The sequence below is a fragment of the Perognathus longimembris genome, chromosome 28 (genome assembly GCF_023159225.1).
Source record: "Perognathus longimembris pacificus isolate PPM17 chromosome 28, ASM2315922v1, whole genome shotgun sequence".
NCBI lineage: Eukaryota > Metazoa > Chordata > Mammalia > Rodentia > Heteromyidae > Perognathus > Perognathus longimembris.
This window is the reverse complement of record NC_063188.1, coordinates 71,888,442-72,032,620: the sequence shown is the minus strand read 5'-3', so window position 1 is coordinate 72,032,620 and position 144,179 is coordinate 71,888,442. Positions and strand designations below refer to the sequence as shown.

Sequence of the window (144,179 nt, the reverse complement as noted above, 5' to 3'; positions counted from 1 at the left end):
CTGTTATAATCAAGTGAGAATGAGTCTGATAAGGAGGTAATTTGTTTTCCTATGTCTGAAATAAAGTACATTTACCTGAAATGTAATTTAGAATTATAGAAAGAGTGCAATGCTAAATATACATGAATGCCTGTCTTGTACTAAGTAGCTGTACTGATTTGAGAGGCTGTATCAAGGCAATTGCTTATGTATAATTACTGCCTTTCTTCCAAAATGTCTAACCTAGCTCAATGCAAAGTTACTTAATGTGTGTGCTCTAAGCTAAATATGTTCAGTAATTTTTGTTTTGTTTTGTTTTGTTTTTGGCCAGTCCTGGGCCTTGGACTCAGGGCCTGAGCATGTCCCTGGCTTCTTCCCGCTCAAGGCTAGCACTCTGCCACCTGAGCCACAGCGCCCCTTCTGGCTGTTTTCCATATATGTGGTGCTGGGGAATTGAACCAAGAGCTTCATGTGTAGGAGGCAAGCACTCTTGCCACTAGGCCATATTCCCAGCCCCAGTAATTTTTTTTTAAAGAAGAAAAGATTCAAATCCCATGTCAAGAAACTAAAAATAAGATTTTTTTTCCAGATCTTCAAACGTATTTTATTCCCATAAATCCCAACATTTCCTTTCAGTGTACACAGAGGACATAACTAACAATGCAAACAATAACTTAGGGCTACTGGGCCACGTGGGCTGCCACGAGTTTGGGCCTGCTCTGGCTGGGCAGTCCTCTGCCCACGGCGGGGCCATGTGGCCAGGGCACACAGCCGCCCTGGGCCACCATGCATAAAAACAAGATTGAGGGGCTGGGGATATGGCCTAGTGGCAAGAGTGCTTGTCTCGTATACATGAGGCCCTGGGTTCAATTCCCAAGCACCACATATACAGAAAATGGCCAGAAGGGGCGCTGTGGCTCAAGTGGCAGAGTGCTAGCCTTGAGCGGGAAGAAGCCAGGGACAGTGCTCAGGCCCTGAGTCCAAGCCCCAGGACTGGCCAAAAAAAAGAAAGAAAAACAAGATTGAAACAAACTAAAACCTAATTGAAGATAGAAATAATGAATAGATTCAAATACCATCCCAATAGACTAAAATAAACAAAGGCAAAGATAGAAATAATAAAGGGTAGAAATCACTGAACTTAAAACAAAGAAAATCAGTGAAATGAAAAGGAAGTTCCTGGATAAAAGTAAGCAAAATCGACAAACCTCTAGTAAGGCTATTTTAAAAAAAGTTATTAATATCAGAATTGAAATGGGATATTATAGTCCCTACAGATATCAACAAGAAAATAAGAGACACTACAATTTACATTCATTAAATCAACTGTTTAAAACAATAGACCAAGTCTTCAAAAAATGCAAAATACAAACCATATAAAATAGATAAATGAACAACCCTAAAAACTATGAAGGAAATGATGTTTAATTTAAACTCCATCCAAAAGATGTCTTCAGGCTCAGATGGTTTGACTAGATAGTTCTAATGAAGTTTTTGAAAATTAACAATTCAACACAATCTTTTCCAGAAAATAGAAGAGGAAAAATACTTTCCAATGGATTCTGTTTAACTAAAATCAGACATTACAAAGAAACCAATATTCCTCATGGGTACAGATGCAAATATTCTTAGCAAAATATAAGAAAATAGAATTCATCCATATATAAAAAGGAATAACATATCATGACTAAGACAGTATATTTCAAGGGTGCCAGGCTGGTTCTTTGAAAATCAACATAATCCACCATATTGTTTTCAGTTATTTAGCGAAAAATAGGAAAATCATATTACCATTTGAATTGATGTAGCAAAAAGCATTTGATGAAATTCAACACACGATTAAAAACTATTCTCAAAAGACTAGGAATAAAGAAGAATGTCTGTCTTAGCCTGCTCAGGCATGTAAAACAAACTGCTATAGACAGAATGGCTTAAACAATGGGCATTTTTCACAGTTCTAAAGGCTAGGAAGACAGATTTGCATGGCAGGATGATTGGATTCTGATGACGGCACTTTTCCTGGCTTGTAGACAACATTCTTGCTGAATCCTCATGTGGTTGATGGGTTTGGGAAGAGAAAGATCTGTTTGGTTTTCTTTTCTTTTCTTTTATTTATTTTTTGCATGTCCTGGGGCTGAACTCGGGGTCTGGGCAGTCCCTGAGCTTTTTGGCTTAAGACTAGTTGCCACTTTGGACTCTTTTTGAGCTGGCTTCAAGCCACGATCCTCAAATCTCAGCCTACTGAGTAGATGGGATTACAGGTATGAGCCACTGCTGCCTGGCTACTTTCTTCTTATAAGGACAATCATTCCATAAGGAAGGCCTAACTATCATAACTTCATCTAATTATCTACTAAAGTTCTCAAATTTCAACATATGAATTTGAGGGTGGGGAGAGGGGACAAAAACATCCAGTCCATAACAACTTTCTAAGCTTGATGTGGAACATCTATCAACTAGATGCTGGTGATTCCTGCCTGTAATCCTAGCTACTCAGGAGACTGACATCTGAGGATCACAGTTGAAGCCAGTTGAGGCAGAAAAGTCCATGGATGCTTCTCTCCAAGTAACCAGTAAAAAGCCGGAAGTGAAGATGTGACTCAAATGGTAGAGTGCTAGCCTTGACTGAAATTAAAAAAAACAAACTAAAACAAGCAAGAGCATGGGGCCCTGAATTAAAAATCCAGTACCAATACACACACCCCTCCCATCTCTTGTCTCTTGTCTCTCCTCTCTCTCTCTCCTCTCTCTCTCTCTCTCTCTCTCTCACACACACACACACACACAGAAACACCTATAAAATGTATAATAGACTTAATCATTTTAAAATGAAAAACAAGCATGGATGTCTGATATCATTACCCTTGTTCATCTTAGTAGAGAATCTCTAGCCAGAGCTCCGCCCTCCCCCAAGTCAGACCAATTAGTGAAGAAAATGCAAGTTAAAGATCTACCTATTGAGGAGTTGGGTGTGTGGCTCATCTGGTAAAGTGCTAGCTAATAAGTGAAAGTGTCAGGTACCAAGTTTGGATCCATGTCTTAGACCAAAAAAAAAAAAAAAATGGAGGGGATACCTATTGAAAAAGAAGAAATGAGACTTTTTTTGGCCAGTACCATGGGTTTGAACACAAGGTCTGAAGCTCATTCAACTTACTTGCTTAGCTGGCAATCTATCACTTGAGCCACACCTCCATTCTTTTTTGTTGGTTACTTTGGAGGCATTTCATAGACTTTTCTGCCCAGGCTGGATTCTCCAGGCAAAAAAATCAGCGAAGAAATGTCCAAGTTAAATCAACTGGACCTAGCAGACATCTACAGAGAATCCCACCTGGCAGGTGCATAATATTCATTCTCGATACATTCTCCAAAGTAGACTATATCCTGGGTCATAAAGCAAGTCTCACCAAATTAAAAAAAAATTGAAATTACCTCCATATCCTGTCAGAACACAATGAAATAAAATTAGACCTCAACAGCTAAAGCCAGGACAGGAAATACTCAATCTCATGGAAACTGAACAACACATTACTGAATAATCAGTGGGTCATCAAAGAGATAAGAAGGAAAATCCAAAACTTGAAAATCCACCTTCCACTTTTTTAGCCTCCTAAGTGTAATAGGGAGGTCAGATCTGGCCAGTGCCATCATTAGCTGTGGAGGAACTTCAGGTTGACTCCAGCTCAGAGTAGAGTAGAAGCCAACTCCATCTTCACTAAGATCTCCCCCACCCTACCCAGGGAAGTTCTCCTTTACTGTGATAAGATTGTGTAAACTGCTTGACCACCTGAAGCATGGAAAGTTCAAGGAACGTTCAAGGTTAAACCCGTGCCCTCCTATGAGTAGGCATATCCACCTGCATCATGTGAGCCCCACCAAATCCATGTGCCAATTCCAGCTAGAATGATAGGTTGGTTCAAATAGATACTATGAGAACAGACTGTAACTCTATTGGCCACCTGCATGCGGCCTAGCATGCTCTGTAAGTGTTGTATCCTCATTGGCTGCCTGCGTGTGGCAAGTTTGACTGTGATGTTTGCCTTATAACCAGACTGGAAGGCCACACACGGACACGCAGTTCCAGCTCCCGAGTCTGGGCTGCACACGTGCGGGCGGCTCCAGCTCTCGAGTCTGGGCCCTGATCCTGCACACGTGGTCGGCAGTTTCGGCTCCCGAGTCTGGGCTGGGACCAAGGCCGGTCAGTTCACTTTTTGTTCACTTTTTACTTCCCCAATAAATCTGTCTTTTTGTCATCTTGTAGCTAGATACTGTGTGGTGGACTCTTGGGGGAACCAGGAATCCCCTCCCTTGGGGGGGACCCCGTTTCATTGTAGCGAACCCCCACTGTACTTCACTAAGTAGCTAGAATTACAGGGGTGAGCCACTAGTGCTTAATAAAATGAAAACTTTGTATTTGTAGATACAGAACTTCCTGAAATGGATATGTGACTTCAGCAAGGTTCTAGGATACAAAAACAACATGCAAAACAATTATGTTTCTATTTACTAGCAATCAACAAATGGAAGCAGAAGTTTTAATGGGGTCAATTAAAATAGATAAGTATGCAAATTTAAAGTGCAAAATTATTTCAAAATGAAATGCTTAACAGTACAACAAAATTTTCAGGACTTGCAGGCTGAAAATTAGAAAATGCTAATGAAAGAACTCAAAGACCTAAATAAACACAGAAACAGTTTGTGTTCATTAGTTACAAGAATCAAATCAATATAATAATAATGAAGTTCTTTTGAAAATTTCCAACATGATATATTGGTTGATAGTCACAAGATTATTATAGTGTTTTATTATTCTTTTTTTCTTTTTTTGGCCAGTCCTGGGCCTTGGACTCAGGGCCTGAGCACTGTCCCTGGCTTCCTTTTGCTCAAGGCTAGCACTCTGCCACTTGAGCCACAGCACCACTTCTGGCTGTTTTCTGTATATGTGGTGCTGGGGAATCGAACCCAGGGCCTCATGTATACGAGGCAAGCTCTCTTGCCACTAGGCCATATCCCCAGCCCTGTTTTATTATTCTTTTCATAGAAAGTCAAAGGAGCTGGAATAACTAGTGCATTACATGTTGGTCATCCAAAATATGACCATATTCAGACCTCTAAAGCCTATGAGAGTGACTTTATTCTCCAAAATAATCTTTGCAAATTTGATTATATAAAGTATTTTGAGAAAAGATCATCCTGGGTTACCTGGGTGATCCCTGAATCCAATGAAAATTGTCTTTATAAGAGACAGAAGTAAGCTGAATAGTAGTGGCTTGCTCTTGTATTCCTAACTTATCAAGAGGCTGAGATCTGAGGATTAATGTTAAAAGCTGGACTAGGCAGACAAATTCAAGAGACACTTATCTCCATTTAACAACAAAAAAGCTGGAAAACAGGTATGGCTCAAGTGGTAGAGCACCAGCTTTGAACAAAAAAGCTAAACAAGAGCACGAGGCCCTGAGTTCAAGTCCCAGTATTGGCATGCATGTTTTCCCACACTCACACAGAGATTCTTGTCTACAATTAACCACCAACAAGCTGGAAGTGGAACTGTGGCTCAATTGGTAGAGCACCAGCCTCGAGCACAAAGGCTCAGGAACAGCACGTAGGCCCTGAGTTCAAGCCCTAGAAGAAAAAGAGAGGAGAGAGAGGTGTTGGGAGCCAAGCAGCAGCTAAATTCTTCCTGACCTCTGGCTGTGTTTTCAAGGATGTTCAAGGACATGGCTTAATGGAAAATCGGAAATGCTTTACTATGTCTGCCAGAGTCCATTCTTATATTAACCAACCTCATCCTGTCTTAGCTATCCTCAGGTATTGCTAACTCCAAGCCTTTTTGTGTTCTGGAATTTTAACCCTATGCTATTTCCTGGTTTGCAAACTGCATATAAGCTGGAAGTTAAGAATAAACATGGCTGTAGTCTTGAGGTACAATCTTGAGCTGCAGGCCTTCCGGACCCCATCTTTGTCTCTTGTCTTTTTTCTCTAGTCTTGTATTTTTCCTTTTCTTTAATCCTCGCCCCCCCCCCCATTCAGGATTCCCTTTCGTTGCCGGCTGGCACTGGCAGAGTGGCGCCCGAACAAGGGACCTGAACACCTGGGACGAAGGCATAGGACCCCGCTCAGGTAAGGATGTCCAAACACTTGGGAAGGAGAGTGGGAGAGAAAGAGTATTGTCGGGAGTAAGAAATTATGGGACAAGGTAACAGCTGCACGCTATACGTGCAGGCCCTCAAAGGAATGCTGCATACCCGGGGAGTGAAAGTTGGCCAAACTCAGTTAGAACGTTTCTTTCACTTTATTGAGGAAGCATGCCCCTGGTTCCCGGAGGAAGGAACCATTAACTTAGAAACTTGGCAGAAAATTGGAAAAAAAATTCAGGAACATTATGAAGCAAATGGCCCTGAGAAAACCCCAGTGGATGCTATTGCTCTCTGGAATCTGTTTGGAGATTGTTTGGATTCTAGACATGAATGGATTAGATTCAATCAGTCGATCAGAGAAACTGAACAGGGACCTGATGAGCGTCGCCCAGCCCCCAAAGCTTATGCAGCTGCCCGGGAAGAGCTGAGAAAATTAATAAAATCTGAACCCACTGGGCTAGATATTAAGAAAGACTCAGATGGCTCAGACACTGAGGAAAAAATATACAATGAGCCTACTAAAGATAGATTGACTCATGTTGAGAGTTTGTTAAAATAACTTATAGCCCTATAAATTGTCTGGTTTCTCAAAATGTGGCTTCTCGGATAATCTGTGAAAATTTTGGTTTGCTGGAAATGTTTTTTTTTTTTTTTTACTAACTAACTACATGGTTCTAGAATATGGGCAAAATAATATCATTTGCCACTGGAATTCCAGAAAACTTACATGACCAATTAAAGAACAATTCTAAGTGCACCCCAAAGCTTGTGCACAACTGTCTGTATGTCTGTCTGTCTATGTCTATCTGTTGGTAAAAAAACAAAAACAAAAAAACAGGTTTTAAACCCAAACTGATCATGTTTGGGTGCAAGCAAATGTGTCTAAGAAAAACTCCAAAAGGTTCTAATATATAGCACGTGATATAAGTACAATGATGTAAAACCAGTGTGTTATTCTTTATGTCTATGCTAAAAGTCAAGTGTACATCTAATCCTGACAATTCTTTCGTATAGACTAAGATTTTGCTTCTCTATTTTCTTTTCCTTTTTTCCCTGCGCTCTCATAAACTCTTTAAGATCAAGGGACCAGAGTCATTTTGGAACAACTCTACACAGCTGCTAACCTAGATTTGTCTGACCCAGGATTAATATTTTGCTTTACAGGATACAGATCGACTTGTATGCTAGCTGCGTGAACTGTGGCAGTCTGTGGCTACAGGAAGCTGCCTCCACAGTCTGCTCCCAAACTGCCTGGCTTCACTACTAATGGTTCCTTATTCTCTCTCTCTCTTGCATCAAAAACTGCTCAGGAAATCTAGGAGTCCTGTGAGGATTTTGACAGGCCCAGAGTGCTACTACCCTGGCTCTGCCTGCCCCAAGATTAGTGTTGGGTTTATAGCAGGCCTATCATGACAGAGTTACAACCGAGATTTATTCCAAGGTTAAAAGCATCAGAGTTGTGTTTGGTGGCCACAGGGTTGCATTGGGGTAGCATTGGTGTCTTCTCCCTTCATGACTCAGAAACTGTCCTGGCTGCTACAGAGAGCAGACTTAGTTGGCCTTTAATCTGTGGTGGATTTTGTGACTAGGAAGATGGTTAAAGGCCCAAGCCTTCTAAAATCTGTTTGAAGTTGTCACCCTGCTAAAACCAGTAGGGCGCCAGCCTACAAAAGCCAGAGTACTCAGAGTAAGCCACCAAGGAATACTGGGAGATTTCAAATGTCTCTAACCAGTCTGTGTAGAAATTTGCAGGCAACCCAGCAGTAGGTGTGACAATCTATCCAGGGGACTCTGAGAGATGCCACTACAGCCTTACCCAGATGCAACCTATCTCTCCTGCTGGCCTGCTGATTTGGGATGGAAGACACAGCCACTTCAGATCCACTGAAGCTGAGACTTTTACATTGTCCTGACCCTTTTCCCTCTTGTTATTCATTTGTGTTCTCTTTCACCTGCCGGTAAGGTAACGTTAAATAATGTGATTTGATTTAATGGCACATAGATCTCATTCAGTCTGCCATTCTCAGTGTTACAGCAGAACACTGAGTATTTGTTGGTCAATTCTTAACAAGTTACAGGTTAACTCTACTCCTATTGTTCTCCAGTTGCTTTAATTGGAAATAAAAAGGGCTTTTATGGCTAAGACTCCTTGGATTGCAGTTCGAAGCCAGCCCAGGCAGAGAAAAATAAAAATCCCTCTTGGTTGTATTTGAGGTCCTTATTATTTTACTAGTCAAAAATTACAGATTAAAACTTCTCATTTGCATACTTTGCATGATTTTCAAAAATTTCTGGGAGATATTAATTGGCTTCATCCTTATCTTAAATTATCCACAGCTGAATTAAAACCCTTATTTGATTTACTAAAGGGGGACACTGACCCGACATCTCCCAGACAAATGACAACTGAAGCAGCTAAAGCCTTACGCATAGTAAATTCTGCCATTTCTTCCCAACATGTAAATTATACTGATTACTCAGCCCCTTGGGAAGCATATATTTTAACTACACCTCATTCTCCAACAGCAGTCCTCTGGCAGAAGGGACCCCTTCTGAGAGGGGAGAGAGAAGAGAGGAGAGAGAGGAGAGAGAGGAGGAGATAGAGGAGAGGAGAGAGAATAGAGGTGAGAGAGAGGAGAGGAAAGATAGAAAAGAAGCAGAGAGAGACAAGAGAAAGAGGACATATGTACAAAAGACAAATATCTATGAAGATGGAACCAGTGACTGGAGTTAGGCAACCACAAGCTAAGTAACACAAATTACCACAGTGATCAAGACTGGGTGCTATTAATTGCCACATAAATACAAAGATTGATGGGAAACATAGGGAACCCAGAAGTAGCCAATCTATTTTTGACAAATATACCAATACAATTTAATAGAGAAAGAATAGCCTGTTCAATAAGAAAAGGTGTTGGAATATATAGGACTGGTACTATGATCCAGGCGCCAGTGGCTCATGCCTTTAATCCTAGCTACTCAGGAGACTGAGATCTGAGGATAGTAGTTTGAAGCCAGCAGAGGCAGAAAAGTCCCCAAGATTCTTATCTCCAATTAGCCGGCAAAAAGCTAGAAGTGGAGCTGTGGCCCAAATGGTAGAGCACTCTCCTGAGCAAAGGAGCTCAGGAACAATTTCCAGGCCTGGAGTTTGAGTGCCAGGACTACTACCACTAACATACACACACACACACACACACACACACACACACACACACACACACACACACACACAGTGGCACAATGGTACATGTTTTTAAGAAAGTAGAGTGAGATAAAGGATAGTGATGGGGGAGGGATGAGGTTTAGCAGAATACATAGTACACAGGTTTGGAAATGTCACAATGAAATTTCTCTTGTACAACTAAAGTATGCTCATAAAAATGCTACTGCAGAAATTAGATATCTATCTATAAACAATATAGATCTTATATCTCATACCATATTTAACCAAAACTGGAATATAAAATTAAATGCAAAACACAAGTTTATGAAACAAAAGAAAATCTTATGGGGGCATCTTTCATAGATGTCTTTTGATATCATCAAAAGAAAATAAGCTGGGTGCTGGTGGCTCATGCCTGTAATCCTAGCTATGCAGGAGGCTGAGATCTGAGGATCACAGTTCAAAGCTAGCCTGGCCAGGAAAGTCTGTGAGACTCCTATCTCCAATTAGCCACCAGAAAATGTGGCTCAAGTGGTAGTGTGCTAACCTTGAGCTGAAGAGCTCAGGGACAGTGCCCAGGCCCAGAGTTCAAACCCCATGACCAACAAAAAATACATATAATATAAAAATGTAAAAGAAAATAATTGATATATTTCATTAAAAATTTGGTGCTGGTTCTAGGGTTTGAACTCAGGGTCTGCACACTGTCCCTGAGCTTTTGTGCTCAAGGCTAGTGCTCTATAACTTGATCCACAGCTCTACTTCCAGCTTTTTGGTGGTTAATTGGAGATAAGAGTCTCATGTACGTTCCTGCCTGAGCTGGCTTTGAACTCGAATCCTCGGATCTTAGCCTCCTGAGTAATTAGGATTATTTATGTGAGCCACAGATGCCCAGAAAATTTCATCAAAATTTTGAACAGTAAAATATAAGATAAAAAGGGAAGCTACAGACTAGGATGAAATATTTACAAACTATATATCTGATAAAGGACTCAAATATAGAATACACAAAAATTCTGCAAACTCTACGTTGAAAAGGAAAACAGACAAAAAGAAACATTTCACTGAAGAGAAACAGAAGGCACACAATCACACAAAAGTGTGAATTCAATGGTCTATATTCACACACCTATTAAACTCACTAAAATAAAAGGTAGGCATGGGCTGGGAATATGGCCTAGTGGCAAGAGTGCTTGCCTCGTATGCATGAAGCCCTGGGTTCGATTCCCCAGCACCACATATACAGAAAACAGCCAGAAGTGGCGCTGTGGCTCAAGTGGAGAGTGCTAGCCTTGAGTTAAAAAAAATAAATAAAGAAGCTAGGGACAGTGCTCAGGCCCTGAGTCCAAGGCCCAGGACTGGCAAAAAAAACAAAAAAAAACAAAAACAAACAAACAAACAAAAAAAACGGTAGGCATACCAAAGTCATGTTAACTCACACCTGTAATCCTGGCTAATCAGGAGGCTAAGATCTGAGAATCTTGGTTTGATGTGAGCTCAAACGGACAAATATGAGACACTTTTATCTCCAACTAGCTAAAAACGAAGGAAAGGGAGGTGAGGTGCAAGGCCCTGAGTTGAAGCCCCAGTGCCATCAGAAAATAAAGATAGGAATAACAAATGTTATCAAGCCTGAAGAGACATTTGAACTGTCATAGATTGCTGGTGGAAAGGGAAAATTACACAAGCCAGTATGGACAAGAGTCTCACCGGGCTTCCTGCTAGGGCTGGCTTTGAACCATGATCCTCAGATCTCAGTCTCCTGAGTAGCTAGTATTACAAGTGTAAGCCACCAGTGCTGGGCTTGAACATCAATTTTAGTTTAAATTTCTTTATTATTATTTTGGTTTATGTGGTGCTGAGGAATCAAACCCAGGACCTCATGCATGCTAGGCACGCACTCTACCACTAAGCCACATTCCTTGCCCCACTAATGAAAATCTTGCTCCGACAAAAGATTTTTCTCTCTACAACTTGCCATAGCACTGTATTTACTCCTACCATTCCTACATATCATCAGCCTTGTTAAGTAAGCTGACTCGTCTTTCTCTTTTTTAAAAGAATTTTTCTTGCCAGTCCTGGGGCGTGAGCTCAGGACCTGAGCACTGTCCCTGTCTTGTTCAAGGCTAGTACTCTAACTATTGAGCTGCAACACCACTTCTGGTTTTTTCAGCTTATGTGGTGCTGAGGAATTGAACCCAGAGCTTCATGCATGCTAGGCAAGCACTCTGCCACGTGAGCCACAGCACCACTTCTGGATTTTTCTACATATGTGGTGCTAAGGAATTGAACTCAGGGCTTCATGTATATGAGGAGAACACTTTACCACTAGGACATATTCCCAACCCTCTTTTCTTTTCTTTTCCTTTTCTCTCCTTCCTTCCTTCCTTCTTCCTTCTTCCTCCTTCCTTCTTCCTCCCTTCCTCCCTTCCTCCCTTCCTCCCTTCCTCCCTTCCTTTCCTTCTTTCTTTTTGTTGGTCATGCCGCTTGAACTCGGGGCCCGAATGCTGTCCCTGAGCTCAAAGCTAGCACTCTACCACTTGAGCCACAGTACCACTTCCGGTTTTCTGGTGGTTAATTGGAGATAAGAGTCTCATGGAGTTTCCTGCCTGGGCTGATTTGAACCGTGATCCTCATATCTCACCCTCCTGACTAGCTAGGATTACAGGCGTGAGCCACTGGTGCCCGGTTGTATAGTTCAATTTGGACAGTGTCTAGAATCAGTAGCATTTTAGAAGTATTTTGCAGCCAGAAACCAGTGGTTCATGCTTGTAATTCTAGCTATTCAGGAGGTTGAGCTCTTAGGATCAAGGTTTGAAGCCAGCTCAAGAAGACAATTCCATGACTCTTACCTAGAAGCAGAGCTGTAACTCAAGTGGTAGAGCACCAGCCTCGAGTGAAAAAGCCCACACTCATATTTCAAGCCCCAGTACTGGTACTAAGTAAATAATAAATATTGTACATCATGGATTTATTTGTGAAAAGTAAGGATGGGTGAACATATGAAAAATGATTAATACTCTACATTAAAAGAATGAAGGGAATGACATGAACTTATCACTTGTATACCAGAGACATTTGGCAGAGGCTGGGAATGTGGTTTAGTGGTAGAGTGCTTGCCTCAGCACCACATACACAGAAAAAGCCAGAAGTGGCGCTGTGGCTCAAGTGGTAGAGTGCTAGCCTTGAGCAAAAGCAAGTTCAGGGACAGTGCCTAGGCCCTGAGTTCAAGCCCCAGGACTGGCAAAAAAAAAAGACAAAATTTTAAGACTATCTTAGGAGAAAAACAAAACAAAACCGCAAACAATTAATAACTTACAAAGTAAAAATAGAAGAAAATTCCCCTAAATTAATAAAAACTGTCTATGAAAAACTCACATTTAACATTCTCAGTGCTGAAAGACTGATAGCTTTCCCTAAAAGATCAATAATAAGATATGGAATCTGGGGCTGGGGATATGGCCTAGTGGTTGAGTGCTTATCTCGCATACATGAAGCCCTGGGCTCGATTCCTCAGCACCACATATATAGAAAAAGCCAGAAGTGGTGCTATGACTCAAGAGGTAGAGAGCTACCCTTGAGCAAAAAGAAGCCAGGGACAGTGCTCAGGCCCTAAGTCCAAGCCCCAGGACTGGCAAAAACAATCACAGAATTTCTTCTTAGGATGATGAAAACAGTTTTTTAAAAAGATAGTGATGGGTTGGGAAGATGGCCTAGTGGCAAAAGTGCTTGCCTCATATACATGAAGCCCTGGGTTCGATTCCCCAGCACCACATATACAGAAAATGGCCAGAAGTGGTGCTGTGGCTCAAGTGGCAGAGTGCTAGCCTTGAGCAAAAAGAAGCCAGGGACAGTGCTCAGGCCCTGAGTCCAAGGCCCAGGACTGGCAAAAAAACCCAAACAAAAGCAAAAACGAAAGCTGAGATCTGAGGATTGTGGTGCAAAGCCAGCTCAGACAAGAAAGTTCATGAGACTCTTTATCTCCTGTTAACAAGCAAAAAGCCAGAAGTGGAACTGTGGAACAGTGGTAGAAAAACAACCTTGCTCATAAAAAGTAAGGAACAGATTCCAGATCCTAAATTCAAGCCCCAGTACTAGCACCCCGTTCCTGAAGGAAAAAAAAAAGATAGTGATGATGGCTGCACAACATTGTGAATACAATTCATTGAATTATGCACTAAAACTGGTTATGATTAAATATTTAATTTTATAATAATAATAGTTAAAAATCAAGTACTAGTAGTTCATGTCTGTAATCCTGTCTACTCAAGAGGCTAAGATCTAAGGATTGAGGCTTGAATCCAGCCCAGGAGACAATGCTGAGAGACTTCTATATAAGTAACAAGAACAAAACTGGCAGTGGAGGTATTGTTCAAGTGGTAGAGTACCAGCTATAAGTGAAAAAGCAGAGTGAGAGTGCACGTCCTCCAGTGCTGGAACAGACAAAAGAAAAATTAAAAAGTTAGAAGCCTCGAGGAACCTAAAATATTTAAATTGAGAAATAAAAATAAATTACTACCACGTATAGGTAGTGATAAGTTGTATATATGTGGTAACAGACAACCACACACAAAGAAGCTTCAAAATGACTAAAGGAAATCTGCAATGTCCACATTTAACATCTGATGAAGTCAACTTCTGAGCAAACAAAATTTCAAAAGGTATTCACATAATGACAAAGTGTTAACATATCTAGAAGATAGAGCAATCTTAAATGTAGATGCACCAAACATTAGCACTCCAAAATACATGATGTAAAAAGTGATAGCGATGAAAAAAATGTATGTGTAAATCCACAATTTTGGCAGAGATTTCAACATTCTACCCTTAATAACATGTTTAAAAAAAACACCATCAGAAGAAAAATTTACTGCATATATACTTTGAGGTCAAGTTAAATAAGCCTGTCACAGAAAGGAAAATATTATATGATTCAATTTATATTAGGTATCTCAACTCAACTGAGTCATAACAAAAGGCAAAATAGTAATTATCAGAGACTGTGGAGAGGAGGAAAGGGAAGTTGTTTATTGGGTATAAAATTTCAGATCTGCAAGATGAAAATGGTGATCTGTTTTCACAATGACCTAAATATAATAATTTAGATGTGGTGGCACATGCTCATAATCCTAGTAATTATGAAACAGAGGCAGGAGGGTAGTGAGTTTAAGGCCTTTCCAAACATTACCAAATGTTTAGAAGTTGAACAAAACATATCCAAATAGATCCATGTGGCTCAAACAGAAAGCATTAAAGAACAAAAGTTAAAGCACAATGTATGAAAATATCATGAACCACCTAAAATAGAACTAAGCATGAAATCCATAGTCCCAAATGCTAACATCAGAAAAAGAGCTCAAATACAAATCTACATTTTTAGAGTAGTCAAATTCATAGAGATAAGATCTTCGTGGAAGGGGAAAGTGGGTTGTTGTGAAGAGGGTATAAAATTTCAATTTTGCAACATAAAAAAATTCTGGTTTGATTATACAGTGCTGTGAATGTACTTTAACACTACTGAACTGTACACTTTAAAATAGTTGAGTCAGGAGTTGGTGCTCAATGCCTAGAATCCTAGCTACTCAAGAAGCTGAAACGTTGGGGCAAAGGGGAGTTCAAGGAGACGTGGGGGGCGACGCGGCTGAGGGCACTAGGTCAGGGCTGGGGCTACTGCCGTCATGCCGGGGATAGTGGAGATGCCCACTTTGGAAGAGCTGAAAGTGGATGAGGTGAAACTCAGCTCTGGTGTGCTTAAAGCTGCGGCCCATCACTATGGGGCTCAATGTGATAAACCCAACAAGGAGTTCATGCTTTGCCATTGGGAAGAGAAGGATCCCAGGAGGTGTCTCAATGAAGGCAAGCTGGTCAACAAATGCGCTCTGGACTTCTTTAGGCAGATAAAGCGTCATTGTGCAGAGCCTTTTACAGAATATTGGACTTGTGTCGATTATACCCGCCTGCAGTCATTACGTTACTGTCGCAAACAGCAGGCAAAGTTTGATGAGTGTGTTCTGGAGAAACTGGGCTGGGTACGGCCTGACCTGGGGGATCTTTCCAAGGTCACCAAAGTTTAAACAGATCGACCTTTACCGGAGAATCCCTATCACTCAAGGCCAAGACCGGAGCCCAACCCTGAGATAGAAGGGGATCTGAAGCCTGCCAAACACAGCAGCCGCTTTTATTTCTGGAGCCTGTAAGGCTGCATCCAGGGCCCACCCTCGGTCATGCAGCCTCACTGGGGCAGACGCCCATGGAGTTTGCATCCCCCGATATTGTGTTCTTTCCTGGATCACAAACATTAACAAAAATGTTAATTTATGTGACTTGGCAGTTATTCTATACAATTTCCTGTCCATTAAAATTTCTAAAGGAAAAATAAAAAGAAGCTGAAACGTGAGGACTGAGCTTAGAATCCAGATTGAGTGGAAAAGTCCTTAAGACTCTTATTTTCAATTAACCAGCAAAAAGCTCAAGGTGGAGCTGTAACTCCACCTTGATGGTAGAATGCCATTTTTTTTTTGTCTCTCTCAGGGCTTGAACACAGAGCCTGGACGCTGTCCCTCAGCTCTTTTGTTCAAGGCTAGTGATCTACCATTTCGAGCCACAGCTTCATTTCTAGTTTTTGAGTGGTTAACTGGAAATAAGAGTCTCACCAGGACTTTTCTGCCTGGGCTGGATTTGAACTGAGATCCTCAGATCTCAGCCTGCTGAGTAGGATTTCAGGTGTAAATCATGGGCGGCCATCTTAGAGTGCCATTCTTGGATGGAAAAACAAGCAAGATTGTGAGGTCCTTCGTCCAAGCCCCAATGTCAGCATAAAAATGATTCAATCAATAAACAAATATAAAATTGTTAATGAAGGGACAAAGGTAAACAAATGCAGGAGTGGTACTCAGTAGACACTATGTTGAAAATGAGCTATACAACCTGGTGAGTGGGAATGGAAAGGAAAAACTGGGAGTGAAGGAAGGGGTGACATTGTCCGAAAAGAAATGTCTTCTTTATCTCACTTATGTAATGTAACTCCTCTATACATCACCTTTGTAATAATAATAAAATATTTTAATGATAAAAAATAAAATATATTGTTGGGATAACACATTTGTGTGTGTGTGTGTGTGTATGTGTGTGTGTGTGCCTGTTCTGGGTCTTGAACCCAGGGCCTGGGTGCTGTTCCTTTGCTCAAGGCTAGCTCTACCATTTGAGCCACAGTGCTACTTATGGCTTTTTTTTAGTCGTTTATTGGAATTAAGAGTCTCATGGAGGGCTGGGAATGTGGCTTAGTGACAGAAGGCTCGCCTAACATGCAAGAAGCCCTGTTTTTTTGTTTTTTTTTTGGCCAGTCCTGGGCCTTGGACTCAGGGCCTGAGCACTGTCCCTGGCTTCTTTTTGCTCAAGGCTAGCACTCTGCCACTTGAGCCACAGCGCCACTTCTAGCCGTTTTCTATATATGTGGTGCTGGGGAATCGAACCTAGGGCTTCATGTATACAAGGCAAGCACTCTTGCCACTAGGCCATATTTCCAGCCCCGAAGCCTTGGCTTTGATTCCTCAATACCACATAAACAAAAAAGGCCTGAAGTAGCACTGTGGCTCAAGTGGTAAAGTGCCAGCCTTGAGCAAAAGAAGCCAGGGACAGTGCTCGGGTCCTGAGTTCAAGCCCCATGACGGTCAAAAAAAAGTCTCATGGACTTTCCTCCCTAGCTGGCTTCGAACTGCAATCCTCAGATCTCAACCTCCTGAGTACCTAGGATTACAGGTTTGAACCATCGGTGCTCACCAGGATGATAATTGTGTGTGTTTATTAATTTAAAAATAGTAAATAAATTATTAATTTGACAGGTGAACAAAATTGGATCAATCCTCAAAACTTACAAACTTCAAAAATCAGTCAAGAAGAAATAGACAATCTGACTCTCGCTCTCTCTATATATATCTTTAAAAAAATCATTACAATTTCTTCCCAGAAAGAAAACTCTGGTGCCAGGCAAGTTTTCATTACATCATATTTGTGAACATTAAATTTTAGACAAATATGGAAGAAGAAGAAGTATTTCCCAACTCCTCTTTTAAAATGTTTTTATTGTTATTATACTGGTGATGTACAGAGGAGTTATAATTACATAAGTCACCAAAGAATCCATTTCTTTTCGGACAATGTCACCTCTTCGCTCATTCTTTCCCAGCTTCCAATTCTTATGAATGTAGAGTTACCCCACTATCAAAGAAAAGAAAGAAACTGCAGATCAATATTCCTTTTGAATATAGATTCAGGAATCCTAAAAAAAGTTAGCAAAGGAAATCTAGCAAAGTATAAAAACAGTACCATCCCAAAAAAATTAAGATTTACTCAATTCTGGCATCCTAGCTACTTAGGAGGCAGCGTTGGGTGGTTCAGGGCCAGCCAGGGCAAACCAGAAGTTCTTGAGACTCCATCTCAAACAATGGCTGGACACAGTGGCCAGTGCCTGTCATCTCTAGTAATATGGGGAAGCACAGGTAGGAGGATTGTAGTCCAGGGCAGCTTGAGCAGAAAGCAAGACCGATCTTGAAAATAACCAAGGCAAAAAATGGGATGGAGGGCTGGGAATATGGCCTAGTGGCAAGAGTGCTTGCCTCGTATACATGAAGCACTGGGTTCAATTCCCCAGTACCACATATATAGAATATGGCCAAAAGTGGTGCTGTGGCTCAAGTGGTAGAGTGCCAGCCTCGAGCAAAAAGAAGCCGGGGCAGTGCTCAGGCCCTGAGTTCAAGGCCCAGGACTGGCAAAAAAGGAGGGGGGGATGGAGGCATGACTCATGTGGTAGAATGTTTGGTAAGCATGAGGCCCTGAGTTCATGCCCCAGTACTGCTAAAAAGAAAAAAAAATACTGCAGGTATGCAAGTAGGTTTAATGTTCAAAAATTGGTTAATGCAACCCATCAAACCAATAGGATAATGACATAAAATCATATCAGGCACTGGTGGCTCATGCCTGTAATCCTAGCTACTCAGGAGGATGGAATTTGAGAATCTTGCTTTGAAGTAAGCCAGGGTAGACAAATTGGAGAGACTTTCATCTGCAATTAATCAGCAAAAGCTGAGTAAAGGTACAGATCAAGTGGTAGAGCACTAGCCTTGAGCCAAAAAGCCAAGTGAGAGTGAGTTCAAGCCCTGGTATCAGCACCAAAAAAAAGGCCTTAATGTCTGCAGTAATTATATTGAGGTTTGTTTTTGTTTTTGTTTTTGTTTTTTTGCCAGTCTTGGGGCTTGAATTCAGGCCTTGGCACTGGTCCCTGAGCATCTTTTTCTAAAGGCTAGCCTCTACCATTTGAGACACAGCATCACTTCCAGCTTTTTTCTGTTTATGTGGTGCTGAGGAATCAAACCCAGGGCTTCATGCATGCTAGGCAAGCACTCTACCACTAAGCCACATTCCCAGCCTTATATTGGTGTTATTTATTGTTAGTGTAAATATAAATGGTAAGGAGGTCTCTATAGATTTCTGGAATATGTGTGTGTGTGTGTGTGTGTGTGTGTGTGTCTAGGGACTTTTGTGTCTAGGGACTCACATGGGCATGATGAAATAAAATTAATTCTTATAAAAAAAATCACAGTAGGCTGAAAATATGGCCTAGTGGCAAGAGTGCTTGCCTCGTATACATGAAGCCCTGGGTTCGATTCCCCAGCACCACATATATAGAAAACGGCCAGAAGTGGTGGCGCTGTGGCTCAAGTTGCAAAGGGCTAGCCTTGAGCAAAAAGAAGCCAGAGACAGTGCTCAGGCACTGAGTCGAAGGCCCAGGACTGGAAAAAAACAAAACTAAAAATCACAGTAGTAGTTACTTATTAGAGACAGCAGTGTATGTGATTGGAATATAGCCCATAGAAGGGGTTTCTAGAATTCCTGGCAAAGTCTTGTTTCATACCTAGGTGTTTTTCATATTTTCCCTCCAGTACTAGGGCTTGAATTCAGAGGCTCTCCTGTAGCTTTCTTGTTCACAGCTGATAACACTTGATCTACCTCCAGCTGGCTTATAGCTGTTGTTTTGGAGATGGATTCCTGTCTGTCCAGCCTGGCTTTGAACTCCCACCCCCTGGATCTCTGCCTCCCAAGTAGCTACAATTACAGGCTTGAGACACTCGTACCCATTTTGTTTTTCACGTCTTTTTGTGTGTGTGGATGTGGGGCGTGAGTCTTGAGCTCAGAGCCTGGGCACTGTCTTAGAGCTCTAGTGCTTAGCTTGTGCTCTACTACTTGAGCCACAGCTCCACTTCTGGCTCATTGGTGGTTAATTGGAGAGAAGAGTCACATGGACTTTTCTGCCTAGGCTAGCTTTGAATTATGATCCTCAGATCTCAGCCTCCTGAGCAACTAGGATTATGGGCTTGAGATACTGGTATCTGGCTGTTTTTCCACATCTTTTAATGACTAAGACATAAATTTGATCCATGTGGTTTCCTGTGTCTGTTTTATTTTGCAATAAAGCATATTACAAGAAAGTCTTCGACACAGTACTTTCCCCCTTTCTCTTGTGGCTATAGCTAATTATCATTGTTCATCTCAAACTATTCAAAATAACCCAATTCAATAAAGTGTTAGGTTGAAAGTATTCATGAAAGTTTAATTTCCCCTCTGTGCACAATAAAGACTTGTGTGCAGTGAGTAGTTCTGATCATTTGCTACATGCTCTCTTATAAATCTGGCCTTAGAAATGTCATTTGAAGGGCTGGGAATGTGGCTTAGAGGAAGAGTGGTTGCCTAGCATACATGAAACCCTGGGTTCAATTCCTCAGCACCACATAAATAGAAAAAGCCGGAAGTGGCACTGTGGCTCAAGAGGTAGAGTGCTAGCCTTGAGCCAAAAGAAGCCAGGGGGCTGGGAATATGGCCTAGTGGCAAGAGCGCTTGCCTCATATACATGAAGCCCTGGGTTCGATTCCCCAGCACCACATATATAGAAAATGGCCAGAAGTGGCGCTGTGGCTCGTGGCAGAGTGCTAGCCTTGAGCAAAAAGAAGCCAGGGACAGTGCTCAGGCCCTGAGTCCAAGCCCCAGGACTGGCCAAAAAACAAACAAACAAACAAACAAACAAAAAGAAGCCAGGGACAGTGCTCAGACCCTGAGCTCAAGCCCCAGGACTGGCAAAAAAAATGTCATTTGTATAAGACCTTACAAAAATGTCAAAAATGTGAGAAATTACTGTCAGATCCTGTGAAAATAATCTCCAAAATAAATGGGCTGTCTAAGGCAGGTGCCAGTGGCACGCCTGTAATTCTAGCTATTCAGGAGACTGTGATTTGAGGATTGTAGTTCAAAGCCAGGTTGGGCAGGAAAATCCATGAGACTCTTATCTCCAATTAATCAATAAAAAGCTGGAAGCTGAGATGTGTCTCAAATGGTAGAGGTCCAGCTTTGAGAGAAAAATACAAGAGTATAAGAGGCCCTGAGTTCAACACACGCTCGCACATGTGTGCACATACAAACAGAATTACAACATGTCTTATTTCACATTAATTACCAATGAATATCCTTTTTCTTTCTTTCTTCCTTTCTTTTCTTCTGTTTTTGGTGCTGGTACTGGGTCTCGAACGCTGGGCCTGGGTGCTGTCCCTGAGCTTCTTTTGCTCAAGGGACTTGAGCCACAGTGCCATTTCTCCATTTATTTTTTTTTTTTGCCAGTCCTGGTCCTTGGACTCAGGGCCTGAGCACTGTCCCTGGCTTCTTTTTGCTCAAGGCTAGCACTCTGCCGCTTGAGCCATTTCAGGCCGTTTTCTATATATGTGGTGCTGGGGAATCGAACCCTGGGCTTCATGTATACGAGGCAAGCACTCTTGCCACTAGGCCATATTCCCAGCCCATTTCTCCCTTTTTTGAGTAGTTTAATGGTGATGAGTCTCATGGGGTTTCCTGCCAGGGCTGGCTTTGAACCATGATCCTCAGATCTCAGTCTCCTGAGTAGCTAGTATTACAAGTGTAAGCCACCAGTGCTGGGCTTGAACATCAATTTTAGTTTAAATTTCTTTATTATTATTTTGGTTTATGTGGTGCTGAGGAATCAAACCCAGGACCTCATGCATGCTAGGCAAGCACTCTGCCACGTGAGCCACAGCACCACTTCTGGATTTTTCTACATATGTGGTGCTAAGGAATTGAACTCAGGGCTTCATGTATACGAGGAGAACACTTTACCACTAGGACATATTCCCAGCCCTCTTTTCTTTTCTTTTCTTTTCCTTTTCTCTCTCCTTCCTTCCTTCCTTCCTTCCTTCCCTTCCTTCCTTCCTTCCTTCCTTCCTTCCTTCCTTCCTTCCTTCCTTCCTTCCTTCCTTCTTTCCTTCCTTCCTCCTTTCCTTTCCTTTCCTTTCCTTTCCTTTCCTTTCCTTTCCTTTCCTTTCCTTTCCTTTCCTTTCCTTTCCTTTCCTTTCCTTTCCTTTCCTTTCCTTTCCTTTCCTTTTGTTGGTCATGCAGCTTGAACTCGGGGCCCGAATGCTGTCCCTGAGCTCTTCAGCTCAAAGCTAGCACTCTACCACTTGAGCCACAGTACCACTTCCAGTTTTCTGGTGGTTAATTGGAGATAAGAGTCTCATGGAGTTTCCTGCCTGGGCTGATTTGAACCGTGATCCTCATATCTCACCCTCCTGACTAGCTAGGATTACAGGCGTGAGCCACTGGTGCCCGGTTGTATAGTTAAATTTGGACAGTGTCTAGTGAGTAGCGCTGCTGCATTTGTTCACTCTTTGTTCCTCCATTTATGTGTCCACCCTTACCCTCCACCAAACAGATAAATGAAAGAAAAAAGGCAAAAAGAAAAGAAAAACAACAACAACAAAAAAGCCTCTTGGTTCCATTTCCTGGAGTTCATTTCAATAAATATGATTTTATATGATCAGAGGCACATAGACATTGCACCTTTGTGTTTCTCTTTCCTTTTTTGCTTTGTTTCCCTTAGGTCTGAGACTGGGACTCAAACTTGGATCCTTACACTTTCACTCATTGGCTGACACTCTACTAACAGAGCCACACCTCTGACCTCTCCTTTTTGCTTTAGCCCTCTGCTGGACCATTGTTTTCCCTCTGCAACATTTTCCTTGTTTTCAATGATGGTCCTCATAAATCCATTCTCGATTGTTTTTGCTTAATGGCTTCTCTTTGCAACCATCAGAACAAATCCCCACCAAGGATGACAATATCTCCTCTCTGCTTATCTTTGCTCACCAAATCTGTATTATGTTACATTTGTTATTATGTACACTTATGTTACATGCTATATTTGGATATAATCTGTATTATATACAAATGATGACACATATCATAAAGACAAATGCCCAGACATGTGAATCTGTACATAATTCCTTCATTGATTATCATCCAACTATTGACTCCAGTTTTACCCCACCTTGCCTCTGACTTCACACGCCATTCGGGAGACTCAGAATCTTAACGTACTGGTTGCCCCCTATGGTTGATGTATTTTGAACCTCAGGCCCTGAGTTCCATTTCCTAAGTACTGAAATATACTTAAGTATACTTAAGCCCATGGGGCACGGTACCCATTTCTAACTCTTCCCACACTCCTCAACCCGCCTCATGGTGGCCTGGACACCCAGCACTGCTAAGCCTGCTCCTGCTGAGCTCCCTCATGATCAGCAAGCTGCCAAGCAAAATGGCCGCCAACCTCATTGACCCCTTACCAGCAGCTGCCACACACAGGCTGCCTCCCTCGCTCCTGTTCTGAACACCTGTCCTGCGCTTCCCTGCCAACCGCTTCCAAGATTCCTGACAGATGCCTGGCCCCTAGCCACGCGTCAACTGGGAAAGTTCTGCACACGGGCCTCGTGAGCCTCTTGTTTCTTCCGTGGAATCTTTGTATCTAAGCAATCTCGCAGGCATCGTGAAAGCAAGAACCATTTGTGGGCTAGGACAAGAAACCTGAGTAACAGAAGACTCCAAGAAGCAAGTCAGAAATTTACCTTAAAATGCCACACTCCTCGAGTGGCATCATTACCACGAGCTAGCTGGCTGAGGCGTCTCCCAGCGCATAAGAAAAGCTTGTTAGGAAGGTCGTCCACGGGAGCATGCACTAGTGGGCAATTTCCTTCTGTCCCCTGGGCTGTGTTTCCCTTCGAATTCGGTGTTCAGCCTGCCTGCATATTATGTTCTTGCTTGCCTTTTCCCTTGTCTCTGTTTGCATAATAGCCTATTTCTTTGCCACCTGTGCCTGCTTAAGTGGCAAGCTCTGCTCAGTCTTCCATCTTCTGTGCTTAAAGGTGGGGGAGTTCCCCCAGACTCACCTCAGCTGAAGCCATTCTGCCACGCTTCTCGGGACTCAGGGGAAGGTGTGTCTAGCTGTCCATCCACCTTGCTGGACCTGACTGCTTCCTATTGTGGCAGTGCTGCTGCTTCTGCTGCTGCTGCAGGACATTCCTTGGAGGGCCTGGCCCTGCCAGTCTTCCCATCTGTGGCCCCAGCTTTGCCACCTTGTGTAGCTGAGACTTGCTGTACCTTTTGCTGGTCTCGACCATGTGTCTTCGTGTGGACAGGAGGGAATTTCTGAAGGCAGACTTTATGCCATTGTGTCTCTCCCTGGCAATGAAGAGCAATTTATATCAGCATGCTAGACTTCCCTTTTGTTCTCCAGAGCCATAAGACCAACAGGGTCACTAACACAAACTGTTTTCTTTTTTTTTTTTTTTTGCCAGTCCTGGGGCTTGAACTCAGGGCCTGAGCACTGTCCCTGGCTTCTTTTTGCTCAGGGCTAGCACTCTGCCACTTGAGCCACAGCGCCACTTCCGGCTTTTTTTTAATGTATGTGGTGCTGAGGAATCGAGCCCAGGCAAGCACTTTACTACTAGGCCATATTCCCAGCCCCCAACACCAACTGTTTGCTTGTGGGTTTTGTGTTGGTAACAGGGCTTGAACTCAGGGCATTTTTTGCTCTTTCTCGGCTTCTTTGTTCCAGAGTGGCACTGTACCATTTGGGCCACACCTCCAACCCAGCTTCTCTGCTGACTGGAGATAGTCTCATGGGCTTCTCTGCCCAGGCTGGCTTAAACAATTGATTGTCAGATCTCAGTCTCTGAGTAGCTAGGATGACAGGCATGAGCTCTGGTGCCTGGCTCCTCTTTACTTTTTTTAAGATAGGGTCTTGTTACATTGCCCAGGCTGGCCTTTAGCTTGACTTCCTCTTGCCTCAGCCTCCCAGTCAGTTGAGATTACAGGAATCACCACCACACATGGATTCTGTTGCTTGTAAGGCAGTACATTTTGAGGTGGCTAGGTTTCAGAAGTAGGCCCCTTCCTGTCATTGGATAGTTGGTTTTTTTTGTTTTGTTTTGTTTTGTTTTGTTTTTAGTTTTGTCAGTGGTGGATCTTGAACTCAGGGCCTGGGCGCTGTCACTGAGCTTTTTCACCCAAGGCTAGTGCTCTGCCACTTTGAGCCACAGCGCCACTTCCAGTTTTCTGGTGTTTAATTAAAGACAAAAGTCTCATGCACTTTCCTGCCTGGGCTGGCTTTGAACTGCAATCCTCAGATCTTAGCTTCCTGAGTAGCTAGGATTACAAGTCTCAGCCACCAGCTAGCTCCTGGCTGTTTTGTCATTTTCAATGTCTGTGACTATCCTGGGGCTTGACCTTAGGACACTGAGCTCTCTGTTCCTTTACTCAAGGCTGGCGCCCTACCACTTGAGCCCTGCCTCCCGTTTCAGCTTCTTGCCAATTAGATGGAGTTAAGTGTCTCAATGATGTGTCTGTCTGAACTGGTTTTGAATCCTCATTCTCTGATCTCAGCCTCATGACTACCTAAGATGATAGGCATGAGGCATTGGCACCTGGCACACTGCTTATTTTTTATATAGGATCTAGTTTTTCTACCTGTGCCTGCACCTGGTAAGCCATCCTCCTAGTTGGGGGCTTCCCAAAGTAGCTGGGATGACAAGCCAATGCACCCAGCTTCTTCCATTGAGGTGAAGTATTAAGTAAGGACTTTTCTGCTTGAGATGACCTGGACCCATGATCATCTAAATCTTAGCCAATCCAACTAGGGTGAGAGACATAGGCCCCTGTACCCAGCTGTGAATTGAGAAGGCATTTCTAGGCACCAGCACCTGGCCCTGTTTCAGTTTTGACAAATGTTTATTCCTAGAATTTTTAATGCATTTAGGTAATTTTATTTAGTACTGTACAATTGGTCATAGTACTCTTTTATAATTCCTTTTATTTCTGTAAAACTTAGAACACCACTCTTTCTTTGGATTTTAGTAATTCAATTCCTCATTCTTTGTTTCAAATAAATTTAGCTACAGAATTTTGGATTTTATTGAGCTTTCCAAAGCACTAACTTTTTAGTTGTTTTTCTCTTCTTTCTTATTCCCCTCCATTTTAGTCTTTATTATTCCTTCTGAAGAGTGAAGGTAAATCCTACTTTGAGGCAGCAGTGACTCCATTTTGAAACCGTAGCCATCTTGTTTATGTTGAACTGTAAGAACTGACTTGTTTGTGCTGAGACTGCTAAACTGTAAATTTCTTGAACAAAGCTATCTTAAAGCCAGCCAGGCCCCACTCTGTGCCTGTAACCTTGGGCCTGCACAAGCTCTGAGAAATAGCCATGCTAGCCACAGATAAACAGGCACTGTGAGCCTGCCTAGGCCTCCAAATACTCCATGTAGCAGGACAGGTTGTCAGAACCCAGACGGCTGAGGGACTGTTTTGGTAACTTCTGTCCACCCTGGAATGTTTTTACCCCAGAGCCAATCAGATCTGTAAACACCTGGTTACTGTAACTTTGTGGGTTTTGCCTTTATAAACCCTGTGAGATTTCAGCTCAGGGTCCTCCTCCCTATCTACACTGCGTCAGTGAATGGGACCAGACCCAAGCTGCAGCTTGCCTGAATGAAGCTTTGCTTTTGCATTTTGGAATGCCTGGCTCTCAGTGGTCTTCTTGGAGGTCATCTCGCGACTTGGGGAGTAACACTTCCTTCTGTTAACTCTGGGTTTATTTTGCCCTTATTTAATTCTTTTATTTTATTTTATCTTTTTGCCAGTCCTGGGCCTTGGACTCAGGGCCTGAGCACTGTCCCTGGCTTCTTTTTGCTCAAGGCCAGTACTCTGCCACTTGAGCCACAGCGCCACTTCTAGCTGTTTTCTATATATGTGTTGCTGGAGAATTGAACCCAGGGCTTCATGTATATGAGTCAAGCACTCTTGCCACTAGGCCATGTCCCCAGCCCCTCTTATTTAATTCTTACACATGCAAGCTTAGTTTTTTTAATGCCTTTCTTGTTTGCTTCTTGCTGTATTTTTTTTTGCTGGTCCTGGGGCTTGGGACTCAAGGCCTGAGCACTGTCCCTGGCTTCTTTTTGCTTAAGGCTAGCACTCTACCTCTTGAGCCACAGTTTTATCTCTTCCATTGGTCTACTTTCCAGTTTGTATATTGCTGTCATTTATTTCTTTTTATAAAGCTTTTGTTGACCATTCAGGAGGCTGAGATCTGAGGATCAAGATTTGAAGCCAGCCTGGGCAAACAAATCTGAGACTTAGATCTCTAGTTAACCACTGAAATCCAGGAAGTGGGGGGTATGGCTCAAGTGGTAAAGTTCCAGCCTTGAGCATAAAAGCCAAGTAAGAGCACAAGGCTGAGTTCAAGCTAAAAAAAAACAGCACAAAGAAAGAAATGACAACTTTTAGAAATGAAGGTAGCCTGGGAGAAGATGATGGGAGAGGAAAGTGAGTCTAGTTCTAAAGGAGTAACATGTAGGATCCTTGGGGCAATGGGCTTTCTCATTAACTTCATGATGGTGAACATAAGAGCCTAGACACAAGGTAAAATTACATATAACTAGATATACACACAAATGAGTATATATGAAAATGGGTGAAATCTGAAATGAGGTTGAAGAATGGAATCAATATCAGTTTTCTGAGTGTGAGGAATCTGGGTGTGAAAGATAGACAGGTCATTTCCTATACAATTACATGTCAATCAACAAAATTTTCTCAAAATGGAAATAGATATGTTATGCACAAGTCGCGAGAAGACCACCAAGAAGACCACTGAGAGCCAGACGTTCCGAAATGCAAAAGCAAGGCTTTGTTCAGGCAAGCTGCAGATCGGACATCGTCCTACCCACCACACAGCGGAGGTTAGGAGGAAGGCCCCGAGCTGAGATTTCACAGGGCTTATAAAGGCAAAAAACAAAGTTACAGCAATCAGGTGTTCAAGCAAGATTAGGATACGGGTACAAATCTGATTGGCTCAGGGCACGAGGCATTCTGGGGCGGTTAGAGTTAAGCAGGGAGTTTCCTTACCAGCTGGGCCCTAATAAGCTTGTCCTGCTAGCCGGGATAATTGGTGGTCTGGGTTACTCATAGTTTAAACAGACAACAAAACGGGGGCTGCCTGAAAATGGGGTTTACTTTAACTCTTCAGATAAACTAATTCTGAATGAGTTATCTGGAAGATTTAACAATTATAAACATGCATTCTCAGCAATGGAGTCGAAAAGTTGTGAAAACTGGTAGAATTTAAGAAAAAAAGACAATAATAATTATTGAGACCAAAATCTTACCACCCGTTGGGAACCAGTGGCTAATACATGTAATCCTCCTAGCTACTCAGGAGACTGAGAAATTCTTGGATTGAAGCCATCCAGAGAAGATAACTCCAAGAGACTATTTTTTTTTGGTGGGGTGGGGGGGCTTGAACTCAGGGCCTAGGGGCTATCTTGAGCTTTTTCATTCAAGACTACTGCTCTACCACTTTGAGCCACAGCAGCACTTCTGGTTTGCTGGTGGTTAATTGGAGAGAAGAGTCTCATGGACTTTCCTACCTGGGCTAGCTTTGAACCAAAATCCTCAGATATCAGCCTCCTGAGATCCAAGAGATTCTTATCTCCAATTAACCAGGAAGAAGCTGGAAATAGAACCTTGAGCCAAAAAAGCTAAGCAAGTTGGTGAGGCCCTGAATTCAAGCCCCAATACTGGCACACACAAACACAGAGATACATACAGATACACACAGACACACACATACACACACACACAGAGCTTACCACCAATAATAGATTCAGCCAGAAAATGAACAAGAATATACAGAAAACTTGAATATTATCAACCAACTCAATCTATCTGACAGCTCTTACATAATTTATCCAACAATAGGATATGCATTTTTACAAATCCATTGAATATTCTCCAGTGTAGACCATCTACTAAGCCAAGTATGAGTCACAGTAAACTTAAACATACTTAAATGAAACAAAGCCATGCTCTCTACCCAGAATTAAGTCCAAAATTAATAAAATTAGTCTTGGATTAGCTCAATGAAATGAGCACTTGCCTAGCACATGTGAGATCTTGAATTCAGTTCTCACCAACCTCAAACCTAAACATAAAAAGCAATAAAATAGGAAATGTACAATGTAAAAATGTGGAAGTTAACACATTATAAATAATCTATGTCCCCCCAAAGGGAAATATGGCATCCTTGTCCCATATCTAAACAAGAAAAGCTCTCACTTCTTCACTGTTTGGTATGATGTGACATTTATTTTGTTGAAGTTCAGTCCTTTTTTGTGTGCCAATAGTGGGGATTGAAGTCAGAACCTCCACTCTTCCTTAGCTTTTTCAACCAGGACTAGTGCTCTGTCACTTGAACCACAGATCCATTTCTGGCTTTTTGGTGGTTAATTGGTGGTAAGTGTCTCAGATTTTTCTGCTGAAGCTTGTTTCAAATTGTGATCCTTAGATCTCACCTTCCTGCGTAGTTAGGATTACAGATGTGAGCCACTAGCACAAGGCTATATTCACTATTTTTATTCAACATACAACTACCATATGGCATACATCTGGCTAGAAGTACTAGCCAGAGAAATCAAACAATAAAAAGAAATAAAGGACATCCAAATTGGAAAAAAAGAAGTTGGATTGCCTTTGTTTGTACATATCATATATATGTATACATATTGTTTGCATGTATCATACACACACAAATATATATATATAAATTAAACACTCCACTAAAATTACTAGGATTGATCAAATTCAGAAAAGTTGCAGGATACAAAATCAGCCACAAAACCAAAATATTGTATGTTTTACTCATATGTCCATACTCATAGACATGTACATATGTATAATTATTCACATACATAATTACTTAAGTAGTTAAACATAGAATATGAATCAAGCTAAGAGACTTCTCAGGAGAAGGAGAGGGGAAAGAGAAAAAGAAAAAGGATGAAGCCAGGCACTGGTGATTCATGCCTATAGTCCTAGCTACTCAGGAGGTTGAGATCTGAGGATTACAGTTCAAAGGCAGCCCTGGATAACTCTCATCTCTATTTAAAGAAGAAAAGAACAGTAGTGTCGATGTGGACCAAGTGATAGAGTGATGGTCTTAAGCTAAAAAGCCAAGTGAGAGTCCCAGGTCCCAGGAGGAAGGGAGGGAGGGAGGGAGGGAGGGAGGGGGAGAGGGAGGAAGGGAGGGAAAAGGAAGGAAGGAAAGAATGAACAAATGAAGGAAGGAATGAAGGAAGGAAGGAAGGAGATGAATAACTGGAATACTCTGTGGACAGGTGGATACTAGCTAGCAAGAGGAGATTGTCCCTGGGTGCGGATAATATAGAGAAGACTGAATATTATTGAAATAGTCTATTTGCAACTATGAAAATGAAACAATGACCTGGGATCAGCCCTGGAAGGAAAGTCCATGAAACTCTTATCTCCAATTAACCATCAAAAACTGAAAGTAGAGATGTGGTTCAAGTGGTAAGAGCACAAAAGCTGAAGACAGGCCCTGAGTTCAAGCCCCAGGACAGGCACCAAAAGAAAAGAAAAGAATGAAAGAAAAAATGGGACAAGAAAACCTGTTGGGGGCACTATTTCATAGAGAGAAAGGTGCAGGGAGTGTGTTGCAGTGGGTATAATTAATTAGAACCCAGTGTACACATGCATGGAGATAAAACAATGTAATACCCCCTATAACTAATATAAACCATTTTAAAAGGGGGAGAGAAAGGGAAAAAAACCAATAGCATGTCTACACACCAATAATGACTAGCTGAAAAGAGAAATCAAGAAAGCAGTCTGTTTCTGGGCTGTGAATGCTTGGCCTATCCTGGTTCAACTACTCTGTCAGCTGATCAGGTGATGGTGGAGCTGCTACCCTGAATCAAAGTCTGTGTCTATTATACACCACTGGGTAGATGGTAGCCAACATCACAGACCAGTCCAAATCTGGCTATGCCAATGTAGTAACCAGATCTTTGCCAGGAAGAATCACAGCAATATGAAGTATAGTGGGTTTTTGGTGTTGTTTGGTTGGTGTATGTGCCAGTCCTGGGCCTTGAACTCAGAGTCTGGGCACTGTCCCTGAAATTTTATGCTCAAAGCTAGTGCTCTACCACTTTGAGCCACAGCTCCATTTTCAGCTTTTCTTTGGGGGTGTGGTAGTTAATTGGAGATAAGAGTCTTACAGACTTTCTTGCCTGGGATGGCTTCAAACTGTGACTCTCAGATTGCAGCCTCCTGAGCAGCTAGGATTGCAGGCTCGAGCCACGGGCACAGTATAGTATAGTGTGAATGACTGTGGCATTTTCTCACCATTTCTAATTCCCAGCACAGCCACCAAGTGACGTCTCTTTTCTATCCCCACTTCTTTTACTCTCATCTCCACCTGGTCTAGAATATTCTGAAAAAGCACTATGGAAAGCTCCCACAGCCACGTCCATGGAATGTTCCTAAAGAATGCAAGCAAGAAGGATGTCATCAAGCAGCTGCTGGTCATGCAGCAATCCCGGACATCCTGTGGAACTTTAAACTAGCATTCCTAGACGATTAGGTGATCCATCTCCAAGAAGACAGCTACAGCTGCTTGACTACCTGCAAAGAAACAACAGCACAACCTGGGTGCCAGGTCCACATCATGCACATGACCTGGATGTTCAGCCTGTTAAGAGCTTGAACTACCAGCTCTATGCCAGCTCTGGATCCTGTAGAGGCTCTAACTACTGCCTAGTACAGTCAGATTTACCCAGCCCTACTTCTGCAGAAGGAGGCTACCCTGAAAGTCTTGCGGGAGAGCATCAGATGCCTCAAGGACATGCCCTCATCAGCTTTTACACCTTTTGTAACACGGAGAAGCTGCTGAATCTAGCAGAAATCTCTCCTAAAAGCCAAGAGCTAAAAGTTAGAACCTAGCCAGGCACCAGTGGCATGGGGCTGTCATCCTAGCTACTCAGGAGGCTGAGATCTAAGGATTCCAGTTTGAAGCCAGCCCTGGCAGGAATATCCCTGAGACTCTTATTGCCAATAAACTACTAAGAAAAACAAGAACTGGATCTGTGCTTAAGTAGTAGAGCACTAGGCTTGAGCAAAAGAAGCTTGGGGATGGTTTCCAGGCCTTGAGTTCAAGCCCCAGGACCACACACACACATACACACACAAAAGTTTGAACTTGTAGCATGAAGCAGAGTATGTGGAGGAAGAAGAGGACAGGGAAGGCACAGAGAGTGAGCACAGAGATGAAGATATTATGAGCACATTCCAGACCAGTGTACAGGACATGTTCCTTGCAGAAAGCTCTAGATTGCTGTCTGTTTTGTTTTTCTTTTTTCTTTTTGTTGGTCGTGGGGCTTGAACTCAGGGCCTGGGCATTGTTCCTGAGCTCTTTCACTCAAGGCTAGCGCTCTACCCCTTTGAGCCATAGTGCCACTTCCAGTTTTTTAATGGTTAATTGGGAGGTAAGAGTCTCATGGAAGCTTTCCTGCCCAGGCTGGCTTTGAACCGTGATCCTCACTCATATCTCAGCCTCATGAGTAGCTAGGATTACCGATGTGGGCTACCAGAGCCTAACTTGGTTGCTCTCTTGTTCTGACAATGTGTCTCTCAGATCCTGGAACTTGGAGAGTTTTATCAACACTGTGCTATATACCTAGCCCATGTGGGACATGACATCAATCCAGTCTGTACTTTGACCTTGGCTCTCACCACCACACTACCAGACTGGGTTTACCTCCATCAGATGTACTCACTGAAGATAATTGCAGAATACATGGCAGGCATGTTAAAGCCACACAAATGTAAAGCACTTAACCACAGGCTCTACAGCCCATACATCTGGCTGAGGAGTGAGAAACCAGGGAACTTGGTGTGGCCTCTGCTCTCTCTTGTCCTTTTTCTTTCTTCCTTTTTTTTTTGTCAGTCATGGGCCTTGAACTCAGGGTTTGAACGCTGTCCATTATCTCTTCTGCTCAAGGCTAGTGCTCTACCACTTAGAGCCACAGCTCCACTTCTTGTTTCCTGGTGATTAATTGGGGGATAAGAGTCTCATGGACTTTCCTGCTTGGGCTGGCTTCGAGCTGAGATCTTCAGTCTCAGCCTCCTGAGTAGCTAAAATTACAGGCATGAGCCACCAGTGCCCAGCTGTCTCTTGTCCAAAGTACCTGAGACAAAGTACTTGGAATTTTCCTGTGAGGACCAATATTTGAAATGGTGGGACTTGGCCTGCAGGACCAACAATGTGTTAAGGAACCAGGAGAGGAAAGTATCATCAGTCTGGCCTTCAGGGGCCTGCTTGCCTCTCTTCCTTCCACAAGCTTGTGTCCAATGAGTAACATCCTGAGCATGAAGTTTATGGCCTCCTGTTTATGGTAACTAAAAATCACACAAGAAAAATCAGGAATATTAACTTCTTTCTCTCTGTGTGTGTGTGTGCCCATATTAGGACTTGAACTCAGTGCCCCATGCTTTTTATTCCTCTCAAGGCTGTTGCTCTACCACTTAAACCACATCTTCACTTCTGGCATTTGAGTCATTTTTGTAATCCTAACTACTCAGGGTGCTGAGATCTGAGGATCGAGGTTTGAAGCCAGCCTGGGCAGGAAAGCTCATGAGACACTTATCTCCAGATAACCACCAAAAAGCCAGAAGTGGCATTGTGGCTTAGGTAGAGCACTAGCCTTGAGCAAAAGAGCTCCGTGACAGTTCTCAGGTCCTGACTTTAAGCCCCAGTACCAGCACAGACATAATAGTAAAAATAAAGTGAACATAGGTTCACAGAAGTGCAAACTCTCAATAGCCACAAACAAACTAGACATGGAGGCTTGCACATGTAAACTTAGCCCACTCAGATGCTGAGGTAAGGAAGATTATAGTTTGAGTCCAGCCTGGGAAAAAAAGTTTATGAGATTCTCATCTCAACCAATAAAAATCTAAGTGCATTGGCCTATACCTGCAATCCCAGCTATATGTGAAGGGTAAGTTATGAGGATTATGATCCAGTCTAGCCTGGGCAAAATGTGAGACCCAATTTGAAAAATTAAAAAAGGAAGAAGGATTGAAACTGTAGCTCAAGTGGTAGAGCACCTGACTAGCAAGCATAGACTTTGTGTTCAAACCCCAGTAGTACAAAGGAAAACAAAACAACAAAAAAGAATCCACAAAATACATAGGAATTAAGTTAATTAACCTAAATACACAGACATTAACAACTTATGAAGAGTCATGATTCTGGTAGTTCCAGTCCATAGACACGAAAAATCTCTACAATAGCATCAGTAAAATATTGATAAGCTGGATGCCAGTAGTTCACATATATAATCTTAGGTACTCATGAAGCTGAGATCTGAAGATCACGATTCAAAGCCAATCCAGGCAGGAAAGTCTATAGGACTTTTATTTCCAATTAACCAACAAAAAGCCAGAAGTGAAGCTATGGCTTAAGAGGTAGAGCACTAGCCTGGAGTAGAAAAGCTAATGAGAGCATATGGGTCTTGAGTTCAAGTCCAGTGCATGCACGCACGCGCGCCCGCGAGCGCACACACACACGTGAATCAATACACAAACAATGTTTCCAGGCTGAGCACTAGTGGCTCACATCTGCAATTCTAGCTATTCAGGAGAATGAGGTCTGAGGATCCTGGTTTGAAGCCAGCCCAAGCAGACAAGTCTAAATTCTTTGTCTTCTACTAAGCAGCCATAAGCTAGAATTGGAGGTGTGACTCAAGTGGTAGAGTGCCAGCCCTGAGCAAAAAAGCTAAGCATGAGGACCTGAGTTCAAGCCTCAGAACTGGCACACACACACACACACACACACACACACACACACATATGCATGTGTATGTGTGAATTTCCCATGGTCCTGGGCTAAAAGAATTAACACTGTTAAAATGTTCACAGTGATCTACAGGTTCAATACAATACCTGTCAAGATACCAATGACTTTTACATAGAAATAGAAAACACAAGTCTAAACTTTTTATCAAACCACAATGGACCCTAAATAGTCAAAAGCAAGCCTGAGCAAAAAGAACAAAATTAGAAGCATCACAATACTTGCCATCAAGATATACTGCAAAGTTACAGTAAAGTAAACGATGTGGTGCTGGCATATAAACCAGCCCAAAGATCCGTGGAACACAGGTCCAAGCCAGGCACTGATGGCTCATGCCTATAATCTTAGCTACTTAGGAGGCTGACATCTGAGGATCATGGTTCAAAGCCAGCCTGGTCAGGAAAGACCATGAGACTCTTATCTCCAATTAAGCACAAAAAACTGGAAATGAAGTTGTGACTCAAGTGGTATAGTACAAGCCTTGAGCAAAAAAGCTCTCAGGGACAGTGCCCAGGCCTCGAGTTCAAGCCCCAGGACCAGCATAAAACAAGACAAAATAAAGTCCCAGATATGAATGCCCATATTTATGCCTTAGTTATTGTTGGTAGTTATTAGCCGGTTGAATGTGACTCTAATGAACTGGCTAAGTCAGTTAACATATGAAAAGAAAAGGCCTTATTTTGGCCTTGTGGTTGTGGAAGTCCAACATCAGGCAGCCCTCCGCTGCTTGAACTGCCCCGTAGGAGTGCATGATGGAGCACATGGCTGACCTTTCAAGCCAGGGAGCAGAGAAAACAAGTTACTCACTGGTGGCTCACACCTATGATCTTAGCTTCTCAGGAGGCTGAGGTCCAAGGATCCTGGTTTGAAGCCAGCCCATGATGAAAGTCCATGAGACTCTTATCCACAATTAACTACCCAAAAAGCCAGAAGTACTCAAGTGGTAGAGCACTAGCCTTGAGCAAAAGAACTCAGGGACAGTAATGAGACCGTGAGTTCAACTCTAGGACCAGTACAAAAACAAATGCAAAAGCAAAAAAATATGAGACTAGGATCCCATAATCCACTTTGAGTTTCCTAGTTCCCTAGGGATATCCCCAAAAGACTCACCTCCTAAAAACTGGCACCGTACCATTGTCGGGGGTTTTAGCCCCCCGCGCTCCCCTGACCTGCAGGAGAGACAGGGAAGGCACGCCCCGACCTGAGGAGCCAGGAAAGGAAAGGGTTGACAGACCGCCTGCACCCAGCCCTCCCTCACTGGAGGACAATCACGCGTCTGGGAGTCAAGGCAGCACAAGATCTCCTTTATTGAGGGGAACACATGTAACTAATATAAGGCACAGGAGCCAATCAGATCAAAGATTGGCAGGAAGGGGAGAGGTGTACATGCACCTATCTAGGGACTGTAAGGGGAGGCACGAGCTGTCCATAAGGGTGGAAGAATCGGGGACCAATCCTAGAGGTGGCCAGATTAGCCACACGTGGCCCCAGGACTGAGAAACAGGCGGGGCCAGCTAGTTGACTTCCTCTTTCTGATCCAGGTGTGTCCCACATACCATTTGAGACACAGTTCTACTTCTGGCTTTTTAAAAAAATGGTTAATGGGCTATAAAAGTCTCACAGACTCTTCTTCCTGGACTGGCTTTGAGCCTCAATCCTCAGATCTCACCCTCCCGAGTTACAGGTTGTGAGCTACCATTGCCTGTCCTCAACTATATCTTTTTATTTCATTTATTGAGCTCTTCATTTTCAAATTTTCTTTTTGTTCATTTTAAAAGTCTGTATTTTTTAATTCTAATTTCATTTAGTTTTTTTTTATCTGCAGTCTCTTGATTTTATTCTCATAATGATACCTTAAAATTCTTTTTAAAAAATTTTATTTTTGAGAGGAGGAAGATGGCACCATCACAATAGGGAGGCACCCCAACTCACACGAAGCTGGAAAATCTTCGGGGTACCCCCCCTCCCGCCGACCCTGGCCCGAACAGGGCCAGGCTGGGAAAGGGGACCTGGCGCAGATAAACAGGACCGCAGACCGTCAGCGACCAGAGAAGCAACAGCCCAAAAGTCATGCCAGGAGTACAGAGTCCAGACAGCAGGAGCTCCACAGGCCCCAGATAGAGCACAGACTGACCAAGACAGATGGCGGTGCAGAACCAGAGGCGCGGGACCAAATGGCCAGGAACAGACAACAACAGCAGGGGAACCGGGCAGTGCAGACTGGGAGAGCTGGGACCGCCACCACCAAATGACCAATCGCCACACCCCAGCACCCCAGCCCCGAAAAGCCCACAGCAGCGGGGGACACACACAGAATCCAGGACCAGTAAGTTCCCCATTACACCCCCCACGGGAGACCAGCTCTAGCAGAGACCCAAACCCTACAAAGAAGCTAGAGCTCCCTCCCTCCCCCTCCCTACCCCGAGGGAACAAAGGAGCCACATATCTTGAGGCTCTAGGACCCTACAGTCTCTGGGAGGACACGGAGCTAGCAGAGGCAGAGCAGCGCCCAACAAAGTGACCGGGAAATACCTTAAACAGGCTTACCCCAAAGCCCCAGCTGGGGAGCCTGAACCTGTCTGCACCAGCGCCCCCCCCCCCCCCAGCATGGGCCCGGGGACTGGTAGGCCTTGGGACGCCAACTGAGGCGCCCTGGTCCGCACGGACTTTATGAACAACAGTCACAGGCTTGCTGGTGTACAATACCAGCCCAGCAGGGACACCTGGGCCCGAACACACGCCCCCCTCACAGAGGAGGCGCAGAGAGTCTGTGGGCACCAACCCGAGCCCAGACACTTGAACCTGCTGGTGTCCACGTATACCGCCCCCCCACAGCAGACTCGTGAGAGGGCACACGCACCCTCCAACAACTCAGGGCAGCACGCCCCCAAAGGAAACACTAGAGCGCACACGCACGTGCCCCGCGGAGGGCCAGCGTGGGTCAGCGTGCTAGCCATCCAACAGGAGGATCTCCTGCCCAATCCCCCCGTGGGAGCACACAAGCAGGCAAGCTGCCCCCTCAGCAGCAACACCCGCTCTGGTAGGCACACTCCACACAGGTGGGCAGAGCCCCCCAGCGGGAGCACCTGCTCTGATAGGCGCACTCCGCACAGGTGGGTGGGTCACCCTTCAATAGCAACACCTGCTCTGACAGGAGCACTCCGCACAGGTGGGCGAGCCACCTCTCAGCGGCAATTCTCAATCTGAGAGGTGAGCTCCTTTGACCATGGTACCTAGTGGGAAAAGAATCAAAGAAGAGAAAAGTCTCCACACCATGCTGAATCAGTGACCCACAAACCCCCATCAGGGGCACACTAGGGTCAGCACAACACAGTGGCAGGGCACAGTCCTGCAGAGAAAGCCACAGAACCTACCCACCCCCAAGTGCAGTGAGGGTGACCGCTTCTGCAACAACCGAGACAGTCACGATCACCCATTGGGCAGTAAGGTTCAACAGCCAAACTCACACCCAGAGCCAGGACACAAACAAGTCTCCATTGACAGACGAGCGAGAACCAGTACAAAGCCAAGCCAAGGGTGGCACCTACATATCTCCAGATGCACGAATCACAAAGAAATATTACAAATTTCATGAAAGGTCAAGCCAACTTGCCAGCTCCAAAAAGTAGTACTACTGAAGAGGAGATGGAGAATAAAAAAACAAATGAGAATAAGATAGAAGAAATGATCAAAAGCCTCAGGACGGAATTCAGAAAACAGATACAGGAACTTAGAATGGAAGTCTCGAAAAATCTACCGGAAATAAAGAAAGAAATGGAAGCAAAAATGGATACAATGCACTTCTCCGTTAAAGAAGACCTTAACATCCTGAGAAACGAAATGCATGAAAAAATAGATTTAAAATACAACTCTTTAAAAGAAAAAATCTCCATGATCAGAGCTGATCTGGCAAACATAAACAGCTCGCTGTCATCTATAAACACCACACTCGAAGCCACATCACAAAGAATTGATCATATTGAATCCCCATTCTCTCTTTTGGATGATGATGCAGCTGATAAGGACCAGAAAATTACCACACTCCAAGAAACGGTTAAACTTCAGGGCAGACTAATCCAGGAGCTAGTGGACAAAGACAAGAGATATAATCTGCGTATAATTGGAATAGATGAAGGAGCCGAGTACCAGAGCAAAGGGCTACAACATATTTTCAATAGAATTATTGCAGAATACTTCCCCAATCTCACAAGGGACCTCACCCAAGTAACGGAAGCCTATAGGACGCCTGGCAGACCAGACTCTAGAAAATCCTTGCCCAGGCACATAATAATCAAGACTCCAGATCTCCAGAATAAAGAGCAAATTTTGAATGCAGCCAAAATGAAGAAAGAGCTATATTCCAATGGAAAAAGGATCAGAATCACAGCAGAACTCTCCACACAAACCTACAATGCACAAAGAGCGTGGAAGAACACAATCTAAGTCCTCCAGGCCAACAATTGCCAATCTGGAATTAGATATCCAGCAAAACTAGAATTCAACTTCGAGGGAAAAACCAGATCTTTCCATAGCAAAGAGGATCTAAAGGAGTATGTGAAAAAAACCCAGCCATACAGCGAATTCTAAGAGGGGAACCCCACCCAACAGAAAACGTACAGAACCTCCAGACAGAAACAGAAAGAAACTACAATATCCAGAGCCCAACAGGAAGAGCAACTCAATAAAGACAAGAAAAAAGGGAGATAAAAAACAGCCTAACAGGAAAATGGAAGGGAAAAAACACTCTTATCCATGGTCTCTTTGAATATAAACGGTATAAACTCTCCAATAAAGAGGAGCAGACTGACAGAGTGGATCTGTAAACAAAAAGTTGCTATCTGTTGTCTTCAAGAGACCCATCTTACAGCAAGGGACAAAAACAAGCTCCGAATGAAAGGATGGAGCAAGATCTTCCAAGCAAATGCACCTACCAAAACAGCAAGAGTAGCCATCCTGATTTCAGACAAGCTGGACTTCTCATTAAAATCAACTCAAAAAGACAAAGAAGGACACTACATTTTAATACAAGGAAAAATCCAGAATCAAGACATCATGGTGATAAATTCATACTCACCAAACAAAAAAGGCCCCACATATGTCAAGCAAATGCTAACAGAGCTACAGAACAAGATAGACCCAAACCCAATCATAGTGGGAGACTTTAATACTCCTCTCTCTCCAAGACACAGATCCAACAACCAGAGGATTAGCAAGGGAGCTGAAGACCTAAGTAACACCATATCCCAAATGGATCTGATAGATCTGTACAGAGTCTTTCACCCTACAGAGACCCAATACACATTCTTCTCAGCAGCCCATGGAACAAACTCCAATATAGATCATATCATAGCCCACATAAAGAACCTCAGCAAATACAAAAGTATCGACGTCATCCCATGTATTATATCTGACCACAGTGGAATCAAGGTAACCCTCAATAACAAAGGATACCACAGAGGCTATACAAATACTTGGAGACTAAACCCCTCACTGTTATCTAACACTTGGGTCACAGACCAAATGAAGGATGAAATTAATGAATTCATAAGCCAAAACGACAATGAAAATATATCACAAAGAAACCTATGGGATACAGCTAAGGCAGTGCTGAGGGGCAAGATCATTGCCCTCAGCACTCACATTAAAAGAATGGAAGCAGAGCAGATGAATAACCTCATGATGAAACTAAAACATCTGGAGAAACAAGAAATAATCGAATCTAAAATGACTAGGAGGAGACAGATCACAAAGATTAAAGAAGAGATAAATCTGATTGAAAATAGAAAGACCATTCAACAAATAAATAAGACTAAAAGCTGGTTCTTTGAGAAAATAAATAAAATTGACAGACCCCTCGCAAGACTTACAAAAAAAAAAAAAAAAGACGAGACTCATATACATCAAATCAGGCACTCCACTGGAAAAATTACAAAAAATACACACAATATTCAAACAATCATAAGGAACAATTTCCAGAACCTCTACTCACTAAAAAACAATAATTTTACAGAAATGGATCAATTCTTAGAGAAGTATAAATTGCAGAAACTGAACAAAGAAGAAATAAATCAACTAAATAAACCAATAACTTACAGCGAAATACAGGGGGTAATCAAGAGCCTCCCAAGAATGAAAAGCCCAGGCCCAGATGGATTCACCAACGAATTCTATAAAACCTTTAGTGAGGAGTTAATACCAATACTCCTCAAACTCTTCCGCGAAATAGAAACAGAAGGAGAAATCCCAAAATCATTCTAGGAAACTAATATTATACTCATCCCCAAACCAGGCAAAGACCCAACAAAAAAAGAGAACTACAGACCAATATCACTAATGAACACATATGCAAAGCTCCTTAATAAAATATTAGCTAACAGGATCCAGAAACTGATCAAGAAAATCATACATCATGACCAAGTAGGCTTCATCCCACAGTCACAAGGATGGTTCAGCATCCGTAAATCAATCAATGTAATTCACCACATCAACAGAAATAAATCAAGAATCACATTGTTATCTCAGTCGATGCCCAAAAAGCCTTTGACAAAATACAACATCCATACTTATTAAAAGCTTTGGAGAGAACAGGAATAGATGGAACATTCCTGAAAACAATAAAAGCCATATACAACAGACCAACTACTAATATCGTATTAAATGGGGAGAAAGGTAAATCATTCCCCCTGAACTCAGGAACAAGACAAGGATGCCCACTCTCCCCACTTCTGTTCAACATAGTGCTGGAATCCCTAGCCATAGCAATAAGACAAGAGGAGGACATCAAAGGGATCCACATCGGCAAGGAAGAAATCAAGCTATCCCTATTCGCAGATGACATGATCTTATATCTGAAGGACCCAAAAAACTCAGTCCCCAAACTCCTACACCTAATAAACCATTTTGGCAAAGTAGCAGGATACAAAATCAATCCACAAAAGTCAGCAGCTTCTCTGTACACCAGCAATGTACAGGCAGAAAAGGAAATTATGGAAACAATTCCATTTACAGTAGCCAAAAAAAGAATAAAGTTCCTAGGGATCAACCTAACCAAAGACGTGACGGACCTATTTAATGAGAACTATAAAAATCTAATAAGGGAAATCAAAGAAGACACAAAGAGATGGAAAGACCTCCCATGCTCATGGGTAGGCAGAATCAATATAGTGAAAATAGCCATATTGCCCAAATTGTTATACAAATTTAATGCAATCCCCATCAAAATCCCAGCTACATTCTTCACTGAAATAGAGAAAGAAACACATAAATTCATATGGAACAGCAAAAGACCTAGAATAGCCAAAGCAATTCTAGGCAAAAAAAAAAAAAGCAGTGCAGGAGGTATCACAATACCAGACTTCAAGCTCTATTATAGAGCCATCATAACAAAAACAGCCTGGTATTGGTATGAAAACAGACCTGAAGACCAGTGGAATAGAATTGAAGATCTAGAAATAAAACCGCACTCTTACAGTCAGCTGATATTCGACAAAGGAGCTAAAGACATACAATGGAATAAACAGAGCCTCTTCAACTACTGGTGCTGGGAGAACTGGGGAGCCATATGCAGAAACTCAAAGTAGACCCAAGCCTATCACCATGTACCAAGATCAACTCAAAATGGATCAAGGACCTCAATATAAGGCCTGAATCCTTGAAACTACTGAAGCATAGAGTAGGAAAGACACTAGAACTTATAGGCACAGGAAGGAACTTCCTGAATAGAGTCCCAGGGGCACAACAAATAGGGGAGAGACTCGACAAATGGGACTACTACAAATTAAAAAGTTTCTGCACAGCTAAGGACATAGCCACCAAACTAGAAAGACAGCTAACCATATGGGAAAGGATCTTTAATAGCACAGCAACAGACAAAGGCCTAATATCTGTCATCTACAGAGAACTCAAAAAACTAAGCCCCTCCAAGCCCAGTAACCCAATTAGGAAATGGGCAAAAGAGCTAAAGAGAGACTTCACAAGAGCAGAGATAAAACTGGCAAAGAAGCATATGAGGAAATGTTCTACATCCCTGGCAGTAAAGGAAATGCAAATAAAAACAACCCTGACATACCACCTCACTCCAGTTAGAATGGCCTATACTCTGAACTTAGGCAACAACAAATGCTGGAGGGGGTGCGGGGAAAGAGGAACCCTTCTCCATTGTTGGTGGGAGTGCAAATTAGCACAACCACTTTGGAGAACAGTATGGAGGTTTCTCAAAAAGCTCAACATAGACCTACCCTATGACCCAGCCATACCAGTCCTAGGCATCTATCCTGAACACCAGGTCCCAAGATATCAAAAAGACATCTGCACTTCCATGTTTATCGCTGCACAATTCACAATAGCCAAAATATGGAAACAACTCAGACACCCCTCCACAGATGAATGGGTCCAAAAAATATGGTACCTATACACAATGGAGTACTACATAGCGATTAGAAATGGTGAAATATTGTTATCCGCAGGGAAATGGTTAGAACTTGAACAAATAATGTTGAGCGAGACAAGCCTAGAACACAGAAAACAAAGTGGCATGATCTCCTTGATATATGACTGTTAAGGTGGGGGTAGGGGGAGACAGTAGAGAACAGTTCTGTGAAACCAAAAACTGGTATTTCCCACACGTTTTGGTCAGCGACCCTACATTACGTAACTAAAACCAAACAACTACTCAACATATAAAGGTCAAAAATTGACCTCTCAGTGGATCATAATAGCTCAAGTCTTTGTATGCATGTTTATATAAGACAAGGATAAGCAAACTCTATTGTTGACGTTACATTTAAAGTCCTAGGTGAATTTCCTTTGGCCTAGGCCACGTGGCTACTGTATATGTTTTTGGTACACTGTGTAATGTATATATGTCTACCTGGTCTAGGGAAGGGAAAGAAAAACAGGGTGTAAGATATCACAAGAAATGTAAACACTGCCCTAATATGTAACTGTACCCCTTTTGCACAACACCTTGTCAAAAAGTTTTTTAATTAATAAATAAATTTAAAAAAGAGTATATAAGAGAGGAGGATGTTAAAATCTCTTTCAAACTGAAAGTTCCAGAAATAAAAATGAAACTAAACAGAAAGAAAATGAAATTAGGAATTTTTCAAAAATATGTTTACTAAGGAAAGGTGTCATAAGACAATTTATGTTCCTAAATTTCTTGTAAATACAGTGATACGTTTCTATGTTGTGGAGGGTTGAAGAGATAAATTTGAAACTTGGTTGTTCTTAAAAAAATAAAAACAACTTCTTAAATGAGAAGCAAGGAAAAAAAAATATTTTTATTGAAAAGGTGATATCCAAACTAATTTCTTTGGTATATGTTGCAAGAGTTATTATTTTGGAGTTCTGTAAGAAAAATCATATCTTTTTTTTCTTTTCTCCTCTTCCTTCTTCCTCTTTTTATTTTTTTGTAAGTTGTAGCAAGGAATTACTCTGATGGGATAAAGCAGGAAGAAATGAATGAATGAAACATTTCCTGTTCCCCTCACAGGAAATGGTAAAGACTCAAAATGGTGGTTTCTATATATAGCCTTTTTAATCTGGAAAAATACATGTGATCATGCTTCTAATTTTTTAGCAAAGGATTTCTGGGTTTTGTTTTGTTGATGCTGGTACTGAGTCTTGAACTCAAGGCCTGGGCGCTGAGCTTTTTCACTCAAGGCTAAGGCTCTAACACTTGAGTCACAGCTCCACGTTCAGCATTTTTGTTGGTTAATTTTCCTGTCCAGCATGACTTCACACTGTAATCCTTAAATCTTGGCTTCCTGAGTAGTTTGGAATACAAGTGTCAGCTACCAGTGGCCCAGCTTAGTACTCTACCACTTGAGCCACAGCTCTGCTTTCTGTTTCTGGTGTGTGTGCACGTGTGCGTGCGTGCGTGTGCGTGCGTGTGTGTGTGTGTGTGTGTGTGTGTGTGTGTGTGTGTGTGTGTGTGTGTGTAATTGGAGGTAAGAGTCTCACAGACTTTCCTGCCAAGGCGGTTTCAGACTGGAATCCTCAGATCTCGGACTCTGGAGTAACTAGAATTATAGGCCTGGTCCACTGGCGCCCAGCAATTACCTTGTCATTGTTGTTTATTTGTTTGTTGCGAGTCCTGGGGCTTGAACTCTGGGCTTGGGCACTGTCCCTGAGCTTCTTTTACTCAAGGCCAGCGCTCTACCACCAGAGCCATAGCACCACTTCTGTCTTTTTCTCAGTAATTTCTTGGAGATAAGAGTTTCAGACTTTCCTGCCCTAGTGGGCTTCGAACCATGATCTTCAGATCTCAGGGTCCTGAGTACCTAGGATTACAGGCATGAGCCACTGCACCCAGCATATCCTCCTCCTCCTCCTCCTCCTCCTCCTCCTCCTCCTCCTCCTCCTCCTCCTCCTCCTTTCTTCTTTCCTACCCCTACATTGAAGTTTATGTATCTGGAAGTTCAAGTATCCCTATAATTTTGAGATGGCCTCCTTAGTAAGTATACTTCTCCTGAAGATGAGTTTGGTGTTAACTGATACTGACTTTGTTTGTACCCTGGTGTCATCTCCATGTAGCTTCTTGGGCTGTAATTAATGAGAGGCAGTGACAGAAGCTGCAGCATCCCCTCTATAGCATGCCCACTCAGTCCTGACAGTAGTTTGAGGTTATGGGGTTGGGCTGGAAACAACTTTACTACTCTCTGCTATGTCCATGAGTGCCAGAGGGCAGGGCACTGGCTGGGGGAGCAACTGGAGCTTCGGGTCTACCACCAACTCCTTCAGCTATAGTATGAGCTCAGGAGAGGGGCTACAGCTGGAATTGGGTTTGGTGTATCAGCTGGAGCTATGGGTTGGTTCCAAGTTCCCCCAACATACCCTGGTGGGTAGGGCAGCAACTGGATCCAGGGTGTCTCCTCCAGCTTCTGTGAACAGCATGTGCCTGAGTGCAGGACTTCAGGGAAAGGTGGCAAGAACCTTGTGAATATATGTGTTCAGTCCTTTCTCTTACAATTCTCATAGGATAGCCAAGAACTTGGTCATGGATGAAAAGCAGACTGATCTGATTCTTTTTTTGTCAGTTATGGGGCTTGAACTCAGGGCCTGGGCACTGTCTCTGAGCTCTTTTGCTCAAAGTGAGAGCTCTACCACTTGAGCCATAGAGCCACTTCTGGTTTTCTGGAGGTTAATTGGAGATAAGAGTCTCATGGACTTTCCTGCCTGGGCTGGCTTGGAACCACAACCCTCAGATCTCAGCCTTCTGAGTAGCTAGGAATACAGATGTGAGCTACCAGCACATGGCTCTGTGTGTGTGTGTGTGTGTGTGTGTGTGTGTGTGTGTGTGTGTGTATGTGTGTGTGCTGGGTCCTGGGGTTTGTACTCAGAGCCTGGGTGCTGTCCCCAAGTTTGGTGCTCAAGACTAATGCTCTATTGCTTTGAGCCATAACTCCACTTCTGGCTTTTGGGCAGTGAATTGGAGATAAGAGTCTCATGGACTTTCCTGCCAGGGCTGGCTTTGAACAGCGGTCTTTGCATCACAGACTCCTGAGTAACTAGGATTATAGGCATGAGGCACTAGTGCCTGGCTGGATCTGGTTCTTGAGGGTGGTACCCTCCATTTCCTCCTTGGGAATACCTGTCAGGTACAGTGCAGGCCACCCAGCACACCTGGGCTATAGACAGACACTGAGTGGTTCATTCAGGTTTTCCAGACAGTGCCTCATCCCAGCCAATGCAATGGAAAGTCTGTGGAGACCCAGAGACAAGAGTCGGTGGGGTTCTTAGCACCATGCCAATTCAGACAATAGCCAGCTTGTGATGAGTTCTGGCTTCAGCACCCTGAAGTTTCACTGGGACATGATGTAACAACCTTTTCCACATCAAGAACACAGTGCAGATTCGGGGATTACTTATCCAGGAAAGCTGTGTGCCTGTGAGAACTATAGCTAGGGTTGAAGCAAATTTGCTAGAAATTTGTCTTTCAACCTTACTACTACAATAGGTAAGGTGCCCCTGACTGTAAAGCTAGGGTGGCAAAGGGAAGAGAGTTTTGTTTCTATTTGAAGTTGTGGACTCAAGTCTCTTGAATATACAAGGTCTATTACCTGACTCATGTAACCACAATCCCACTGTACATCACCTTTATAATAACAATAAAGTAATATTTAAAAAATGCAAGGTTCTAGTGTCTCTTCCTCACTATTTCTAGTGTTCTTCCATGGTCGCTCATAGGTATGCACCTGTTACCTTGGTTGGGGGATAGCTCCATGATAGACTATTTGACTACCCAATCACAGAGCACTAGGTCCAATATCTGTTACCTTGATTCTTCTTTGTGGGGGAGCATGGAAGTGTTGGATACTTCTATTCAGTTATCTTATATCTATCCTATGTATGTGACTTTTATTGGTTTCAGGAATGAGGCCTGAACTCAGGGACTGGGTGCTCTCCCTTAATTTTATTTTATTCAAGGATGGTACTCTACTACTTGAGCCACAGCTCTATTTATGGCTTTGCAGTGGCTGATTCCAGATAAGAGTCTCATGGGTTGTCCTGCCCAATCTGGCTTCCAATTGCCATCATCAGATCTCAGCCTCCTGAAGTAACTAGCATTGCAGGCGTGAGCCACTGGTGCCCAGCCTTCCTCCTCTCCACCCCGTTTGGAGGCTTCCAGGTTTGGGGGCTGAACAGCTTCCAATTTCCCTGCTGTCCAGCCTGAAGATGTCTATTATAGGACTGTATAGCCTCCAGTTGTGTAGCTAGTCTACTAAATCCCCTCTTGTAATTATATATACATCCTCTTGGTTCATGTCTCTGGCTAACACTGATTCATTACCAGGCCCTATTGATCTTCCTTCCTAAATAGCTACTGCATCCTGTTTTTCTCTGTTGTACCAGCTCTCCAGTGCCAGCCACTTTCATCCCCCACAGACTCCAGCATGATCCTCCAGAAGAGTTTCTAGTCCCTTCCAATCCATTTCTCAGCATTTTTCCAGGGGATTTTATTTTTCAAATAAAAGTATGGGAAAAATTTGAAAACATGTATAGAAGTAAGGAGATTGATATAATGAATGCCAGGTACTCATCATCCAGATTCAGCAATTAGCAACATATGGTCAGTCTCATTTTCATACCCCACTCCCCACTGGACTATTTAAAGCAAATTGCAGGCACTGTTGCATCTATAATTACCTCAGCATGGATCCTATAATATGAGGACTTAAAATACATAACGACAGCATCATACTTTAAAAAAAATTAATAACTTTCCAGGTGCCGGTGGCTCACAACTCTAATCCTAGCTCCAGGAAGCTGAGCTCTGAGGATCATGGTTTGAGCCAGCCAGAGCAGAAAAATCTAAAAAGACACTCCAGTTAACCAGTAAAAATCTGGAAGTGGAGGCATGGCTCAACTGGTGGAGCATCAGCTGTGGCAGAACTTGAGGCTTTGAGTTCAAGCCCCAATCTCAGCACAAAAACCTTAATACCTATAATATAATCTAATATTTGGTAAATATGTACATTTCCATGAAAGTCTCATACATTTATTCTTCACAGTTCATATGTTTAGCTCAAAATTCAAGTGAGGTCCACAACAAATGCTTGATGTATTCCTATGGTCTGTTGCATTTTTCTATATTTAAGTTTTCTCTTTCCATGGACTGTGTCATTGATTTTGCACATTTTGATTTGGCTGATTAGGTCCCAGAATCTTATTTAGCATATTCTTTCACATTCTATATTTCCTATTATCTGAAAGGCAATTAATTTTCTTTTTTTTTTTGTTTGTTGTTTTGTTTATTGCCAGTCCTGGGGCTTGGGATTCAGGGCCTGAGCACCATCTCTGGCTTCTTTTTTTTTTTTCTTCTTCTTTTTATTTGTTTATTAATTGAACACAAATTTTTTGACAAGGTGTTGTGCAAAAAGGGTACAGTTACATAGTAGGGCAGTGTGTACATTTCTTGTGATATCTTACGTCCTGTTTTTCTATCCCTTCTCTAAGCCAGGTAGACATATATACAATATACAATGTATCAAGAACATATAAAGTATTCACAGACTTGGTCTCTACTGTCTCTCCGTCTCCCTTTGTTAACAGTCATATATCAGGGAGATCATGCCCCTTTGTTTTCTGTGTTCGAGGCTTGTCTCGCTCAACATTATTTGTTCGAGTTCTGACCATTTCCCTGCGAATAACAATATTTCACCATTCCTAATCACTATGTAGTATTCCATTGTGTATAAGTACCATATTTTTTGGATCCATTCGTCTGTGGAGGGGCATCTGGGTTGTTTCCATATTTTGGCTATTGTGAATTGTGCTGTGATAAACATGGAAGTACAAATGTCTTTTTGATATCTTGGGTTTTGCTGTTTGGGATAGGTGCCTAGGAGTGGTATGGCTGGGTCATAGGGTAGGTCTATGTTGAGCTTTTTGAGAAACCTCCATACTGTTCTCCAAAGTGGTTGTACTAATTTGCACTCCCACCAACAATGGAGAAGGTTTCCTCTTCCTCCACACCCCCTCAAGCATTTGTTGTTTCCTGAGTTCAGAGTATAGGCCATTCTAACTGGAGTGAGGTGGTATCTCAGGGTTGTTTTTATTTGCTTTTCCTTTACTAGCAGGGATGTTGAGCATTTCCTCATGTGTTTCTTTGCCATTTTTATATCTTCTCTTGTGAAGTCTCTCTTTAGCTCCTTTGCCCATTTCCTAATAGGTTTATTGGGCTTGGAGGGGCTTAGTTTTATGAGTTCTCTGTAGATGACCGGTATCAGGCCTTTGTCTGTTGCTGTGCTGGTAAATATCCTTTCCCATATCGTTGGCTGTCTTTCTATTTTGGTGGCTATGACCTTAGCTGTGCAGAAACTTTTTAATTTGTAGTAGTCCCATTTGTCGAGTCTTTCCCCTATTTGTTGTGCCCCTGGGACTCTATTCAGGAAGTTCCTTCCTGTGCCTATAAGTTCTAGTGTCTTTCCTACTCTGTCCTTCAGTAGTTTCAAGGATTCAGGTCTGATATTGAGGTCCTTGATCCATTTTGATTTGATCTTGGTGCATGGTGATAGGCTTGGGTCTACTTTGAGTTTTCTGCATATGGCTGCCCAGTTCTCCCAGCACCAGTAGTTGAAGAAGCTATGTTTATTCCATTGTATGTCTTTAGCTCCTTTGTCGAATAGCAGTTGGCTGTAAGAGTGCGGTTTTATTTCTGGGTCTTCAATTCTAATACATTGGTCTTCCGATCTGTTTTTATACCAATACCAGGCTGTTTTTGTTATGATGGCCTTGTAGTAGAGCTTGAAGTCTGGTATTTTGATACCTCCTGCACTGCTTTTTTTGCCTAGAATTGCTTTGGCTATTCTAGGTTTTTTGCTGTTCCATATGAATTTACGGATTGGTTTCTCTATTTCAGTGAAGAATGTGGCTGGGATTTTGATAGGGATTGCATTGAATTTGTATAACAATTTGGGCAATATGGCCATTTTCACTATATTGATTCTGCCTATCCATGAGCATGGGAGGTCTTTCCATCTCCTTGTGTCTTCTTTGATTTCCCTTATTAGATTTTTGTAGTTTTCATTAAATAGGTCTGTCACGTCCTTGGTTAAGTTGATCCCTAGGTACTTTATTCTTTTTTTGGCTACTGTAAATGGAATTGTTTCCATAATTTCATTTTCTGTTCGTCTATTGCTGGTGTACAGAAAAGCTGCTGACTTTTGTGGATTGATTTTGTATCCTGCTACTTTGCCAAATTGGTTTATTAGGTGAAGGAGTTTGGGTACTGAGTTTTTTGGGTCCTTCAGATATAAGATCATGTCGTCTGCGAATAGGGATAACTTGATTTCTTCCTTGCCGATGTGGATCCCTTTGATGTCCTCCTCTTGCCTTATTGCTATGGCTAGGGATTCCAGCACTATGTTGAACAGAAGTGGGGAGAGTGGGCATCCTTGTCTTGTTCCTGAGTTCAGGGGGAATGATTTAAGTTTCTCTCCATTTAATATGATATTAGCAGTGGGTCTGTTGTATATGGCTTTTATTGTTTTCAGGAATGTTCCATCTATTCCTGTTCTCTCCAAAGCTTTTAATAGGTATGGATGTTGTATTTTGTCAAAGGCTTTTTGGGCATCGACTGAGATAACAATGTAATTCTTAATTTTATATCTGTTTATGTGGTGAATTACATTGATTGATTTACGGATGTTGAACCATCCTTGTGACTGTGGGATGAAGCCTACTTGGTCATGATGTATGATTTTCTTGTTCAGTTTCTGGATCCTGTTAGCTAATATTTTATTGAGGATCTTTGTGTCTGTGTTCATTAGTGATATTGGTCTGTAGTTCTTTTTTGTGGGTCTTTGCCTGGTTTCGGAATGAGTATGATATTAGCTTCATAGAATGAGTTTGGGATTTCTCCCTCTGTTTCTATTTCACGGCAGAGTTTGAGGAGTATTGGTATTAGCTCCTCACTAAAGGTTTTGTAGAATTCGTTGGTGAATCCATCTGGGCTTGGGCTTTTCTTAGTAGGGAGGTTCATGATTACCTCCTGTATCTCACTGTAAGTTATTGGTTTATTTAGTTGATTTATTTCTTCTTGGTTCAGTTTGGGCAGTTTGTACTTCTCTAAGAATTGATCCATTTCTGTAAAATTTTTGCTGAGTAGAGGTTTTGGAAATAGCTCCTTATGATTGTTTGAATATCGTGTGTACTTGTTGTAATTTTTACGGTGGTGTCCCTGATTTTACTTATGATTCTCTTCTCCTTTTTTTTGTAAGTCTTGCAAGGGGTCTGTCAATTTTGTTTATTTTCTCAAAGAACCAGCTTTTAGTCTTATTTATTTGTTGAATGGTCTTTCTATTTTCAATCAGATTTATCTCTTCTTTAATCTTTGTACTCTCTCCCCTCCTAGTTGTTTTAGATTCTGTCATTTCTTGTTTCTCCAGTTGTTTTAGTTTCATCGTGAGGTTATTCACCTGCTCTGCTTCCATTCTTTTAATGTGAGTGCTGAGGGCAATGATCTTGCCCCTCAGTACTGCCTTAGCTGTGTCCCGTAGGTTTCTTTGTGATGTGTTTTCTTTGTTATTGTGGCTTATGAATTCGTTGATTTCATCTTTAATTTGGTCTGTGGCCCAAGTGTTGGATAGCAGCGTGGGGTTTAGCCTCCAAAAGTGTGTATAGCCTCTGTGGTATCCTTTGTTGTTGAGGGTTACCTTTAATCCACTGTGATCAGATATAATACATGGGATGACGTCGATACTTTTGTATTTGCTGAGGTTCTTTGTGTGGGCTATGACGTGGTCTATTTTGGAATATGATCCATGGGCTGCTGAAAAGAAGGTGTATTGGGTCTCTGTAGGGTGGAAAGTTCTATATAGGTCTGTTAGATCCACTTGGGAAATGGTGTTATTTAGGTCCTCAGCTCCCTTACTAATCCTCTGGGTGTTGGATCTGTCTCTTGGAGAGAAAGGAGTATTAAAGTCACCCACTATGATTGTGTTTGCGTCTATCTTGTTCTGTAATTCTGTGAGAGTTTGCTTGACATATGTAGGGCCTCTTTTGTTCGGTGAGTATACATTTATCACCGTGATGTCTTGATTCTGGATTTTTCCTTGTATTAATATGTAGTGTCCTTCTTTGTCTTTTTGAGTTGACTTTAATGAGAAGTCCAGCTTGTCTGAGATCAGAATGGCTTTTGTAGACAGAAGATGTCAACTTTTTGTTTGCGAATCCATTCTGCCAGTCTGCTCCTCTTTATCAGAGAGTTTAAACCATTTATATTTAAAGAGATCAAGGATAAGGGTGTTTTTTCTCCTTCCATTTTCTTGTTGGGCTGTTTTTTCCTCTTTTTTTTTTTCTTGTCTTTAGTAAGCTGATCTTTCTGCTGGACTTTGGCTATTGAAGTTTCTTTCTGATTCTGTCTGTGTGTCTTTTCTGATCTCTGTTGGGTGGGGTTCCCCTCTTAGAATTTGCTGTCTGGCTGGTTTTTTATTCACATACTCCTTTAGCTCCTCTTTGGTGTGGAAAGATCTGGTTTTCCCCTCGAATGTGAACTCCAGTTTCGCTGGATATTTGATGCGAGGTTGCAAATTGTTATTCTGAAGTACTTGGATGGTGTTCTTCCACTCACTTCAAGCTTGGTAAGTTTGTGTGGATAAGTCGGATGTTTTTCGAATCCTCTTCCCATTGAAGAAAGTTTTCTTCTTCGCTTTGGCTGAATTCAGAATTTGCTCTTTAATCTTGAGGTCTGTAGTCTTGAATATTATGTGCCTTGGGGTGGCTTTCCTGGGGTCTGGCCTGCCAGGTGTCCTATAGGCTTTGGCTACCTGGATGGGGTCCCCTGTGAGATTGGGGAAGTTTTCTGCAATCACTTTATTGAGAACATGATTAAGCCCTCTGCTCTGGTATTCGGCTCCTTCTTCTATTCCAATTATTCGCAGATTATATCTCTTGTCTTTGTCCATTAGTTTCTGGATTAGTCTTCCCTGAATCTTCACCGTTTCTTGGAGTGTGGTCATTTTCTGGTTGTTGTCGGCTGCTTCATGGTCCAGGAGAGAGATTCTGGATTCTATATGGTCCACTCTTTGTGTTATGGTTTCAATTGCGGAGTTTATGGATGTCAGAGAGCTATTTATGGTTGTCATATCAGCTCTGATCGTGGAAATTTCTTCCTTTAAAGAGTTGTATTTTAAATCTATTTTTTCATGCATTTCAATTCTCAGGATGTGGAGATTTTCTTTAACGGAGGCTTGCATTGTATCCATTTTTGCTTCCATTTCTTTCTTGGCTTCCTGGGTGTCCTTCAAGATTTCTGCTCTAAACTCCTGGAATTGTTTTCTGATTTCATTTCTGACGCTTTCGATCATTCCTGTTAACATGGCCTCATTTGCTTTTTTAGTCTTCATCTCCTCTTCAGTCGTGCTGCTTTTTGGAGCTGGTGAGTTGGCTTGCCCTTTGATGAACTGAGTTATGTTTCTTTGTGATTTGCACATCTGGAGATCTGTGGATAGCTTCTCAGGTTTGGTTTGTAGCTCTTCCCTCCCTCCTGTGTAGGCGTGTCTACGGCAGCAGGTGTTGCCGCTGTGGCCCCGCCCACCAGTGCAGGGTACGCCTACCAGAGTGGGCGCTGTCGCCGGGGGCCCTGCCCTCCTGTGTGCTGTGCGTCCACTACAACAGGCACTTTAGTGGGGTATGCCTCCCAGAGCGAGCCCTGGGTTGTTGGGTTGTGTTTGCGCCCTCCCGCAAGTCCGTTGGGGGGGGCGGTATGTGTGGGGCCCAGTGGGATCGACTGTCTGGGTGTGGGTTAGCACCCTCAGACCTCGCCTCCGCTGTGAGAGGGGGACGTGATCAGGCCCAGGTGTCCCTGCTGTGCTGGTATTGCCCACCAGCGACTGTGATTTTAGTTGTAAGAGCCTGCGAGGTCCAGGCGCCTCGGGTGTGGCTTGCCCTGCCGGCTGTCCCGGCCCCTGTAGGGAAGGGGGCGGGACCGGTTCTGCCAGTTCAGGAACCTGTGGGGCCTTGGGGCTGCTCTGCCCTTCCCCTGCTAAACTGACTTCCCAGCGCCTGATGGGAGCTCCCCGCCTGATTTGGGGGTTCTTTGTTCCCTCGGGGTGGGGAGGGGGAGGTAGGGAGATCTAGCTTCTTTGTAGGGCTTGGGTCTCTGATAGCTGGTCTTCCGTTGGGGGAGGGGATAATGGGGCACTCACTTTTGCTGCTTTGTGTGTGTGTCCCACGCAGCCGTTGGTCCTTCAGGGGTTGGCGAATTGTTGTGGTGGCTTCCCTGGTTCCCTCTTTCTGCCACGCTGGGTTCCCTTGTCCGAACCCGGTGTGGACCCGAACTTCTCGTTGCTGCCGGTGTGTGTCTTGTTCTGCACCCTCCCTTTGTCCGTGGGTTCTCCCGCTATCTGAATTCTGTGCTCCTTGCAGCCTGTCTGCTGATTGCCAGGTTCCCCTTTCCCAGCCTGGCCCTGTTTGGGCCAGGGTCGGCTGGTGGGGGGAGGGTGCCCCGGAGATTCTCCAGCTCCGTGTAGGTTTTTGGCTCTTCTTTTTTGCTCCTTTTTGTTTTCCTGCGTTTCTCCACTGCTTCTGGCTGCTGGTTTTGCGGGGTTCTTGATGGGGTGTTGGGTGTTGGAGTTCCCAGCTTGCTATTCAGTTGGAGCGAGTCAGGGTGCCTCCCTATTCTGTCGGCGCCATCTATTTCCACCTCTGGCTTCTTTTTGCTCAAGGCTAGCACTCTGCCACTTGAGCCCCAGCGCCATTTCCAGCTTTTTCTATATATGTGGTGCTGAGGAATCAAACCCAGGGCTTCATGTATACGAGGCGAGCACTTTACCACTAGACCGTATTCCCAGCCCAATTTTCATTCTTTTTTCTGGCAAGAACAGAGCATAGGTGATTGGCCATGGGGGCTCAAGTGTGTAATCATAGCTATATGACAGGCCTTACTGGGAGGATCATAATTTGAAGCCAGCATAGGCAAAAAGTTAAGGAAACCCTATGTTAATTGATAAGCTGGATGTGGTAGATATGCCTCTGATTGAAGCTTTATGACAGACATAAGTAGGAGGATCACATTCTGAGGCTGGCTCCAAGCAGAAATGCAGGTCCCTATCTGAAAAACAACTAAAGCAAAAAGGACTGTGAAAATAGTTTAAGAAATAGGGCTCTTGCCTATAAAGTGTGAAGACCTGAGCTCAAAACGTAGTACTGCCAATAAAAACAGACTGTATTGTTGGGTGCTGGTGGCTCATGCCTTTAATTCTAGCTAATCAGGAGGCTGAGATCTGAGAATCGTGGTTGGAAGCCAGCTCAAGCAGAAAAGTCTCTAAGACTCTTATATCCAATTAAGCACCTAAAGAATCAGAAATAGAGCTGTGACTCAAGTGGTAGAGCTCTAGCCTTGAGCAAAAGAAGCACAGTGACAACACCCAGACTCTGAGTTTAAGCCCCAGAACTGGCCTCCCCCAACTCCGCAGAAAGACAGTTTGTCCTAGGTGGTGCTATTTACTTGTAAACTTATTTTTGCATCAAATTAGTAGGCATCGGATGAGAAACAGTCTCTTGTCTCTTATACTCTCTCATTAAACTTCATCAGTGTTCAACATTGTCCAAGAAATATTCCTGCCCCAAACTGAGATACACGTCTTCTCAAACTTCCCTATCCACTAGTATGAAATGCACAGGAGCCAAGGCCCAGGTGAAATGAAAGTATAAGAATAGCACCGTGCCAGTGTTTCATACTTGTCACCCTAGCTACTCGGCAGGGCTGAGATCTGAAAATTGCAATTTCAAGCCAGCCTGGGCAGACAATTCCAAGATACTCTTATCTCCAGTTAACCAGCAAAAAAAATGCTGGAAGTAAAGGAGTGACTCAAGTGGTAGAGTGGCAGCCTTGAGCAAAAAATTGAAATGAGCACAAGTCCCTGAGTTAAAGCCCCATTGCACTCACAAAAAGAAGGCACAGGAATGCAACAGGCTGGGAGAAATTCTAAAAGCAAATAGTTGATTTCTTACATAAATCAATGGGAAGAGAAAATAATGAAGGAAGAAAAGCTATTCCAGACTGAGAGAGACCAATTAACCCATACAAATGGGAAGACCTCACTTGAATCAATTGCAAGGAAGGAAGAAGGAAAGGGAACTTAGAAAGTGAAACTTGAGAAATTAACCAATTAAAACAGAATGTTGCTGGGTGCTGGATGGGTCATGCTTGTAATAGCTACAGAGAAGGCTGAGATCTGAGCACTGTGGTTCAAACTGAGCCCAGGCAGGATATTTATCTCTTGCAAAACTTTTTTTGTGCCAGTCCTTTTTTTTGCCAGTCCTGGGCCTTGAACTCAGGGCCAGATAGTTTATGATATTAAGGAATTGCTATTAATATTTTAGATGTGAAACTTGTAATTTTTGTTTTATTTGTAAAATTGCTTATATTTTACAGCAGAGCTTCAAAACTGAAATGAGGGGATTTTTTGCCTCACAGGGGAATTTGACAATGTCTACAGGAACTTGTTTGTCTCTTTTATCTTTTGGTTCTAGATGGGGATTTGAACTCAGTACCTGATGCTTTTGCTCACTGGCTAGTGTTTTACCAACTGAGCCATGCCTCCAACTCCAATGTTAATCATGCTAACACAACAGTGCTACCTATATGCACTACCTATATGCAAACATGAACCACCCAGTCTATATCTATCTATCTATATCTATATTTGTATCTATCTATATACCCATATCTATCTATCCATCTATCTATCTATCTATCTATCTATCTATAGATCAATATCTATCTATTTATCTGTCATCTATCTGTCTATCTATCTATGTATTAGGTTGGGCATAGTGTTTATGTCTGTAATCCCAGCTTCCTGGGAAACAGATTGGGAAGATAAGTAAGTGCCAATGTAGGTAAAAAAAAATCAATGAGACCTCATTTAAACCAATAAAAGTTGGGCATAATGGCACACACTTCTCATCTCAACTATATAGGAAGTGCAAATACAAAGATCTCAGTTCAAGCCAGCCTAGACCAAAACATAAGTCCCTATCTGAAAAATAACTAAAGCCCAAAGGGCTGAGTATATGGCTCACGTGATAGAGCACTTGCCTAGCAATCATGAAGCTCATGAACTTTTCTTGCTCAGGATGGCTTTGAACCGGTATCCTCAGATCTCAGTCTCCTGAGTAGCCTGGATTACAGGCATGAGTCGCTGGCATCTAGCAGAAAATGATATTTTCTAATTCTTTCATTCATTTTTCACTTATGAGTTGGAATTCTGAAAAGAACTTTCCCACATCAACTATTCAGTTAGTGCAGTGAGGGTAGAATGAACCTATAATTCTTTTCTTTTGGTATTCCTGTTTAAATTGAAGCCAAGCTCTGGTGATTCATGCCAATAATCTTACTTACTCTGGGGATCCAGTTCAAAGCCCAGGCAGAAAAGTTTGTTTGGTTCTTATTTCCAATTAGCCACCAAACGGCCAGAAGTGGAGGTGGGCTCAGGTAGCAGAGTGCCAGCCTTGATTGGAAAATTCAAGTGAGAGGGAAAGGCCCCAATTTCAAGCCCTATTACTGGGACACACACAAAAATATTGATTTGCTAGGTTGTGAGATATTGAAGTCTGAGACCACGACTCAAGCTCAGTACCTGCTGCTTTTGCTTATTGGCTAGTGCTCTGCTAACTGAGCCACAACTCAAATCCCTCATTTTTCTTCTTGATATTTATCTATTAGCCTTTTTTACTTGGAACCACTCAAGTCAATTGTTTAGGTTGTAGTTTCCAGGTTTGTAGTATGGGGGTTATTATATACAGTGGTAGAATAATGCAGTGTCAGTTTGTGTAGTCATTATCAATAACAGTTATAAACTCCTCATAAAATTATTATATGTAGACCCTGCACATATTCCATATTATCTCCTCCTTTCTAAGTTATTTTATAATACATTCTATAGGGCCAGGCAACTCTCCCAGTTGTAGAGATGACAGGGTGGAGGTTCAAGGCCAGCCCAGACTCCCCCTAAAATAGTTATGAAGACTCTATCTCCAAAATCAAACTAGTTGTGGTGGTATGCACCCATAACCCCAGCTAGATTGAATGCAGAGGTAGGAGCATGACCCTCTTAGGCCTGGCCTGAGGAAGAAAACATGATTCCCAACCTGAAAAAATAAACTGAAGCAAAAAAGAACTGAAGGGGCTGGGAATATGGCCTGGTGGTAGGGTGCTTGCCTCGTATACATGAAGCTCTAGGTTCAATTCCTCAGCACCACATATATATATAAATGGCCAGAAGTTGCACTGTGGCTGAAGTTGGCAGAGTGCTAGCCTTGAGCAAAAAGAAGCCAGGGGCAGTGCTCAGGCCCTGAGTCCACGCCCCAGGACTGGCAAAAAAGGGGGGGGGGCGCTGATGTGGGCCTCAAATGGTAGAGTACTTTTCTAGCAAGCTTCAGGACTTGCTAAAAACTCAGTGATACCAAAAGTAAATAAATCTGTGACTCAAGCTTGAAATCCTAGCTATTCAGGTGGCCAAGATCTGAGGATCTCGGTTCAAAGCCAATCCAGGCAGGAAAGTCTATGAGACTCTTATCTCCATTTAACCACCAGAAAACCGAAAGTTGAGCTATGGCTCCATGTGGTAGAGTGCTAGTGTTGAGCAAAAAAGCACAGGAACAACACTCAGGCCCTGAGTTCAAGCCCTCACACAGAGAATAATTGCACTCTTGCATTATACCCTTTTATTATAGGGGTGAGCCACTGATGCCCTTCTGAGAATATTTTTATTATGACTTTGAAAATTCAGGAGACAGAAATATAAAAATATAATTTTATCAAGCTAAAAAGAATCTGCACTGAAAAAAAAATAAGTTTGGTGTTGATGTTATAACCTATAATCCTAGCTACTCAGGAGACTAAGAATTTAAGATCACAGTTCAAAGCTAGTCCAAGAAAGAAAAAGTCTATAAGACTCATATCTAAAATAAACTTTCAAAAAAGCTGAAAGCAGAACTGTGGTAGAGCACTAGCCTTGAGCCAAAATAGCTCAAGGAAAATGCCCAGGCTCTGAGTTCAAGCCTCAGGACTTGCACAAGAAAATAAGAAAGGAGAGAGAGAGAGAGAGAGAGAGAGAGAGAGAGAGAGAGAGAGAGAGAGAGAGAGAGAGAGAGAGAGAGAATGAGAGGGAGAGGGAGAGAATAAGAGAGGAAGGGAGGAAGGAAGAGAGAGAAAGAATGAAAGACAGAGTGAAAGAAAGAAAAGCAATCAGCAGAACCAAGAAACCAACTGCCTATTGAATGGTAGAAAGTATTTGCAAACCATACATCTAATAAGGGACTAATATCCAAAATATTATCTAAACTCAAGCTCAATAATAAAGAATCCAACTGTAAAAACAAGCAAATAGGCTTTTCCAAAATGAGGACACACAAATATCCAGCAGATGTTAAACTCTATAGAGACAGCTCTAATGCCAGGCCAGACAGCAGGGAAACTCTGGGCCTAGTTGAGGAAACCAACTAACCCCAGGCAAAGTCATGAGATCGTAAGAAGCCAAGATTCAAAAGTCATCCTGTGACTTCTTGCTACAAACTTGATGAGAGCTACACAACAAGCACCCAGCTTCTCAGAGTTCCTCTATTTTTTTTCTTTTCTTTTTGTTTTTGTGCCTGCAATAGAGCTTTATCTCAGGCCTAAGAGATGTCCCTAGGGCCTAGGGCCTAGGGCCTGAACTCGGGGTCCAGACACTGCTCCTGAGCATTTTTTGCATCCTGAGCTTTTGTGCTCAAGGGTAGTGCTTTAACACTTGAGCCACAGTGCTATTTCCAACTTTTGGAGGGTTAATTGGAGATAAGGGTCTTCCAAACTTTTCTGCCTGGGATGGCTTTGAACTGTGATCCTCAGATCTCAGCTTCCTGAGTAGCTAGAAATACGGATGTGAGTCACTGGCTCCCAGCTAAGGGTTTTTTGTGGGGGGTTGTTTGTTTTTTTACCCATAGTGGAATATGAACTCAGAGCCTTGAGCTCTTACTTGACTTTTTCACTCACTTCTAGCACTTGAGACACTTCTCACCGATCCCAAGTACTTAGAGAGGTGTATCATGTCCACCAAAAAACAAAACAAAACAAAACAAAAAACAAAAGGAGAATCTGAAGATACAGACGGAAAAGGCAGACACAGTCTGCCTCATAAAGGGTTCAAGGAACACTTTGTACATAAGCTCAAGTATCACTCGAGACATCCTTTGCCCTTCTTGTTCTGAGTTCACTCTAATTCAAAGAATACCCTGGCCTACCCAAAGTGATTTTGCAAAAAAGGCACAAGCAGCCTTATGGAAAAAAGGCTTTAAGCTGCAGAAAACAAATGGAATAGATATGACTGCCTACTGAGGCAAAGGAAAATTGGATGCAGCAAAAGTAGGAGTCATCAATGCTTTAAAAAATTTAAACAAGAAAGAGGAGGGAGACTATAGGAAGAGGAAGAGGGAGATAAATTTGTTCTCCTGCAAATTTTTCTTGCCTATCAAGCATCCCTTCCCCTTATACAACTCAGTCCTCTTATTTGGTGTGTGTGTGTGTGTGTGTGTGTGTGTGTGTGTGTGTGTGTGTGTGTGTGTGTGTAGGCTAGTGCTGTAGCTTGAACTCAGGACACTATCCTTACCCCATCACATACCCACACACTTCAATTGGCTTTTAGTGCTCAAAGCTGGTGTTCTACTAATTGAACCTCACCTCAACTTCCAGCTTTTTGCTAACTAATTGGAGACAAAAGTCTCATGGACTTTCCTTCCCCCACTAGTTGGAACTGCGATCCTCTATGATCCTCAGATCTCAGCTTTTTCAGTAGCTAGGATTTCAGACATGAGCCAGAGGCACTCGCCTGCAACTCCTTTCAAAGGAAAATTGAGGAGCATCAAATTATATAAAATAATAGTTATTGAAAAAAGGAAAAAAATGAAATGTAAAGCTATAGTTGTACTGGTATAGGGGGGAGCAGATGTGTGGGTGGTGTGATGTGTGTGTGTCTTGTTACTGGAGCTCTGCATTTTTGTTTGGCCTTTTTGCCAAGGCTGATGCTCTACTATTTGAGCCACACCTCTACTGCCTGTACTGAGTTTTGAACTCATGCCTGTGCTGGCTAGATTGGCTCTCCACCACTGAAGCCACACCCTCAGCCCTATCCTCATTTTCTTTAGTTAATACCTCCCCCTGCCAACATGTGTCTTTAGATAGTCCTGTTCTGGTGGTATTTTTCAACAGCCACTAATCTTGCCTGATGGAGTATGGAGGTTGTATGGCATGGAAAATTAAAACAAGTTCTTGTTTGAGCACAGTCCAAATTAGTTACATATGGGGCAATAGATTTTTGTCTTGAGTTATATCTGATGCAGTTTTTATTTAAAAAATTGTTCTGCTAACTGGACACAACTTTGGAATGCAAAGAGTGCTGCTGCTTTGTTGAAATTTTCCATGCTTCTAAATAAAAGCAATTTGCATTTTGTATTGCTTTGAAAATGGTCAACAAATAGATGAAAAATGTTCAACCTTACAAATCATCAAGAAAATGTAAATTAAAATTACAATAATATGCCAAATCACACTTATTAAATGGCCATTATAAAAAAGACAAAAGAGACCTATAATCCTAGCTATCCAGGAGGCTGAGATCTAATGAATATGGTTTGAAGTTAACCAGACAGAAAAGTCTGTGAGACTTTTATGCTGAATTAACCACCAAAAAGTTGTGAGGGTGTAGCTCAGTGCTAGAGCACCACACTTGTAGCATAAAAAGCCAATCAAGAGCACATGGCCTTGAGTTCAATCTCCAATATTAGCAGAGAGAGAGAGAGAGAGAGAGAGAGAGAGAGAGAGAGAGAGAGAGATTTTTTTTAAAAAAAGAAACAAGCAAACCTTCAGGGTTGGAGGTATGGCTCAGTTGGTTAGTCAATGAGTGAAAGCATCAAGTACCAGGTTCGAGTCCCATTATCAGACCAAAAGAAGAAAAAAAGAAAAGAAAAGGAAAAGAAAGGAAGAAAAGAAAAGAAAAAGATAAGGTCTGGAGAGGAGATGGATAAAAGAAAGAGAATTGTTCCACACTGTTGGTGAGAACATAAATTAGTAGAACTATAACAGGAAACTGTTTGGAGAGGCTGGGAATGTGGCTCAGTGGTGAAATGTGTGCCTAGCATGCATGAAGCCCTAGGTTAGATTCCTCAGTATCACATAAACAGAAAAATCTAGAAATTGTGGTGCAGCTCAAGTGGTAGAGTGCTAGTCTTGAGCAAAAGAAGCTCAGGGACAGTGCCCAGGCCCTGAATTCAAACCCCAGGGCTAGCAAAAAAAATGAAAAATAGAACTAGCCTTTGATCCAGAAATCCTACTACTTTACATATATCAAAAGGAAATGAAGTTGATATGCTAAAGAGAGCTAAGAAAGGAAATCAGTCTAAGTGTTCATCAACAACGAATTGGACTATGAATATGTGGCACACATACATACATACACACGGTATATATTAAGCCAAAAAAGAAGGAAGTTTTGACATTTGTGACAACACAGATGAGCCTGCAGGACATTATTTTAACTGAAACAAAGCAGACACAAAAAGACAAATCCTGAATGATCTCGCTCATAGGTATCATGGGAAAATGTGGAATGTCATACAAGTCCAGAATAGAATGAGGTTACCAGAGGCTGGGGAGAGAAGAAAAAAAGCAAATGGGTAAGAACAATAAATTTGAGAGATCGAGTGTACAGCAGAATGATTACAGTTAATACATTTTAACTAACTAGAGTTAGCCATTCCACAATATATGTAATATATATATATATATATACTTCTAAACAAGTTGCACATGATAAATACAGTATTATCTTTCAAGTCAAAAATGTCTATCATGGGCTGGGGATATAGCCTAGCGGCAAGAGTGCCTGCCTCGGATACACGAGGCCCTAGGTTCGATTCCCCAGCACCACATATACAGAAAACCGCCAAAAGCGGCGCTGTGGCTCAAGTGGCAGAGTGCTAGCCTTGAGCGGGAAGAAGCCAGGGACAGTGCTCAGGCCCTGAGTCCAAGGCCCAGGACTGGCACAAAAAAAAAAAAAGTCTATCATGAATAGAGCAAGATAATGTGGTAGACAGACACAATTCAGGGATGTGTGTATGTGTGCACCACACACGTGCACGCGTGTGTGTGTGTGTGTGTGTGTGTGTGTGTGTGTGTGTGTTGATGCTGGGCTTAAACTCAGGGACTTGCATTCTTGCTTGCTTTTTTATTTTTCTGGAGTTCATTTCAATAAACTTTTTTTGTTATTTTAGAGGCGATATACAGCAGGGTTATATTTACATGCATCAGGTAATAAGCACATTTCTTTTCAGTGTCATCTGTTCCTTCATTCTCAATAAACACTATTTTTTTTTGTCAGTTGTAGGGCTTGAACTCAGGGTCTAAGCCCTATCCCTGAGCTTTTTCACTCAAGGCTAGTACTATACCATTTTGAGGCACAGCACCACTTCTGGTTTTCTGGTGGTTAATTGGAGATAAGAGTCTCATGGATTTTCTTGCCAGGGCTGACTTTGAACAGTGATGCTCAGATCTCAGCCTCCTGAATAACTAGAATTACAAGCATGAGTAACTGGTGACCAGCTTTCAATAAACATTATTTTACATGGTTGGAGGCACATAGGCATTGTGTCTTTGTGTTCTTCCTCTAGGAATATCCTCCTTTTGTCTCATTGTGTGTGAGTGCCTAGGGTTCTGTATATAATTTATCACATCTTGATGTATTTTAGTTCTAGCTTCCGCATATGAGAGCAAATGTGTCGTTTGGCCTTTTCACTCAAGGCTGGTGCTCTACCATTTTAGCTATAACATCACTTACAGGCTTTTGCTGGTTAATTGGAGATAAGAGTCCTAGCTTCAAACCTCTATCCTCCGATCTCACTCTCTTGAGTAGCCAGGATTATAGGCATGAGCCAGCAGTGCCCAGGCTATTCAGCTTTATAAAGAAGAATACTGTATCATTTGCCACAGCATAGATGAACTATATTATGGTAAGTGAGAGTGTCTGCAAAAAAGAACTCTAGGGGGACCCCCACCCAGCCTTCTTAAGCAGAAAATTGTTTGGTGTGCTAAAATGTTTTACTAAGACTAAACTGTTTTACTAAAACTATCAAGCCCTGGAAAATGAGGCTGGAGAATGCTAAAATAATTTGCTAAAGGTTTTTTGTCTTAAAATGTACGGCCGATGCTTATTCAGTGCGCTTTACGATCTTTTGAAAATGTATGTGTGTGTGCATGTGTGAGTGTGAACATGTTCAAGACTGCAGTATGATGCAAAACTAAGTTTAAGTTTAAATTCAAATGGTCATCAAGTTTGGGCATTACCAAATGCTTTAAAGGTATTATTGCATTGTTTTAAAGAGGAACTAGAGTTAAAAAAGGATTTCTCAGGGTTCTTTAAAAAAGTCAGAGCTAAGTGTCAGAAATTTGGATTTAAAGTATATATATATATATATATATATATATATATACTACATTAATGGGGATAGAAGTAAACTCTCATTAACTCTATGTATGTAGGAAGAAATGGCAAACTGGGCCAATGTTTCTCACTAATACATTGGAAAGCTGAATGGATAAGTATTTCTAATTGTAATTCTTGCATTAAGGAAAAATTCAAAGGTCTTCATGCCATGCAGTAACTGGGACTGAAGAAAAAAAAAAAGAGGCTCTTCTGAAACAAGCAGCCCGTAGGCAAAGGGCGGCAGCTGGTTTCAGAATGCTTGTGAGCTTCAGTTTTTCCGATGCAGATAGAAGCTAAAGTGTTGTGTTAGTGTTAAAAATGCTTTGGAAATCAAGAATACATTTCTAGATAAGAAATTTGGAAGTAAAATTGTCCTAAATAATTATTGCAAAGTGAGAAAAGGAGAATTATGACTACCAAAGTGTTTAATTACCATTCCAGCTTCTTTGTAGGTTTTTTGTAACAGTTTCCAGCAGGCCCACAGAGAAGCACAGGTGATTCCTACAAGTTTGTCGAGATCTAATACCGACCCTCAATAAGTTCCAGGTAAGAGAGCATGCTTAAAAACTACTTCTGTGTGGACCACCTTGTTGCTTATAATTGGAGTAAAGTGGCCCCTTGTAAGATTCACTGATCTGAAATCTGCGGTTTGAAGCCAGCCCGGGCAGAGAAAGGTCCCTGTGAGAGACTTGTCTCTAATCAGCCAGCAGAGTGCTTGGAACGGAGTGGTGTGGAGCTCAAAAGTGGTAGGGTGCTAGTCTTGAGCTGGAGAGCTGAGGGACAGCACTCAGGCCCTGAGTCCAAGTCCAGTGGAAAGTCACTCCTCCTGGGACAAAACTGATGGAGCATCCAGAGGCAGTAAGCCACTGCTTGGATGGCAGAGATGGTGTCAGATCCTAGAGTCACTCCTGTTTGGCCTTTCAAAATTTAATCAAAGCCGGGAAGTCCTAGAAGAATAGTTCATAAGCATGCCTTACTAATGCCCATGTCTGTCTACTGGGCAGGAACTTGCCAGTCATCTGTGATAGTGGTTAGTAAGGGTAAGTTTGTCAAATGAGAGGATAGATTAAAATCTCAACCCCCCGCATTTACTCAAAGCTCTGACTGGCAGTGAGAATTTTAAGCTGATACATCTATTCAGGAAAGAAAGCTTGTAGACCTGAGATTGTGTCCTTATTGAGATCTGTTAAATGCCTGCAAAGGTAATTTTTTAGGTCATCAGAGATCAGTTCCCCAGCCAGTAAGGAAAAAGCTTTTACAAACTAGAATGTTAAAAGGCACAAATTTGTAAACCTGAAGTCACCCATCTGGGCTTCATATTAAAAGAGAGCAAGCGTTGGCTGTCAGATGCACATAGACTGTGCTGAAAATCCCTGTGCCTAAATCAGCCAGACAAGTCAGAGTTCCTGGGAAGAGACTTTAGTAGACCCAGGGCCATGAGCTTTGCCTCCTGTGCCCCAGTATTCCCAAGAAGGCTTGGAGTGGATAAAGAAAATTCCCATGGCCCACAAAAGCCCTGGACAGAGAAGGAAACAATGACTGGTGGAAAACTTGTGAATGGAAACTTATCCTGCCACAAGGGCTGGGTAAGGGGATCCTTAAGAGAATCCACTGAGCTTCTCACATGGGAACCCAAAGAATGCAGGACTTGCTCCGACACTCCAAAGTGAAAATTAGACAAGGAGATCAACTTATTTAAGATATTGTTAAAAATTGCAAGGCCTATCAGCTTGCCAATGCCCCCAATCAACAAGTTACTAAAGGAGCTCGCCTCTGTGGAGATAGGCCAGGTGTGTATTGGGAAGTAGGTTTAAACCTGGAAAATTTGGATACAAATATTTGCTAGTTTTTGTAGACACCTTTTCAGGATGGGTTGAAGCCTATCCAACAAAGCATGAGACCGCGAATGTAGTGGCTAAGAAGATCCTGGAAGAAATCCTACCCAGGTATGGCTTCCTATCCACCATTGGGTCGGACAACGGACCGGCCTTCTTCTCAAAAGTAAGTCAGCCGCCGCACTGGGGACGGATTGGAAATTGCATTGTGCTTATAGATCCCAGAGTTCAGGACAGGTAGAGAGAATGAATCGGACTCTAAAAGAAATCTTAACTAAACTGGCCTTAGAGACTGGCGCAAACTGGGTGTCACTCCTTCCTTTTTCTCTGCTTAGAGGAAGAAATTCTCCCTATCAGCTTGGCTTTACTCCTTTTGAAATAATGTACGGGTACCCCCCGTAGCCTTCAGACTGAATTGCTTGCTGATTTGGATGATGCTGAATTTTTGTGTAAACTCGATTATTTGCAGCTCGTGCACAAGAATATGTGACCCCAACTTAAGGTATTATATGATTCTGCTTCTGTCCCTATCCCCCATTTATTCAGACCAGGGAACTGAAATCCTTAGAACCACAGTGGAAGGAACCCTAGACGGCATTGCCACTTGGGTTCATTGCTTCCACACGAGGCCAGCTGACCCCTTTGCCCTGGACGACGACTACCGTAGTGGAACATGGGAGGTCTCCAAGCACCTGACTCAGCCGCTTCGCCTTTGCCTCAAGAAAAGAAAGTTAGACTGAATATTGTTATAATTTTCTTTTTGCCTTCTTTCCCTGCTACCCAGGCTAATGTTGATGTTATTTTGGCAGCTCACTCCAAAGTGAGGAGACCCCCTTATTTTAGTTAGTTTTGGGCTTGCTCAGGAATACCCGACCCTTAGAGCACAGCTGAGAAGTATATGCATTATTTTGTTGCTTACATTTGGATACTAAACACTATACAGCTAATGGTAAGTCTGTATAGCTGAAAGTTAATTTTCAGTTTGCAGTAATCCTGCAGTCCCTTGGTAAAGTAGACTAAGGTTATAGGTTCCTGGCTAGGTAAGGTCAACGCCCCTGAGTCAGCCTGAAGAAGTTACAGAAGATGGATGATCTTCACCCATCAGCCCCCCTTTAAAACCGAGGGACCAGAGTTGTTTTGGGGAAGATGAGGCAGGATAAACTAGAGGCATGCAAAACAGGGGTACAGAGACTGTACTTGTGAGAAATGGTGACAGGCCCTTTGGTTACTACTTTGGGCTCTATTGGCCCATGCCTTATCTCTATCATTCCCTAGACATGCAAGCCATTGAAATGGACAGAATGGAGCCATGATTGGCTCCCAAGGTACCAAAAAGAAAAAGTGGGAAATGAAGTGCCAGACTTTGAAGTCAGGCCCCACTTTACCACGTGAACCCCACTTTACCACGTGAACCTGAGATAAGCAGGCCCTGTGAGCAGACCCAGGATAAGCCCATTAAGGCCCAGTCGGTCTAGAACTCTAACCTCTGGGAATGCTTAACTCTGACCACCCCTGGGGTGCCTCGAACCCTGAGCCAATCAGATTTGTATCTGTGTGCTAATCTTGCTTGCTTGAACACCTGATTGTTGTAACTTTGTTATTTGCCTTTATAAGCCCTGTGTAATCGTAGCTGTGTAATCGTAGCTCGAGGCTCGAGCTTTTTGAGAAACCTCCATACTGTTCTCCAAAGTGGTTGTGCTAATTTGCACTCCCACCAACAATGGAGAAGGGTTCCTCTTTCCCCGAACCCCCTCCAGCATTTGTTGTTGCCTAAGTTCAGAGTATAGGCCATTCTAACTGGAGTGAGGTGGTATGTCAGGGTTGTTTTTATTTGCATTTCCTTTAATACCAGGGATGTCGAACATTTCCTCATATGTTTCTTTGCCATTTTTATCTCTTCTCTTGTGAAGTCTCTCTTTAGCTCCTTTGCCCATTTCCTAATTGGGTTACTGGGCTTGGAGGGGCTTAGTTTTTTGAGTTCTCTGTAGATGACAGATATTAGGCCTTTGTCTGTTGCTGTGCTCTTAAAGATCCTTTCCCATATGGTTAGCTGTCTTTCTAGTTTGGTGGCTGTGTCCTTAGCTGTGCAGAAACTTTTTAATTTGTAGTAGTCCCATTTGTCGAGTCTCTCCCCTATTTGTTGTGCCCCTGGGACTCTATTCAGGAAGTTCCTTCCTGTGCCTATAAGTTCTAGTGTCTTTCCTACTCTATGCTTCAGTAGTTTCAAGGATTCAGGCCTTATATTGAGGTCCTTGATCCATTTTGAGTTGATCTTGGTGCATGGTGATAGGCTTGGGTCTACTTTGAGTTTTCTGCATATGGCTGCCCAGTTCTCCCAGCACCAGTAGTTGAAGAGGCTCTGTTTATTCCATTGTATGTCTTTAGCTCCTTTGTCGAATATCAGCTGACTGTAGGAGTGTGGTTTTATTTCTGGGTCTTCAATTCTATTCTACTGGTCTTCAGGTCTGTTTTTATACCAATACCAGGCTGTTTTTGTTATGATGGCTCTATAATAGAGCTTGAAGTCTGGTATTGTGATACCTCCTGCACTGCTTTTTTTTTTTTTTTTTGCCTAGAATTGCTTTGGCTATTCTAGGTCTTTTGCTGTTCCATATGAATTTATGTGTTTCTTTCTCTATTTCAGTGAAGAATGTGGCTGGTATTTTGATAGGTATTGCACTGAATTTGTATAACAATTTGGGCAATATGGCCATTTTCACTATATTGATTCTGCCTACCCATGAGCATGGGAGGTCTTTCCATCTCCTTGTGTCTTCTTTGATTTCCCTTATTAGATTTTTATAGTTTTCATTAAATAGGTCTGTCACGTCCTTGGTTAAGTTGACCCCTAGGTACTTTATTCTTTTTTTGGCTACTGTAAATGGAATTGTTTCCATAATTTCCTTTTCTTCCTGTACATTGCTGGTGTACAGAAAAGCTGCTGACTTTTGTGGATTGATTTTGTATCCTGCTACTTTGCCAAAATGGTTTATTAGGTGTAGGAGTTTGGGGACTGAGTTTTTTGGGTCCTTCAGATGTAAGATCATGTCTTCTGCGAATAGGGATTTCTTCCTTGCCGATGTGGATCCCTTTGATGTCCTCCTCTTGCCTTATTGCTATGACTAGGGATTCCAGGACTGTGTTGAAAGGAAGTGGGGAGAGTGGGCATCCTTGTCTTCTTCCTGAGTTTAGGGGGAATGATTTTAGTTTCTCCCCATTTAATATGATATTAGCAGTTGGTCTATTGTATATGGCTTTCATGGTTTTGAGGAATGTTCCATCTATTCCTGTTCTCTCCAGAGCTTTTAATAAGTATGGATGTTGTATTTTGTCAAAGGCTTTTTGGGCATCGATTGAGATAACAATGTGATTCTTGATTTTAGTTCTGTTGATGTGGTGAATTACATTGATTGATTTACGGATGTTGAACCATCCTTGTGACTGTGGAATGAAGCCTACTTGATCATGATGTATAATTTTCTTGATCAGTTCCTGTATCCTGTTAGCTAATATTTTATTGAGCTTTGCATCTGTGTTCATTAGTGATATTGTTCTGTAGTTCTCTTTTTTTGTTGGGTCTTTGCCTGGTTTGGGGATGAGTATAATATTAGCTTCATAGAATGAGTTTGGGATTTCTCCCTCTATTTCTATTTAATGGAAGAGTTTGAGGAGTATTGGTATTAGCTCCTCACTAAAGATTTTATAGAATTTCTTTGGTGAATCCATCTAGGCTTGGGCTTTTCTTTGTTGGGAGGCTCTTGATTACCCCCTGTATTTCGCTGTAAGTTATTGGTTTATTTAGTTGTTTTTTTTCTTCTTGGTTCAGTTTGGGCAGTTTATACTTCTCTAAGAATTGATCCATTTCTGTAAAATTATTGTTTTTTTAGTGAGTAGAGTTTCTGGAAATAGTTCCTTATGATTGTTTGAATATTGTATGTATTTGTTGTAATTTTTCCGGTGGAGTGCCTGATTTTACATATATGAGTCTCTTCTTTTTTTTGTATGTCTTGTGAGGGGTCTGTCGATTTTATTTATTTTCTCAAAGAACCAGCTTTTACTTTTATTTATTTGTTGAATGGTCTTTCTATTTTCAATCAGATTTATCTCTTCTTTAATCTTTGTGATCTCTCTCCTCCTAGTCATTTTGGATTCGATCATTTCTTGTTTCTCCAGATGTTTTAGTTTCATCATGAGGTTGTTTACCTGCTCTGCTTCCATTCTTTTAATGTGAGTGCTGAGGGCAATGATCTTGCCCCTCAGTACTGCTTTAGCTGTATCCCATAGGTTCCTTTGTGATGTATTTTAATTGTCATTGTGGCTTATGAATTCATTAATTTCATCCTTCATTTGGTCTGTGACCCAAGTTTTAGATAACAGTGAGGGGTTTAGTCTCCAAATATTTGTATAGCCTCTGTGGTATCCTTTGTTATTGAGGGTTACCTTGATTCCACTGTGGTCAGATATAATACATGGGATGACGTCAATACTTTTGTATTTGCTGAGGTTCTTTGTGTGGGTTATGACATGGTCTATTTTGGAGTGGCTGCTGAGAAGAAGTTGTATTGGGTTTCTGTAGGGTGGAAGATTCCGTATAGATCTGTCAGATCCATTTGGGATATGGTGTTACTTAGGTCCTCCACTCCCTTGCTAATCCTCTGGTTGTTGGATGGGTCTCTTGGAGAGAGTGGGGTATTAAAGTCATCCACTATAATTGTGTTTGGTTCTATCTTGTTCTTGTAGTTCTGTGAGAATTTGCTTGACATATGTAGGGCCTCTTTTGTTCGGTGAGTATACATTTATCACCGTGATGTGTTGGTTCTGGATTTTTTCCTTGTATTAAAATGTAGTGTCCTTCTTTGTCCTTTTGAGTTGATTTTAATGAGAAGTCCAGCTTGTCTGAGATCAGGATGGCTACTCCTGCCATTTTGGTAGGTGCATTTGCTTGGAAGATCTTGCTCCATCCTTTCATTCAGACCCTGTTTGTATCCCTTGCTCTAAGATGGGTCTCTTGTCGAGAACAGATGGCAACTTTTTGTTTGCGGATCCACTCTGCCAGTCTGCTCCTCTTTATCGGAGAATTTATACCATTTATATCCAAAGAGATCAAGGATAAGATTGTCTTTTCCCCTTCCATTTTCCTGGTAGGCTGTTTTTCCTCTGCTTTTTTTTTTTCTTGTCTTTAGTGAGCTGTTCTTTCTGTTGGGTTCTGGCTATTGTAGTTTCTTTCTGTTTCTGTCTGTGTGTCCTGTACCATTTCTGTTGGGTGGGGTTCCCCTCTTAGAATTCGCTGTAGGGCTGGGTTTTTATTCCCATACTCCTTTAGATCCTCTTTGCTATGGAAAGATCTGGTTTTTCCCTCGAATATGAACTCTAGCTTCGCTAGATATTTTATTCTGGGTTGGCAATTGTTGGCCTGTAGGGCTTGGGTGGTGTTCTGCCACTCTCTTTGCGCGTGGTAGGTTTGTGTGGAGAGGTCTGCTGTTATTCGGATCCTTTTCCCATTGTAATAAATTTCTTTCGTCGCTTTGGCTGCATTCAAAATTTGCTCTTTATTCTTGAGATCTGGAGTCTTGATTATTATGTGCCTGGGAGAGGATTTTCTAGGATCTTGTCTGCCAGGCATCCTATAGGCTTTGGTTACCTGGGTGAGGTCCCTTGTGAGATTGGGGAAGTTTTCTGCAATCATTTTATTGAAAATATGTTTTAGCCCTCTGCTCTGGTATTTGGCTCCTTTTTCTATTCCAATTATGTGCAGATTAGGTATCTTGTCTTTGTCCACTAGCTCCTGGATTACTCTTCCCTGGAGCTTTACCAATTTTCTGGTCCTTGTTGGCTGCATCATCGTCCAAGAGAGAGATTCTGGCTTCTATATGGTCAATTCTTTGTGCTGTGGATTCAAGTGTGGAGTTTATGGATGTCAGGGAGCTATTCATGGTTGCCAGATCAGCTCTGATCATGGAAATTTCTTCCTTTAAAGAGTTGTATTTTAAATATATTTTTTCATGCATTTCACTTCTCAGGATGTTAAGGTATTCTTTAACAGAGTTTTGCACTGTATCCATTTTTGCTTCCATTTCTTTCTTGACTTCCTGAAGGTCCTTCAAGACTTCCATTCTAAACTCCTGGAATTGTTTTGTGATTTCGTTCCTGAGGCTTTCCATCATTTCTGCTATCGTAGCCTCAGTTGCTTTTTTATTCTCCATCTCTTCTTCGGTCATACTGCTTTTTGGAGCAGGCGATTTGGCTTGCCCTTTCACGTAGTTTGCAGTATTTCTTTGTGATTTGCGCATCTGGGGATCTGTAGGTGGTTTCCTTGGGTTGGCTTTGTGCTGGTTCCCACTGGTCCGTCAGTGGGAGACTTGTTTTTGTCCTGGCTCTGGGTTTGAATTTGGCTGTTGAACCTTACTGCCCAATGGGTGAGTGTGACTGTCTCAGTTGTTGCTGGGGTGGTCACCCTCACTGCACTTGGGGGCCGGTAGGTTCTGTGTCTTTCTCTGCGGGATAGTGTCCTGCCGCTGTGTTGTGCTGACCCTAGCGTGCCCCTGGTGGGGGTTTGCAGGTCGCTGATTCAGCGTGGCGTGGAGGCTTTTCTCTTCTTTGGTTCTTTTTTCCACTGGGTACCTTGGTCAGAGGAGCTCACCTCTCAGATTAAGATTTGCCGCTGAGAGGCGGTTCGCCCACCTGTGTGGGTGGCTCCGGGGCCGGTGTTGTTGAGGGGTGGCCCACCCACCTGTGCGAGTTGCGCCTAGCAGAGCGGGTGCTGCCGCTGGGAGGCCCTGCCCATCTCTGTGAAGTGCGCCTACCAGAGCGGGTGCTGCCGCTCGGGGCCCTGCCCACCTGTGCGAAGCTCCTGCGGAGGTTTGGGCAGGAGGTCCTCTTGCTGGAGGGCTAGCACGCTGGCCCCCACTGGCCCCCGCGGGGGGTGCGTGCGTGTGCACTCTAGTGCTTCCTCTGGGGGTGTGCTGCCCCGAGCTCTTGGAGGGTGCTTGTGCCCTGTCACCGCTTTGCTGTGGGGGGCGGTATGCGTGAGCCCCAGCTGGGCTAAGTGTCTGGGCGCGAGTTGGTGCCCACAGACTCTGTGCCTCAGCTGTGAGGGGGGCGTGTGTTCAGGCCCAGTGAGCCTGTGACTGCTGTTCAAAAAGTCCGCAAGGACCAGGTGCCTCAGGTGGGGCTTCCAATGCCCACCGGTCCCCGGGCCCCTGTTGGGAAGGGGGCGGGGCCAGTGCACCTGGCTCAGGCTCCTCTGCTGCCTTGGCGCTGCTCCACCCCTGCTAGCGCCTATGTCCTCCCAGAGTCTGTAGGGACCTTTTGCCACCTGATTTGTGGCTGGCTCCTTTGTTCCCTTGGGGTAGGGAGGGGTAGGGAGGGAGCTCTAGCTTCTTTGTAGGTTTTGGGTCTCTGCTAGAGCTGGTCTCCCATGGGGGGGGGGTAATGGGGAGCTTACTGGTCCTGGATTGTGTGAATGTCCCGTGCCACCATGGGCTTTTCGGGGCTGTGGTGCTGGGGTGTGGTGATCAGTCATTTGGTGGTGGTGGCCCTGGCTCTCCCCGTCTGCACCACCCGGTTCCCCTGCTGCTTATGTCTGATCCCGGCCATTCGGTCCCGCAGCTCCGGTGTCTCTGTCGGTCTGCACTCAGTTCTGGGGTCCGTGGAGCTCCTGCCGTCTGGAGTCTGAGCTCCTGACGTGACTTTTTGGCAGTTGGTTTGCTGGCGCCGGGTCCCCTTTCCCAGCCTGGCCCTGTTCAGGCCAAGGTCGGCAGGTGGGAGAGGGGTACCCCAGAGATTTTCTGGTTCCGTGCAGGTTATAGGCTCTTCTTTTTTTGTTCTTTTTCATTTCCTGAGTTCCTCTGTTGCTTCTGGTTATTGAGTTTGCTGGATTCTTGATGGGGTGTTGGGTGCTGGAGTTCCCAGCTCACTATTCAGTTGGAGCGAGTTGGGGTGTCTCCCTACTGTGGCGGCACCATCTTCGATCCCCTCAGCCTCTTGAATAGTTAGGATTATAGGTGTGAGCCACCAGTACCCAACTAGCAAGTGTTGTAGTCTACCACTTGAGCCATAGCTCTTCGGGTATTTTCTTGGTGCTTAACTGGAAATCAAAGTCCCAAGGACTTTTTTTTGCCTAGGTTGGCTGGAATCAAGATCCTCAGATCTCAGCCTCCTTAGTAGCTAGGATTACAGGCTTGGTCAAGATATTTCTTCTCAGGGCCAGGAATATGGCCTAGTCTAGAGTGCTTGCCTTGCATGCATGAAGCCTGGGTTCAATTCCTCAGCACTATATACACAGAAAAAGCCAGAAGTGGTGCTGTGGCTCAAGTGGAGCGAGAGGCTCGTCGTGGGCTGCGGCTTAGCCAGAGGTGCCCCGCCCTGCCCGCCGGAATTTCTAAATTTAAAGCGAAAGCAGCGAGCAGCTACCGGCAGCACCGAAACACCAGACAGGGGAACAAACAGTTCCTGAGACAGAAAAATGGTCCCGTCACAGAGGAAGCCCAATTCCCAGCCCGAAACGAAGCTGAATTCCATAGTCAGCTCTGCCAGGTGGCCGCCCCGCCCAGGAAGGAGGAACCTCCCCCAGGCAATCAACTCTCAGCCTGGTAAACCAGGCCAGAGGCGCCCCGCCCTGCTGAGTACACAGCCTATTCAAAGCCAGGTATTAAAGGCCGCAGCCCCACAGCAGACAGAGGAGCCACGGTTCCCGAGACTGCTCACGTCCCCATCTACAGAGGATGCCCAAGGCCTACCTGCAAGCTGTGCGAACTACAGAGACCCAGGATTGCACCAACAGAGGAGAAGGGTCAGAACAGATCCCCCCTCTGCAAACTGAAAGCAAGTCAATCCAGCCAATCAGGAAAATAGACTGCAGACCGTCGCAAGGAAACCAGAGACTGGAGAAAGACCACCCAAACAAGGAGGACTCCATTGTTTTTTCTTTTCAAACATTTTTTAACCTTTTTTTAAATTAAAAAAAATTTTTTTTTTACTTCTGAAACATAGTTGGTCTTTTTGTTATCCATTTTTTACCTGTTTGTTTTATCAAGTTTTTTTTTTTTGGTGGTTCGTTTTTCTGTTTTTTTTCTTTTTCCTTTTTATTTTATATTTTTAATAATTTTTCTCAGGCTGGGAATATGGCCTACTGGCAAGAGAGCTTGCCTCCCATACATGAAGCCCTAGGTTCGATTCCCCAGCACCACGTATACAGAAAACAGCCAGAAGGGGTGCTGTGGCTCAAGTGGCAGAGTGCTATCCTTGAGCAAAAAGAAGCCAGGGACAGTGCCCAGGCCCTGAGTCCAAGCCCCAGGACTGGCAAAAAAACAAACAAACCAATCACATTTTAGAGCTTGCCTCCCAATAATTTTTCTCTGTTTTGTGCATCTGTCTTCCAGTATTTTTTCTTTATTCCTCTCTTTGCATTCTCTTTCTTTAAAAATTACTTTCCTATGAATAACACCTCCACTCTTTTCTGCTAACTCTCCATTGTCTATCATTTTAACCTTGTTCTTTCTACTGATTCTACTCTTCTCCACATTTCCACATCACTGAAACTAAGCCAAAATCATCACCCCCCCCCCCAATACATTTTACTGTATTCTCTTTACTACCTCTAACTTTCCCTCCTGACTTACTGCCAGGAACTCCAGGTTCCATTGACTCCTGGTTATTGGATAGAGGTTATCCCTGCTTAATCCGAGTGAATCAAAGGGGCTCATAGAGAAAGCTAGTCCTAAAAGAACTTAATATAAAGACAAGAATTGCTCATGGGGTTGTGACAGTAAATAAGTAACTACTGAATACAGGGCCCAGGATTGGTTGTTATATTGAAATTGTATTCTTTAGGAATACCAAATCTAATTTTATAGACAGGTATACAAGGTATCTGTATATAATTGTGAACTTATAAGATTTACACAACAGTGCTTGGTAAGGGCTGCTTTGGGTCTTAAACGGTGCTCACAGGTGCTTGTAGATTGGCATTCCCAATCCAAATGGGCAGAAGAAACACAAGAAAGATGGCAAACAATCGAGTCTTTTCTCCCACACAGAACAAGCAGGAAACAGAGTAGTCAATCAAAGGCATAGAAGAGAACCCTCAAAATGCTCTACAAAGTCTACTGATAAACGTGTTAAATGAAAAGTTTGAATCAATACAGCAATCCTTCCATAATGTAATAGATGATTTCATGGCCTCCACAAATAGAAAGATAAATGAAATTCAAGAGTCAAATCAAAAGATAGCTACCCAGCTAAAAGATTTGAGTGAGAACACTCAAAACCAAATTAATGAAGTAAAGAAGTCCATGCAAGACCTAAGAGATGACATGGAAATCATCAAGAAAGACCAGTCAGAAGGAAAAGAGATTTGAAATCAAGTAGCTAGCCTACAGTCCCGACTAACTGAAGCAGAGGATCGAATCTCAGGAGCTGAAGATTCCCTAGAGTCTATGGAGAAAGATAAAAAAATCAATACAAATTCAGTCCAATCAACAAAACAGATCGCTACAGGAGATTCAAGACACGATCAGAAAGCCCAATTTAAGGATAATAGGTATTGAGGAAAACTTGGAGTAAGAAGTTAATGGGATAGGCAACCTATTTAGCAGACTATTAACTGAGAACTTCCCAAATATCCAGAAGGATAGGCCTATACAGATACAAGAAGCATTTAGAACCCCAAACCAACCAGACCAGAATAGGACATCCCACCGACAGATTGTGATCAAAACAGGATCAGTAGAGTACAAAGAAAGAATCCTTAAAGCTGTTAGGGAGAAGAAAACAATCACATATAAAGGAAAAGCAATCAGAATTACTCCCAGACTTCTCAGCAGAGACCATTAAAGCAAGGAGAGCCTGGAATGATGTATACCAAACATTAAATAAAAATAACTACCAACCAAGAATACTGTACCCAGCCGAACTCTCCTTCATAGCCGAAGGTCAAATAAAAGTTTTCCACAGTAAGGAAAAACTGAATCAATATATCTCCACCAAACCAGCTTTACAGAAAATCCTCAGAGATGTACTATACAGGGAAAATAATCAAGATCCCAATACAGACAGAGAAATGAACCTTAAATAGTAAACATCAGATCAAGAAATGGGAAGACACAGCTTTTAACAAGATAGTGATAATGAAAGGAACAAACGATCATCTCTCAATCCTAACTCTCAACATTAATGGACTTAATTCTCCAATCAAATGGCATAGGCTCATAAGTTGGATCAAAAATCAAGATCCATCCTTCTGCTGCCTCCAAGAGATATATCCATCCTGCAAAAGTAAACATCTTCTAAAAGTGAAAGGCTGGAATTAAATCTGTCAAGCAAATGGCTCCAATAAGCAGGCTGGATTTGCAATCCTAGTATCAGACAAAATTGACTTCAAATTAAAAAAGGTAAGAAGAGACAAAGAAGGTTACTACATACTAGTAAAGGGATCTCTCCTACAGGAAGATATAACCATCCTAAATATCTACACACCAAATACAAGAGCATCCAACGTCATCAAACAAACACTACTGACTCTAAAAACACTCATAGACCCAAACACATTGATAGTTGGGGACTTTAACACTCCACTATCACGTCTGGACAGAACAACATGCCAAAAACTGAACAAAGAAATCACAGAACTATATAATTGCATAGACCAACTAGACTTAACCAACATCTACAGAATATTCCACCCAGCAACAACAGAATACACATTCTTCTCCGCAGCACATGGAACGTTCTCCAAAATAGATCACATCTTAGGGCACAAAGAAAATCTGTACAAATTCAGAAGTATCAAAACCATTCCCTGCATTCTCTCAGACCACAATGGAATAAAATTAGAGCTCAACTCAACCAGCCACCACAGGAAATCCTACAATTCATGGAGACTAAAGAACACACTGCTGAACCATCAGTGGGTCATTGAAGAAATTGAAATGGAAATTCAAATGTTTATGGACTTCAACCAAGTTGAGGACACAAAGTACCAGCTCCTTTGGGACACAGCAAAGGCAGTACTCAGAGGAAAATTTATATCTCTGAGTGCATATGCCAACAAACTGGAGAAACAGCAACTCAATAATTTAAGGAAGCACCTTAATTTCCTGGGAGGAGAACAACAAGCCAAACCCCAAGTCAATAGATGGAAGCAAATAATTAAAATCAAATCAGAATTAAATCAATTAGAGATGAAAAAAACCATCGAAAGAATCAACAAAACAAAGAGTTGGTTCTTTGAAAAAATCAACAAGATAGACCCCTGGCAAACCTGACCAAAAAACGAAGGCAGCACACTCAAATAAACAAGATAAGAGATGAAACAGGTAACATCACCACAGAAATAACCGAAATTCAGAAAATAATAAGGGACTATTTTGCAAACCTTTATGCCAATAAATTCGAGAACTTGGAAGAAATGGATGATTTCCTAGAAAAAATTCATATCCTCAAACTCAACCATGAAGATTTAAACCTTCTAAACAGACCCATATCCAGTATTGAAATAGAAACGGCAATAAATGATCTCCCATCCAAGAAAAGCCCAGGTCCAGATGGATTCACTGCAGAATTCTACAAGGCCTTCAAAACAGAACTCACACCAATATTTCTCAAACTCTTCAATGAAATTGAAAGAGAACATTCACTACCAGACACATTCTATGAAGCCAGTATAACCCTCATGCCAAAACCAGGCAGGGACTCATCACGGAAAGAGGACTATAGACCAATTTCCCTGATGAACATAGACGCAAAAATTTTCAACAAAATTCTGGCCAATTGACTTCAACAGGTCATCAAAAAAATCATACACCACGATCACACTGGATAAATCTCAGGGATGCAAAGTTGGTTTAATATACACAAGTCAATTAATGTAATCCACCACATCAACCCGAGCAAGGTAAAGAACCACATGGTTTTATCACTGGATGCGGAAAAAGCATTTGATAAAATCCAGCACCCATTTATGCTAAAAGCCCTGGAAAAATTGGGATTCCAAGGAACATTCCTGAATATAATAAAGGCAGTTTATGACAAACCAACAGCAAGCATAACTCTAAATGGTGAAAAACTAAAGCCATTCCCTTTAAAATCAGGAACAACGCAGGGATGTCCACTCTCTCCCCTGCTCTTCAACATAGTACTAGAATTCCTAGGCAGAGCAATCAGGCAAGAAGAAAATATAAAGGGGATCCAAATAGGAAAAGATGAAGTTAAACATTCTCTCTTCGCAGATGACATGATCCTATACCTAAAGAACCCCATAGAGTCTACCCCTAAGCTACTAGAGCTGATACAAAACTTTGGCAAAGTTGCAGAATATAAAATAAACCCTCAAAAATCAACGGCATTTCTCTATGCTAATGACCTGAGGACCGAGGATGAAATCAGAAAAGCAACTCCTTTTGCAATAGCCCCAAAAAACATAAAATACCTAGGAATAACCTTAACCAAAGAAGTGAAAGACCTCTTTGATGAGAGCTTTAAAAGCTTGAAAAATGAAATTAAGTCAGAAGTAAGGAAATGGAAAAACCTCCCATGCTCCTGGATTGGGAGGATTAATATAATCAAAATGGCAATATTGCCAAAGGCTATATACAAATTCAGTGCAGTACCCATTAATATCCCAACACCATTTTTTTAATGAAATAGAGGAAGCAATCCAGAAATTCATATGGAACAATAAAAGACCTAGAATAGCAGAACCAATCCTAAGCAGAAAGAACAGTGCTGGAAGAATTTCAATACCCAACATCAAGCTGTAATATAAAGCTATAGTAATAAAAACAGCTTGGTATTGGCACCGAAACAGGCCTGAAGACCAATGGAACAGAATTGAAGACCCAGAAATGAACCCACAGAACTACGCCTACTTAATCTTTGATAAAGGAACTAAAACAATAGTTTGGAAGAAAGATATCCTCTTTAACAAATGGTGCTGGCAAAACTGGTTCAACACATGCAACAAACTAAAACTAGATCCTTATATATCACCTGCACCAAAATCAATTCCTAATGGATTAAAGACCTTGAAATCAAAACAGACACCCTGAAAACACCAAAGGAAGGAGTAGGAGAAACACTTGGGCTCCTTGGCGCAGGATGGAATTTCCTTAACAAAGACCCAGAAAGGCTACAAATCAAAGAAAGTTTGGACAAATGGGACTGCATCAAACTGCAGTGCTTCTGCATGGCAAAGGACATAGCTCGCAAGATAAACAGAAAGCCCACAGACTGGGAGAAGATCTTTGCCGGCCATTCAACGGACAAAGGCCTCATCTCTAAAATATATGCAGAACTAAAAAAATTACCTTCCTCTAAAACAGAACCGCAAAGAACCAATAGCCCCCTCATCAAGTGGGCTAAAGACTTAACAAAGAGACTTCTCTGATGAGGAAATGAGAATGGCCAAGAGACACATGAAAAAGTGCTATACATCACTGGCCATAAAAGAAATGCAAATCAAAACAACATTGAGATTCCATCTCACCCCAGTAAGAATGTCATATATCAAGAAAACTAACAAGAACAAATGTTGGAGGGGATGTGGCCAAAAGGGAACCCTACTTCATTGTTGGTGGGAATGTAAACTGGTTCAGCCACTCTGGCAAGCAGTATGGAGAGTCCTCAGAAGGCTAAATGTAGAACTCCCCTATGACCCAGCAACCCCACTTTTGGGTATCTATCCAAAAAACCACAAACAAAATTACAGTAATGCCACCTGCACAACAATGTTCATCGCAGCGCAATTTGTCTTAGCTCAAATATGGAACCAACCCAGATGCCCATCAGTAGACGAATAGATCAGGAAAATGTGGTACATATACACAATGGAATTTTATGCCTCTATCAGAATGAATGACATTGCCCCATTCGTAAGGAAATGGAAGGACTTGGAAAAAATTATACTAAGTGACGTGAGCCAGACCCAAAGAAACATGGACTCTATGATCTCCCTCATAGGGAATAATTAGCACAGGTTTAGGCAAGTCACAGCAGAGGATCACAAGAGCCCAATAGCTATACCCTTATAGATCACATAAGATGATGCTAAGTGATATGAGCTCCATGATATGGAAACGATTGTTATATCACCATTGTAACTACTTTCAATGTCCCATGTGTATCTGTAGCTTCTACTATTGATGATGTTCTTCTATCACCTTCCTGTGGTTGTATCTACACTATCTCTGTAATCTTATCTGAGTATATTGGAAACCGTCCATACTGGTATTAGAACTGGGAAATTGAAAGGGAATACCAAAATCGAGAGACACAGAGTAAAAAAAGAAAAACAACTACAAAAGCAATACTTGCAAAACTGTTTGGTGTAAGTGAACTGAACACCTTATGGGGGGAAAGGGAAAGGGGGAGGGGGGGAATGAGGGATGATATAACAAACAGTACAAGAAATGTATCCAATGCCTAACGTGTGAAACTGTAACCTCTCTGTACATCAGTTTGATAATAAAAATTTGGAAAAAAAAAAAAAAGAAGATATGCCTTTGCTAAGCGGTAGTGGCTCACATTTGTAATCCTAGCTACTCAGGAGGCTGAGATCTGAGGATCACAGTTTGAAGCCCAGGCAGGAAAGTCCATGACATTGTCATCTCCAATAAACTACTCAGAAAAAGGCAGGAGTGGTACTGTGGCTAAAGTGGTAGAGCGCTAGCCTTGAGCACAAAAAGGCCCAGGAACAGTGCCCAGGCCTTGAGTTAAAAAAAAAATCTGCCTTTCAGGCCCAAGCTCCCTAGGAGTGGGATGGGAGGGGCACAATGCCTTCAGAACCATTCTCCCTTTGTCTGATTGAACAGCACCTGCCATTCTAGGAGTTGGAGGCCTCTGGTACTAATCTCCTTATCAAAGGCTCACACTTCACTCTCCAGCCTGGCTTTCCCCTCACCTGTAAGGATATAGACTTAGACTTTTCTAAGTTTTCCTCTTTCTCTTTGTCTTTCTGTTTCTCTTTTTCCTTCTGTCTCCTTCCTTCCTTCCTTCCTTCCTTCCTTCCTTCCTTCCTTCCTTCCTTCCTTCCTTCTTTCCTTCCTCCTCCTTCTTTCTTTCTTTTCTCTCCTCTCCTCCTCTCTCTTTCTCTTTCTCCTCCCCTCTTCTCCTCTCATTCTCCTCCCACCTCCTCTCCCCTCCCCTCCTCTCCTCTCCCTCACTGCTATTTGGAATCAGCCTTGTGTTTAATGGACAGGAACTCTTCCACTTAAACCATGGCCCCATCTCTCTACTTCCTTTTTTTTAAAAAAATGGTACTGGCACTGGAATTTGCACTCAGGGCCTTAAGCACTCCCTTAACTTTTCTGCTCAAGGCTGCCACTTTCCTACTTGAGTCACATCTCCACTTCTGGGTTTTTTTAATGTTCCAGTCCTGGGGTTGAACTCAGGGCCTGGGTGCTATCACTGATCTTATTTTTTTTTTATTTTTTGGCTCAAGGTTAGCACTCTACCACTTGAGTCACAGCTCCATGTCCATCTTTTTGGTAGTTTATTGGCTAAGAGGCTCATGAACTTTCCTTCCCCAGGCTGGCTTCAAACTACCATCCTCAGATCTCAGCCTCCTGAGTAGCTAGGATTACAAGTGTGACCCTCCAGTGCCTGGTCCTGCTTCCATTTTGATCAACACTTTCTTTGAACCAGTTCTCTTCTTGTATTTTATCATAAGCAGTTAAAAGCAACCAGGCAACTTGTTCAACGCCTAGCTTGGAAACAGCTTCAGCCAGGGCTGGGAGTGTGTCTCAAGAGGTTAAGTACTGCTATAAATAGTTTCAGCTATTCATAAAGCAAAGTACAATGGTGGTTACTAGTGGTTGGGACAAAGAAATTGGGAGATTTTGCATCAAAGAGTATAAAATCTCAGTTAGACTAAACGAATAGTTTCAAGAGATCTAGGTAATAGCAATGAATTGTATCCTTAGAAATTGTTAAAAAAGTAAATTTCTAAGTGTTTTCACCACAAAAGGACTCACTTGTTAGGTAATATAATACATATGAATTTTGTTTGTTTTTGTTTTTGCAGTGCTGGGAATGGACTCCAGGGTTTTGCATATGTCAACCAAGTACCCTAACACCAGAGAGCTATGCCTCCAATTCAGGTAATTAGAATGTTAAAGAGCTCAATTTAGCTATTCCAAAAATATATCCATATATCAAAACATCATATTCATATTATAGCTATTTTGGTTCTTATTTGCCCACTTAAAACTATAGAGCTTCAGCTAAATATTGAGCAAAATAAAGTTCAGGACAGTACATGCCCAGTCCCTGAGTTTAAGCCCTATGATCGACAAAAAATTTTTTTTAAAAAGTCAGGTACAAACAATATCTTTTCTCTGAAGTAAGCTTAAAATTTGTCTTCATTTTTAATTTTCTAAAATGTCACAACAACTTATCCAGAAATAGGGTATTTTCTGTTTGTTTTGCTGAACACTTGGTAGATGAACCCTCAATTAAAGGGTTCATTTATTTGATAATATCTTCCCCTCTATATTCTCTATTCTCTCTTTTATAAGTTCTATTAATTGGATATATTTCCTAGATAGTTGCCATTATCTTTTATTTTCTCTCATGTTTTCTGTTTTTGTGGAGGTTGTTTTATTATTTAAGACAGGGTATTCCTACATAGTCCATGCTATCATTAAACTCTTAAAAAATTTTATTGTTATTATAAAGGTGATGTACAGAGAGGGTACCATTACATAAGTCTGGTAATGAGTACATTTCTTTTTGAACAATGTCACCCCTTCCCTCTATCTCTCCCTGCTTTTCCCTCTCATCCCTATCCACAAGTTGTGTAGTTCATTTTCACCATAATTACTAGTGAGTACCACTGCTGCATTTGTTCAACCTTTGTCCTTCCATTTCTGTGCCCTCTCGTATCCTCCCAAAGACTTATAAACAAGCAGACAGAACAAAAAGGAAAGAAAACAAAAACAGCAAAAAACACCTCTTATTTTCATTTCCTGGAGTTCATTTCAATAAATATTATGTTGTATGATCAGTACACATAGGTACTGTGTCTCTGTTCCTCTCCTAAGAGTTTCCTCCTTTGGTCTCACTGTGTGAGAATGGCACTAAACTCTTTTTTCCCTGCCTTGGCCTCAAGAGAGCTGGGATTACAGATGTGGTCACTATATATGTCTGGGGAACGTTTTTTGGGTATTTTTTGTTTTTGTTTTTGTTTGGTGCTGGTCCTGAGACTAGAACTCAGGGCCTGGGAGATGTCCGATAGGTTATTTTTCCTCAAGGCTAGCACTCTATCACTTGAGCCACAAGTCCATTTCAGGCTTTTATGATAGCTATTGGAGATAAGCATCTCACAGACTGTCCTGCATGGGATAGCGTCAAATTGCTACTCAGCCTTCTGAGTAGATAGCCTTTTGTGAACCACCAGAGGGGGGGAGGGGGACGGGTTTTGTTTTGTTGGTTTGTTTTTGTTTTAAATTCTGGGTGCTGGTGTCTCATGCCTACAATTCTGGCTACTTAGGAGGATGAGATCTAAGGATTGAGGTTTGAAACCAAGCTAAGCAAACAAATGTAAGAGATTCTTATCTCCAGTTAACCAGCAAAAAGCCAAAGGTAAAATAATGGATCAAGTGGTAGAGCACCAATTTAGAGTGAAAAAGCCATGCAACAATGCAAGGCCCTGCCAATACTGGCACATAAACACATTAAATTATCCAACTAATGGTAAATTAATGTTCAGTGGCAAGAAATAATATATGCTTCCCAGTTTTACCCTATGATAGCATTTTGCAAAATCTTACTATGATATTACAACTAGGATTTAAAAAAAATTAATAGACCACACTTCTAAAACCTATATTGTTATGCTATCTATATATTATGGGTGTATTTCTCTTCATTGAGGTATCATTATTTGTTCATAATTGTAAAACCTAATAATCTAAACTTTGTTTGTTTTTTGATGACAAGGTCTCATTATATAGCCCAGGCTGGCTTCAAACTTGTGATCTTAGCTTAGGGATTGAATTACAGGTATGCGCCACAATGCCTGGATCCAATAGTCTCTGTTCTGGAGAATGCTCCATGTGCACTTAGGAAAAATGTGTATTATAGGAAAATGTTCTTTATATTTTAGGTCCAATTGGCCTATAATGATTTGAATTGGCCTATACTGACTATTTCTTCTTTTTTTCTTTTATGCCAGCCCTGGGGCTTGAACTCAGGGACTGGGCACTGTCCCTGGCTTCCTTTTGCTCAAGGATAGCACTCTACCACTTGAGCCACAGTGCCACTTCTGGCTTTTTCTGTGTATGTGGTACTGAGGAATTGAACCCAGGGCTTCATGCATGATTGGCAAGCAGTAGCTAAGCCACATTCCCAGCCCTGAATATTTCTCTATTGATTTTCTTTTTTTTTTTTTTTTTTTTTTTTTTGGCCAGTCCTGGGCCTTGGACTCAGGGCCTGAGCACTGTCCCTGGCTTCTTCCTGCTCAAGGCTAGCACTCTGCCACTTGAGCCACAGCGCCGCTTCTGGCCGTTTTCTGTATATGTGGTGCTGGGGAATCGAACCTAGGGCCTCGTGTATCCGAGGCAGGCACTCTTGCCACTAGGCTATATCCCCAGCCCTCTCTATTGATTTTCTAAACAATTGTTTCATCCTCATTGAAAGTATGCTATTAAATTTTGTATTAATATTATAGATATGTCTATTTCTCCATTAAATTCTGACCTAGTTTAGTTTTTGCATTTAGGAGATCTGATGTTTGGTGAATACGTGTTTATAATTGTTCTACTTCTTGGTGAATAGGCTACCATTAATATTATTCATCACTGGGAATATGGCCTAGTGGCAAGAGTGCTTGCCTCATATACATGAAACCCTGGGTTCAATTCCCCAGCACCACATATATAGAAAACGGCCAGAAGTGGTTCTGTGGCTCAAGAGGTAGAGTGCTAGCCTTGAGCAAAAATAAGAAGCCAGGGACAATGCTCAGGCCCTGAGTCCAAGCCCCAGGACTGGCAAAAAAAAAAATATATATATATATATATATACATACATATATATATATATATTTATATAGTTCATCACTGTTTTGCCTCAATCTCTATTTTGTTTATATCCATCTCTGCTTTGTTTGGATTATTCTTTGCATGGAATACATTTATTAATATTAATTAATTAATTTTGCTTGTCTTGGGGCTTAAACTCTGAACCTAAGTGCTGTCCCTGAGCTTCTTTTGCTTTAGTGCTCTACCACTAGAGCCATAGTGCCACTTCCAGCTTTTTCTGTGATTAATTGGAGATAAGAGTCTCAAAGATTTTTCCAGCCCAGGCTGGCTTCGAACTGTGATCCTCAGATCTCAGATTCCTGGGTAGCTAGGATTATAGGTATGAACTGCTAGCCCCCGGCTGAGATATTTATTTAAATAATTTTTGTGTACTGGGTCTTGAACTCAGAGCCACACACTCTCTCTTGACTTTCTGCACTCAGGAATAGTGTTCTAACATTTGAGCCACACCACTTCCAGCCTTTTGCTGATTGATTGGAGGTAAGAATCCCTTGGATTTGTCTCTTTGGACTGGCTTTGAACTGCAATCCTTAGATTTCAGACTCCTGAGTAGCTACAAAATCATGGCTTCCAGTGCTACTTATCTAAATAGCCTGGCTATTTAAATGAAAAATTTCATGCCAGTCCTGGTACTTTAACTCAGGGCCTGGCTGTTGTCCCTGAGCTCTTTGCTCAAGGGTATCACTCTACCCCTTGAGCCACAGTACCACTCCTGGCTTTTCGGTCATTAATTAGAGATAAACATCTCACAGACTTTCCTGTCTGGGTTTGCTTTGAACCACAATCCTCAGAAATCAGCCTAACGCTCAGCCATGTATTCATTTTATTTCTTTTTATTCTTATTATCTATTTGGTCTAGTAGGCATATTTCCTCACATGGTCCTAACTGAGCATCTTTAGTGAACAAAGGCCTGGCAAAAATATGGCCACATATTTCTCAAAAAAATTCAATGACAGTCAAATCCACACCCATGTTTAGTGTAAAGTTATCAACTTGGTTGAAGCATAATAATGATAAATAAGCTACACAGATGTGTCCTTACACAAAACAGTTAATAGTTGAATCATAGTGGATAGCATTTGCTACTCTGCAGCAGGCACTTGAATTACTTTCATTTCATAAAGAACGGAAGAGGCTCCCAAGTGTCATTTGCCTAGGGTCACAGAGCTAATAAATGGCAGACAGGAAATTGCAGCAAGCCTGTCTAACCACAGTCAACCCAGTAACTGCCTCTCAGATCCATCCTGGTTTCCACCAGGCACATTTAAGCAGCTAAAGGTGATCACACACACACACACACACACACACACACACACACACACACACACACATACACACACACAACTTCTTTATCTCCCTTCTTCTTTTTCTTTTTTTAATTATAAAGATATATACAGGGGCTGGGAATGTGGCTTAGTGGTTGAGTGCTTGCCTAGCATGCATGAAGCCCTGGGTTTGATTCCTTGGTACCACATAAACAGAAAAGGCCAAAAGTAGTGCTGTGGTAGAGTGGTAGAGTGGTATAGCCTTGCGCAAAAGAAGCTCACAGACAGTGCCCAAACCTTGAGTTAAAGACCCAGGATTGGCAAAAAAAAAAAAAAAAAAAAAAAAAAAAAAGGTGATGTACAGTGATCCCTTTTTTACTCTTCTAACATATTTACATCCTTATTCCTCCAATTCTTCAGAAATCAGTACTCCCATAGAGCTAAGGATTGTGCTAGAATAACCTGGATTAATTTTTCCTTTCCTAGATTTAATACTTGCCTGGTGTTTTTCACTTGCACCATGCCTAACCTTAGCTTTCCCATCAGTTGGTACATAACATTACAATATATTTTTCATAGAATTTCAAACTTATCATCCCATTGATCAAAGAAGAAATCAATGAACAAAACTCGATTTTGCCAGTGCTGGGGACTCACGCCTGTAATTCTGGCTACTCAGGAGGCTGAGATATGAGGATCATGGTTTGAAGCCAGCCAGGCAGCAATTAACCACCAAAAACGCCAAAAGTGAAGTTGTGGCTGAAGTAGTATAGCACTAGCATTAAGTGGAAAAAGCTAAGGGACAGTGCCTGATAACGTGGTTGGGTCCTTGTATTTGCAAACAGTATAAAAATAAAGCCAGTAACAGAAGGAAAAAAAAACCAAGCAGGAGAGTTTATTACAAATAAAGAGAGAAAGGCCATTCAGAAGAGAAGATTTTACTGCAAAGAAAAACTAAAGGCCATTTGGAAGAGTGAGTAGTGGGACCCAGACAGTTTAACTGTTGGTGGTGGGTGTCTCTTATCCTCTCTCTCCCTGAGTCAAGTCCACCCCCGAGACCTATTGGTTGGTTTGATTTAGAGGCTGGTCTCAACTAGTCAAGAGTGGTTGGGGCGATTTTCCAGGAATTGGAAACTGACTGGACAGGGAAGGGTAGTATCCAGGAGTGTTGATAAACACACAACCTGGAGCCTTCCAGCTGGCTTCTTAGATGGCCCAAGGATCTTGGGGGAGGGTCACACAGCACAGCTGTTGTAAGCCTACTGCCAGGCACCCATGGCTCAGGATTGTAATACTAGCTAAGTCAGCTTAGGCTGGAAAGCTCATGAAAATCTTTTTTTTCCTCTGCCAATCCTGGGGTTTGAACTCTGGGCCTGGGCACTGTCCCTGAGCTTCTTTTGCTGAAGGCTACCATTCTACCACTTGAGCCACAGGGCCACTCTGGCCTTTTCTGTTTATGTGGTGCTGAGAAATCAAACCTAGGGCTTCATGAATGCTAGGCAAACACTCTACCACTAAGCCACATTCCCAGCTCCCCATGAAACTCTTATCTCCAATAAACCACCAAAAAGCCAGAAGTGGAGCTGTGGCTCAAGTGGTACAGCATTGCTCTTAAGCAAAAGTTTCAAGGACAGTGTACAGGTCTGGAGTTCAAGCTCCAGGACCAGCACAAACACAAATAAATCCTCATCAAAGCCACCAACTTTGGCTTTTACCATCTTGCCTACACGCAGAGTTCAAGCTCACACGTGGGCATTCACACAGACAACTACCTTGATTTGGTGTCTTATGTAAGGGACAAAGTTTTGTCAGGTCCATATTAGGTGATTCACTTGCCAGAAAACCTATAAATACAGACAGTAGAGGCCTTTGGTCTAGGATTTTTGAATTTCTTTGGAGAACCCACTGATATTTTTTTTTCAAGTTTGAATAATAAGTATCCCTTTATTTGTTGACTGCCATCCCCTGATATTTTGCTGCAGCAGAAATACTTGGCACCAGAAATTTTCTATCCAGGAACATGGGAGAAGTCAGTGGTACCAATGCGCACTTTAAATCACCCCATTTGGGGCTGTAGGTCTTGCTCCCACCACCAGGGTTCTTTTTTTTGAATACTTTTTGAATACCCAGAATACTTTTTTTGTGTTGGGCCTGGGCTTGAATTTGGGTCATGGGCCCTTGAGCTTTCCTCTGCACCCCCCTCCCCCCAGCTCAGAGCCTGGGTACTATCCCTGAGATATTTTTGCTCTACCACTTGAACAACAGTTCCATTTCAGCTTTTTTTGGTGATTAATTGGAAATAAGAGTCTCATAGACTTTCCTGACCAGGCAGACTTCAAAATGCAATCCTCAGATCACAGCCTCCTGAGTATCTTGGATTAAGCCACAGGCACCTACCTGGCTTCCCTTCCCAGTATTATTCAGGGCAGATCAGCTCTCCCCTGGTGGATCTTTGCCCAAGTGTAGACAATGTTTCTGCCTTTCTCTGTCCAAGTTCTCAGTGACCAACTCCCTAGCCCCTTTCTACTTGCCAGGAAGTTGTTAAAATTTCTCCTCCATTGATGAGAACTCATTGAAGTGGTGGATTTCTACTCTTGATTCCTTTGATTTAGTTAGGATAAGCAAATGCATTTCAATTTCCATATTGGAATAAGCATCTGCCATGGACTATCTGGACATGCCAATTCTAGAGGCCAATATTTGTGAATAATTGACAGTGAAAAAAGCCTAGATTTGGAATTCTAGTGGATTTAAGTCTGAATTTTGGATCTCTAATCAGTTTATTCATTTTGCTCAAGGCTAGTGCTCTACCATTTGGACCCGTACTCTACTTCCATTTCTATCTCTTATTTTTGCCAGTCCTGAGGTTTGAACTTAGGCTTAGAATGTTAGGACTTATTCTTGTGACATGAAGCAACCTTGGCAAGCTTGTCAGTAGAGGACTGAATTGACTTAATAATTTGTCATGTTTTCCCTCAGTCTGGTCTGGAAAGGGAACAAGAAGCCCTTGGCCCCAGCAGCTCTTGGGTTAAAATCTTCCTCTGCATCTGAGTTATTTGTAACCCGTTGTCATGGCAACAAGTTTGGCAAGCAAACCAGTGCTGTAAGCTCCTGACAGTGGGGAGGGGAGGGCTGTGGGAGAAGATGAAAGATTTGGAAGGGAGTTCGTGTGTGACCAGTGCCTCAATTTCCTCTGATTTCTCTGAAGCTATTAGCTTTATTTGAACATAAGAGTCATTAGACATTGAAGATTCTCTCATCCAGGCAGGCAATTAGAGATTCTTCTGATATGAAAATAAGCTGAGAGAGGTCCAGTATGTTTCTCAAAACCACACCATTGTCAGGGACAATGACAGGATTAGACTTTTATTGTTTTGCATTAAAGATTGGGAGTCATAGAACTGAAGCATAACATACCTACAACATCTCACCATCCATACATCTGGTAGTTTTTGTTTGTTTTTGCCAGACATGGAACTTGAACTCAGGGTCTGGGCCCTGTCCCTGAGCTTTTTTTGCTCAAGGCCAGCACTCTACCACTTGAGCCACAGCACTACTTCTGGCCTTTTCTGAGTATTTTATTGGCGATAAGAGTCTCAGGACTTTCCTGCCGGGGCTAGCTTTGAACTGTGATCCTCAGATCTCAGCCTCCTGAGTAGCTAGGATTATAGGTGTGAGCCTCTAGCACTTGGCTTGTTGTTCTTGTTTATGTAGGAAACCGGGGACCCTGGGTAGTTTAGAAGTGACTTTTATCACACAGCAAGTCTGATGCTGACTTGAGATCAGAACCCAAAGACCTCTGGTCTCTCAGGCATAGCTATTTCCTAAGGAAGGGCAATCTAGGATTCCCAGTCCAGATAACCCAACACACACACACACACACACACACACACACACACACACACACACACACACACACACACACACACACTGACAGACTGCCAGGATAGGACCTTCAAAGATAAGGCTGATTCGACTACTTTGTCTTTTGATCCCCCAAATCCATCCCACGTGTTGTGGTCTCATCTCTCCTCCCTACACCCTCTTCACCGGCCTGCAGCAAGTACAACACTGTTGCACAAGTGACAGCCCAGCCCCAACTTGCCCTGATCCAAATACACCTGCCACTCACTTCCTCCTCCAAATCACCCATAGGCCTAGGCACTTCCTGAACACTCTCTTGTGAAATTTCATCCTCACAGTGATCATTCTCCATCTCACAGTTTAGCTGGTAGAAACCTGAAGGATTAGCAAAAGATAATGTGATTGGCCCAAAGTAACACAGTGAGCCTCAGCCTCCTCCAGAAAAAGGGTTTCTTCCTGTTCTCTCCCACATGGATGTCTTAGTCCTCTACACTTACCCTCTTTTTTTGGTGTGGTAGTAAGATTTTGGCCTTGGGGCCTTGAGCTATCTCAGCTTACTTACTCAATTGTCACGTTACGATTTGAGTTATATCTATAGCTTTGCTTTTTGCTGGCTATTTTGGAGATGAAACCTAGTGGACTTTTGTGCCCAAGGTGGCCTCAATCAGTGATCCTGCAAATCTCAGCCTCCTGTGTAGCTAGGATTAGGCAAGAACCACCAAAACCCTGCTGTGACATATGTCTTTGTCCTACTCCTTAAACTTAAAAAAACAATTATTATCATTAAGTAGTTGTACAAAGAGGTTTCAACGTGTCAGTACATGAGTACAATGCATCTTGATCCACTTCACCTTTCCATCATTCTCCCCCATTGTCCCCTTAAACTTGTGCAGCACATTTCCTTTGTGTTCTATCTTATATGCAGCTTAAACTCCTCCTGTCTCTGATCTTTCCCCAAGTCCAGTTGCTTTTCTCCTTTCTGTTTGTTCAGTCTACCTTCTTTCCCCATCTTCTGCAACTTTGCTGCTCCAATCTCAATACCCCTCATGTTTATGACCCCAAATCTATGCCTTAGTCTATCCTGTCCACATTGTCCATTCATTGCATGAATTCAGATATATGATGATTGGATAATGAATGAACTATATAGTCAATTCTGAGATTGCACACTCTTGCCCAAGAAATACTGCATGATGACACATCATCTAACAGTTTCCCCTTTAGAATTATATAGCTCTCTGTATGTGGACTAAAAATATAAGACAAGCCGGGCATCAATGGCTCATGCCTATTATCCTAGCCATTGAAGAGGCTGAAATCTGAGGATTGTAATTTAAAGCCAGCCAAGGCAGAAAAATTCTAGAGACCCCTATTGTTGGGGATTCATCTTGGCCTTAAGGGGGGAAGGGCAAGGAGAGCACTCCCGAGACGCCGCCCTTCCCCCAGCCCTGGGGCAGTGTGGAAGTGAGCCACACCTATCTCCTCTGGGTCCGGAACCAGTAGGGGTAGCTTTGAGACCATCCCCCACCTTGCGCCAGCGAGCACACAGGGCGGGTACTATGGGAAGTGACGTTAGCCCATGAGGGAGGTCCTTGGGAGCTGCTCTTGGACAGACAAGCTCGCCAGCCTATTGCAGCTCATGCTCAATCCTCGTCATCACTACTATATTATTGTGAGCCCCTCCCGAATAAACCGGATTGCTCTCCGAAGCGTCTCCGAGATCCGTCTGCGCCTGGCTTCCTTGGTGGGTAAGGAGGGAGGCAAAAGGGATCTCGTTCGGCCACGTGCACCTTAGGCTAGCCCATGTCCCTCACTATACCTTGGCCACCTGCTGGTCAGGTGCCCAGGGGAGAGGGTGGAAAGGGGAGCACTGATAAGGGAGTAAGCTTAGCATCCCCGCACCAGGGGAGGTAAATCTAGCCCGGCACCCTATCAATGATTAACCACTCAAAAGCCAGAAGTGGAGCAGTGGCTCAAGCAAAAAAGCTAAAGAACAGCTCCTAGGCCCTGAGTTCAAGCCTCAGTACCAGCAGAAAGATTTTATTTTTTTTTCCTCAAATTTTTATTATCAAACTGATGTACAGAGAGGTTACAGTATCATACGTTGGGCATTGGATACATTTCTTGTACTGTTTGTTGCCTTGTCCCTCATGCCCCCCTCCCTCCCCCCCTTTCCCTCCCCCCCAGGTGTTCAGTTCATTCACACCAAACAGTTTTGCAAGTATTGCTTTTGTAGTTATTTCTCTTTTTTTACCCTGTGTCTCTCGAATTTGGTATTCCCTTTGAATTTCCTACTTCCAATACCAGTAAACACGGTTTCCAATATACTCAGATAAGATTACAGAGATAGTGTAGGTACAAACATAGGAAGGTGATACAAAACATTATCAATAATAGAAACTACACATACACATAGGACTTTGAAAGTAGTTACAACTGTGATATATCACTTGTTTCCATAACATGGAGTTCATTTCAATTAGCATCATCTTATGTGTTCATAAGGGTATAGCTATTGGGCCTTGTGATGCTCTGCTATGCCTTGCCTAAACCTGTACTAATTATTCCCAATAAGGGAGGCCATAGAGTCCATGTTTCTTTGGGTCTGGCTCACTTCACTTAGTATAACTTTTTCCAAGTCCAGCAGAAAGATTTTAAAAAGACAAAAGACACTGTAACAATAAGTACATAGTTTAATTCAGAATGATCAAATATTTTAATGGGGATATGTAAATGAAACATTTGTAATATAAAAGCTGAAAGATGCCTGGCATGGGGCTGTGGATGTGGCTTAGTGATAGAGTGCTTGTCTAGCATGAATGAAGACGTGGGTTCGATTCCTCAGCACCACATAAAACAGATAAAGCTGAAAGTGGTGCTGTGGCTCAAGTGGCAGGATGTGAGCCTTGAGCAGAAGGAGCTCAGGGACAGTGCCTAGGCCCTGAGTTCAAGCCCCAGCCAGGACTGGCATAAAAAAGATGCTAGACACCTGTGTCTCCTGCCTGTATTCCTAGCTACTCAGGAGGATTAGATCTGAGCATTGCAGTTTGAAGCCAGCCCAGGCTGAAAAGCCCCCGTGAGTCTCTTGTCTTCAATTAACTGCTCAAAAACTGCAAGTGGTGCTGTGGTTCAAATTGGCAGAGTGCTAGCCTTGAGCAAAAGAGCTCAGGGACAGTGCCCAGGCCTTGAGTTCAAGCCCCTAAACCAACCAAAAAAAATCTGAAAGACAAAACTATTTATAATAACATTAGCTCTAATAATTGATAAAGATATACAATATAAAACATCTAAGTATAACACCAAAACAATAACTTGTAAAATGAAACAAAAGTGTTGGGGGATGCTAGGCACCAGTGTCTCATGCCTGTAATTCTAGCTGCTCAGAAGGCTGAGATCTGAGGACTGTGGTTCAAAGCCAGACTGTGAAGGAAAGTCCATGAGAATCTTATCTGTGATTAACCACCAGAAAACTGGACGTGGCACTGTGGCTCAAAATGGTAGAGCACTAGCCTTGAGCACAAAAGCTCAGGAACAGAGCACAGGCCCTGAGTTCAAGCCCCATGACAAAAAAAAAGAGAAAGTCTCATGGACTTTCCTGCCAGCTGGCCTTGAACCATTATCCTTAGATCTCAGCCTCCTGAGTAGCTAAGATTAAAGTTATGAGTCACTGGGGCCTAGCAAAGACTCTGTGTGTGTGTGTGTGTGTGTGTGTGTGTGTGTGTTTCTACTGGGACTTCAAATCATAGCCTGAGTGCTGTTCCTAAGCTTTTTTTGCTCAAGGCTAAGCACTCTACCACTTGAGCCACAACTCCCCTTCCAAGTTTTTGGTGGCTAATTGGATATAAGAGTCTCATGAATATTTTTGTCCACTCTGGCCTGAAACTATGATCCTCAGATTCAGCCTCCCAAGTAACCAGGATTACAAGCATGAGCCATGGCACTCAGTTTATGAGGAATTTTTCTAGTTATAAACAGTACTGCTTGGGCTGGGAATATGGACAAGAGGTAGAGTGCTTGCCTCACATACATGAAGCCCTGGATTCAATTCCCCAGCACCACATATACAGAAAATGGCCAGAAGTGGCGCTATGGTAGAGTGCTAGCCTTGAGCAAAAAAAAGAAGCCAGGGACAATGCTCAGGCCCTGAGTTTAAGGCCCAGAACTGGCAAAAAAAATAAATAAGTAAACAGTACTGCTTGAATAGTATTCACAGCATTTATAAATAGTACCAAATAACTCTTTGTATTGATAGGTAATATTGAAGTAGAAAGAAGGTTCTAAAACAACTTGACCCCACAATTACTACTTTTTAAAAAGGAAAAACGAAGATCAAAGCAGAAATAAAGGTAATAGCCTACAGGAGAAAAAAATTATAATTTATTTATTAATTAAACAAATTTCTACAGGAGAAAATTAATGAACCCAGGTGCTCATGTTTTGAGATGACAAACAAAATTAACAAAATTTTAGCTAAACTTTTTAAAAAAAAGAGAGAGAGAGAAGACTCTGATACAAAAACTGACACCAAAAATTAAATAAAAGGATATGATACTACTGTGAATATGTCAACAAATTTGATAACCTTGAAGAAACAATCCAGGCACTGGTAGCTCACACGTATAATCCTAGCTACTCAAGAGGCTGAGATCTGAGGATCATGGTTCCAATCTAGCCCAGGCAGGAATGTCTGTGAGACTCTTATCTCCAGTAAACTACTCATAAAAAGCTGGAAGTGGTGCTGTGGCTCAAGTAGTAGGGCACTATTCTTGAACAATAGAAGCTCAGGGATAGTGCCCAGGCCCTGAGTTCAAGCCCAAACACTGGCAAAAAAGGAACAAAACCTAGAAGAAACACATTAGCTCCAAGACAATTACCACCTACCAAACTGAATCATGAAGAAACTGAAAATCTGAGCAGAGCTGCAATGAGTGAGGAGATTGGATCAATCATCAACAGTCTCACAATAAATAAAAGAAGAGGACCAGACTGTTGCAGTAGGGGAATTCGAATGAATGTTTAAAGAAAAATATTTACCATGACCCAGTGAGATTTCCTCTTGGAATATAAAGATAGTTCAGTATATGCAAATCAATAAATGTGAAATACCACATTAATAGAATAAAGTTTAAAATCACATGATCATTCTAACAGGTCAGAAAAACTATTGGGGAAAAAAATCAACATCCTATCATGACAAAAATACTTTACATGTGTGTACTGATACTGGGGCTTGAACTCAGAGCCTCATGCTCTCACTTAGCTTTTGCACTCAAGGCTGGCATTCTACCACTTGAACCGTATCTCTACTTCTGCCTTTTTAGTGGTTAACTGGACTTAAGAGTCTCAGATTTTTCATGATAAAATTCCTTAACAAATTAGGTTTAGGGGTCATGTACCTCATTATAAAGGCCATATATGACAAGTCCACAGCTAACATTATATTCAATAATATAAAACTCAAAACTTTTCCCCTAATATCAAGAATAAGACAACGATGTTACTCCTGCTATTTTTATCTAGCATAGGACCAAAAGTCTTATGTCCATGAGTAATTAGATAATAAAAACTAAGTAGAAAGCATTGATTGGAGTATATCTCAGTGGGAAAATACATTATTAGCCTATGCAAGGTCCTGGGTTTTATCCCAGTACTGCCACAAAAAAGCATCAGAATGGGAAAGGAAGAAGTCATCTCTATTGGCAGAGAGCATGATTTTCCACATAGCAAACCCCAAAAACTCAATTGAAAACCTTTTACAACTGACAAACAGTAAATTTTCAGGATACAAAAATCAACATTAGGGCTGGTGATATGGCCTAGTGGCTAGAGTGCCTGCCTTGTATTCATGAGGCCCTGGGTTCAATTCCCCAGCACCACATATACAGAAAATGGCCAGAAGTGGCGCTGTGGCTCAAGTGGCAGAGTGCTAGCCTTGAGCAAAAAGAAGCCAGGGACAGTGCTCAGGCCCTGAGTCCAAGACCCAGGACTGGCCAAAAAAAAAAAAAAAAGGAATGTTTAAAAAAAAATCAACATTAAAGAAAAAACAAACATTCTGGGCACCAGTGGCTCATACCTGTCACCCTACTACTCAGGAGGTTAAGATGTGAGGATCAGGGTTCAAAGCCAGCTTGAGAAGGAAAGTCCATGAGATTCTTTTCTCCAATTAACCACCAAAGAGCCAGAAGTGTCATTGTGGCTCAAGTAGCAGAGCATTAGCCTTGATCAAAAAAACTCAAGGACACTGCCCACACACTGTACCTTTACAAAGAAGCCCGTACAAAGGAGGAGGAGAAGAGGAGGGAGATCTGGATACAAGATGAGAAAGGAGGAGGAGTTGGAGGAGGAGGAAAGAGGGAAGAGGAAGAGGAGGGAGGAGGAAGAGGAGAAGGAAGAAGAAAGTTGCAGGCCCAGCCTGGGATACATAATTGGGCTAAGTGTAGTCTGGCTATATAGTGAAATTCAGTTTCAAAACAACCGGCAGCTCAGAATGAGGGTGGGGGAAGGAAGAGATGAAGGAGAATGAGGGAGGAGGAGGAGGAGGAGGAGGAGGAGGAGGAGGAGGAGGAGGTGGAGGAGGAGGAGGAGGAGGAGGAGGAGGAGGAGGAGGAGGAGGTTAAAAGTATTTTGAAGCTATTAACATTTTGCTTTATAACTGTACTCTGAGCAATTTTCGTTTGATGTATGCCTATCCTGGGGCTTGAAGTCAGGATCTAAACACTGGCCCTGAGTTGTTTTGCTCAAGACTAAGTGCTCTAAGTGCACTTGAGCCGCAGCTCCACTTCCAGCTTTTTGGTGTCTAATTGGAGATAAGTGTCTCATGGTCTTTCCTGCTGACTTTGAACTTCAGTCCTCAGATCTCAGCCTCCTGAATAGCTAGGATTACAGAAGTGCTCCACCACTGCCTGGCTATTGCTGAGGTTTTTAACTCAGGGCTTCATACTTCTGGGTTTTTTTGTTTGTCTTTTGGGTTTTTTGTTTGTTTGTTTGTTTGCCAGTCCTGGGACTTGGACTACTGGCTTGAGTATTGTCCCTGGCTTCTTTTTGCTCAAGGCTAGTACTCTGCCACTTGAGCCACAGAGCCACTTTTGGCCTTTTCTGTATATGTGGTGCTGGGGAATCTAACCCAGGGCTTCATGTATATGAGGCAAGCACTCTTGCCACTAGGCCATATTTCCAGCCCCAAGCCTTCATACTTCTTAGATGGGTGTTTTCCCACTTGTGCCACGTCCCTTGCCCTTTTATGTACAAGTCCATGAGCTGGTACTGGGGCAGAAACTCATGCCCTCCAGTTTTCCCTAGACTTTTTCTGCTCATGATTGGTGCTCTACCACTTGAGTCACATCTCCACCTATGTTTATTTCTTATCAAAGAATGTGTCAGATTTTTCCCCTAAAATATGATCCTCAAATCTCAGCCCCTTGAGTATGTAGCATTACAGGCATGAGTCACCACACACAGCAAAATAAAATGTATATATCAGAGAGTGAAGGGAGGGGTGACATGGTCCAAAAAGAAATGTATTCATTACCTGATTTGTGAAACTGTAACCCCTCTGTCTATCACCTTTATAATAACAATAAAATATTTTAAATTATATATATTTCTCAAAAGATACTTTAAGTTGGCAAGATGGCAGAATAGAAACTTTTTCTGTCAGATTCCATGAATGAGAAGAGCCTGGCTAACTAAGGAGAGGCTACACTTGAAAAGAGAAAAAAAGAGGAACATCTAGATGGCTCATGCCTGTAATCCTAGCTACTCTGGAGGCTGAGATCTGAGGATCACATCAAAGCCATTCTGCAAAGGCAAAACTGAGAAACTCTTCCCTCTAATTAACTAGCCAAAGACCAAAAGCGGAGGTGTGGCTCAAGCTATAGAGAGCCAGCCTTGATCAGAAAAAAAATAAGCAAGAATCTGAAGCCTTGAGTTCATACCCCACTATTCACACACACACACACACACACACACACACACACACACACACACACACACACACACACACACACACACACAGGACAGGACAGTTGAAAAGTCTGGTGAACCAGAAAGATAACAGAGTAAAATAGCAAAGTTTGCAACTCTAGTCCCGGCTCCCGTTGAGGGAGGCGAAGTTCAAGCTTCCATGCAAAATAAGCCAGGTGGTCTCCTGGACAGACTGGCAGACCTGCCTGTGGAACAAACCCACACCTCCCATAGAACTTAACTCCCATGTTGGGATTTGGCAGGACATAGCCAGCGCCTTCTCAGCATGATGGGCTATCATCAACAAGGGAACCAACTTTCCCTCTCCATATCTCTGAGAGCTGTGGCAAGGGGCTATCTTGAGAGAGGGCCTCCAGTTTGAAACTGAGGTACCAGAGGGGACTGAAAACAAGGAGCAATTGCAGTTCAGGGTATCTTGAGCTATCTGGTCACAGAGACTGGGAGGGCAATGGCTAGAGGCTCCTGGAGAGGCAGAGGCTTTAACACATGTGAGCAAAGAAGTTAACCCAAACTGGGGAAGTAAAAGGTACAGTGGTCACCCTACCAGTCTGAAGAGTTTCAAGGCCTGAGGATCATTTCAACTACAAAACACTGAGTCTCAGTGAGTACCGAGCTCAGGTTCCAGGACCTGCTGCTGGCTGGTTGTGGGAGCCAGCAGGGAGGTACAGTTTGATTCTGAACTTCCCTTCAGAATTGAATGACAGCCAGGCATCAATGGCACATGCCTGTCTGTAATCCTAGCTACTCAGGAGACCGTGATCTGAAGATCACAGTTTGAACTCAGCTCTAGCAGGAAAAGTCCCTGAGACTTTTATCTCCAATTCATCACCAAAAAGCCAGAAGTCGAGCACTAGCCTTGAATGGAAAAAGCTAAGGAGACAGCATTCAAACCTGATACTGAAAAAAACAAACCCAAAAGACACCAAAACAATGGAACATCAAAGCTCAGGGTATCCTAGCCATAGTGTTCAGCCATGAGAGGTAGTTGTGAAAACGTGGCCCTGAGCTGAGCGAGCTGAGGGATGAAAGCAGGGCCAGGAGCTCAGGCAGTCCAGGGCCTGGTGGTGGGTGGGCCAGCTCTCTCTGCCTAGATCAAGGTCGAGGGCCTGAGGCTCCCTGGGGGAGGACCCCACTGAGTCTGCACAGCAGTGTCCAGCCTCTAGCTGCTGGTGTGAGGACTTGTTGCCAGGTTCCTAAGAGGGCTGAGCCCAAGACAGGGCCTCCTGTGACAGTCCCATCCTCCTCTCCACAGGGTGACAGCTGCTGGGTGACCTGCAGGCAGAGTGCACGAACCCCTCTGTTTCCTGCCCCAGGGCAGAACTCAGTGCTCCATTTACTCCCCTGTTCTCAGGCACATTGAAGAGCCACCTGAAGGGAAGCACCTGTACCCCCTCAAGGGGCACAAAGAAGGCGCCCGGGCAGCTCGCAGCAGCGACCTAGGGGACGCAAAGAGAGGAAGTTCAAAGGAACAAGTAGCACGGACATGGACAACACCCTTGACTGTCTCTGTCATTAACCCCCATGTAACTCCAACACATACACTAGGAAACAGGAGAGGCTCCCCATGGCTGCAGCGGGCTGGAGATCAGCGAGAGCTCAGGTGTGCTGAGCAGGAGTTTGGCTACGGGGGCAACGCAGTGCAGAGAAACCACACTGCAGCCTCCTGCCACGCAGCGCTCAGCTGAGCACTGGACACTCTCCACCACAAGCCTGCATGTTGGTTCTTCTCTCTCTCTCTCTCTCTCTCTCCCAGTCCTGGGGCTTGAACTCAGGACCTGGGTACTGTCCTTGAGCTTCTTCTGCTCAAGGCTGGCACTGTACCCCTTGAGCCACAGTGCCACTTTCAACTTTTCCTATTTATGTGGTATTGAGGCATCAAAACCAGGGCTTCATGCATGTTAGACAAGCACTCTACCACTAAGCCACATTCCCAGCCCAGTATTATTATTTTTTTCTGTTTAGCATTTGGCATAATTAATAATGATCTGAGTAACTTTAGAAGAATTAGAGTTTTTTCCAGCAAGGATTTTAATTTATATTATTAAGGAATTGTACATGGAGGGTTATAATTCCATAACTCAGGTAATGAGTATAATTCTTGGACAATGTCACCCATTTCCTTTGCTTTCCTCCAGTTTCTTCCTCCTGTCCCTGCCCACAAATTGAATAGTTAATTTTGTTACATAAGAATTAGGGGACGGGCTGGGAATGTGGCCTAGTGGGTAGAGTGCTTGCCTAGCATGCATGAAGCCCTGGGTTCAATTCCTCAGCACCACATAAACAGAAAAAGCCAGAAATGGTGCTGTGGCTCAAGAGGTAGACTGCTAGCCTTCAGGGAAAAAAAAAGAATTAGGGACTTGGGATGAGAGAAGGAATAAAAGAATTGGGGAATTTTCTACACCCCCACATTCATGTTCATTGCTGCACTATTCACAATAGCCAAGTTGTGGAAACAGCCCAGATGCCCTACAATAGATGAGTGGGCCCCAAAATGTGGTACCTATACACAATGGAATTTTACACAACCATTAGAAAGAATAATATTATATCATTTGCAGAGAAATGGATGAACCTAGAGCAAATCATATTAAGTGAGATAAGCTTATTTCAGAGAGACAAATGTCACATGTTTTCTCTCATATGTGGAAGCTAGATTGAAAATACACTGGGACATGATAAATCATTCAGGACTCTAGGCATTCACACAGGTGCAATGCCTATGTACCTCTGGTCATAAAAAGTAATATTCATTTAAAAGAACTCCAAAAAGTAGGAACAAAAGGTTCTCTCTTTATTGTTGTTTGTGTTTTCTTTTATTTTTGTCTTGCTTGTTTATGTGTCCTTGGGAGGATAAGGGACCACAGAAATGGAAGGACAAAGGGTGAACAAATGTAGCAGTGGTACCCACTAGACACTATGTTGAAAATGAACTATACAACTTGTGGGTGGGGGAGGCTGGGTTTGATTACTCAGCACCACATATATAGAAAAAGCCAGAAGTGGTGCTGTGGCTCAAGTGATAGAGTGCTAGCCTTGAACAAAAAGAAGCCAAGGACAGTGGTCAAGCCCTGAGTTCAAGCCCCAGGATTGGCAAAAACAAAGTAAAACAACTTGTGGGTGGGGACTGGAGGGAAAAATTGGAGAGAACAAGGGAAGGGGTGACATTGTCCAAAAAGAAATGTACTCATGTGGGGCACTGGTGGCTCATGCCTCTAAGCCTAGCTACTCAGGAGGCTGAGATCTGAGAATCACAGTTCAAATCCAGCCCAGGCAAGAAAAGTCTGTGAGACTCTTATCTCCAAGTAACCACAAGAAAACTGGAAGTTGCACTGTGGCTCAAGTGGTGCTAGCCTTGAGCAAAGGAGTTGACAAATAAGAGTACACTGAATTCTAGGGTGGCTCTCAGATCTCACAAAAAATGAGTCATAATAACCTGGAAGGGCAGTTGCTTCTGTGTGGTTGTGGGGCTGTGTATATGATACAACAGGGAACTCAATAGTAAAGAAATCATCTCCTTTCACAGAGAAATGTATTCCTCCATCTGAAAAGTAATGTTGGTGGTGGCCATATTGCAATGGTGTATATATCAGCCTGCTAAGTAGCTAGGATTATAAGCATGAACCACTGGCACCTGGCTATATGAGCTTTATGATGGAAGGTGTCCAGTGTAATACTCATGTCACCTAAGGACTTGCTGGTCACCTCAGAGAACTATGACCTATGATATGTTGTGATTTCTGTTGCTGAAATACTGGGCATTCTCTCTCTCTTTCTCTTTCTTTCTCTCTCTCTCTCTCTCTCTCTCTCTCTCTCTCTCTCTCTCTCTCTCTCTCTCTGTGTGTGTGTGTGTGTGTGTGTGTGTGTGTGTGTGTGTGTACTGAGACTTAATCTTAGGGCCTCACACTCTTGCTTAGTTTTTTCACTCAAGGTTGGCACTCTACCACTTGAGCTATATGTCTACTTCCAATTTCTTGTTGATTAATTGCAGATCAGAGTCTCAGGGACTTTCCTGGCCAGGCTTCAATATTGATATCTCAGCCTCCGGAGCAGCTAGGATTACAGTCAGGAGCCACTAGTACCTCGTGAGATTGGGCAGTAATTGTTGCTGATGAGGGTAAATCTGTGTTGAACCCATGGCACAACAACCATCATTCACAGACATTTCATTTACTGGTTCATTAAAAAAGCACTGAAGGGGGCTGGGAATGTGTCTTAGCGGTAGAGTGCTTGCCTAGCATGCATGAAGCCCTGGGTTCAATTCCTCAGCACCACATAAACAGAAAAAGCCAGAAATGGGCTCTGTGGCTCAAGAGGTAGAGTGCAGCCTTGAGCAAAAAGAAGCCAGGGACAGTGCTCAGGCCCTGAGTTCAAGGCCCAAGACTGGCAAAAAAAATTAAATTAAAAAAAATATATATATGCACTGAAGTATCTGGAGAGAGGTTGATAGAATTGCTTAGGTTGGATTACCATGTTCCTTTCAGTGAGCATTCACCTGGGACACAAATGTTCCCACACAGCCCATTCTAAGAGCGTGGTTCACTTGCTTCTCAATAGACAGGCAGGCTAAGCAATTAGAACTGTGCTTTGCACATCATATGAGATCTTCAAGGATTTTATTGCATTATCACCACTATCAGTACTCCAATCTGTTTCTTTGTGGTCTTTGGCCATCTGGCTTGACTTACTCCATACTGGCATTGCTCAGTGCCCCTGGCTAGGTTGCTTTCTGGTTAATGAGATCCAACCAATACATGGTCCCTAGGAAGATCACCCTAGTTCACTTCCTAGCAGAGTCAACTACGAGCTAGTTCCTGCTTTTGTGATCAAGGCTAGTGCTCTACCACTTGAGCCACAGCTCCACTTCTGGCTTTTTCTATGATCAATTGAAGATAAGCATTTCATGGAGTTTCTTGCCAAGGCTGGCTTTGAACTGTGATCCTCAAATCTAGGCCTCTTGAGTAGCTTGGATTACAGACCAGTGTGTGTGTTTGCGTGCGGGCGTGCACATGTATGTGTTACTGGGAATTGAACACAGAACTTGACTTATTCAAGACAAGCCTAAGCTACTCCCTAGCTGAAGCCTGTGCTTTGATTCTTCAGCTGGAGCTAGTCACAGGATCCATACAGCATCCTCACTTGTCACTCAACTCACCCCTTTACATATTTATTCATTCACCTACCATAAACTGTGGTACAATGTTTATGTCCCTGTGCCATGTGCAGGCTCTTCTCTTCTTCCAGACACAGGACAGCATTTCCACCCATAAAAACAGGCATTTGGGAAGCAGAGGTGGGATTCAAGTCGTAGAGCATCCTCAGTCTTGAGCAAAGAATGCCAAGCAAAAATGAGAGGCACTAAGTTCAAGCCCCAGTACTGACGCACGTGTGCACGTGCGCGCGCGCGCGCACACACACACACACACACACACAGAGGCATTTTATGATGACATTGAAAGAATGCAGTCAGTGTGCATGAGTGGAAGGAGCTTTTGGCTAGAATGTAGGAAACATGTCACTCACCTTCATACCACATCAGTGCCTTCAGATATGTTCCTGTCCCTTTCTGACTTGCTATCCTGCCTCTAAAATGTGACACTTGGTGTCAGCCTTACTTTAGATTGCAGGTTGCAAGTACCCAAACTGATATTTGGAGCACAGCAATTGAGGTGATAGTTAATGGGAAAGTACTTTCAAACCAGGACTGGTCAACTGTCCCTGTCAGCATGAAGATTGTATAGATATGAGGTCCTTATATAGTCATAGCCACCTGTCTAGCCAGACTGGGCCAGAGCCAGCTCTAGATAAGAGGTGCATGTGGTATCATGAGACAGAATGATGTCTCCTGTGGCCTCTCCTCTGCTCTGAGAAGTGGGAGGATTGGAGGTCAGATCAAAGGCTGCCTTGAGGGGAGACTGACAATCTGGAAGAAACAGAAGGGAGCCATGAGGACGGAGTCAGTGCCGAGCTTGGGATGCCTTCCTCCAGTCCAGCTAAGGTTCTGAGGCCAGGCAGGAAGGCCTGATTGTATGTCTTGGCTCAGTGTTGTACTGGCTGCATGGCCTGGGGCTGCTTCTGGACATCAGCGTCCTCATTCATAAACCTGCCACAGGCTGTTGTGAAGATTAAATGAGGCCACAGATGTACAGACAGATGGTGCCATGACTGTGCATAGGTGGCCAATAAATGACAATGATGACAATGAATGTCCCTGCTGGACCTCATTTCCTACTGTCCCATCCCCAGGCAGTCCTCTAGCCAGCAGTACCTGCGCTAATCAGCCTGGGCACAGGGCCAGGTACTGGGGCATGTACCCGTGGTGTGCAGATCACTCTGCCTGGTTGGGAGGGGGGAAGGAAGTTGCCCCCAGAGTCAGAGATGGGCCAGGTGGGGAGAGATGGAGCACTGGGCTTGGTGATGTGCCCAGGAGAACAAGGGGAGGGTGGAACACCTTCCTGGAGGAGCAGATCTTGGAGCAGGAGCTGGGTTTTGGAAGGGATTGAGGAGATTGAAAGGGGCAGGAAGGAGTGGGGATAAGTGGTGACAATGTGACTCCTGCAGTGAGGTGGGGGCAATGTGGGCATTGGGTCAGAGGGACCAGGGGCCTGTGGGCAGCTGTCTCTATCCATGATGGTCACCAGATGACAGAGGGACAGAGGGCAACAAGGTGGATCCGAGCCAAGGTACAGAGCCCTGACAGTGATGAGGGGACCCATCAGGTGGGGGTAAAATGTGGACATTGGTTTGGAGCTGGAGAAACAGTCCCATTTGGGCTGGCCTGGAAGACCAAGATGAAGTCATTAGACTTGCACATCAGTTTGCACATGGAACCACTTAATGTCTGTGTCAACACCAAGTGGCTGGCAGTGTGGAAGAAGAGTCATTGTTACCTGCTGTGACCCATCACTAGGTTCCCCACCACCACCTCAGGCCCCACGCAGTGGCTTCCGCATCAGGGCCAGCTCAGCCAGCCCATGCGATTGTCTGTCGTGAGGCCTTCCCTACCTGCTTGCCCCGAGCTGAGAGTCCAGAGTCAGCTCCAATGCGGCCTCTGAGGTTGAGTTCACTCTCGCCATGCCTGCACAGGTAGATGGAGCATGGGGTGACATGAATATTCATGAAGTAGTACACTGTGCAACTCTGAACGTGGTCCTGAACTTGATTCACCATGTAGCGTGTTCCCATGTTGAAGATCTTGATGTAGGACGCGGCTGGGCCAGACCCAAGCAAGAGCAAGGGCAGCTCAGGGGCTGATGGTGGGGAGTCCAATTCCATGCTCCCCATTGCTCTTCCAGGTCCTCTCTCCACCCCTGCCATCTTGCTCTGTGTCTTGGGAGAGTGGCTCCCCTTCACAGCAAAGCTGGGCTCCCTTGTTCTGCACAAAAGAGGCACTGAACTGGGGTGGGGCAGACAGGAAGCATGTTTGTATGGGAGGGGGCGAGTGTGCATGTGGGGGAGTCAAGAGGGGGTTACACTCTCTGGCCTTACCTTCTGGTTGTCCTTTGGCCTGGTTGAAGCTGCCTAACCTTGGCTGCAACCCCTGGGACAGTCCTTCCCATGGCTGAGATTCTCACCCCATGCCTGTGCCCCCACTGCTCCTTGGCCTGTCACATCACAGATGATACTGACGCTGGGTAGCCACAGTCACAGGCTGTCAGTCGAAGCTCCCCGGCTCCCTGTAACACTGCCTACCTCCATACAACATGCCCTCATTCATTTATCTGCCGTCTTCCCAGTGTGCCATCTGCTTTTTGACAGCATTCTGACAATGTTGGTGAGAAAAGAATGAGTGAGCAAGTAGTAGAGAAAAGAGTGGGTGAATAAAACGTAAGGTCTTGAATGGAAGAGCAAATGTGTGCATGAAGGAAGGCCTGAAAGAGTGACATGGGAAACTTTGTCATCATCCCGAAGGGGGCGGCAGACAAGTTGGCAGAAGCCTGCTTTGCCTGGGAACCCCGGGAAGGGCAGAGGAAGATGGGCAGGCAGGGGTGTGGGCTGCTCTGGAGGGGCCACTGCAGGCCCTGTGGACACAGAGGCATCCTGGCTGCCAAGCCTAGAGCTGGGGTCCAAGGGTGGGAAGGAACACAGAAATGAGGGTCCTTAACCAGCACAGGTGAACCTGAGGCCCAGCCAGACCCCAGCCCCTCAGAGCCACCCCCAAGGCGCCTCTGAGAGCGGGGGGCCAGCACAGGAGCACACCAGCTTGCCTGGCCACCCACGCAGGGCTCTGCAGCACTGGACGTCCTGGCTGATTTGACCCTGCTGATCAGACAGGCAGTGGGGTGCACACAGTGCAGAGAGACAGACACACACACACACACACACACACACACACACACACACACACACACACACCGGTTCCCATTTGCACTGAGGTGGCGCCATCCACAAGTCAGCCAGCCCACTGCTCTGCCTCTCTTTCCCCATCTGCAAGATGCAGTTGGGTGGAGGAGAGACCATCTGTGGCCCAGGACAGGAGGAGAACTTGGCAACAGTGCTGCCCAAAGTTAGGGTGCAGAGCAGTGAAGGCTGCATGCTGGTGTTCAGAGTGAGGGCTGTTGGGCACTGCCAAGATGCATAGATGCGCCTGTGGGCCTCCCATGGCCCTGCTGGGGTTGGATGCCCACACGGACTGCCTGGGAGCCAGGAGGCATGGTCAGTTGTGGGCTGTGCATAGGGAGGCTGGGGTGGGAGGGAGGGATGGCTGGTCCAGGGCCACAGGGCAGCAGCAGGGACTTGGGCCCACAGGCCATGTGAGTGTCGCAGCCTCTGCTCTTAAGCCCTCAGCTAAAAATGGCAGCTCCCTCCCCCCTTCTCCTTAAAGGTTAAAACAGAGGATAGAAGCAATCCTGAGGGGATCAAACCAAACAGACTTCTGGAAGGAAGGAAGCCCAGGGAATGTATGTGAGCAGGCGCCCAGGATTATGGGGGCTCCCTCTGCCTCTAAGCTTCCTGACAGCTGTAGCAGGGAGGAGTAGGGGAACAGAACTTCCAAATTTAACATTTTCTGAATAAAAGGACATATAAAAACATGTCAAAGTAGATGTTTGCCTTGGACTAAAATTCTACAGAAACTGATCTTGTGACCAGCTCAGCAAATATCCTGGAGCACAAATTCATGAGGCATTAAAAAGTTTATTCACGCACATGCTTATGAACATCTCCCTTTGAAGGCAAAGGAAATATGAAATTCTAGCATAAACTGTAAGTGTAGCTTTGCCAAATCCCCATCCTCCTCAGCCTTCCCACATGTCCACCTTACCTCCCACCACATTAAAATGGAAAGTTTGCTGTGCACTCGTGGCTCACACCTGTAATCCTAGTTACTCTGGAGGCTGAGATCTAAGGATCAAGGTTTGAAGCTAGCCTCGAAAGGAATCTCCATGAGACTCTATCTCCAATATACTAAAAACATACAGAAGTGGAGCTCTGGATCAAGTGGTGGAGTGCTAGCCTTGAGAGTAAAAATGCCCAGGCCCCGAGTTTGAGCCCTATGACTGGCACACACAAATGAGAAGTAAGCTGGGAATGTGGCTTAGTGGTACAGTGCTTGCTTAGCATGAATGAAGCCCTAGATTTGATTCCTCAGTACCACATAAACAGAAAAAGCCAGTAGTGGCGCTGTGGCTCAAGTGGTAGAGTGCTAGCAAAAGAAGCTCAGGGACAGTGTCGATGCCTTGAGTTCAAGCACCAGGACTGCCAAAAAAAGAAAAAGAAAATGGGAAGTAGTCTGTGTGTGTATGTGCGCACGCACGCCCCAGTCCTAGGGCAAGAATTCAGTGCATCATGCTTTTTGTTTCTTTGTTCAATGCTGGTGCTTGTACTACTTGTGTCGCACCTCCAACTTTCACCTTTTTTGGAAGTTAATTGGAGATAAGAGTCTCATGGACTTTCCTGCCTGGGCTGACTTTGAACCATGATCCTTAGATCTCAGCCTCCTGAGTGGCAAGGATCACAGGAGTGAGCCACCAGAGCCTTGCTATTTTCAAGTCCTTACCACAAACTATCTACAAATTCATATAATTGCATACTCTAGAATACCTGTCTTCTTGTTGCTCCTATCCTGACACAGTGGAAGAGGTTTCCTTCCTATTCAATACTTTTTCCACGGGTGTTATATGTTGTATTCTCTGCCACCACCTCATCAGAAACCTTAATAAATAGATACCTCTTTCATCTTTGTATCTTCAGTGTCTCCCGCTCTCCTGACTCAGCCTTTAAATTCAATTGTCTTTATGTACATATGTGTGTTTATACTGTTTGCCAAGATGTAGAACTCACTTCTATGACAACAGGATGAAGAGATACCCAAACTCTAGCACACAGACAAATTGTAAAACTCATGAAAAGAGCCATATAAAATCTCTAGAGGGGGCTGGGAATGTGGCTTACTGGTACAGTGCTTGCCTAGAATGCATGAAGCTCTGGGTTTGATTCCTCAGCACCACATAAGCAGAAAAGGCTGGAAGTTGTGCTGTGGCTCAAGTGGTAGAGTGCTAGCCTTGAGCAAAAGAATCTCAGGGACAGTGCCCAGGCCCTTAGTTCAAACCCCAGGACTGGCAAAAAAAATCTCCAGAGGAAGAGGGTAACAATGTGTGACAGGAATTGTCCTCATTTCCTTACTTACGTAACTCTAATCCCTCTGTACATCACTTTACAATAAAAAATAAATAAAGTATCTAGAAATTATCCTTCATTTGTTTGTGCATAAAATGAAGAAAAATTCAAGAATTAAGCACCAAAATCCTAGAAGTGAAACTGCAGTTCAAGTGGTAGAGCACTAGCCTTGAGTAGACAGCACCCAGGCCATGATTTCAAATCCCAGGACCCGCACAAAAAATAAAATAGAAAAATAAAACCAGAAAGAGCTTGCTTCTGTTGGCTCACACTTATAATCCTAGCTCCTTAGGAAGCTGAGATCTGAGGATCATGGTTCAAAGCCAGCCCCAGCAGAAAAGTTCACAAGACTCTTACCTCCAGCAACCAACAAAAAGCCAGAAGTAGAGCTATGGAGTACCAGCCTTGGGCAATAAAGTTCAGAGACACCACCCAAGCCCTAAGTTCAAGCCCCAGGAATGGCACACCCACAAAAACACAGAAAGCAAGAAAAACAAAGGGAAAGAACAATTATTTCCTTAGACATGGTAAGAACAGTCTATCCCCCTCCCCCCCCCTTAATGAAGGGCATAAGAGTGAGAAAATGCAATCATTACATTCAGTGTACCTATGTAAATACTGAATTACGGAATTTGAGAATAGGGATAGGAGGGGGGAAATAGGCAAGAATGATGGAAGGGATGACATTGATCAAAATGCATTGTGCTTATAACCTGACTGACGGAATTGTAATCTTTTTATACAACTACTTAGTAATTGTAAGTACTTTATTATTTTTTGCTATTAGCAAAGCTTGAATAGAGCCTCATGCTGGCTTGGCTTGCTCTCTACCACTTTAGTCATACCTCCATACCAGCATCTGGTTGGTTAATTGACAATGGGTTCTTATGAACTTTTTGGCTTAGACTGGCTTCAAACCTTGATTTCTTGGATCTTAACTTCCAGAGTAGCTAGGATTACAGGCATGAGCCACTGATACCTGACTGAAAATGCTGTGTGTGTGTGTGTGTGTGTGTGTGTGTGTGTGTGTGTATTGGTCCTGGGACTTCAATTCTTAGAAATAGCTCAGGATGTTTGTGTGCTACATAGAATTATGGACACCAACTCAAAAGGAGCTCAGAAAGGAAAAGCTTACTTTTCTACAAACTATGCACCTTGAGCCAAAAATCAGGCAAGCAAGCACACAAAGCAGCCAGTCTGCTCCCTTTTAATCCCTAATGCAGCCAGCCCCTGCCCCTCTGCTGAAATTGGCTGAGTTCATGTTCACAATCTGAGAAAGAATATAACAAGGATATAACAAAAATTCAAGGAGCTTGTAACAGGATGTCTTAATTAAATTGCAGCAGGAAAAGGATATAACTAAAATGTATTCAACAAGATCCAAGCCACCTGGCCAAAGCAAGAATTTTTCAGAAAAACAACATTTCTCTCAAGATTAACAGAAAGGAAACAAACTACTTTGATAAAAAAGAGGCTTTTCTCACAGAACTCAGGGCGTGGGCACTCTCGTTGAGCTCACTGAGCTCTCTTGCTCATGACTTAGCATTCTACCACTTGCACCATATCTCTACTTCCCTAAAAGTGCTTTTATATGTGATTTATCTATATGTTTTTTCAAAGGACAAGGCACCAAGTGCCAAGTATAAGTGGAATTACATTCTGCTTTTGAGATATCTTCCATTTTTGAATATTTTTCATTCTCGTGGAACTCCTGTTTTTATTCAATTTGTCTCTCTGCTGTACTTTCCAGTTTTCCTGACTTATTGTAATCTATAACTCTGATTCCTCTTTTCAAAAACTGCATTTGTCTCATCTTCACATCAAGGTCTCTGGGTTTTCTATTATTTAAATCTTCTTTATACTTACATGCTTTATCTATGTTCATGGTGTTCGGGTGTGTGTGTGTGTGTGTGTGTGTGTGTGTGTGTGTGTGTGTGTACCTATACTGAGACTTGAACTCCGTCTTACTGCTATACTTTAGTTTTTTATGCTCAAGGGTGGTACTGCACCACTTGAGTAACACCTGTACTTCTGGATTTTTGGTGATTAATTGGAGATAAGAATCTCACAGACTTTTCTGCCTGGTCTGGCTTCAAACCGAGATCCTCAAATCTCAGCTTCCTGAGTAGCTAAGATTACAGGCATGAGCTATCAATAACTGGCTTTTTGTTCTTTTTTCTAGTTCATTCTTTGGAATCTCATAGAACACTACTTCAGAAATATGAATTTTCGGAGCTGGGGATATAGCCTAGTGGGCAAGAGTGCCTGCCTCGGATACACGAGGCCCTAGGTTCGATTCCCCAGCACCACATATACAGAAAACGGCCAGAAGCGGCGCTGTGGCTCAAGTGGCAGAGTGCTAGCCTTGAGCGGGAAGAAGCCAGGGACAGTGCTCAGGCCCTGAGTCCAAGGCCCAGGACTGGCCAAAAAAAAAAAAAAAAAAAAGAAATATGAATTTTCTTTTTGCTTCATATTATTTGGAAGAGAGCTCACTGTTTACCCTAGTGTTTGTCTGTGAGTGGTTCCTAACTGAGCCCAAGGATCCTACATGTATAGCAAGCATATTCACAGATACACAAGACACATTGTTAGTAATCAAAGGCTGGAAAACAATTGTAAACAAATTCATAAACATAAAGATGAGTAGGTAAAGTATAGGATTTGAGTCTAAAATCATTTAGGCAATGCTAAAAAAATAAACTCTTTAGCTGAATGGAATATGTAGTTAGTGTATATTCAGAAAATACAAAGTAATCTTTTTACGTCTTTTATTTGTTCAAAGTCATAGCCACATGAATGATTTTAACATAATACATCCATTGGGTGTGTCTCTATCCATCTTGTGCCATCTAAGATCTTGGCTGGAAAGTTCTTACCAGTGATCTGAGGATAGAGGCTCAAAGATATCCCAGGCAGGGAAATATGAGAGACTCTTATCTCTAATTAACCAGCAAAAAAGCCAAAAGAGGAGTTGTGGCAAGTGTGTGAGGACATGAGTTCAAGCTCAGATACCACAGTAATAGGCACCAAAAAAAAAAAAAAAAAAGGATAGGGGCCTCGGGCTCCAGACGCGCCCCGACGCCGCTAGGTTCCTGAGCTCTGCCTCTCTGGGCCATGGGTCACCGGCCTGCCTCAGCGCCTCGGGAGCTGGGCTCGAGTGACGCCTGATGCGCGCCCAGATGGTCACCATAGACCCCTGCTACTACGAGACCATCGGCTTTTTCTACAACAGCGGCAAGGAGTTCAGCTCACACTGGTGACCCAAGGATGTGGTGGTAGTGGCGCTTGGGCTGACAATCAGCGTGCTGGTATTGCTCACCAACCTGCCGGTGATCGCCACCATTGCCTCCAACCGCCGCTCCAACCTGCTGGGCAACCTGGCAGCGGCCGACCTCTTTGCAGGAGTAGCCTAACTCTTCCTGATGTTCCACACGGGCCTGTGAACCGCCCGCCTGTCCCTCCGTGGCTGGTTTCTCAGGCAGGACCTGCTGGACGCCAGCCTGACTGCGTCGGTGGCCACGCTGCTGGCCATCGCTGTGGAGCGGCACCACAGTGTGATGGCAGTGCCGCTGTACAGCCGCTTGCCCTTGGGCTGCGTGGTCATGTGGTCATCGTCGCCATGTGGGTGGCTGCCCTGGGCCTGGAGCTGCTGCCTGCCCACTTCTGGCACGGCCTCTGTGCCTTGGACTGGAGCTCCCACATGGCACCCGTGCTCAGCTGCTCCTACCTGGCTGTATGGAGACTGTCCAGCCTGCTCATGGTGGCCAGCTACACTCGCATCTTCTTCTACGTGCGGAGGCGAGTGCAGAGCACGTGAGCTGCCACCCCCGCTACCGCGAGACCACGCTTAGCCTGGTCAAGACAGTGGTCATCATCCTGGTGTTTGTCATCTGTTGGACACCCGACCAGGTAGTGCTGCTGCTGGATGGGCTAGACTGTTAAGTCCTGCAATGTCCTGGCCGTGGAGAAGTACTTCCTTCTCCTGTCCGAGGCCAACTCGCTTCTCAACACTGCCGAGTACTAGTGCCGTGATGCTGAGATGTGCCACACCTTCTGCCACCTCCTCTGCTGTGTGTGCCGGCGCGGGTCCCACAAGGCTGCCCATTACTCATCCTCTGCCCAGACAGGTGCCAGCACTCGCATCATGCTGCCTGAGAACGGCCACCCACTCATGGACTCCACCCTTTAGGTCCCTGGGACTCAGGCAGCGTGCAGCCAGCGCACACATCTAAGGACAGGCCTCACCCCACACCCCCAGGCGTGACTTGATGCACCTGCTCCCATGCGTGAGGCCGAGGCCTTGGCGTCATCTCCAAGTGCCGGAAGGAGAGACAGATGAGGTGTCCACATCTGCTCTCCTATCATCTCAGGTTTTCGGGGTTTGTAATGGACTTTTGTTGTTTATGTTTGTGGGGCTTGAACTCAGGGCCTGGGTGCTGTTCCCATGCTGTTTTGCTCAAAGCTAGCATTCTACCATTTTGAGCCACAGTGCCACTTCCGGTTTTCTGCTAGTGTGTTGGAGATAATCTCATGGACTTTCCTGCCCCGGCTGGCTTTGAACCTTGATACTCAGATCTCAGCCTCCTGAGCAGCTAGGGTTACAGGTGTGAACTACCAGCTCCTGGCTTCTGGAGGAATCTTGACGTGGCATCTTCAGGCTCTCCCTTCCGTGTGTGTGTCTGTGTGTCTGTGTCTGTGTGTATCTGTGTGTGTGTGTCAGCATGCATGTCAGTATTGAGGCCTGGGCCTTGCACTCTTTTTTTTCCACTCAAAGCTGGCACTAACACTTGAGCCACAGCTCCACTTCCAGCTTTCTGCTGACTAATTGGAGATGAGTCTTATGGATTTTTCTGCCTGGGCTGGCTTTGAACCTTGATCCTTAGATTTCAGTTTCCTGAGTAGCTGGGATTACAGGCGTGCTGTGCCTTACCGAGCAGGGAGGTCTGTGTTCTGTGCACACCCTCTTGCTCCTGCCTGCCCTTTGGTCACGTGGCCATCCATCTCCCATCTCATTGCCTATCCCCTCTACCACTTGGAGTCTTGTGCTGAGTTTGGGGAAGCAGGATGGAGAATCTGAGAGTTGGGGTGTCTCAAGGTGCCCCATGGCTAGAATATGACCCTTTACCTTCATGCAGGGCAGGAGCTCAGTGAGGTTGGGATCCGACCCCCACTTGTAATGCATGGAGTAGTAAGGCCTGTGCCCAAGCCCCCAGGGCCCCTTAGTGCCCAGGCATCTTGCCAGGCACCCAGGTCTTTGCAGGTTCACATGCTGAGTTAATGGCAGGAATCTGAACCCAGGTCTCCTCTGAGGCCAGTTTATTTTTTACTTTTTAATTTCAATAAAGCACCTGTTTCTACAGAAGAAAAAGTTAAATAAAAATAAATGTTTGCTGGGCACTGGTAGTTCACACCTTAATCCTAGCTACTCAGAAAGCTGAGATCTGAAGATTATGGTTCAAAGCCAGCCCCAAAGATTGTGAGACACTTATCGCCAATTAACCACCAGAAAACAGGAAGGGCTGCTGTCGCTCAGTGGTAGAGCACAAGCCTTGTGCTGAAGAACTCAGGGACAGAGCCCCGGCCGGAGTTCAAGCCCCACGACTGACAAAACAAACCAAAAAATTGTTTAAGATGATAAACAGGCTTCTCATCTTGTTTTGACCATTACATACTATGTGCCTCACAAGTTTAAATATTACATTGTATCCACTCAAATATATAACTATTATATGTCAATCAAAAATAGACTGGGGCTGGGAATGTGGCTTAGTGGTACAGTGCTTGCCTAGCATGCATAAAACCCTGGGTTCAATTCCTCAGTAGCACATACACAGAAAAAGCCACAAGTGGCACTGTGGTTCAGTTGGTAGAGTGCTGGCCTCAAGCAAAAGAAGCTCAGGGACAGTGCCCAGGTCCTGAGTTCAAGCCCCAGGACTGGCAAAAAAAAAAGAATAGAAATTGAAGGATAATGTAAAGTCATTTGCACATTCATGTTCATTGCTGCACTATTCACAATAGCCAAGTTATGGAAACAGCCCAGATGCCCTACAATAGAGGAATGGATCAAAAATGGTACTTAAACACAATGGAATTTTACACAACCACTAGAAAGAATAATACCATGTCATTTACAGGGAAATGGATGGACCTAGAACAAATTATGTTAAGTGAAGTAAGCTAAACTCAGAAAGACAAATGGTGCTTGTTTTTGGAAGCTAGATCTAAAATATATGGGGACATGATACATGATACAGGACTGGAGGCATTCACACACAGTGAGACCAAAGGATACTCTTGGAGGAGGAACCCGAAGGCGCAATGCCTCTGTGCCTCTGATCATACAAAATAATATTTATTGAAATGAACTCCAGGAAATAGAAATATACAAACAGAAAAAAATTATCTTGTTTATTTTTTTCTCTATCTTGGAAGAGCATAACGGTGGGCACAAAAATGGAGGGACAAGCGCGCCATTTGAATCGGTACTGCGGTGAGCGGCGCAGCAGGGTGCGGAGCACAGGGCCAGGTGGGTGCGGTTCAGTGCGGGTTCCCTTTCCCCTTTGTCCTCCCTTTGCGGAAACTGGGCCGAGAGGAGCCAGTGTTCTTCTCGCACCCTGGACAAATAAGTGCTGGAGCATGTGGTGGAAAATAGAAGATCTCTTGGCTTTTGCAGAGTTTACAGTCTAGCAGGTATTTGTTAGAGGCAGCTCACCTGGATCAGAACGAGCCAGAAGTGGTTATTGTTCTGTTACAAACCTTCACGAGAAAGCAGAGAGAGCAAGATGAGTCAGCAGATGAACAGAAGAGCAAAGCCCAGGGGTCCCCAAGGCCTGTGTGAAGAAACCCTTCACGATGAAGATGACATGCTGTATGAGATTAGCCATATCGTTGGAGAGGATGATTTTCAGACTGCTAAATAGAATGTGTAATAAGAGGTGAGATGTCTAAATCTGTCCCACAAGAGGAGCTCCTTGACTCCTTTGCAATCCTGAAGGAAGAAACAGAAAAAAAAATTTTCTGAACAGATTCTTGAGGTGACTAGCTCCCTTCTTGGGCGTTCTTTGACACTCATGCCCAAAGGCTCCCAACAAGAGCCTCCTCACCAGAGCTCTGAAAAGAATTCGCTTTCTGGAGGTTCTGAGCACACAGCACTCAAGAAGCTCCCTTCTGGAGGGCCCCCCACTGTCCACCTGGATCCTAAGCCAGTCACAGAAGACACTGGATAGGAGCCAGAAGATGGCAACAGGTGCGGTGTGCTAAGGTTGTTAATTTGTCCTGAGAGGGGCTGCACAAAAATGGTAAGAAATAAATCAGCTCTGAAGAGGCATGTCCTGGTGCACAGCCCCCCGCAGTTCACGTGTGCCGAGTGCGGGCATGTGTTTGAGGAGAAGGCGAAGCTCAAGAGGCACACCCTGGGGGCTGGGGATATGGCCTAGTGGCAAGAGTGCTTGTCTCGTATACATGAAGCCCTAGGTTCCATTCCCCAGCACGACATATATAGAAAATGGCCAGAAGTGGTGCTGTGGCTCAAGTGGCAGAGTGCTAGCCTTGAGCAAAAAGAAGCCAGGGACAGTGCTCAGGCCCTGAGTCCAAGGCCCACGACTGCCCCCCGCCAAAAAAAAACCCCCAAAAAATCAATAAAAATAAATAAAAACATAGTCATTGATATATTATGTGTTAGGTTATGGATGTTACTTTTCACACCCTACATAGGAAAAGAACTGATTTCTAACTTTATAGTTTCTAGTTAATGTAGCCTTGAATAATGTAGGTCACAGATGTAATCAACAAATGAATATTTTATAGTAGACAATAAATGAATAGTTACATATTCTGTAAAGCTAAATGCATCTTATAATTTTTATCATTTCATCAAATTATATTGTTTTGTTTTGTTTTGTTTTGTTTTTTTCCGCCAGTCCTAGGCCGTGAACTCAGGGCCTGAGCACTGTCCCTGGCTTCTTTTTGTTCAAGGCTAGCACTCTGCCACTTGAGCCACAGCGCCACTTCTGGCCGCTTTCTGTATATGTGGAGCTGAGGAATCGAACCCAGGGCCTCATGTATAAGAGGCAAGCACTCTTGCCACTAGGCCATATTCCCAGCCCCCATCAAATTATATTGTAATCATACAGTTAGATATGCGTGTGTTTCTTATTTCATATTTCAAAATAAAAATGCACAAAGCCCCCCCCAAAAAAAATGGAGGGACAAGCAGTGAACAAACGCAGCAGAATTCCTCACTAGACACTATGTTGAAAATGAACTACACAACTTGTGGGTGGGGACTGAAGGGAAAAACTGGAAAGAGAGGGAGGGAAGGGGTAACATTGGCTAAAAAGCAATGCACTCTTTACCTGACTTACAAAATGGTAAACCCTCTGAACATCACCTTTATAATGATAATTTTAAAATATAAATAGGCCAAGGCAGGAAATTTGTGAATTTAATTGAGCTTTATAGGAACACTTAGACTCAAACAATCTAAAATAAGCAAGTTAATAATTTAAAAATTATATTGAAAAAAATCAATTGACCATATAAAGCCTTCCTTCCCTCCCTTCCCTTCCCTTCCCTTCTCTTCCCTTCCCCATTTCTCTCCCTCCCCCATATCCTCCCTCCTTTCCTCCTTCTCTCCCTTAATTTCTTCCTCTTTTCTTTCTTTCCAGTGCTGATGATCTACCTAGGGTACTGTACATCATATGCAAGTACTCCTCCTCTGAGCCATATCCCTGCCCTGGCAGTATATTTTTTTTAATAAATTTATTTGTTTATTAATTGAACACAAATTTTTTGACAAGGTGTTGTGCAAAAAGGGTACAGTTACATAGTAGGGCAGTGTGTACATTTCTTGTGATATCTTACACCCTGTTTTTCTATCTCTTCTCTAGGTCAGGTAGACATATATACAATATACAATGTATCAAGAACATATACAGTAGCCACGTGGCCACGCCCAAGAAAGTTCGCCTAGGGCTTTAAATGTAATGTCGATATTAGAACATATGTCGACAGTAGTCTTATATGAACATACATACCTAGCTTTTGAGCTATTGTATTCCCCTGAGAGGTCAATTTTTGACCTTTATATGTTGAGTAATTGTTGGGTTTTACTTACATACTGTTGGGTCGCTGCCCCAATCCTGTGGGGAATACTATTTGACAAGCAGTTTTTGGTTTCACAGGCTTGGCCTCTACTGTCTCTCCGTCTCCCTTTGTTAACAGTAATATATCAGGGAGATCATGCCCCTTTGTTTTCTGTGTTCTAGGCTTGTCTCGCTCAACATTATTTGTTCGAGTTCTGACCATTTCCGTGCGAATAACAATATTTCACCATTCCTAATCGCTATGTAGTATTCCATTGTTTATAAGTACCATATTTTTTGGATCCATTCGTCTGTGGAGGGGCATCTGGGTTGTTTCCATATTTTGGCTATTGTGAATTGTGCGCGATATACTTGGAAGTACAAATCTCTTTTTGATATCTTGGGGTTTGCTGTTTAGGATAGATGCCTAGTAGTGGTATGGCTGGGTCATAGGGTAGGTCTATATGGAGCTTTTTGAGAAACCTCCATACTGTTCTCCAAAGTGGTTGTACTAATTTACACTCCCACCAACAATGGAGAAGAGTTCCTCTTTCCCCGCAACCCCTCCAGCATTTGTTGTTTCCTGAGTTCAGAGTATAGGCCATTCTAACCGGGGTGAGGTGGTATCTCAGGGTTGTTTTTATTTGCATTTCCTTTACTAGCAGGGATGTTGAGCATTTCCTCATGTGTTTCTTTGCCATTTTTATATCTTCTCTTGTGAAGTCTCCCTTTAGCGCCTTTGCCCATTTCCTAATAGGCTTATTGGGCTTGGAGGGGCTTAGTTTTTTAAGTTCTCTGTAGATGACCGATATCAGGCCTTTGTCTGTTGCTGTGCTGGTAAATATCCTTTCCCATATCGTTGGCTGTCTTTCTATTTTAGTGGCTATGTCATTAGCTGTGCAGAAACTTTTTAATTTGTAGTAGTCCCATTTGTCGAGTATTTCCCCTATTTGTTGTGCCCCTGGGACTCTATTCAGGATGTTCCTTCCTGTGCCTATAAGTTCTAGCGTCTTTCCTACTCTCCTTCAGTAGTTTCAAGGATTCAGGTCTGATATTGAGGTCCTTGATCCATTTTGAGTTGATCTTGGTGCATGGTGATAGGCTTGGGTCTACTTTGAGTTTTCTGCATATGGCTGCCCAGTTCTCCCAGCACCAGTAGTTGAAGAGGCTATGTTTATTCCATTGTATGTCTTTAGCTCCTTTGTCGAATATCAGTTGGCTGTAAGAGTGCGGTTTTATTTCTGGGTCTTCAATTCTAATCCATTGTTCTTCCGATCTGTTTTTATACAAATACCATGCTGTTTTTGTTATGATGGCCTTGTAGTAGAGCTTGAAGTCAGGTATTGTGATACCTCCTGCACTGCTTTTTTTTTTGCCTAGAATTGCTTTGGCTATTCTAGGTCTTTTGCTGTTCCATATGAATTTATGGATTGGTTTCTCTATTTCAGTGAAGAATGTGGCTGGGATTTTGATAGGGATTGCATTGAATTTGTATAACCATTTGGACAATATGGCCATTTTCACTATATTGATTCTGCCTACCCATGAGCATGGGAGGTCTTTCCATCTCTTTGTGTCTTCTTTGATTTCCCTTATGAGATTTTTATAGTTTTCATTAAATAGGTCCGTCAAATCCTTGGTTAAGTTGATCCCTAGGTACTTTATTCTTTTTTTGGCTACTGTAAATGGAATTGTTTCCATAATTTCCTTTTCTGTTTGCATATTGCTGGTGTACAGAAAAGCTGCTGACTTTTGTGGATTGATTTTTTATCCTGCTACTTTGCCAAAATGGTTTATTAGGTGTAGGAGTTTGGGTACTGAGTTTTTTGGGTCCTTCAGATATAAGATCATGTCGTCTGCAAATAGGGATAACTTGATTTTTTCCTTGCCGATGTGGATCCCTTTGATGTCCTCCTCTTGCCTTATTGCTATGGCTAGGGATTCCAGCACTATGTTGAAAAGAAGTGGGAGAGTGGGCATCATTGTCTTGTTCCTGAGTTTAGGGGGAATGATTTAAGTTTCTCTCCATTTAATATGATATTAGCAGTTGGTCTGTTGTATATGGCTTTTATTGTTTTCAGGAATGTTCCATCTATTCCTGTTCTCTCCAAAGCTTTTAATAGGTATGGATGTTGTATTTTGTCAAAGGCTTTTGGGGCATCGACTGAGATAACAATGTAATTCTTAATTTTAGATCTGTTTATGTGGTGAATTACGTTGATTGATTTACGGATATTGAACCATCCTTGTGACTGTAGGATGAAGCCTACTTGGTCATGATGTATGATTTTCTTGATCAGTTTCTGGATCCTGTTAGCTAATATTTTATTGAGGAGCTTTGCGTCTGTGTTCATTAGTGATATTGGTCTGTAGTTCTCTTTTTTTGTTGGGTCTTTGCCTGGTTTGGAAATGAGTATGATAGTGGCTTCATAGAATGAGTTTGGGATTTCTCCCTCTGTTTCTATTTCGCCGAAGAGTTTGAGGAGTATTGGTATTAGCTCCTCACTAAAGGTTTTGTAGAATTCGTTGGTGAATCCATCTGGGCCTGGGCTTCTCTTTGTTGGGAGGTTCTTGATTACCTCCTGTATCTCACTGTAAGTTATTGGTTTATTTAGTTGATTTATTTCTTCTTGATTCAGATTGGGCAGTTTGTACTTCCCTAAGAATTGATCCATTTCTGTAAAATTATTGTTTTTTGCTGAGTAGAGGTTTTGGAAATAGCTCCTTATGATTGTTTGAATATCCTGTGTTCTTGTTGTGATTTTTCCGGTGGAGTCCTTGATTTTACGTACATGAGTCTCTTCTCTTCTTTTTTTTGTAAGTCTTGCAAGGGGTCTGTCAATTTTGTTTATTTTCTCAAAGAACCAGCTTTTAGGGGCTGGGGATATAGCCTAGTGGCAAGAGTGCCTGCCTCGGATACCCAAGGCCCTAGGTTCGATTCCCCAGCACCACATATACAGAAAACGGCCAGAAGCGGCGCTGTGGCTCAAGTGGCAGAGTGCTAGCCTTGAGCGGGAAGAAGCCAGGGACAGTGCTCAGGCCCTGAGTCCAAGGCCCAGGACTGGCCAAAAAAAAAAAAAGAACCAGCTTTTAGTCTTATTTATTTGTTGAATGGTCTTCCTTTTTTCAATCAGATTTATCTCTTCTTTAATCTTTGTGATCTCTCCCCTCCTAGTCGTTTTAGATTCTGTCATTTCTTGTTTCTCCAGTTGTTTTAGTTTCATCTTGAGGTTATTCACCTGCTCTGCTTCCATTCTTTTTTTTTTTTTTTTTTTTTTTTTTTTTTTTTTTTTGGCCAGTCCTGGGCCTTGGACTCAGGGCCTGAGCACTGTCCCTGGCTTCTTCCCGCTCAAGGCTAGCACTCTGCCACTTGAGCCACAGCGCCGCTTCTGGCCGTTTTCTGTATATGTGGTGCTGGGGAATCGAACCTAGGGCCTCGTGTATCCGAGGCAGGCACTCTTGCCACTAGGCTATATCCCCAGCCCCTGCTTCCATTCTTTTAATGTGAGTGCTGAGGGCAATGATCTTGCCCCTCAGTACTGCCTTAGCTGTGTCCTATAGGTTTCTTTGTGATGTGTTTTCTTTGTCATTGTGGCTTATGAATTCGTTGATTTCATCTTTAATTTGGTCTGTGGCCCAAGTGTTGGATAGCAGTGTGGGGTTTAGCTTCCAAGAGTGTGTATAGCCTCTGTGGTATCCTTTGTTGTTGAGGGTTACCTTTAATCCACTGTGATCAGATATAATACATGGGATGACGTCGATACTTTTGTATTTGCTGAGGTTCTTTGTGTGGGCTATGACGTGGTCTATTTTGGAATATGATCCATGGGCTGCTGAAAAGAAGGTGTATTGGGTCTCTGTAGGGTGAAAAGTTCTATATAGGTCTGTCAGATCCATTTGGGAAATGGTGTTACTTAGAACCTCAGCTCCCTTGCTAATCCTCTGGGTGTTGGATCTGTCTCTTGGAGAGAGATGGGTATTAAAGTCACCCACTATGAGTGTGTTTGCGTCTATCTTGTTCTGTAATTCTGTGAGAATTTGCTTGACATATGTAGGGCCTCTTTTGTTTGGTGAGTATACATTTATCACCGTGATGTCTTGATTCTGGATTTTTCCTTGTATTAATATGTAGTGTCCTTCTTTGTCTTTTTGAGTTGATTTTAATGAAAAGTCCAGCTTGTCTGAGATCAGAATGGCTACACCTGCCGTTTTGGTAGGTGCATTTACTTGGTAGATCTTGCTCCATCCTTTCATTCAAAGCCTGTTTTTGTCCCTTGCTGTAAGGTGGGTCTCTTGTAGACAGCAGATGTCAACTTTTTGTTTGCAAATCCATTCTGCCAGTCTGCTCCTCTCTATCAGAGAGTTTAAACCATTTATATTTAAAGAGATCAAGGATAAGGGTGTTTTTTCTCCTTCCATTTTCTTGTTGGGCTGTTTTTTCCTCTTTTTTTTTTCTTGTCTTTAGTGAGCTGTTCTTTCTGTTGGACTTTGGCTATTGTAGTTTCTTTCTGATTCTGTCTGTGTATCTTGTGCGATCTCTGTTTGGTGGGGCTCCCCTCTTAGAATTTGCTGTAGGGCTGGTTTTTTATTCACATACTCCTTTAGCTCCTCTTTGGTGTGGAAAGATCTGGTTTTCCCTTCGAATGTGAACTCCAATTTCGCCAGATATTTGATCCGAGGTTGCATATTGTTAGCCTGAAGTACTTGGATGGTGTTCTTCCACTCACTTCGTGCTTGGTAAGCTTGTGTGGATAAGTCAGCTGTTATTCGAATCCTCTTCCCATTGTTGAAAGTTTCTTTCTTCGCTTTGCCTGAATTCAGAATTTGCTCTTTAATCTTGAGGTCTGACGTCTTGAAAATTATGTGCCTTGCGGTGGATTTTCTGGGGTCTGGCCTGCCAGGTGTCCTATAGGCTTTGGTTACCTGGATGGGGTCCCCTGTGAGATTGGGGAAGTTTTCTGCAATAACTTTATTGAGAACATGTTTAAGCCCTCTGCTCTGGTAGTCGGCTCCTTCTTCTATTCCAATTATGCGCAGATTATATCTCTTGTCGTTGTCCATTAGTTCCTGGATTAGTCTGCCCTGAAGCTTTACCATTTCTTGGAGTGTGGTCATTTTCTGGTTGTTGTTGGCTGCTTCATCGTCCAAGCGAGAGATTCTGGATTCTATATGGTCCACTCTTTGTGTTATGGTTTCAATTGCAGAGTTCATGGATGTCAGAAAACTATTTATGGTTGTCAGATCAGCTCTGATCGTGGAAATTTCTTCCTTTAAAGAGTTGTATTTTAGGGGCTGGGGATATGGCCTAGTGGCAAGAGTGCTTGCCTTGTATACATGAGGCCCTGGGTTCAATTCCCCAGCACCACATATACAGAAAACGGCCAGAAGTAGCACTGTGGCTCAAGTGGCAGAGTGCTAGCCTTGAGCAAAAAGAAGCCAGAGACAGTGCTCAGGCACTGAGTCGAAGGCCCAGGACTGGAAAAAAACAAAACTAAAAATCACATTTGCTTTTATAATCTCCATCTCCTCTTCAGTGGTGCTGCTTTTTGGAGCTGGTGAGTTGGCTTGCTCTTTGATGAACTGTGTTATGTTTCTTTGTGCTTTGCGCATCTGGAGATCTGTGGATAGCTTCTCAGGTTTGGTTTGTAGCTCTGCCCTCCCTTCTGTGTAGGCGTGTCTACAGGAGCAGGTGCTGCCGCTGTGGCCCCGCCCACCAGCGCGGGGTACGCCTACCAGAGTGGGCGCTGTCGCCGGGGGCCCTGCCCTCCTGTGTGCTGTGCGCCCGCTACAACAGGTGCTGGCGCTGTGGCCCCGTCCACTTTAGCGCGGTACACTTCCCAGAGCAAGCCCCGGGTTGTTGGGTTGTGTTTGCGCCCTCCCGCGAGTCCGTTGGGGGGGGCGGTATGTGTGGGGCCCAGTGGGATCGACTGTCCGGGAGTGGGTTAGCACCCTCAGACCATGCCTCCGCTGCGAGGGGGGGACGTGATCAGGCCCAGGTGTCCCTGCTGTGCTGGTATTGCCCACCAGCGCCTGTGATTTTAGTTGTAAGAGTCCCCGAGGTTCCAGGTGCCTCGGGTGGGGCTTTCCCTGCCGGCTGTCCCGGCCCCTGTTGGGAAGGGGGCGGGACCGGTTCTGCCAGTTCAGGAACCTGTGTGGCCTTGGGGCTGCTCTGCCCTTCCCCTACTAAACTGACTTCCCAGCTCCTGATGGGAGCTCCCCGCCTGATTTGGGGGTTCTTTGTTCCCTCGGGGTGGGGAGGGAGAGGGAGGGAGATCTAGGTTCTTTGTAGGGCTTGAGTCTCTGATAGCTGGTCTCCCGTTGGGTGAGAGGGTAATGGGGGACTCACTGATCCTGGATTGTGTGTGTGTCCCACGCAGCCGTTGGTCCTTCAGGGGTTGGCGAAGTGTTGTGGTGGCTTCCCTGGTTCCCTCCTTCTGCTGCGCTGGGTTCCCCAACCGCTATCTGTCCGAACCCGGTGTGGACCCGAACTTCTTGTCGCTGCCATTGTGTGTCTTGGTCCGCACCCTCCCTAGTGACTGTGGGGTCTCCCACTGTCTGAATTCTGCACTCTTGGCAGCCTGTCTGCCGATCACCGGGTTCCCCTTTCCCAGCCTGGCCCTGTTTGGGCCAGGGTTGGCTGGTGGGGGGAGGGTGCCCCGGAGATTCTCCGGCTCTGTATAGGTTTTTGGCTCTTCTTTTTTGCTCCTTTTTGTTTTCCTGCGTTTCTCCACTGCTTCTGGCTGCTGGTTTTTGGCAGTTTATTTTTTAACTACCAATTGGTTTATTATTTTTTGTGCTGTTCCTACAGCTTGAACTCAGGCTCTGGATGCTGGTCCTGAGCTTTTTGCTCAAGGCTGGCACTCTACCAGTTGAGCCACAGCTCTACTTGTGTATTTTTTTTTGTTGTTCCCTAATTGGAAATGAGAATCGCAAAGCCTTTTTGCCCCGGCTGGCTTCAAACCACAATCCTCAGACCTCTGTCTCCAGAGTAGCTAGGATGTGATTCACTAGTACCCAACTTTTTTTTTGCCAGTCTTGGGGCTTGAACTCAGGGTCTGAGCACTGTCCCTGAGATTCTTTGGCTTGAGGCTAGCACTTTACCACCTGAGACACAGTGCCACTTCTGGTTTTTTCTGTTTATGTGGTGCTAAGGAATTGACCCCATGACTTCATGCATGCTAGGCAAGCACTCTACCACTAAGCCACTTTCCCAGCCCCAGTACCCAACTTTTGAACTACCTATTCTATCCTATTGGTGTATATGTCCATGCTGTAATCACTAGCAGAGAGTCCTGATTCCTGATTTTAAGTTTTGAAAGAGGGAAATGTAGGTCAAATTTTTAATTTTTTGTCAATACTCTGGGCTCCTTACATTTATTTTATTTTATTTTTTGGCAGTCTTGGAACTTGAACTCTGGGTCTGGGAGCTGTCCTTGAACTTCTTTGGATCAAGGCTAGTGCTCAACTTGAGCTACATCACCACTTCTGGGGGTTTTCTCAATAATTTATTGGAGATAAGAGTCTCATGGAGGGCTGGGAATATGGTTTAGTGGTAGAGTGCTTGCCTACCATGCACAAAGCCTGGGGTTTGATTCCTCAGCACCACAGAAAAAGCCAGAAGTGGGCGCTGTGGCTCAAGTGGTAGAGTGCTAGCCTTGAGCTAAAAGAATCCAGGGACAGAGCTCAGGCCCTGAGTACAAGCCCCAGGAATGGAAAAAAAAGAGTCTCATGGACTTCACTGCCCAGGCTGGCTTCGAACTGCCATCCTCAGATCTCAGCCTCCTGAGTAGGATTTCAGGCACAAGCGACCAGCACCTAGCTTCCTTACATTTATATTTGACACTTGTTTTTTAATAAATTACATTGTATATATTTATTTATGTTATATGATGTATACTTTTATAGACAGATAGTTATGGATGAGGTATACATATAGAAAATATAGATATAGATACATACATAGTAGATGGGAACTACAGTGGAAAAGTTCATGTATCTATCATCACACATAGTTACCCACTTCCCCACAAGTGCAGTTATAATCTACTTATTTAGCAGAACTCCTAATACAAAACACTTCAGTTAACTATGGTCCTCCTGTTACAGATTAGCCATTTTGATTTGCTCTTCCTATAAATTAGTTACTTTGTAGCTTTGTTTGTTTTAAACAGGGCCTGAGGTGCTGTCCCTGAGCTCAGTACTTGCACTCTACCACTTGAGCCAGAGCTCCACTTCTGGATTTGGGGTAGTTAATTGGAGATAACAGTTCCAGGAATTTTCCTTCCTGGGCTGACTTCGAACCTCAACCCTCAGATCTCAGCTTCGTAAGTAAATAGGATTCCAGGCGTGAGCCACCTGTCCAGCTTATTTTGTAACTTTTTGTCTATGTCTTAGCTTTAGTGTCCTTTCCCCATTCCTAATCCTGGTAACCACTGTTTGTTGTTTTTTGATCCCCTTGTATTTGACCTTAAAAAAATTCTTTAAGGGCTAAGAATGTGGCTTAGTAGTAGAGTGTTTGCATAGCATGCATGAAGCCCTGGGTTCAATTCCACAGCACCACATAAACAGAAAAAGCCAGAAGTGGCACTGTGAATCAAGTGGTAGAGTGCTAGCCTTAAGCAAAAGAAGCTCAGGGACAGTACTCAGGCCCTGAGTTCAAGCCCCAGGACTGGCAAAATAAATTCTTTATATACATGTGATAATGCAATGTTTTATCTGTATCTGGCTTGGACTTAAGATAATGTCCTCTATGTTCTAGCAAATGGCAGAATCTCCTCCTTTTCTGCCAGTCCTGGGGCTTGAACTCAGGACCTAAGCACTGTCCCTGAGCTTCTTTTGCTGAAGGCCAGCACTGTACCACTTGAGTTACAGGACTACTTGTGGCTTTTTCTGTGTATGTGCTATTGAGGAATCAAACCCAGAGCTTCATGCATGCTAGGCAAGCACTCTACCACTAAGCCACATTCCCAGGCCTCCTCCATTTTTAAGATCAAATAATAGTTCATGAATATATACATATATAGATATAGATATAGATAGATGTATATGCCAGTTTCTTAATCCCTTGGTCCATGATACCTGGGTTGTGTCTATATTTTGATTGTTTTGAGTAATGCTACATTGAACAAGGGATTGCAGATACTTTTGTGAAATAGTGATTTCATATCTTTGTGTATGTATACCTAGAAAAAGACTTGTTGAGTCATGTGGTAGTTCTAGTTCTCTCTCCCCCCATCTCCTACTGGGGCTTGAACTCAGTGCCTTATGCTCTTGCTTGTTTGAGGGAAAAATAAAACTTGAATAAACTTTTTGCTTGTTAGTTGGAGATAAGAGTCTCAGAAATTTATATAGGAACTAGTGGTTCACGCCTGTAATCCTAGCTACTCAGGAGGCTGAGGTCTTAGGATTGTGGTTCTAAGCCAACCCAGGCAGGGTAAGTCCATGGGACTTATCTCTAATTAACCACTAACAAAGCTAGAAGTGGAGCTATGGCTCAAGTAGTGGAGAGCTAGCCTTGAGGGAAAAAAAGCTCAGGGGGAGCTCTAGGCCCTGAGTTCAAGCCTAGAAATGTCTCTCTCTCTCTCTCTCTCTCTCTCTCTCTCTCTCTCTCTCTCTCACACACACACACACACACACACACACACACACAGTCTCACAAATTTTTCTGCCCAGGCTGGTTTTGAATTGTACTACTCAGATCTCAGCATCCTGAGTAGCTAGGAGTACAAGTATGAGCCACCAGAACCTTGCTGTATTTTTTAATGCCTTTGGGAGCCTAAATAATGGTTTCCCTGATGGCTTCACCAGTTTTCACCCCCACCAACAGTATATAAAGGTTCCTTTTTCTCCATATTTCTGCTAATTTTTTTCCTTGCATTTTTTTTTTGCTGGTTCAATGATTTGAGATCTAGTTCTAGGCACTGTCCCTGAGTAAAAAATTACTCCATGTTAGGGCTTTACCACTTGAGCCACAGCTCCACTTACAGATCTCTGTAGTTAATTGGAGATTATAGTCTCATGTACTTTTCTGCCCAGCTTGGCTTTGACCTGTAGTCCTTAGATCTCAGCTTCCTTAGTAGCTAGAATTGCAAGTGTGAGCCACCAGCACTTGGCTTTTCTTGTTTTCTTGATAATAGCAATCAACATTCTTTTGGCCATATTTCTTAAGTGATTTTGTTGCTTTTTGGTATTGGAATTTGTTTTCTTGAGACAGGACCTTACTTGTAGGCCAAGCTATCTTTGAACATTCAACACTCCTACCTCAGTCTCTGCCAAGCAATTTCAAGCATGTGTCACTACACACAGCTTTATTTATACATAATAGGGTGTGTGTGTGTGTGTGTGTGTGTGTGTGTGTGTGTGTGTGTGTGTGTCCTGGGGCTTAATCTCAGGACCTAAGAGCTGTCCCCAAGGTTTTTTTTGCTATTTCTGGCTTTTTGGTGGCTAATTGGAGATTATTTGGAGTCTCATGGATTTTATTGCTCAGGTGGGCTTTGAACCATGATCCTCAGATCTCAACCTCTTCAGTAGCCAGGGATTAAAGGTATGAGTCCTGGGTGCCAGTTTCATAATGGTTTTGATTTACATTTCCCTGATGATTAGTGATATTGAGCATCTTCTCATATTGAGCATCTTTCTGGCTGTTTTTATATAAGTGTTGTAGAAATGTTTATTCAGTTCCTTTGCCCTTTTTAAAATTCGGATATAAGTTTGTTGCCTGAGTTTTTATGGATCTCGGATAACATCTTATCTGATAAGATAGATGGTTTGAAAATATTTTTCCTAATCTTCAGTTTGCCTTCTCATTTTTGTTTATTATTTTCTTTGTGGTACAGGGGCTTTTAGTGTAATAAGGTCTCATGTATTCATTTTTGCCCTTGCTGCCTCAGTTTTAGTGTGGTTTTCAACAAATTATTCACTAGGCCAATGTCAGGGAGCTTCTCCTCTGCTTGCTCTGGTTTAATGGTTTCAAATCTTACACTGAGGTCTTTTTTATCTATTTTGAGTTGGTTTTTGTTATAAGGTTCAATTTCATTGTGCCTTTTTGGTACCATTGGCTGCATTTTCTGAAGCTAGTTGCTGTTGGCTCATACCTATAATCCTAGCTATTCAGGAGGCTGAGATCTGAGGATCATGGTTCAAAGTCAGCCAGGGCATGAAAGTCCATGACAATCTTTTTTTCCAAATGACTATGAAAAAGCAGAAGTGGAGCTATGGCTCAAGTGGTAGAGCATTAGTCGTCGTCTTCTTCTTCTTCTTCTTCTTCTTCTTCTTCTTCTTCTTCTTCTTCTTCTTCTTTTGGTTATGGGGCTTGAACTCAGGGCCCAGGCACTGTCCCTTAGCCTTTTTGTGCTCAAGGCTAGCACTCTACCACTTGAGCCACAGCAGCATTTCCAATTTTTGAGTGGTTAATTGGAGTCTCATGGGGACTTTTCTACCCAGACCAGCTTCAAACTGCAATCCTCAGGTGTCAGCCTCCTGAATATCTAGGATTACAGGTATGAGCCACTGGTGCCCAACTTAGAGCAGTAGTTTTGATCACAAAGCTCAGGGACAACATCCAGTCCCTGAGTTCAAGCCCCAGGACTGTCACACACATGTACACACACACACACACATACACACACACTACTTAATTACCTCCAGCCCTGACTTTTGCTATTAACTTTTGAGGTAAGTTTCCCATGCCTGGGCACTATCCACCTTCCTTGGGTTTCTGGGAAGAAAAAACAAAGGTGTCCTGTCACGTCCGGTTCTTCCTAGAGAAGGGATTTCACAAACATTTTTCTGCTCAAGCTTGCCTCAATCCATGATCCCAACTATTCCCAAATAGTGAGGATTATGCACATGAGCTGCCAGCACCTCGTTAGTAAAACTTTGCTTAATTAAATTATAAAAATCCCAAATCCAGCCCCATAGAAAAAAATTCATGAGACTCTTATCTCCAAGTAACCACCTTGTCCGAAGTGGAGGAGTGGCTTAAGTGGAAGAGTGTCAGCCTTGAGTGAAAAAGCCAAGCGAGAGCACATGGCCCTGAGTTCAAGCCCCAGTACAAGCATGCAAGCGCGCGCGCACACACACACACACACACACACACACACACACAACTAAACAAGGGAAAGGAATTAGTCTTATTTTATTTAAATAAAAACATACAAAATAGGGTTGGGGATATGGCCTAGTGGCAAGAGTGCCTGCCTTGTATACATGAAGCCCTGGGTTCAATTCCCCAGCACCACATATATAGAAAACGGCCAGAAGTGGTGCTGTGGCTCAAGTGGCAGAGTGCTAGCCTTGAGCAAAAAGAAGCCAGGGACAGTGCTCAGGCCCTGAGTCCAAGGCCCAGCACTGGCCAAAAAAAAAAAGAAAGAAAGAAAGAAAGAAAGAAAGAAAGAAAGAAAGAAAGAAAGAAAGAAAGAAAGAAAAACATACAAAATAAAGGTACCATAAACAGACATATGAATGTTTGGGAAAGAATATTGGCAATACACATAGAAAAAAGTGTTTCCATAATTTATGAATGATTGCCATGACCCAACAATAAAGAGATAAAATGCAATAGAGAAAGAACTGATGTAAATTAAAAGAAACTACTAGAGAAATTAAACAATAGAGCTGAGGATGTAGCTCAGTTGTAGAGCACTTGCCCTAGCAAGTACGAGGCCCTGGGTTCCATCTAAGCATCATAAAAAAAAGAGAGAGAAAAAAGAAAAGGAATAAAATGATGCTCAATCTTATAATATATCAACAAAAATATGAATTTCAGGTGGGAAGTGGAAGTTTACCTCAAGTGGTAGAGTGCTAGTCTTGTGCAAAATAACTAAGGGACAAGTATGCAGGTCCTGAGTTCAAGCCTTAGTACTAGCACACAAAAAAATTTTTCACATGAATGTGGTGGTACACATCTGTAATCCCAGAATATTGAAGCAGGAGATCTTGAGTTTAAGGTGTATCTAGGGTACAGAGGGAGATGCCATCATAAATCCCCAGCAAAAGAAAAAATATATAAATTTTAATGATAAAATATCATTTCACATTTGTCTCCTTGGCAATTAAGTTCATTGTCACATTGGCTGTAGGGGAAGGCTATACCTTTAAGACCTGGGACTCCTGGCTGCTATCCACTCCCATCTCCTTCCGGGTTCTACTGGAAGAGATGCCAAACCAGCCCTGCCTCTCGTCTATGAGCACATGTGCCACCATGGCGCCGGCTAGGCCTCTGCGGAAAGTTCCGTGACATCACGTGATGGACAGTTCATTAGCCAATCGTTAATACCCAGTTAGTCCCTCCCCTTCCTGCCGCCATTACTGTTATATAACACACCCCCCTGAGTAAACCCGGTGGGAGTTCTAGAAGCTCACCCCGAGATTGCCCGCACTCGTGTCCTGTGTCGTTCTTTAGGGGACAGAGGGGAGGAGGGGCGTCTCATGACTACATACCCCCAAGGTTTGCACACTGGGCTGCACTCCAGCTTTTCCGCCCGGTGGGATGGGGCAGGATACGCGCGAGGGTGAAGAGCAGAGCCCGACAATTGGCAATTGAGAATACAGGATATAAGAAACAGAAACCCTTATGTAATGGTGTGGAAGTATTGATTGGGAGTCACCTTAGAGAGTGATTTAGCACTATTTACTAACATTAAAGGTATATTTACCATATTACCCAGTAATTTTGGTCCTTGTAATTTTCTCTAGAGAAGCTCTCCAACATGTATAAGGGGAAACTATACTAAGATGCTCATTTCAGGATTGTAATAATGTAAAATTGAAAAATGTGTATATGCTGTTGGTAAATAAAAATGTAGTATAGATCTACAAGCAAATGTTCTATAGCAGTTAAAAGAAATGAATTCAATTTATATATTATCAATTTTAAGTAGAAAAGGCAAGTTGCACAGTAGCATATTAATATACATACTTTGCAATAATATATATAAAATATGTGGATGATCTGAAAGTATTTCTGTAATCTACGTATGAGTAAACCCTCTGTTCAGCTATGTTTTGTTATGTCATTACGCAGTGGATTCCATGAGTCCCTTTTGAACTCTGACAGGTATTTTAGATCATGATCTCAACAGTATTCTTCAATATGGCACACATATTTTATAAAAAGAACTTGAAATGTAAATACTGTGTTTGTGCTGTAAAAGTTACACATTTCAAAAATGGAAGTCTCACAAAAAGTTAAAAAAAAGAAAGTATTTCTGTAAAATTGAAAAACACACAAAAGTACTTCATTTCTTCTATAGATACAAATATGTGTAAATAATAGTAAAACATGAATGTTAAACTTCAATAGAAGGAAATAGAGCTGGGAGCCATTGGCTCGCATCTATAATGCTCCTACTCAGGAGAGTAAGCTCTGAGGATCAAGGTTTGAAGCCAACCTGGACAAACAAATCCAAGAGGCTTTTACCTCCAATTAACTAGCAAAAGGTTCGAAATGGAGGTGTGGCTCAAGAGGTAGAGTGTCAGCCTTGAGAAAAAAAGCAGGCAAGAATGTGAGAACCTGAGTTCAAGCTCCAGTACTTGCATACAAAAAGATAGAAGAGAGAGAGAGAGAGAAAGAGAGAGAGAGAGAGAGAGAGAGAGAGAGAGAGAGAGGAAGGGAAAGAAGGAAGGGAGAGAGAGAGGGAGGGAAGGAGGGAGTGAAGGAGGGGGAAGGGAGGGAGGGAGGGAACAGGATCACAGATGCAGATCTGAGGGCATAGTGCTTCCATTGCTTACAATAGTCAACCCCCATCATCTTCGGAGGCCATAGGAAATGCATGAAACTGTGGATTGTGCCAAATCTTGCATGTACTATTTTTTCCTCTATGCCCTGCTCCAGCAGAAGTGGGGAACATTGACTCACTGGCTGTATAGGTCCTGTGAAATCATTTGATGTGCAGGCAGGATTCAAAATTCAATCAATCTAGGAGTTTTCCCCCCTAGCAACATAAACATCAGTACCAGCTAATATCACATGTGAAATACCTATTGCAGAATAAAGGATCTCTACTTCTGCCCAATGTGGCCACATCATGCAAGAGCTAATCTGTCCCCTATGTTTTTAATGCTCAGATGTCTTCTTTGCAATACCTAGGGCCATTCTTCAAAAAATGAAGGGTTATTTGAACACAAGCACTGTGAAACTGTGGCAGTCCATTCTGATAAGCAAGACAGCTACTAAGTGACTAGAGATCTGGTTAAAATGTACACAGTGGGGACATGCTAGACAAAGAGTTGAGTCATGCCCCAGGCTAGTGGGAGGAGGAGGGTGCTAGATTTCATCACACTACACACAGAACCATGTGTAATTTAAAACTTACGCATTGATTATTCCTGGATTTTTCTCTTTAATGTTTTCAAATCAATTAAGCAGAGGTAACTAAAACCAAAAAATGAAAGCAAACTCGAGTGTGGAGACTAATGTAATGGATTTTATCCCTTTGAAAAAGAATCTAGCCTGGGCACCAATGGCTCAGGCCTGTAATCCTAGCTACTCAGGAGGCTGAGACCTGAGGTTTGTGGTTCGAAGCCAGCCAGGGAAGGAAATCCTGTGAGACTCTTATCTCCAATAAATACCAAAAAAAAGCCAGAAGTAAAGCTGTGGGTCCAGTAGTGGAGTGCTAGAAAGCTCAGGGTAGCAGTGCCCAGGCCCTGAGTTCAAGCCCCAGAACTGGCACAAAACAAAAAAAAGTAAAAATCCAGTGTGGGTTATAAAAAATATATTACTCTTTGTATGTTAATGTATTTTTAATACTTTAAAAATTATTATATTATTGTTGTTAGGAAAATGGAGGAGAATGGAAAAGGAATAGGCCAGACTCAATTGTCAACAGGCAAGGACTATTTATTGAGGAACAGCGAGGGGCACCTACCTTCCTGCGGGTTTGGAGGTTGTGCGAGGGGGTGAATTTGGGACCAGGTTTATATGGGGTCTGAGCAAGGAGGCAGAGGTTATTGAAAGCACCACTAGGTCTAGGAAGCTGGTGGCTTTTCCTTGGGCCCACAATAGATTGTCTACAGCTGGGTCTATGTGAATTGCCCTGCCTGCACATCAAAGCAGGTTCACCTATACCTGAGGTTTTATCTAGTGCCAGTATGCCCCTGGGACAATAGGGTGGGAGTCTGATCCTTCAATTATTATCTTTAAATGATTATACAAAGAGGTTTCAATTCAACAAGTCAGATATGCATCTTGATTGTGTGTGTGTGTTTTTAAATTGTAAAATAAAACTTGCCACTGAAGGTAAAATTAGAGACATCTCAAAGGCTGTTGACAGAGAAGGTCACATTTTGGAGCCAATTTCAGGATGTTTATGCTGAGCAGCAACCAAAAGTGTAAAGGGAACAAAAGGGAGAGAATATGATAAGAATAATCACCACACTGTTCCCATGGACACACTTCTCAGAGTATTCTTTTCTATTTGCAAATCATATTAGGCCTCCCAAAGCTCGGAATGATATGATGAGATGACTAATACATCATTAATGTTCCTATGTGTTGTCTGAGGACAAATGCTAAGGCCCTGGGCAGTAACTGTAGAAAATGTGCAATTTTAAAGGAATAGAAAAATTATAGATCCACCATGATTGAAAACATTGCACAGGGGCTGGGGATATGGCCTAGTGGTAAAGTGCTCGCCTCGTATACATGAAACCCTGGGTTCGATTCCTCAGCACCACATATATAGAAAACGGCCAGAAGTGGCGCTGTGGCTCAAGTGGCAGAGTGCTAGCCTTGAGCAAAAGGAAGCCAGGGACAGTGCTCAGGCCCTGAGTCCAAGCCCCAGGACTAGCAAAAAAAAAAAAAAAAAAGAAAGAAAACATTGCACAGGAAAGTGTCTAAAGGGAATTTGGTCCTATGGAAAGTATTGTCTGATGTAACTAATGGGAAAAGTTAGTAAAACAGGGAATAATAAATAGAATGCATTAATCTATTAATTTTCCCTTTGTTCTATTACTGGGGTTTGAACTTAGGGCCTCATGGTCTCACTTGGCTTTTTTGCTTAAGGTTGGGACTCTCCCACTTCAACCATACGTCCATTTCCAGCTTTTTACTGGTTAATTGGAGGCAGGATGCTGCCTGCTGCCGAGGCTGCTGGCAGACCTCAACCCTTAGATCTCAGCTGAATAGTAGCTGAGTAGCTACCACTACAGGCATGAGCAACCAGTGCCAGACTCTGGTAAATTAATTTAAACTTTAAGTTACAACATAAATTAACATTATTCATCAATCTTTATTTAAGATCAAGGACTTTTATTTGTGTATGGGTTTATTGCTTGGTCTTTGACCTCATTTTTCCCTGCATAAACCATACCCTCGCACAACCTCCAAACCCACAGGAAGGTCTGCACCCCTCACTGTTCCTCAATAAACAGTCCTTGCCTGTTGATGATCGAGTCTGTCCTATTCCTTTTCCATTCTCCTCCATTTTTCTAACTGACAAGCAGTTAGTGAGCATTCTAAGGCAATCTGAGAGCAGAAGCCTTTCAGAAATTTAAGTAACCTAATATCTAATGATGTTAAAGGCCTTCTCATAATTTATGCGGTATCTATATATCTATACCTTTTGTCTACTTTCTAATGGGATTGCCCAGTAGAAACTGTTCAGTTTCAAGGTTTATTCATAAATTTTGTATATGCCTTTATTTTTGGCCAATCCTGCAGCTTGAACTCGGCCTGGGCACTGATACTTTTGCTTAAGGCTAGCACTCTACCACTTAAGTCCCAGGGCCACTGACTACTTTTTCTGTGTATGTGGTGCTGAAGAATCAAACCCAGTGCTTCATGCATGCTAGGCAAGCACTCTGCCACTAAGCTACATTTCCAGCCCTAAATTTTGTATATGTCTAACCCACATTTTTTTGTCAATTGAGCTTGAACTCTGGGCCTGAGTGCTGTCCCTTCCCTGAGCTCTTTTGCTCAAGGCTAGTACTCTACCACTTTGTATCACAGCACCACTTCCTTTTTTCTGATGGTTAATTGGCGATAGGAGTCTCACAGCCTTTCCTGTCTGGACTGGCTTTGAACAGAGATCCTCAGATCTCAGCCTCCTGAGTACCTAGGATTATAGACACCCACTCTAACTCACATATTTGGACACAGAGACTCACTTTGTAGCCCAGGCTGGCCTCAAACTTCCAATTATCGTACCTCAACCTCCCAATTCTCCTACCTCAACCTCCCAAGTGTTGGAATTACAGGCATACACAACTACATCTTATACTATGACTCTGATTTTTTAAATGGATTTGCATCTATCAAATCTTTCTAAAGGATTCAACTTAGAGAGAAACTACAATTCTCATTCTTTTCACATGCAGACATTTATCAGTTTATGTACTAGTTCAGTAAATTATGGAATTAAAATTATAAGTGCTAAGGTATCCAGCACTTCAGAATACAGGACTGATTCTTGGTAATCACACTATCTATCTCATAAAAGCTAAAATGTGGGCACACTTGAGAGAAGCCTACTAACTGTAAGAATCCATTGTAAAATTTTTTTTTTTCCTGTGGTATTGAGGTCTCAAGGCCTTGTGCTTGCTAGGCAGATTCTCAGTGCTTGAACCACATCCCCAGCTCAAGAATCAACCTGCAAGGCTGGGAATGTGGCTTATCTGTAGAGTGCTTGCCTAGCATGCATAAGGCCCTGGGTTCGATTCCTCAGCACCAAATACACAGAAAAAGCTGGAAGTAGCGCTGTGGCTCAGGAGGTAGAGTGCTAGCCTTGAGCAAAAAGAAGCCAGGGACAGTGCTCAGGCCCTGAGTCCAAGCCCCAGGACTGGCAAAAAAGAAAAAGAAAAAGAATCAACCTGCATTAAAGGCAACATGTAGTGCAAATCTATTGAGGGGCTGCAGAGTATGTCAGTACTGGGGCTTGAACTCAGGGCCAGAGTGCTCTCCCTTAGCTTTATCATTCAAGGCTTGTTTGTGCATTGCTACTTGAATCATACTTCTACTTCCAGTTTTTTTTCTTTTCTTTTGTTTTGTTTTTTGCTGGATGATTAGAGATAAGTGTCTCATGGACTTGGTTGTGTGTGTGTGTGTGTGTGTGTGTGTGTGTGTGCACGTGTACGTGCACACACACTGTCCCATAGCTTTTTCACTCAAGACTTGTGCTCTACTGCTTGATCCACAGCTCCACTTATGATTTGTTGGTAATTGATTGGAAATAAGAGTTGTACAGGACTGGGAATATGGCCTAGTGGTAAAGTCCTTGCCTCATATACATGAAGCCCTGCGTTCAATTTCCCAAGCACCACATTTATAGAAAAAGCCAGAAATGGTGCTGTGGCTCATGAGGCAGAGTGCTAGCCTTGAGCAAAAAGAAGCCAGAGATAGTGCTCAGGCTCTGAGTTCAAGCCCCAGGACTGGCAACAACAAAAAAAAGAGTTGCCCAGACTTTTGGCGCAGGCTGGCTCCGAACTACAATCTTCAGATCCTAGCTTGCTGAGTAGTTAGAGTTATAAGCATGAGCCATTGTGCTCAGTGAGAATCAGCTAATCTAATACTCATTATGACAGCTGTGTGCAGTCATATCCCTCACTCCCCAGTACTTAAATTGCAGCAGCACCCTACATCCTAGAACCAGTTCTTTGACCAGCCAAATTATCCATGCTCCCTTTGCTTAACCTCTCTCATTTGAGCTGTGGCTTGAGGGATGGAGTACTAGTCTTGACCATCCACAGCAGTCATGCCTTCCTCATCCTGAGCTGACATGGCCGGTAGCTTACTGAGTAATGGATGCTTGGGCTTGGCTAAGTGGAGCCTGCAGGCAGACCATGACTGAGCTCTCATGGTTCCCATGCCTTAAGGAAGTAGAACATTGGCTGAACTGAGACATCTCAGTCTACAAGCCAAATAACTTCCTAAGAATGAGACGGACTCCCTGGAGTCTGAGCTGCTGAGACAATTATTTCCCAAGGAAGTAGATTATTGAGCCATTGCAGTCCTCTCTCTCTCTTCCTTCATCTCCAGAGCCCAAGTGACAAGATCATTTCTGTGTGTGTGTGTGTGTGTGTGTGTGTGTGTGTGTGTGTGTGAGAGAGAGAGAGAGAGAGAGAGAGAGAGAGAGAGAGACCAGGCTTGAACTCTAGCCCTGGGCAATGTCCCTGAACTCTTGTGCTCAAGGCCTCAGGGCTAGTACTCTATCACTTGAGCCACAGCTATACTACTGGTTTTCTGGTGGTTAATTGGAGATCTGTTACAAAGAGTTCATGATGGCCAGGAGCTGGTGGCCTATCTACTATCTACTCAACAGGCTGAGATCTGAGGTTTGTGGTTCAAAGCCAGCCCAGGCAAGAAAGTCCATGAAACTCTAATCTCCAATTAACAACCAGAAAACTGGAAGTGCACTGTGGCTCAAAGTGGTAGAGCACTAGCCTTGAGTTGAAGAGCTCAGGGACAGCACCCAGGCCCAGAGTTTCAAGACCCATGACCTACTCCCCCACAAAAACATAGAAACATTTTTAAAAGGTTCAATCACATGCTGCCAGTGGCTCACACCTGTAATCCTAGTTACTCAAGAAGCTGAGTATCATGGTTCAAAGCCAACCTGGGCAGAAAAGTCCTTGAGATTCTTATCTCCAAGTAACTAGGAAAAAGTTGGAAATGGAGGTGTACCAGTGGTAGAGTGCCAGCCTGGAATGAAAAAAGCTAAGAGACAATGCCGGGACCCTGAGTTCAAGCTGCAGTGCCTGAGTCCAAGCCTCAGTACAGCCTCTCTCCCAAAAGTCTCAGTCTAGCATTAAGGAAACACATAGGCTAAAATTAAAGTAATAGAAGATATGCACATAGTCACACACACACACACACACACACACACACACACACACACACACACACACCTCTGGTGTAGGCACTCAGAAGATTGAGGCAAAATGACTATCAGTGCAAGGGCAGCTAAGGTTACATAAAGAGACCCTATCTGAACAAAAAAAATGTTTAAGGGCTGGGATATGGCTCAAGTGAGAGTACTTACCTAGCAAATGTAAGGCTCTAAGTTGAAACTTTGGTGTGATCCCTATAAAAATAATTTTTAAAATTTTAACAAAATATTCTGAGAAAATGTTTACCTTTGAAGTAGAATTGCTTCAACAAACAGATGATTTTAAAATTTGTAAAGTATCTATGGTCTCCCTCATAGGGAATAATTAGCACAGGTTTAGGCAAGTCACAGCAGAGGAAAGAAAAAAATAAAAAATAATAATAAAATTTGTAAAGTATTTTTCACAGTGATTTTGAGAGTATATTTCATCTCTGAAAAAAGAACATACTTTTTTTTTCTGCAGGTTAGTAGGGCTTGAACTCAGGGCCTAGGCACTGTTGATGAGTTCTTTTTCACTCAAGGCTGTGCTCAGCCACTTTGAGCCACAGTACAACTTCCCATTTTCTGGTGGTTAATTGGACATAAGAGTCTCATGGCCTTTCCTGTCTGGGCTAGCTTTGAACCACAATACTCAGATCTCAGGTGTGAGTCACCAGTGCCTAGCAGGAACTTTCATTTAAAGATGGATTTATTGACTTTGAAAAGGCAATGAAGATAATGAAATCAACTATATACTAACAAACAAAGTAAGTTATTTGGAATACAAATCAAAGAAATTCTCATATAAGTTTTTATTTTTATTTTTTCTTTGTAAGTCATGGGCTTGAATTCAAGACCTGGGCACTGTCTCTGAGCTTTTATCCTCAAGGCTAGTACTCTACCACTTTAAGCCACAGTGCCACTTCTGGTTTTCTGGTGGTTAAGTAGAGATAAGAATCTCATGGGGGGGCTGGGAATATGGCCTAGTGGTAAAGTGCTCACCTCGTATACATGAAGCCCTGCGTTCGATTCCTCAGCACCATATATATGGAAAACAGCCAGAAGTGGCACTGTGGTTCAAATAGCAGAGTGCTAGCCTTGAGCAAAAAAGAAGCCAGGGATGGTGCTCAGGTCCTGAGTCCAAGGCCCAGGACTGGCAAAAAAAAAAAGGGAATCTCATGGGGGGCTGGGAGGATTAGTGGCAGAGTGCTTGCCTAGCATGCATGAAACCCTGGGTTTGATTCCTCAGTACCACATAAACAGAAAAGCCAGAAGTGGAGCTGTGACTCAAGTGGTAGAGCAAAAGCAGCTCATGGATAGTTCCCCAGGCCCTGAGTTCAAGCCCTAGGACTGGCAAAGAAAAACAAAAACAAGGTTGTAACCCAAGAATTGCACAGCCCTTCAAGATATCCCACAGGAGGGCAGAAAAGAACACTTCCAGTCACAAGTGAGATCTAGATAGCTAAATGAGTACAAAAGACTCTGAGTTCAAACCCCAGTATTGAGTCACACACACACACACACACACACACACACACACACACACACACACACACAATAAATAAATAAATAAATAAATAAATAAATAAATAAATAAAACTACTCCAACTCAGAACCCAGATCATTTCTGATACTGGGTATGTGTGTATATGTGTATGACTGTTTTTACACACACCAAGAAGCTCAGCAGTACATAAATATACACACATATATATACACACACATATATACATATATACATGTGTGTATATGCTCATGTGTATATATGTATGCGTGTAGATAGACAGATAGATAGATAGATAGATAGATAGATAGATAGATAGATAGATAGATAGATAGGTAGGTAGGTAGACAGATAGATAGATACTGGTTTTTGCCCTTGATCCTGGCTCATGACTCCCTCATCAAGGCAGGCCATAGAAACTCTAATCCCTGCCTTTGTCTGAGCTACTACATCTATTTTCCCATTTAAGTTGCCTCATACCAGGAAGGGAGGAATGCTACACAGACAGGACGAAAGAATCTGAACAGACAGACCTCCCTGAGTTTCCCCACCCAGTGTATCTTGCATTTCATATAATTAAATCTCTATTTACAAAAAAACAAAACAAAACAAAACACCCAAGGTCAGGGTTCAGAGAGCTTCCAGACCCTGAATCTATGAAGGCTCTTGAAGGTGACACACCAAGAGAGGACACAATGGATGGCTCCACACTTCTTTGTGTACGCCTCAGCTTGTGCAGCTCTTCATCTGGGTCCTTTGGAACATCCTTTGGAATCAATTTGTTTGTTGTTTTGTTTTGTGCTAGTATTTGTACTCAGCCTAGACACAGTCCCTTAGTTTTTTTGATTCAAGGCTGGCACTTTACCACTTGAGCTACAGCTGCACGTTTAGCTTTTTGCTATTTAATTGGAGATAAGAATCTCATGGGGGCTGGGGATATGGCCTAGTGGCAAGAGTGCTTGCCTCATATACATGAAGCCCTGCGTTCAGTTCCCCAGCACCACATATACAGAAAATGGCCTGCAGAGCCACTGTGGCTCAAGTGACAGAGTGGTAGCCTTGAGCAAAAGAAGCCAGGGACAGTGCTCAGGCCCTGAGTCCAAGCCCCAGGACTGGTAAAAAAAAAAAAAAAAAAAAGAATCTCATGGACTTTTCTGATCAGGCTGGCTGCAAACCATGACCATCAGATTTCAACCTGCAGGAATCAGGATCCTTCAGCATAGACTAGAAAAATGTGTTTCATTGAGTTCTTTATACTATTTGAGCAAAGTTAATCAAACACAAAGCAAGTGACTGTGGGAACCCCAGTTGACAGCCAGTCAATCAGAAACACAGGAAATCCTACCTTGGGCTTGTGACTATCATCTAAAATGGAAAAGAGGGCTGGGAATATGGCCTAGTGGTAAAAGTGCTCACTTCATATACATGAAGCCCTGGGTTCAATTCCTCCGCACCACATATATAGATAAAAGCCGGAAGTGGCGCTGTGGCTCAAGTGGTAGAGTGCAAGCCTTGAGCAAAAAAAAGAAGCCAGGGACAGTGCTCAGGCCCTGAGTTCAAACACAAAGACTGGCAAAAAAATAAAAATTAAAAATTAAATGGGAAAGAAACAGTTTGGGGGGTGGGGGCTTGTGGGATCTTCTACTATAGTGCCCTAAACTGAATTGGGCTATAGAACACCCAGCTGGTGTCTTCTACTGAGCCAATTACTTTCTTGATGTGTGCAGGAACACACACACACACACACACACACACACACACACACACACACACACACACACACACACCTGGTATCAGAAATTACCTGGATTCTCAGTTGGAATAGTTTGGATTTTTTAATGTATGCCAGTACTGGAGCTCTTTTTCACTCAAGGCCAGCACTCTATTGCTTGAGTCATTCCTTCACTTCTGGCTTTTTGCTGGTTAAGTGGAGATAAGAGTCTCTTGGATTTGTCTGGCTGAGCTAGCTTTAACCTGCAACCCTCAGATCTCATCCTCTTGAGTAGCTAGGATTCCAAGCATAAGCCACTAGTGCTCAGCTATTTGAGTGTTGTTTTTCCAGCTCCGCCTGCAGGCTAAAATTATGATATAACTGTGCAGTATGGGAGAAGTATCTTTTTTCAGAAAGAACAGAAAATTTGAGACAATCTAGACAGAGAAATAAAAAAACAGACAATATGCTGGATGCCAGTGGCACATGCCTATAATCCTAACTGCTCAGAGACAATTGAGATCTGGGGCTTATGGTTCGAAGCTATGCTGGGCAAGAAAGTCTATGAAACTCTTTTAGCCAATTAAACACACAAAAAATGGAAGTGGGGCTGTGGCTCAGGAGGTAAAGTACCAGCCTTGAGCACAAAAGTTCAGGGACAGCACTCAGGCCCTGAGTTCAAGCTCCAGAACAAGCACAAACAAACAAACAAATAAACATGGGTCCAAGCTCAGGGACAAGTATAAATAAATAAATACATAAATAAATAAATGTGGACGCAAGTTCGGGACCAGCTCTAGGCTTGACTTCAAGCCCCAGGTGCAAAAAAGAAAAAAGAAGAAGAAAACAAGAAGCAGGAGGAGGAGGAGGAGGAGGAAGCAGCAGCAGCAGCAGCAGCTGGAGCTCACACCTGTAATCCTAGCTACTCAGGAGACTGAGATCTGAGGATTGCTGTTCAAAGCCAGCCTGGGCAGGAAAGTCCGAGAGACTCTTACCCCCCAATTAACCACCAGAAAACCAGAAGTGTCACTGTGGCTCAAGTGGTAGAGCATTAGCCTTGAGCTGAAGATCTCAGGGACAGTGGCCAGGCCCTAAGTTCAAGCCCAATGACCATGACTGACACACACAGAGAGAGAGACGGGGACAGAGACAA

At 43.1% G+C, this 144,179-nt stretch overlaps 3 pseudogenes; all 3 read left to right on the top strand.

Annotated features, from left to right (window-relative positions):
• The first annotated feature begins 14,897 nt into the window (after window positions 1-14,897).
• On the top strand, window positions 14,898-15,652 carry LOC125343522 (annotated as a pseudogene).
• A 15,201-nt stretch (window positions 15,653-30,853) lies between these two features.
• LOC125343099 lies at window positions 30,854-100,998 on the top strand (annotated as a pseudogene).
• A 12,108-nt stretch (window positions 100,999-113,106) lies between these two features.
• On the top strand, window positions 113,107-114,116 carry LOC125344189 (annotated as a pseudogene).
• Window positions 114,117-144,179: the final 30,063 nt, after the last annotated feature.